Source organism: Haliotis rufescens, unplaced genomic scaffold (genome assembly GCF_023055435.1).
Source record: "Haliotis rufescens isolate VD_foot unplaced genomic scaffold, xgHalRufe1.0.p SCAF_86, whole genome shotgun sequence".
NCBI classification, from domain to species: domain Eukaryota; kingdom Metazoa; phylum Mollusca; class Gastropoda; order Lepetellida; family Haliotidae; genus Haliotis; species Haliotis rufescens.
In genome coordinates, this window is record NW_025964379.1 from 1,261,660 (window position 1) to 1,405,838 (window position 144,179).

Here is a 144,179-nt window from a genome sequence, read left to right on the forward strand (position 1 = left end):
AATTGCGTGGATCGATGCTCATGATATCAATCACTGGATTATCTGGTCTAGACTCGATTATTTAAAGACCGCCGTCATATAGCTGGAATATTGCTGAGTGTGGCGTTAAACAAGCAGCCAACCAATCAACCAACTATTGGATGTGTTTAGCATGATTTCGATCAACTCGTTACTCGGAAACGGAACATTATTACCCCGCTCAACGGTACATGTTTTGGGAATACCTTCAGTATTTATATATAATCTAGAAGTCTGCCACAGCACACTAACAAATACCATGCCATATTGAGATGTATCTAAACCACATGGTGCTCACAATCACTCACATTTCACTTGAGGAGCAATAATAATCAGTTTATAAGTACATGGTTTAAATGGTCATCACCATGAACTACCACGTTATACAGCTACAAGGCGGTGTTCAGACGCTGTGGTTATCCCCTGGAGTATTCCGCTGCGGCGTAAAACAACAAACCAACAACAACAACAACATGGTTTATTTATACAGCACGTTTCAGCATCACTAACTCTGTAACATCCGACTGCAGCATCCGACTGCAGCCCACTCTTTGTGAACGCGGCTCATTTAAAGTTCTATGTCTCCACATCCGATACCATTGCTCACTTCTTGCAGCGAGCTTAAGACGTTCATGCTGATCCTGCACGGAAAGAGTGCAGCATCACATAGCAGTCATGTGTTAACGAGGAGCGCCTAGCTGCATAACGGCACCGTGTCAGACAGGCATGTAACTCGCACACCCAGGAAACAGTTTACACAGGACGGAATTGCTACCAGCTTGCTGATACAGCACGGCGTGTTTGGTTGAAGTGGGTTGCTGCAGATCAATGGCTAGAGTGGAACTACACGTGGTGCGAAAGGCGGGACGTGTGGCAACTAGCGTTATCCGTTGAAGGGGTGACGACGTCGTTATATGAAGTTGCAAGCCGATGTTGTTGCAGGACGTCGCTGTCGTGACAGGAAGAGGTAAGCAATGTGTTTTATTTTGGCATTTAACATGTAACTACATGGGCGTTTTTTCAAATGCAGTCAGCAATTTTGTGGTAGGGTGAGGTGAGGTGAAGTTGGGTTTAACGTCGCGTCCAAGATTATTGCACTTATATAGCGACGTGCATGTACGTGTATGTGTGTGTGTGGCTGCTTGTACTAGATCAGACTGATGCCGATTTATAGTGCTACCTCACTGAGATACCATGTAGCAGTTTAACATGAATACCCCACTCAGACACAGTATACTGACTCCGAGCCGACCAGTCCTTGTTTTAGCCCCTTAATGCCGAGCGCCAGACAGGGTAACAACAAGTACCATCTTTTGAGGTCTTTTGGTATGACGCGGCCGTGGATCGAAGTCCGGACCTTCCGCTCTCTGGGCGGACGCTCTACCATTAGACCACGGAGGCGGTCTGACAGGTTTATATACCGACTATGCCCGATATCGGTTCCGTCTACAATTCACTTGGTTACAATACAACGTCACTTGCTCCATAAGGGCACCAATATCTGCACCGAAAAAAAAAGACAAAAGAAGTTGATATCCATGTAACAACAAGTACAATTTTTTTACCGTCTTTTGGTATGACGCGGCCGGGGATCGAACCCCGGATCTTCCGCTCCCCGGGCGGACGCTCTACCACTAGACCACGGAGGCGGTCTTCTGGTAGGGTTTAACGATTGATTAATGAGCGCCAATGCCGTGATGTCTGATTTTGTTGCATGATTTAACGAAATGAGGGCAGGAATCTGACTCGAGTTGCGTAACACCGGTATGATACACACGAATTATTCATAATTAATATGTAAAACGAGTCGCGTTAGATACTCCGATTTATTATGGCTGCGTTTCAAACTGCATATTTTTCAACACAAGTTGTAATAACGGTAACGGTTACCGTAACAAACGGTATCTAACGGGGATGAGTGTAACAATGTATTTATTACTTGCTTAACCGTTACACATTAGTTTATCATTGTTAATATTCATCGTTAGAACGAAACGTCGCGGTATACGGGGGAATTATGATTACAACATTAGTAGAAATACAATGATTCGACCACAGACTGTTCTATCGAAGTGCAGCTTGGCAATAAAGTGCGCAGCTTTCTCTGCAGTCGATGTTGAATATAGCTAAGAAGAAGGTACTAAAAACGTGTTTGTTGTTTAATGCCGCACTCAGCGATGTTCCAGCTATATGACGGCGGGGGACATCATAAATGGGCTTCACACATTGTACCCATGTCGGGAATCGAACCCGGGTCTTCGGCGTGACGAGCAAACGCTTTAACCACTGGGCCACCCGACCGCCCCTGCAATGCATCGGCTTGGTACTCATTGAACTTCCTCCTTCTTCACCATATTCTACACCGACAAATACCAACATCTTCTCAAACTTGAAGAAGGAGTGAGTGAGTGAGATGGGTTTAACGCCGCTTTTAACATTATTCCAGTCATATCACAATCGAGTCTGGACCAGACAATCCAGCATCGGTAACAACTCCTTTAATACTGTAAAGGCGACGTTTCGGTATAGATCCATATACCGTTGTCAAGCACCTCTTACGACAAGCATAATCGCCCCTTACGGCAAGGATGGGTTGCTGAAGACCAATTCTACCCTGGATGTTCACGGTGCTCGGTTCAGTGTCGGAGAACGGAGCCAGATAGACTATCGACTCATGGAGTCGGCAGATGATTTATCTGCTATATGATTGTAATTATCGTCAAACAACACCAATTACGGAACATCAATGGTGATTCCTGTAATGGGTTGTACTGTCGGTGGTACAATGTCGGTTTGGGAGCCGAGTAGACTTTGTCTACAGTCATTGTCAGAGTTGCAATGACGCCCCTATTCAAATGACCAGCTATTGGCCAAACTTTCTTATTGCGTGCTTTGAAACATAGCTGTGCGTTTATCAAACAGTGATATTTCCAACGGAAGAATACTAAATATAGTGAGAATACACAGAAACCGTGCGAAGAAGCTTACAGTATAGCCTTATTTCCCACACAACGGCAACCATACAGCCTTATTCCTCTCTCAACGGCAACCATACAGCCTTATTCCTCTCTCAACGGCAACCATTTGGCTTTATTTCTCTCACAACGGCAACCATATAGCCTTATTTCCCTTACAACGGCAACCATATAGCCTTATTTCTCTCACACCGGCAACCATATAGCCTTATTTCCCTTACAACGGCAACAATATAGCCTTATTCCTCTCTCAACGGCAACCATATGGCTTTATTCCTCTCTCAACGGCAACCATATAGCTTTATTTCTCTCAAAACGGCAACATATAGCCTTATTTCTCTCACAACGGCAACATATAGCCTTATTTCTCTCACAACGGCAACATATAGCCTTATTTCCCTTACAACGGCAACCATATAGCCTTATTTCCCTCACAACGGCAACCATATAGCCTTATTTCCTTCAGAACGACAACCATATAGCCTTATGTCTCTCACAACGGCAACCATATAGCCTTATTTCCCTTACAACGGCAACCATATAGCCTGATTTTTCTCACAACGGCAACCATATAGCCTTATTCCTCTCTCAACGACAACCATATAACTTTATTTCTCTCACAACGGCAACCATATAGCCTTATTTCCCCACAACGGCAACCATATAGCCTTATTCCTCTCTCAACGGCAATTATATAGCCTTATTTCCCTTGCAACGGCAACCATATAGCCTTATTTTCCTCACAACGGCAACCATATGGCCTTATTTCCCTCACAACGGCAGCCATATAGTCTTATTTCCCTTACAACGGCAACCATATAGCCTTATTTCCCTCAAAACGGCAACCATATAGCCTTATTTCCCTCACAACGGCAACCATATAGCCTTATTTCCCTCTCAACGGCAACCATATAGACTTATTTCCCTTACAACGGCAACCATATAGCCTTATTTTCCTCACAACGGCAACCATATATCCTGATTTCCCTCACAACGCCAACCATATAGCCTTATTTCTCTCTCAACGGCAACCATATAGACTTATTTCACTTACAACGGCAACCATATAGCCTTATTTCCCTCACAACGGCAGCCATATATCCTGATTTCCCTCACAACGGCAACCATATAGCCTTATATCTCTCTCAACGGCAACCATATAGACTTATTTCCCTTACAACGGCAACCATATAGCCTTATTTCCCTCACAACGGCAACCATATAGCCGTATTTCTCTCTCAACGGCAGCCATATATCCTGATTTCCCTCACAACGGCAACCATATAGCCTTATTTCCCTCACAACGGCAACCATATAGCTTTATTTCCCTCACAACGGCAACCATATAGCCTTATTTCTCTCTCAACTGCAACCATATAGACTTATTTCCCTTACAACGGCAACCATATAGCCTTTTTTTCCTCACAACGGCAACCATATGGCCTTATTTCCCTCAGAACGGCAACCATATATCCTGATTTCCCTCACAACGGCAACCATATAGCCTTATTTCTCTCTCAACGGCAACCATATAGACTTATTTCCCTTACAACGGCAACCATATAGCCTTATTTTCCTCACAACGGCAACCATATGGCCTTATTTCCCTCAGAACGGCAGCCATATATCCTGATTTCCCTCACAACGGCAACCATATAGCCTTATTTCTCTCTCAACGGCAACCATATAGCCTTATTTCTCTCTCAACGGCAACCATATAGCCTTATTTCCCTCACAACGGCAGCCATATGGCCTTATTTCCCTCACAACGGCAGCCATATAGTCTTATTTCCCTCACAACTGCAGCCATATAGCTTTATTTCCCTCACAACTGCAACCATATAGCCTTATTCCTCTCTCAACGGCAACCATATAGCCTTATTTCCCTCACAACGGCAACCATATAGCCTTATTTCTCTCTCAACGGCAACCATATAGCCTTATTTCCCTCACAACGGCAACCATATAGCCTTATTTCTCTCTCAACGGCAACCATATAGCCTTATTTCTCTCTCAACGGCAACCATATAGCCTTATTCCTCTCTCAACGGCAGCCATATAGCCTTATTTCCCTCACAACGGCAACCATATAGCCTTATTTCCCTCACAACTGCAACCATATAGCCTTATTTCCCTCACAACGGCAACCATATATCCTGATTTATACCGCATCTGCAAAGTGATTTATTTTATGAACTGTGCCAGTATTGTTTCGCATTGTGCTGTCTGACAAGACTGTAAAACAACTGTTTCCCTTTTCACTCTAGAACCAAGCCCCACACAAAGCAATAAAAATAGACAAAACCAGGCCCATGATCAGTTGAACTATCTTGCGTGTCTTTATTGAGCGAGTAATTGCTTAGGCTGAAGTCAACATTACTCTAAAGACATGAAGTGTCAGAAATGCTAGAAAGATAACTTTTGTCTGCTAAAACAAGATAGAATGTTATTGAAATATCAAGTAATTACCGATCTACATACCTGTTGTTTGACGTATGTCAGTCACAAGGAATACTGCCGACAATTTTATAGAAGAAAAATTGGAACGAAAATAGCAAGTTCAGATTTAAGTCCAATGAGAGAAGTCTGAAACTGACTATAGAAATAAGCGCATGCAACTCCGTTATAATAATAATGAGGAAACTGGGGCTTTTAATTTATCATCATTTTGCCTGTAAAACTACCTTTTTAGGCTGACCACATTGTCAGGATAGACTAGATTAGATAGATTAGCATTATTTTTGTTATATAGTATTTCATAGTCCTATGATTCATATTTAATAAATGAAGCCATAAAAGCATTTTCCTAGCATTTCCCACAATACTTCAAGGGCCTGTCGCCGGAGCTATACCGGAGCACAAATTTGGCGATTTTCGGGGATCGGTACTAGTGTGGCAGCGCAACGGTATCACATCGCGAAGAACAGGTAGTACAGGGTCAGGACATCGTCAGAACATCGGCGAAAAAATTAGCAACGGCAGGCGACGGTAGAACTTTTTAACATGCTTAAAAATTTCCGCCGTTGCGCTGCCGGAGTGAGCAACTGGACTACAACGGCAGTAGAACGGCAGTACAACGGCAGTACTTCGGTGTGGCTTCGTGAATGTCGGTAGAGCACCGGTAGCGCCCCGTAATTGATCGGCGGCTCTCCGGTGGCTTCAACGTGTACAGTACTGGTACCGATGTGATACCATAGTACCACCGAATACCACCGAGTAGTACCGAGGAGCCGCCGATGTGATACCGTAGTACTACCGAATACCACCGAGTAGTACCGAGGAGCCGCCGATGTGATACCGTAGTACTACCAAATACCACCGAGTAGTACCGATGATCCGCCGATGTGATACCGTAGTACTACCGAATACCACCGAGTAGTACCGAGGAGCCGCCGATGTGATACCGTAGTACTACCGAATACAACCAAGTAGTACCGATGAGCGGCCGATGCGATACCGGAGCTCCACCCTCACACCATATTTAAACAGATTGGTCACGTGTCACATCGGCAGCACATCGTTAGTGCATCGGCAGCACAACGGTATCACTCCGCTATAGCTCCGGTCAACGGTGGCACATCGGTATAACATCGGCAGCACAACGGTATCACTCCACTATAGTTCCGATCAACGGTGGCACATCGGTATAACATCGGCAGCACAACGGTATCACTCCGCTATAGTTCCGATCAACGGTGGGACATCGGTATAACATTGGCGGCGCATCGGTATCACTCCGCTATAGCTCCGATCAACGGTGGGACATCAGTATAACATTGGCGGCGCATCGGTATCACTCCGCTATACCTCCGGTCAACGGTGGGACATCGGTATAACATTGACGGCGCATCGGTAAAACTAAGGTGACAGAAAATGGTATTCGGTAGCACATCGGCTGTTACATCGTTAGGACAACTGTAGAACAACGGTGTCACAACGGGAACGCCGGTATGACATCGGTATTCCAACAGTCAATTTTGATTTTCAAGTGCTTTCTCGCAGGAGCCTTGCCGATTTTCTCACCGTTGTTAATACTTTGCTCCGGTTTAGTCCCGGCGAGGTACATCGGTAATGTGTGACAGGCCCTTAAATGAGGGCTACCAATGTAAAAATGAAATCTGGGGACAGGACATTATTGGTGGACTGTATGAACAGCGACCATCAAGGTCTAACGCATTCTTGCAATTTGAAAAATTACATTTTTGGAACATTTGTGTTTATAAGCGTATAATAGCTACATGTTTAACACACGATGGATATAGAGATACTCTCGGTCCGTGAAGATTCCGGGGTAGAATAGGTCTTCAGTAACCCATGGTTGCCGTAAAGGGGTGACTATGCTTGTCGTAAAAGGCGACCAACGGGATCGGGTGGTCAGGCTCGCTGACTTGGTTGATGCATGTAATCGATCCCAAATTTGTGGATTGATGCTCATGATATCAATCACTGGTTTGTCTGGTCCAGACTCGATTATTTACAGACCGCCGTCATATAGCTAGAATATTGCTGAGTGCGGCGTTAAACAACAAACCAACCAACCAACAGATACTCTAGATCTCCAGACAGGACCACGTTACAACCCTCCATCTCGTTCAGCCTTCACTGACATCAGGGCATTCCCCGCGGCTTCATAGCATAACTCGGTATTGGCATCAAAGCCTTCTGAAGCCATTGTTCTTTATAAAGCTTGCAGCAGTGCTTTCATACATGGCAACATATTGTTTCTGCAGGTCTGCTTTGTGTGCTTTTCCGATCTCCTTTGGGTGTAGGATATGAGTTTAAAAATAGAGCATTATTATATTCCGCCATGGGAATTTAAGGTAAAATGTATGTTGGAAGTCACCAGTGAAAGGTGAGGTGAGGTGAAATGGGGTTTAACGTCGCATCCAAGATTATTGCACTTATATAGCGACGTGCATGTACGTGTGTGTGTGTTTGTGTGGCTGCTTGTACTAGTCCGGACTGATGCCGATTTATAGTGCTAGCACACTGAGATACCATGCCGCAGTTTAACATGAATACCCCACTCATACACAGTATACTGACTCCGAGCCGACCAGTCCTTGTTTTAGCCCCTTAATGCCGAGCGCCAGACAGGGTAACAACAAGTACCATTTTTTAACGTCTCGGGTATGACGCGGCCGGGGATCGAACCCCGGACCTTCCGCTCTCCGGGCGGACGCTCTACCACTAGACCACGGAGGCGATCCCCAATTCTGGAAGAACATTACCATGCTGTATAACACAGGAGGAGTAAGGCGTGTGTGAATTTTAGAATATCGTAACAGGTCAGCTGTACATGATGATGTGTGTTTCCGTACTTCTTCCTCGTGAAGCTGATGTTTCCATCAGCTGGATGACACATTAAATCGCCGACTGATAATATCTCCAAATCGTCAGATACTAATCCATTCATTTATTCATTTACACATTAACACAAATTTACGCCCGCTCGCCGACTCCCATGATGATTAGAATTTCCATAGAATTACTTAGAGACCGATTGGAAAAAGTCGTGCATTCTTGAAATGCATCTGTGACTCTATTGTTTTATTAATCCATTATTTTTCACGAATGGACAGTTGGTTGTCAATTATTCATACCCACACTATCGGGAAGTAATAACGTTCACATAGCACTGATTGAAATATTGTATCTGTTGACATTCAAGCGAAACATTTAACATTTTGTCGGGACACAAGTTTTGTCATCCTATCATTTGAGGGCGTGTAGTTGACTTCGCTTCAGCGAAACATGACACGGCGTTGTGAGATTAACAAATAAATACATTCAAATATTTGTATCACACCTGTAGGCTCAGAAAATATTATGTATCAAATGTTGTGTTATGTTATTTATGTTCTCTATGCAGCTTTCGGTGATTCTTGTTCATGTATCAACATTTACTCTTACGTTCTCCTCAACAGAACGTTTGTTGTACAGGAAATATATGTTTGGGTTGTCCCCCTTCAGTAAATAAATCTTTTTTAATGATGCAAGTCGACAAATTCGCTCGCTAAAGTAAGAGTAATTAAATAGTGAAGCTCGGCGTGCTGTTTGATCTGCGCTAGAATTCTACACTTTATGTCAGCGACTTTCAATTTGAAATCATTTTACATTTACCCTTGGATCAGTGAGCCTGACAATGGGCTCCCCTTTGAGAGTTAGCGTGACATCAATACCAGATTCACAACACGGGGCAATCGCCCTCTCAAATAAGCGATGAGGCATGTTGATGACTCGGAACGTAATTGAAACATCACTACGTGAAGATGACATCTCTAACATGTTTAGTTGTTTTTTGGCTTTTTATGACAACCTTGCTTAGAAGCAAAGCGAAGTAAATTGAAAGAGAATTTAAAGGCGATAAGCTCATTTAACAAAAACTACTTTCAATTATACAACTATTGATTTATGTCGCCCTTGTGACAATTCGTATTATCTCACCGAGTTTACACAATCCTACAATAACCGCGGATGACACCGAGCGATTGTGTCCATGATGAGAAAGGGCAGCTGTAATTAGCTGTACGTGTTCAACACCACTGCACGGCTGTCAACTGTTGGAGACCCGTGAAGATCCAGCGTCTTCAGCAACCCATGCTTGCCGTAAAAGGCAACTATGCTTATCGTAAGAAGCGACTAACGGGATCGGGTGGTCAGGCTCGCTGACTTGGTTGACGTATGTCATCGTGTCCCAATTGTGTGGATCGATGCTAATGATGTCAATCATTGGATTGTCTAATTCAGGCTCGATTATTTACAGACCGCCGTCATATAGCTGGAATATTGCTGAGTGTGGCGTAAACAAGCAGCCAACCAACCAACTGTTAGATGTGTTTAGCATGACTGCAATCAGCTCCAACATCATAATAATAATGCAGTGTGCATATTTATAATCCGCCAAATCCACACCCTGTTCATGTTCAAAACGCAACATTATGACCCCGGTCAATGGTACATGTTTTGGGAATACCTTCAGTATTTATGTCTAATCTAGTCGCCTGCTGGAAATATCGACCACAGCACACTGACAAATACCATGCCATATGCAGATGTATCTAAACCACATGGGGCCCACAATCACACACATTATACTTAAGGAGCAATAATAATCAGCTTATAAGTACATGGTTTAAATGGTCATTACCATGAATTACCACGTTTTCAGCTACAAGGCGGTGTTCAGACGCTGTGGTAATCCCCTGGAGTAATCCGCTGGTGCTAGACACTAACAGCATGGATCAAGAGCACGCCCAACACATAGTTGAAGGAAAGCCCTCCTGGTTGATGGGGGAATTTCGGTATAAGCATCCCATCAGATAGAAGGTGTTTATCTCAACTTTCATTATCTGAAGTTCTGTCTACGCGAGGATAATTATCGCCACCATGAAGGCAATTCCATGTTTCAAATCCTGCAATATTGATTGCATACTGGAACAGTGATCACGTGAACCAAGAAGGACAACTCCTGTATATGACATCCCCACAGGGGTGCAATGTGTGAAGCCAATGTCTGGTGTCCGCACCGTGATATTGCTGGAATATTTCTATAAGCGGCGTAAAACCATATTCACTCACTCACTCTCTCATGAATGACCAGGGTGTAACTGAAGGTGACGCGGCCGAACTTTCAATGAGTGGTGGTGAACACCTCGCCTAACTATTCAACACCTAAGCCAATGGACCCGTGAAGTTCCGGGTTAGAATAGGTCTTCAGCAACCCATCCTTGCCGTAAAAGGCGACTATGCTTGTCGTAAAAGGCGACTAACGGGATCGGGTGGTCAGGCTCGCTGACTTGGTTGATGCATTTCATTGATTCCAATTGCGTGGATCGATGCTCATGATATTAATCAATGGAGTGTCTGGTCCAGACTCGATTATTTACAGAACGCCGTCATATAGCTGGAATATTGCTGAGTGCGGCGTAAAACAACAAACCAACCAACCAACCTAAGCCAATAAATGAATGTCTTTATTTCCGCCAGATAAATCCGAAGATTCCCAAAACATTAACACTATGTAATTAAATAATTAAATAAAACAAAATAATGAAACATATAGATCAATGCCCCCCATATATACTGGCTATAAACAGTGAATAATATTGGTAATTTTGCCACACGTTGTTAGGGATATTAGTAATTTGATAGAAATACTTCTATAGAATTCTATAATAGCAAAATGCCACGTTTTGTCATCAATGTCAATTTTTCCTGCACCAAGAAAGAATGCTAACATATCATGGTCTTCCCTCATCTCTTTTTTAACATACATTTCAATATCAAGATTGTCAATTAGAATGGAAAAACAAACATCTCTCTCTGAAAAAACACTTTCACAGTTGAAGATGGCATCGTGATATAAATCATCAGGAGGAATATTACATTTTGTACTTTCCTTAGATATTTTCCTTCTGGGTCTAACCTTTATTACATACTGTCTTCCTTCTCTCAATTCTGGATAGGTGAGGATAGGTGAAATAGGGTTTAACGTCGCGTCCAAGATTATTGCACTTATATAGCGACGTGCATACGTGTGTGTGTGTTTGTGTGGCTGCTTGTACTAGTCCCGACTGATGCCGATTTATAGTGCTAGCAAACTGAGATACCATGCCGCAGTTTAACATGAATACCCCACTCAGACACAGTATACAGACTCCGAGCCGACCAGTCCTTGTTTTAGCCCCTTAATGCCGAGCGCCAGACAGGGTTACAACAAGTACCATTTTTTAACGTCTTTGGGTATGACGCGGCCGGGGATCGAACCCCGGACCTTCCGCTCTCCGGGCGGACGCTCTACCACTAGACCACGGAGGCGGTCCCCAACCCTGGATAGAACTTTACCATGCTGTATAACACAGGAGGGGTGAGCATTGTGTGAATTTTAGAATATCGTAACAGGTCAGCTCTACATGATGATGTGTGTTTCCGTACTTCTTCCTCGTGAAGCTGATGTTTCCATCAGCTGGATGACACATTAAATCGCCGACTGATAATATCTCCAAATCGTCCGCTACTAATGCATTCATTTATTCATTTACACATTAACACAAATTTATGCCCGCTCGCCGACTCCCATGATGATTAGAATTTCAATAGAATTCCTTAGAGGCCGATTGGAAAAAGTCGTGCATTCTTGAAATGCATCTGTGACTCTATTGTTTTAATAATCCATTATTTTTCACGAATGGACAGTTGGTTGTCAATTATTCATGCCCACAGTATCGAGAAGTAGTAACGTTCACATAGCACTAATTGAAATATTGTATCTGTTGACATTGAAGCGAAACATTTAACATTTTGTCGGGACACAAGTTTTGTTATCCTATCATTTGAGGGCGTGAAGTTGACAACGCTTCAGCGAAACATGAACGACGATTAACTAATAAATACATTATATATCTGTATCACACCTATCGGCTTAGAAAATATGATGTATAACATTTTGTGTTATGTTATTTATGTTCTCTATGCAGGGTTCGGTGATTCTTGTTCATGAAACAACATTTACTCTTACGTTCTCCTCAACAGAACGTTTGTTGTAAGAGGAAATATATGTTTGGGTTGTCCCCCTTCAGTAAATAAATCTTTTTTAATGATGCAAGTCGACAATTTCGCTCGCTAAAGCAAGAGTAATTATCGAGAGAACCTCGGCGTGCTGTTTGACCTGCGCTAGAATTCTACACTTTATGTCAGCGACTTTCAATTTAAAATCATTTTACATTTACCCTTGGATCTGTGAGCCTGACAATGGGCTCCCCTCTGAGAGTAACGTGACATCAATACCAGATTCACAACACGGGGCAATCGCCCTCTCAAATAAGCGATGAGGCATGTTCCTGCCTCGAAACGTAATTGAAACATCACAACGTGAAGATGACATCTCTAACATGTTTAGTTGTTTTTTGCTTTTTATGACAACCTTGCTTAGAAGCAAAGCGAAGTAAATTGAAAAGGAATTTGAGGGCGATATGCTCATTTAACAAAAACTACTTTCAATTATACAGCTATTGATTTATGTTGCCCTTGTGACAATTCGTATTATCTCAGCGAGTTTACACAATCCTATAATAACCGCGGATGACACCGAGCGATTGTGTCCATGATGGGAAAGGGCAGCTGTAATTAGCTGTACGTGTTCAACACCACTGCACGGCTGTGAACTGTTGGAGACCCGTGAAGATCCAGGGTAAAATAGGTCTTCAGCAATTCATGCTTGCCGTAAAAGACAACTATGCTTGTTGTGAGAAGCGACTAACGGGATCGGGTGGTCAGGCTCGCTGACTTGGTTGATGTATGTCATCGTGTCAGAATTGCGTTGATCGATCCTAATGATGTCAATCACTGGATTGTCTGGTCAAGGCTCGATTATTTACAGACCGCCATCATATAGCTGGAATATTGCTGAGTGTGGCGTTAAACAAGCTGTAGGATGTGTTTAGCATGACTGCGATCAGCTCCAACATCATAATAATGATGCAGTGTGCATATTTATAATCCGCCAAATCCACACCCTGTTCATGTTCAAAACGATACATTATGACCTCGGTCAACGATACATGTTTTGGGAATACCTTAAGTATTTATGTCTAATCTAGTCGCCTGCTGGAAATATCGACCAACGACAAATGCCATGCCATATGCATATGTATCTAAACCACATGGTGCTCACAGTCACACACATTATACTTAAGGAGCAATAATAATCAGCTTATAAATACCTGGTTTAAATGGTCATTACCATGAACTACCACGTTATACAGCTACAAGGCGGTGTTCAGACGCTGTGGTAATCCCCTGGAGTAATCCGCTGGTGCTAGACACTAACAGCATGGATCAAAAGCACGCCCAACACATAGTTGAAGGAAAGCTGTCCCTGGTTGATGGGGGAATTTCGGTATAAGCATCCCATCAGATAGAAGGTGTTTATCTCAACTTCCATTATCTGAAGTTCTGGCTACGCGAGGATAATTATCGCCACCATGAAGGCAATTCCATGTTTCAAATCCTGCAATATTGATTGCATACTGGAACAGTGATCACGTGAACCAAGAAGGACAACTCCTGTATATGACATCCCCACAGGGGTGCAATGTGTGAAGCCAATGTCTGGTGTCCGCCGCCGTGATATTGCTGGAATATTTCTATAAACGGCGTAAAACCATATTCACTCACTCACTTTCTCATGTATGACCAGGGTGTAACTGAAGGTAACGCGGTCGAACTTTCAATGAGTGGTGGTGAACACCTCGCCTAACCATTCAACACCTAAGCCAATGGACCCGTGAAGTTCCGGGTTAGAATAGGTCTTCAGCAACCCATCCTTGCCATAAAAGGCGACTATGCTTGTCGTAAAAGGCGACTAACGGGATCGGGTGGTCAGGCTCGCTGACTTGGTTGATGCATTTCATCGATTCCAATTGCGTGGATCGATGCTCATGATATTAATCAATGGAGTGTCTGGTCCAGACTCGATTATTTACAGAACGCCGTCATATAGCTGGAATATTGCTGAGTGCGGCGTAAAACAACAAACCAACCAACCAACCTAAGCCAATGAATGAATGTCTTTATTTCCGCCAGATAAATCCGAAGATTCCCAAAACATTAACACTATGTAATTAAATTATTAAATAAAACAAAATAATGAAACATATAGATCAATGTTCCCCATATATACTGGCTATAAACAATGAATAATATTGGTAATTTTGCCACACGTTGTTAGGGATATTAGTAATTTGATAGAAATACTTCTATAGAATCCTATAATAGCAAAATGCCACGTTTTGTCATCAATGTCAATTTTTCCTGCACCAAGAAAGAATGCTAACATATCATGGTCTTCCCTCATCTCTTTTTTAACATACATTTCAATATCAAGATTATCAATTAGAATGGAAAAATAAACATCTCTCTCTGAAAAAACACTTTCACAGTTGAAGATGGCATCGTGATATAAATCATCAGGAGGAATATTACATTTTGTACTTTCCTTAGATATTTTCCTTCTGGGTCTAACCTTTATTACATACTGTCTTCCTTCTCTCAATTCTGGATAGGTGAGGATAGGTGAAATGGGGTTTAACGTCGCGTCCAAGATTATTGCACTTATATAGCGACGTGCATACGTGTGTGTGTGTTTGTGTGGCTGCTTGTACTAGTCCCGACTGATGCCGAATTATAGTGCTAGCACACTGAGATACCATGCCGCAGTTTAACATGAATACCCCACTCAGACACAGTATACTGACTTCGAGCCGACCAGTCCTTGTTTTAGCCCCTTAATGCCGAGCGCCAGACATGGTAACAACAAGTACCATTTTTTAACGTCTTTGGGTATGACGCGGCCGGGGATGGAACCCCGGACCTTCCGCTCTCCGGGCGGACGCTCTACCACTAGGCCACGGAGGCGGTCCCCAATTCTGGATAGAACTTTACCATGCTGTATAACACAGGAGGAGTGAGCATTGTGTGAATTTTAGAATATCGTAACAGGTCAGCTCTACATGATGATGTGTGTTTCCGTACTTCTTCCTCGTGAAGCTGATGTTTCCATCAGCTGGATGACACATTAAATCGCCGACTGATAATATCTCCAAATCGTCAGCGACTAATCCATTCATTTATTCATTTACACATTAACACAAATTTATGCCCGCTCGCCGACTCCCATGATGATTAGAATTTCAATAGAATTCCTTAGAGACCGATTGGAAGAAGTCGTGCATTCTTGAAATGCATCTGTGACTCTATTGTTTTAATAATCCATTATTTTTCACGAATGGACAGTTGGTTGTCAATTATTCATGCCCACATTATCGAGAAGTAGTAACGTTAACATAGCACTGATTGAAATATTGTATCTGTTGACATTCAAGCGAAACATTTGATATTTGTCGGGACACAAGTTTTGTTATCCTATCATTTGAGGGCGTGAAGTTGACAACGCTTCAGCGAAACATGAACGAAGATTAACTAATAAATACATTATATATCTGTATCACACCTATAGGCTTAGAAAATATTATGCATAACATTTTGTGTTATGTTATTTATGTTCTCTATGCAGGGTTCGGTGATTCTTGTTCATGAAACAACATTTACTCTTACGTTCTCCTCAACAGAACGTTTGTTGTACAGGAAATATATGTTTGGGTTGTCCCCCCTTCAGTAAATAAATCTTTTTTAATGATGCAAGTCGACAATTTCGCTCGCTAAAGCAAGAGTAATTATCGAGAGAACCTCGGCGTGCTGTTTGAGCTGCGCTAGAATTCTACACTTTATGTCAGCGACTTTCAATTTAAAATCATTTTACATTTACCCTTGGATCTGTGAGCCTGACAATGGGCTCCCCTCTGAGAGTAACGTGACATCAATACCAGATTCACAACACGGGGCAATCGCCCTCTCAAATAAGCGATGAGGCATGTTCCTGCCTCGAAACGTAATTGAAACATCACAACGTGAAGATGACATCTCTAACATGTTTAGTTGTTTTTTGCTTTTTATGACAACCTTGCTTAGAAGCAAAGCGAAGTAAATTGAAAAGGAATTTGAGGGCGATATGCTCATTTAACAAAAACTACTTTCAATTATACAGCTATTGATTTATGTTGCCCTTGTGACAATTCGTATTATCTCAGCGTGTTTACACAATCCTACAATAACCGCGGATGACACCGAGCGATTGTGTCCATGATGGGAAAGGGCAGCTGTAATTAGCTGTACGTGTTCAACACCACTGCACGGCTGTAAACTGTTGGAGACCCGTGAAGATCCAGGGTAAAATAGGTCTTCAGCAATTCATGCTTGCCGTAAAAGACAACTATGCTTGTTGTGAGAAGCGACTAACGGGATCGGGTGGTCAGGCTCACTGACTTTGTTGATGTATGTCACCGTGTCCCAGTTGGATGGATCGATGCTAATGATGTCAATCATTGGATTGTCTGGTCCAGGCTCGATTATTTACAGACCGCCGTCATATAGCTGGAAAATTGCTGAGTGTGGCGTTAAACAAGCAGCCAACCAATCAACCAACTGTTGGATGAGTTTAGCATGATTGCGATTAGCTCCATCATCATAACAATGATGCAGTGTGCATGTTTATAATCCACCAAATCCACACCATGTTCATGTTCAAAACGCTACATTATGAACCCCGTCAACGGTACATGTTTTGGGAATACCATCAGTATTTATGTCTAATCTAGTCGCCTGCTGGAAATATCGACCACAGCACACTGACAAATACCATGCCGTTTGCAGATGTATCTAATCTACATGTTGCCGACAATCACACACATTATACTTAAGGAGCAATAATAATCAGCTTATAAATACCTGGTTTAAATGGTCAATACCATGAATTACCACGTTATACAGCTACAAGGCGGTGTTCAGACGCTGTGTTAGTCCCCTGGAGTAATCCGCTGGTGCTAGACACTAACAGCATCGATCAAAAGCACGCCCAACACATAGTTTAAGGAAAGCTGTTCCTGGTTGATGGGAGAGTTTCGGTAGAAGTAGCCCATCAGATAGATGGTGTTATCATATAATGGGTAGGTTTCTCGGCAGGATAAAGCCAACGGATAAAAACCATATCCGTTTGGGTCATATGCGGATAGAGATGCAAATATCAAAGGTCAAGTAGGACTAATTTCACTGTTTATAAACAAACATGGCGTCGCCCTCGTCATTCTGCGATCGAGTCAGAATTAACCATCGGGAATCTGGATAAACTACCGCGATAATGGCTATCATTATCAACAGAACACTCTAATATGCTAAAAATCAGTATCTAACTGTGACGTAGCTAAGGCATTTATAAGTTTTGGCAACTTTGGAAATATAAATTTCGAAACAATTTTGCGAGGGCACGAGGCCTAGCCAAGCGGGACCAGTAGCCATATCTGTGCTTGTAGACCTCTGCGGCTTGAAACCTTCTCAACAAGCGAACGCTTTAATCACGAGGCTACCCGACCGCCCTGACTCGGAAATTGTTCTCATAATTGCACAACCCACCTCAAAGAAACACGGCTAGTTAACAGGTTGTTCTTCTTCTTATTAATATTATCTTATCGTCTTTCGTTTAATTGTTTCGTATACCGGAGGCATTCGTAAGTGCGCGTGTTAAAACTGATGTAGTAACAAGTACATGTTGACATTTTACACAACACAACGCTTCAGAAGACGCTAAGTCAGCTGAAGATTTTATTTCAACTCTCATATTTCGTAACAGTTCCAAGACGAGTATAACTCTGCTCGCCAGCTCCGTGTGTTTGTGTAATAAGTTAAAACGTGATGTTCCCTGCATGCTATCGATTTCTTACCTGAAAGGAAATTGTCAATTCATCAATCGATAGTACCTGTGTTGGTGCAAGGTGTCCCAGTGCAGTGTGCGAGAGGCGTGGACACCGCTGCCAGACGTTCCCAGGTAGTTTCAATCCATTAGCAGGACATCAAAACCCGTAAAATGAAACCGTGTAATGCCTTTACAATCCCCGGGGAATCATGTACCCAAATTCCAATGGACTCTGATTTAGTAATGAATTAAACAAGAGAATCCAGGCGCTGTTCCGAACATATTGAGATATTAAAGCACTTTAGGCGAACATAATATTTGAAAGAAGAAGCGCTTGTTGTACACTTTCGCTTCGTATTTGTCTTAAAAGGTGGTATTTCCATGTATTTTATTACAATATAGAAATTCAAAACACTACCGATTAAGAGGACAACATTACGTGAGATTAAATAGACTGGATAATCGAGGCTCATACTACAATGGAGATATATGATACACTGGATAATAGAGGATCATAGTACAATGGAGATAGAATACAGAGGAGACAGACAAGCGGAAGATCAGCATGACCTCAGAATGCTGAGACCGCCTCTGCCCGGAGAGTGGAAGGTCGCTCGATCCCCTGGCCCAATCCTTGGTCTTGCGGATAGAGTGTAGAGTATTAGTCCGAAATAGTACTAGCACACACACACATACATATACATACACACTAACTTATAAACTTGACACGTATGCACTCACACACACACACACACACACACACACACACACACACACACACACACACACACACACACACACACTCACACACACACGCACACGCACGCACACACACACACACACACACGCACACGCACACACACACACACACACATGCACGCAGGCATATTCAACACGCACATAAATACCACATGCATGCACGCGAAATTTAACGCAACGTTCAAATTAAACCCTATTTCACCTCACGATGCATGGAGAATACTGGCAGCTCACCAGTCAGTTCACCAGTTCACTAATGACGTACAGTTTGGAGACAGGGATTGTGAAGTCAGAAATAATATTCTGTGAACATCACAAAGGTGATACAGGCTCATGGCTCCCTTATTCAAAGGAGTGTACTAGTACCGGAAGTATTTGTTGTAGTCGGCGAGGGAGTATGCAAGGGGAAAGACATAAATTAACTTAGGGCTGAACTAAACCTCATTGAGGAAGACGATTACAAAAGACAAATACTTCAATCAGCAGAAGTAACGATGCAATTGTGCCACGGCGATCCATCACACCAATTAGATGAGGATAAAGTGTCACGTGACACATCCAAAGAGGGTTCCAGCTCCAGCTTATATCAGCGCTTATTAATCTGTAATCACGCAATATTCTCTGCCGTCTGTTAATCTCAGACAGACGTGATGAAGATCTCGTGAGATTGTGCGAGACATGCCCAATAAGCGATGACTTGTGTTTCCTGTACAGAGGACAAGTGGTGAGCTTCATGTCAGATTGTGATGGGATTACTTTATTCTACTATAACCAGTCCATGGGGTGTAATATTGCCACCAAATGGGATTGTAACAGTACTATCTATTCAAACAATCTAATGTAGCATGCCAGTCGATAATGTCAATGTTGGTAGAAGATTACAGTCTGAGCCTTGAAGAAAAAATTGGTCTCTCCTGTTCTGATGAACAATAGCTTGTGTGTGTTGGCTGGTGATATTTCAACTATAGTGGCGCTGCTTCTAGCTACACCTACCTTAGGAGGGTCTGTGTCGTGCTCTTGTTCCGTTTCGCCATGCCTTTCCTGCCTTTACTACGGACCTATTGTCCTTATGTTTTTGCTGTTATTTATCTCCCCAAACAGACTCGAACTCATTGACTCCCAATCGAAATCTCCGATTATTATTATTATGATCCTCGATTATCCAGTCTATTATATCTCTCCATTTTCTGGGCAGACGCTCTAGCCACTAAACCATGGAGGCGGTACTGAAACGATGTGACAAACTGAAGGAGGAGGCGATATGCACAACTCACTTACTCAAACTTATAATTTTACATAAATACTTTAAGAAATCTATAACAGTAAAATGCCACTTTATTTCATTAATATCATCGTTATCTGCACCAAGAAAGAATGCAAACATATCATGGTCTTCCCTCATCTCTATTTAACATACATTTCAATATCAAGATTATCAATTAGAATGGAAAAACAAATATCTCTTTCTGAAAGTACACTTTCACAGTTTAAGATGGCATCGTGATATTAATCATCAGGAGAAATATTCCATTTTGAACTTTCCTTAATTATTTTCCTTCTCAGTCAAACCGTTATTACATACTGTATTCATTCTCTCAATTCTGGATAGAACATTACCATGCTGTATAACACTGGAGGAGTAAGCATTGTGTGAATTCAGTAAATAAATTTTTTTAATGATCCAAGTCGACAATTTCGCTCGCTAAAGTAAGAGCAATTATCGAGAGAACCTCGGCGTGCTGTTTGAGCTGTGCTAGAATTCTACACTTTATGTCAGCGACTTTCAATTTAAAATCATTTTACATTTACCCTTGGATCAGTGAGCCTGACAATGGGCTCCCCTTTGAGAGTTAGCGTGACATCAATACCAGATTCACAATACTGGGCAATCGCCCTCTCAAATAAGCGATGAGGCATGTTCCGGCCTCTGAACGTAATTGAAACATCACAACGTGAAGATGACATCTCTAACATGTTTAGTTGTTTTTTGGCTTTTTATGACAACCTTGCGTAGAAGCAAAGCGAAGTTAATTGAAAAGGAATTTGAAGGCGATTTGATCATTTAACAAAAACTACATTCAATTATACAGCTATTGATTTATGTTGCCCTTGTGACAATTCGTATTATCTCACCGAGTTTACACAATCCTACAATAACCGCGGATGACACCGAGCGATTGTGTCCATGATGGGAAAGGGCAGCTGTAATTAGCTGTACGTGTTCAACACAACTGCACGGCTGTAAACTGTTGGAGACCCGTGAAGATCCAGGGTAAAATAGGTCTTCAGCAACCCATGCTTGCCGTAAAAGGAAACTATGCTTATCGTAAGAAGCGACTAAAGGGATCGGGTGGTCAGGCTCACTGACTTTGTTGATGTATGTCACCGTGTCCCAGTTGGATGGATCGATGCTAATGATGTCAATCATTGGATTGTCTGGTCCAGGCTCGATTATTTACAGACCGCCGTCATATAGCTGGAATATTGCTGAGTGTGGCGTTAAACAAGCAGCCAACCAATCAACTAACTGTTGGATGTGTTTAGCATGATTGCGATCAGCTACATCATCATAATAATAATGATGCGGTGTGCATATTTATAATCCGCCAAATCCACATCCTGTTCATGTTCAAAACGCAACATTATGACCCCGGTCAACGGTACATGTTTTGGGAATACCTTAAGTATTTATGTCTAATCTAGTCGCCTGCTGGAAATATCGACCCACAGCACACTGACAAATACCATGCCGTTTGCAGATGTATCTAAACCACATGGTGCTCATAATCACACACATTATACTTAAGGAGCAATAATAATCAGCTTATAGATACCTGGTTTAAATGGTCATTACCATGAAATTCCACGTAATACAGCTACACGGCGGTGTTCAGACGCTGTGTTAATCCCCTGGAGTAATCCGCTGGTGCTAGACACTAACAGCATGGATCAAAAGCACGCCCAACACATAGTTTAAGGAAAGCTGTTCCTGGTTGATGGGAGAGTTTCGGTAGAAGCAGCCCATCAGATAGATGGTGTTTATCATATAATGGGTAGGTTTCTCGGCAGGATAAAGCCAACGGATAAAAACCATATCCGTTGGGGTCATATGCGGATAGAGATGCAAATATCAAAGGTCAAGTAGGACTACTTTCACTGTTTATAAACAAACATGGCGTCGCCCTCGTCATTCTGCGATCGAGTCAGAATTAACCATCGGGAATCTGGATAAACTACCGGGATAATGGCTATCATTATCAACAGAACACTCTAATATGCTGAAAATCAGTATCTAACTGTGACGTAGCTAAGGCATTTTATAAGTTTTGGCAACTTTGGAAATATAAATTTCGAAACAATTTTGCGAGGGCACGAGGCCTAGCCAAGTGGGACCAGTAGCCATATCTGTGCTTGTAGACCTCTGCGGCTTGAAACCTTCTCCACAAGCGAACGCTTTAATCACGAGGCTACCCGACCGCCCTGACTCGGAAATTGTTCTCATAATTGCACAACCCACCTCAAAGAAACACGGCTAGTTAACAGGTTGTTCTTCTTCTTATTGATATTATCTTATCGTCTTTCGTTTAATTGTTTCGTATACCGGAGGCATTCGTAAGTGCGTAATTGATGTAGTAACGTACTGGAAAGGAAATCCAAATGTGAAAACCTTATAACAAATACATGTTGACATTTTACACAACACAACGCTTCAGAAGACGCTAAGTCAGCTGAAGATTTTATTTCAACTCTCATATTTCTTAACAGTTCCAAGACGAGTATAACTCTGCTCGCCAGCTCCGTGTGTTTGTGTAATAAGTTAAAACGTGATGTTCCCTGCATGCTATCGATTTCTTACCTGAAAGGAAATTGTCAGTTCATCAATCGATAGTACCTGTGTTGGTGCAAGGTGTCCCAGTGCAGTGTGCGAGAGGCGTGGACACCGCTGCCAGACGTACCCAGGTAGTTTCAATCCATTAGCAGGACATCAAAACCCGTAAAATGAAACCGTGTAATGCCTTTACAATCCCCGGGGAATCATGTACCCAAACATCAATGGAATGTGATTTAGTAATGAATTAAACAAGATAATCCAGGCGCTGTTCCGAACATATTGACATATTAAAGCACTTTAGGCGAACATAATATTTGAAAGAGAAAGCGCTTGTTGTACACTCTCGCTTCGTATTTGTCTTAAAAGGTGGTATTTCCATGTATTTTATTACAATATAGAAATTCAAAACACTACCGATTAAGAGGACAACATTACGTGAGATTAAATAGACTGGATAATCGAGGCTCATACTACAATGGAGATATATGATACACTGGATAATAGAGGATCATAGTACAATGGAGATAGAATACAGAGGAGACAGACAAGCGGAAGATCAGCATGACCTCAGAATGCTGAGACCGCCTCTGCCCGGAGAGTGGAAGGTCGCTCGATCCCCTGGCCCAATCCTTGGTCTTGCGGATAGAGTGTAGAGTATTAGTCCGAAATAGTACTAGCACACACACACATACATATACATACACACTAACTTATAAACCTGACACGTATGCACTCACACACACACACACACACACACACACACACACACACACACACACACACACACACACACACACACACACACACACACACACACACACACACACACACACACACACGCACACACACACACACACACACACACATGCACGCAGGCATATTCAACACGCACATAAATACCACATGCATGCACGCGAAATTTAACGCAACGTTAAATTAAACCCTATTTCACCTCACGATGCATGGAAAATACTGGCAGCTCACCAGTCAGTTCACCAGTTCACCAATGACGTACAGTTTGGAGACAGGGATTGTGAAGTCAGAAATAATATTCTGTGAACATCACAAAGGTGATACAGGCTCATGGCTCCCTTATTCAAAGGAGTGTACTAGTACCGGAAGTATTTGTTGTAGTCGGCGAGGGAGTATGCAAGGGGAAAGACATAAATTAACTTAGGTCTGAACTAAACCTCATTGAGGAAGACGATTACAAAAGTCAAATACTTCAATCAGCAGAAGTAACGATGCAATTGTGCCACGGCGATCCATCACACCAATTAGATGAGGATAAAGTGTCACGTGACACATCCTACGAGGGTTCCAGCTCCAGCTTATATCAGCGCTTATTAATCTGTTGTCACGCAATATTCTCTGCCGTCTGTTAATCTCAGACAGACGTGATGAAGATCTTATGAGATTGTGCGAGACATGCCCAATAAGCGATGACTTGTGTTTCCTGTACAGAGGACAAGTGGTGAGCTTCATGTCAGATTGTGGTGGGATTACTGTATTCTACTATAACCAGTCCATGGGGTGTAATATTGCCACCAAATGGGATTGTAACAGTACTATCTATTCAAACAATCTAATGTAGCATGCCAGTCGATAATGTCAATGTTGGTAGAAGATTACGGTCTGAGCCTTGAAGAAAAAATGGGTCTCTCCTGTTCTGATGAACAATAGCTTGTGTGTGTTGGCTGGTGATATTTCAACTATAGTGGCGCTGCTTATAGCTACACCTACATTTGGGGATCTGTTTCGTGCACTTGTTCTGCTTCGCCATGCCTTTCCTACCTTTACTACCGAACTATTGTCCTTATATTTTTGCTGTTATTTATCTCCCCAAACACAGAGTTGAACTCATTGACTCCCAATCGAAATTTCCGACTATTTAGATAGTTGAAAGTTACAAATACATTTGTCTACAGTGTTTCACACTGTCTCTATATTTTGACAACAGTACGACCAGATTTCCACAACGCAGTCCCTTTTCAGCCCAATGTTTTAGGACGAGGATTTATCACTGACGTGTCCACTCAGGGAGGCATTTTCTAAGTGGACACAGGCGACTGAACGCAAGATACCAACGTTCTTCTAATCCTGAACAGGGTTCACACGCTACATTACTTCCCGTTTCTCAGAATTCAGTTATTCGATTTAGATATAAACTGCATCAACCTGATTAATTAGCCTGGAACTGGTGCAATGATAATATCGGTGATGTTTTATGTCTTGCAATGATGGAAGTGTTGTAATTAAGGTTGTTAGATTCATTATTTTCTTTTTTCACGACACAAAGGGTTTTCTCAGAAGCAACGATGTCACAAAAATGTGCGCATCGATCCCAATGTAGAAGTATTAGTATTAGTGTTTTTTAGGGATTGAAGATATACATGTGCGCGAACTACGTTTGGAGTTACCCACTCTTCAGAATTGCGTCCCACGGTTGCTATGGGGTGGAATCTCTCCTTCACCCCACGTATGATCCTTGGTATTTCAACACCATATCGCGCTCCTTGGTTTCAAAACATGACGATTCTAAAAGCCTGGAACAGTTTGGGATTTCCCTCTCGTTTAGCTGAGAAGCTGTGATGTAACTGGAAGGATAATTAACAGTAGTCTTAAATGCAACTCATTTACCACCCTCGCTAAATTAAAGAGGTCACATCCAGAAAGAGTTTGACTTACTGTATGACGTGTATATGCCATCAGCTGCCTCTGTTGCCTGTAAATGTGATTGTCAACTGTTCCCTTCGTCCATTTAATGTTAACTGTATGCATTCTTTTAGTATAGGAGATATCCAAAGGAAGGGGTTTGGTTATTTGAAAACACGCATCTCTCTGACACATGGGTATCGTGGGCCTATGATTCGAGGCTGTCATTTTCTTAGAGGTTTATCGGCCCTGATTGCAATTCCTGGACAAAGATAGATGACAGGAGGAAATGATTTGACATTTAACAGAACTTTATCTTCAATCGTAACATCATTCACCATGTCATTCATTTTCGGTAAAGTGAGATATTTATATAATCGATGTCCCAAGGCAAAGTGTCTAATACCAGCAGTTTCGATCCTCGAGTCTCCACGATTATGACTATCGATTATCCAGAACATAATATCTCCATTTTATTATGATCCTCGATTATCCAGTGTATTATATCTCTCCATGTTCCGGGCAGACGCTCTATCCACCAAACCATGGAGGCGGCCCTGAAACGATGTGACAAACTGAAAGAGGAGGTGATATGCACAACTCATTTACTAAAACTTATAATTTTACATAAAACTTTAAGAATTCTAAAACAGTAAAATGCCACTTTATTTCATTAATGTCATCGTTATCTGCACCAAGAAAAAATGAAAACATATCATGTTCTTCCCCCATCTCTTTTTTAAAATACATTTCAATATCCCATTTCAAAATACATTTAGATCTCTCTCTGAAAATACACTTTCACAGTTTAAGATGGCATCGTGATAATAATCATCTGGAGAAATATTCCATTTTGTACTTTCCTTAGATATTTTCATTCTGGGTCCAACCCTTATTATATATTGTATTCCTTCTCTCAATTCTGGATAGAACATTACCATGCTGTATAACACTGGAGGAGTAAGCATTGTGTGAATTCAGTAAATAATTATTTTTAAAGATGCAAGTCGACAATTTCGCTCGCTAAAGTAAGAGTAATTATCGAGAGAACCTCGGCGTGCTGTTTGACCTGCGCTAGAATTCTACACTTTATGTCAGCGACTTTCAATTTAAAATCATTTTACATTTACCCTTGGATCAGTGAGCCTGACAATGGGCTCCCCTTTGAGAGTTAGCGTGACATCAATACCAGATTCACAATACTGGGCAATCGCCCTCTCAAATAAGCGATGAAGCATGTTCCGGCCTCGGAACGTAATTGAAACATCACAACGTGAAGATGACATCTCTAACATGTTTAGTTGTTTTTTGGCTTCTTATGACAACCTTGCGTAGAAGCAAAGCGAAGTAAATTGAAAAGGAATTTGAGGGCGATTTGATCATTTAACAAAAACTACTTTCAATTATACAGCTATTGATTTATGTTGCCCTTGTGACAATTCGTATTATCTCACCGAGTTTACACAATCCTACAATAACAGCGGATGACACCGAGCGATTGTGTCCATGATGGGAAAGGGCAGCTGTAATTAGCTGTACGTGTTCAACACCACTGCACGGCTGTCAACTGTTGGAGACCCGTGAAGATCCAGGGTAAAATAGGTCTTCAGCAACCAATTTCTTGCCGTAAAAGGAAACTATGCTTAACGTAAGAAGCGACTAACGGGATCGGGTGGTCAGGCTCACTGACTTTGTTGATGTATGTCACCGTGTCCCAGTTGGATGGATCGATGCTAATGATGTCAATCATTGGATTGTCTGGTCCAGGCTCGATTATTTACAGACCGCCGTCATATAGCTGGAAAATTGCTGAGTGTGGCGTTAAACAAGCAGCCAACCAACCAACCAACTGTTGGATGTGTTTAGCATGACTGCAATCAGCTCCAACATCATAATAATGATGCAGTGTGCATATTTATAATCCGCCAAATCCACACCCTTTTCATGTTCAAAACGCAACATTATGACCCCGGTCAATCGTACATGTTTTGGGAATACCTTCAGTATTTATGTCTAATCTAGTCGCCTGCTGGAAATATCGACCACAGCACACTGACAAATACCATGCCATATGCAGATGTATCTAAACCACATGGGGCCCACAATCACACACATTATACTTAAGGAGCAATAATAATCAGCTTATAAGTACATGGTTTAAATGGTCATTACCATGAATTACCACGTTTTCAGCTACAAGGCGGTGTTCAGACGCTGTGGTAATCCCCTGGAGTAATCCGCTGGTGCTAGACACTAACAGCATGGATCGAAAGCACGCCCAACACATAGTTGAAGGAAAGCCCTCCTGGTTGATGGGGGAATTTCGGTATAAGCATCCCATCAGATAGAAGGTGTTTATCTCAACTTTCATTATCTGAAGTTCTGTCTACGCGAGGATAATTATCGCCACCATGAAGGCAATTCCATGTTTCAAATCCTGCAATATTGATTGCATACTGGAACAGTGATCACGTGAACCAAGAAGGACAACTCCTGTATATGACATCCCCACAGGGGTGCAATGTGTGAAGCCAATGTCTGGTGTCCGCACCGTGATATTGCTGGAATATTTCTATAAGCGGCGTAAAACCATATTCACTCACTCACTCTCTCATGAATGACCATGGTGTAACTGAAGGTGACGCGGCCGAACTTTCAATGAGTGGTGGTGAACACCTCGCCTAACCATTCAACACCTAAGCCAATGGACCCGTGAAGTTCCGGGTTAGAATAGGTCTTCAGCAACCCATCCTTGCCGTAAAAGGCGACTATGCCTTTTCGTAAAAGGCGACTAACGGGATCGGGTGGTCAGGCTCGCTGACTTGGTTGATGCATTTCATCGATTCCAATTGCGTGGATCGATGCTCATGATATTAATCAATGGAGTGTCTGGTCCAGACTCGATTATTTACAGAACGCCGTCATATAGCTGGAATATTGCTGAGTGCGGCGTAAAACAACAAACCAACCAACCAACCTAAGCCAATGAATGAATGTCTTTATTTCCGCCAGATAAATCCGAAGATTCCCAAAACATTAACACTATGTAATTAAATTATTAAATAAAACAAAATAATGAAACATATAGATCAATGTTCCCCATATATACTGGCTATAAACAGTGAATAATATTGGTAATTTTGCCACACGTTGTTAGGGATATTAGTAATTTGATAGAAATACTTCTATAGAATCCTATAATAGCAAAATGCCACGTTTTGTCATCAATGTCAATTTTTCCTGCACCAAGAAAGAATGCTAACATATCATGGTCTTCCCTCATCTCTTTTTTAACATACATTTCAATATCAAGATTATCAATTAGAATGGAAAAACAAACATCTCTCTCTGAAAAAACACTTTCACAGTTGAAGATGGCATCGTGATATAAATCATGAGGAGGAATATTACATTTTGTACTTTCCTTAGATATTTTCCTTCTGGGTCTAACCTTTATTACATACTGTCTTCCTTCTCTCAATTCTGGATAGGTGAGGATAGGTGAAATGGGGTTTAACGTCGCGTCCAAGATTATTGCACTTATATAGCGACGTGCATACGTGTGTGTGTGTTTGTGTGGCTGCTTGTACTAGTCCCGACTGATGCCGAATTATAGTGCTAGCACACTGAGATACCATGCCGCAGTTTAACATGAATACCCCACTCAGACACAGTATACTGACTTCGAGCCGACCAGTCCTTGTTTTAGCCCCTTAATGCCGAGCGCCAGACAGGGTAACAACAAGTACCATTTTTTAACGTCTTTGGGTATGACGCGGCCGGGGATGGAACCCCGGACCTTCCGCTCTCCGGGCGGACGCTCTACCACTAGGCCACGGAGGCGGTCCCCAATTCTGGATAGAACTTTACCATGCTGTATAACACAGGAGGAGTGAGCATTGTGTGAATTTTAGAATATCGTAACAGGTCAGCTCTACATGATGATGTGTGTTTCCGTACTTCTTCCTCGTGAAGCTGATGTTTCCATCAGGTGGATGACACATTAAATCGCCGACTGATAATATCTCCAAATCGTCAGAGACTAATCCATTCATTTATTCATTTACACATTAACACAAATTTATGCCCGCTCGCCGACTCCCATGATGATTAGAATTTCAATAGAATTCCTTAGAGACCGATTGGAAGAAGTCGTGCATTCTTGAAATGCATCTGTGACTCTATTGTTTTAATAATCCATTATTTTTCACGAATGGACAGTTGGTTGTCAATTATTCATGCCCACATTATCGAGAAGTAGTAACGTTCACATAGCACTGATTGAAATATTGTATCTGTTGACATTGAAGCGAAACATTTGATATTTGTCGGGACACAAGTTTTGTTATCCTATCATTTGAGGGCGTGAAGTTGACAACGCTTCAGCGAAACATGAACGAAGATTAACTAATAAATACATTATATATCTGTATCACACCTATAGGCTTAGAAAATATTATGCATAACATTTTGTGTTATGTTATTTATGTTCTCTATGCAGGGTTCGGTGATTCTTGTTCATGAAACAACATTTACTCTTACGTTCTCCTCAACAGAACGTTTGTTGTACAGGAAATATATGTTTGGGTTGTCCCCCCTTCAGTAAATAAACCTTTTTTAATGATGCAAGTCGACAATTTCGCTCGCTAAAGCAAGAGTAATTATCGAGAGAACCTCGGCGTGCTGTTTGAGCTGCGCTAGAATTCTACACTTTATGTCAGCGACTTTAAATTTGAAATCCTTTTACATTTACCCTTGGATCAGTGAGCCTGACAATGGGCTCCCCTCTGAGAGTAACGTGACATCAATACCAGATTCACAACACGGGGCAATCGCCCTCTCAAATAAGCGATGAGGCATGTTCCTGCCTCGGAACGTAATTGAAACATCACAACGTGAAGATGACATCTCTAACATGTTTAGTTGTTTTTTGGCTTTTTATGACAACCTTGCGTAAAAGCAAAGCAAAGTAAATTGAAAAGGAATTTGAGGGCGATAAGCTCATTTAACAAAAACTACTTTCAATTATACAGCTATTGATTTATGTTGCCCTTGTGACAATTCGTATTATCTCAGCGTGTTTACACAATCCTACAATAACCGCGGATGACACCGAGCGATTGTGTCCTTGATGGGAAAGGGCAGCTGTAATTAGCTGTACGTGTTCAACACAACTGCACGGCTGTAAACTGTTGGAGACCCGTGAAGATCCAGGGTAAAATAGGTCTTCAGCAATTCATGCTTGCCGTAAAAGACAACTATGCTTGTTGTGAGAAGCGACTAACGGGATCGGGTGGTCAGGCTCACTGACTTTGTTGATGTATGTCACCGTGTCCCAGTTGGATGGATCGATGCTAATGATGTCAATCATTGGATTGTCTGGTCCAGGCTCGATTATTTACAGACCGCCGTCATATAGCTGGAAAATTGCTGAGTGTGGCGTTAAACAAGCAGCCAACCAATCAACCAACTGTTGGATGTGTTTAGCATGATTGCGATCAGCTCCATCATCATAACAATGATGCAGTGTGCATGTTTATAATCCGCCAAATCCACACCCTGTTCATGTTCAAAACGCTACATTATGAACCCCGTCAACGGTACATGTTTTGGGAATACCTTCAGTATTTATGTCTAATCTAGTCGCCTGCTGGAAATATCGACCACAGCACACTGACAAATACCATGCCGTTTGCAGATGTATCTAATCTACATGTTGCCGACAATCACACACATTATACTTAAGGAGCAATAATAATCAGCTTATAAATACCTGGTTTAAATGGTCATTACCATGAATTACCACGTTATACAGCTACAAGGCGGTGTTCAGACGCTGTGTTAATCCCCTGGAGTAATCCGCTGGTGCTAGACACTAACAGCATCGATCAAAAGCACGCCCAACACATAGTTTAAGGAAAGCTGTTCCTGGTTGATGGGAGAGTTTCGGTAGAAGTAGCCCATCAGATAGATGGTGTTATCATATAATGGGTAGGTTTCTCGGCAGGATAAAGCCAACGGATAAAAACCATATCCGTTGGGGTCATATGCGGATAGAGATGCAAATATCAAAGGTCAAGTAGGACTAATTTCACTGTTTATAAACAAACATGGCGTCGCCCTCGTCATTCTGCGATCGAGTCAGAATTAACCATCGGGAATCTGGATAAACTACCGCGACAATGGCTATCATTATCAACAGAACACTCTAATATGCTGAAAATCAGTATCTAACTGTGACGTAGCTAAGGCATTTTATAAGTTTGGGCAACTTTGGAAATATAAATTTCGAAACAATTTTGCGAGGGCACGAGGCCTAGCCAAGCGGGACCAGTAGCCATATCTGTGCTTGTAGACCTCTGCGGCTTGAAACCTTCTCAACAAGCGAACGCTTTAATCACGAGGCTACCCGACCGCCCTGACTCGGAAATTGTTCTCATAATTGCACAACCCACCTCAAAGAAACACGACTAGTTAACAGGTTGTTCTTCTTCTTATTAATATTATCTTATCGTCTTTCGTTTAATTGTTTCGTATACCGGAGGCATTCGTAAGTGCGCGTGTTAAAACTGATGTAGTAACAAGTACATGTTGACATTTTACACAACACAACGCTTCAGAAGACGCTAAGTCAGCTGAAGATTTTATTTCAACTCTCATATTTCGTAACAGTTCCAAGACGAGTATAACTCTGCTCGCCAGCTCCGTGTGTTTGTGTAATAAGTTAAAACGTGATGTTCCCTGCATGCTATCGATTTCTTACCTGAAAGGAAATTGTCAATTCATCAATCGATAGTACCTGTGTTGGTGCAAGGTGTCCCAGTGCAGTGTGCGAGAGGCGTGGACACCGCTGCCAGACGTTCCCAGGTAGTTTCAATCCATTAGCAGGACATCAAAACCCGTAAAATGAAACCGTGTAATGCCTTTACAATCCCCGGGGAATCATGTACCCAAATTCCAATGGACTCTGATTTAGTAATGAATTAAACAAGAGAATCCAGGCGCTGTTCCGAACATATTGAGATATTAAAGCACTTTAGGCGAACATAATATTTGAAAGAAGAAGCGCTTGTTGTACACTTTCGCTTCGTATTTGTCTTAAAAGGTGGTATTTCCATGTATTTTATTACAATATAGAAATTCAAAACACTACCGATTAAGAGGACAACATTACGTGAGATTAAATAGACTGGATAATCGAGGCTCATACTACAATGGAGATATATGATACACTGGATAATAGAGGATCAGAGTACAATGGAGATAGAATACAGAGGAGACAGACAAGCGGAAGATCAGAATGACCTCAGAATGCTGAGACCGCCTCTGCCCGGAGAGTGGAAGGTCGCTCGATCCCCTGGCCCAATCCTTGGTCTTGCGGATAGAGTGTAGAGTATTAGTCCGAAATAGTACTAGCACACACACACATACATATACATACACACTAACTTATAAACCTGACACGTATGCACTCACACACACACACACACACACACACACACACACACACACACACGCACACGCACACGCACGCACGCACACACACACACACACACACACAAGCACACACACACACACACACACACACATGCACGCAGGCATATTCAGTACGCACATAAATACCACATGCATGCACGCGAAATTTAACGCAACGTTAAATTAAACCCTATTTCACCTCACGATGCATGGATAATACTGGCAGCTCACCAGTCAGTTCACCAGTTCAATAATGACGTACAGTTTGGAGACAGGGATTGTGAAGTCAGAAATAATATTCTGTGAACATCACAAAGGTGATACAGGCTCATGGCCTTATTCAAAGGAGTGTACTAGTACCGGAAGTATTTGTTGTAGTCGGCGAGGGAGTATGCAAGGGGAAAGACATAAATTAACTTAGGGCTGAACTAAACCTCATTGAGGAAGACGATTACAAAAGTCAAATACTTCCATCAGCAGAAGTAACGATGCAATTGTGCCACGGCGATCCATCACACCAATTAGATTAGGGTAAAGTGTCACGTGACACATCCAAAGAGGGTTCCAGCTCCAGCTTATATTAGCGCTTATTAATCTGTTGTCACGCAATATTCTCTGTTGTCTGTTAATCTCAGACAGACGTGATGAAGATCTCGTGAGATTGTGCGAGACATGCCCAATAAGCCATGACTTGTGTTTCCTGTACAGAGGACAAGTGGTGAGCTTCATGTCAGATTGTGATGGGATTACTGTATTCTACTATAACCAGTCCATGGGGTGTAATATTGCCACCAAATGGGATTGTAACAGTACTATCTATTCAAACAATTTCATGTAGCACGCCAGTCGATAATGTCAATGTTGGTAGAAGATCACAATCTGAGCCTTGAAGAAAAAAATTGGTCTCTCCTGTTCTGATGAACAATAGCTTGTGTGTGTTGGCTGGTGATATTTCAACTGTAGTGGCGCTGCTTATAGCTACACCTACATTTGGGGATCTGTTTCGTGCACTTGTTCTGCTTCGCCATGCCTTTCCTACCTTTACTACCGACCTATTGTCCTTATGTTTTTGCTGTTATTTATCTCCCCAAACACAGAGTCGAACTCATTGAGTCCCAATCGAAATTTCCGACTATTTAGATAGCTGAACGTTACAAATACATCACACTGTCTCTATATTTTGACAACAGTACGACCAGATTTCCACAACGCAGTCCCTTTTCAGCCCAATGTTTTAGGACGAGGATTTATCACTGACGTGTCCACTCAGGGAGGCATTTTCTAAGTGGACACAGGCGACTGAACGCAAGATACCAACGTTCTTCTAATCTTGAACAGGGTTCACACGCTACATTACTTCCCGTTTTTCAGAATTCAGTTATTCGATTTAGATATAAACTGCATAACCTGATTAATTAGCCTGGAACTGGTGCAATGATAATATCGGTGATGTTTTATGTCTTGCAATGATGGAAGTGTTGTAATTAAGGTTGTTAGATTCATTATTTTCTTTTTTCACGACACAAAGGGTTTTCTCAGAAGCAACGATGTCACAAAAATGTGTGCATCGATCCCAATGTAGAAGTATTAGTATTAGTGTTTTTTAGGTATTGAAGATATACATGTGCGAGAACTACGTTTGGAGTTACCCACTCTTCAGAATTGCGTCCAACGGTTGCTTTGGGGTGGAATCACTCCTTCACCCCACGTATGATCCTTGGTATTTCAACACCATATCGCGCTCCTTGGTTTCAAAACATGACGATTCTAAAAACCTGGAACAGTTTGGGATTTCCCTCTCTTTAAGCTGAGAAGCTGTGATGTAACTGTCATCGTTATCTGCACCAAGAAAGAATGAAAACATATCATGGTCTTCCCCCATCTTTTTTTTAAAATACATTTCAATATCAAGATTATCAATTAGAATGGAAAAACAAACATCTCTCTCTGAAAATACATTTTCACAGTTTAAGATGGCATCGTGATATTAATCATTTGGAGAAATATTCCATTTTGTACTTTCCTTAGATATTTTCCTTCTGGGTCCAACCCTTATTACATACTGTATTCCTTCTCTCAATTCTGGATAGAACATTACCATGCTGTATAACACTGGAGACGTAAGCATTGTGTGAATTCAGTAAATAATTTTTTTTAATGATGCAAGTCGACAATTTCGCTCGCTAAAGTAAGAGTAATTATCGAGAGAACCTCGGCGTGTTGTTTGAGCTGCGCTAGAATTCTACACTTTATGTCAGCGACTTTAAATTTAAAATCATTTTACATTTACCCTTGGATCAGTGAGCCTGACAATGGGCTCCCCTTTGAGAGTTAGCGTGACATCAATACCAGATTCACAACACGGGGAATCGCCCTCTCAAATAAGCGATGAAGCATGTTCCGGCCTCGGAACGTAACTGAAACATCACAGCGTGAAGATGACATCTCTAACATGTTTAGTTGTTTTTTGGCTTCTTATGACAACCTTGCGTAGAAGCAAAGCGAAGTAAATTGAAAGAGAATTTGAGGGCGATTTGATCATTTAACAAAAGCTACTTTCAATTATACAGCTATTGATTTATGTTGCCCTTGTGACAATTCGTATTATCTCACCGAGTTTACACAATCCTACAATAACAGCGGATGACACCGAGCGATTGTGTCCATGATGGGAAAGGGCAGCTGTAATTAGCTGTACGTGTTCAACACAACTGCTTTGCTGCCAACTGTTGGAGACCCGTGAAGATCCAGGGTAAAATAGGTCTTCAGCAACCCATGCTTGCCATAAAAGGCAACTATGCTTATCGTAAGAAGCGACTAACGGGATCGGGTGGTCAGGCTCACTGACTTTGTTGATGTATGTCACCGTGTCCCAGTTGGATGGATCGATGCTAATGATGTCAATCATTGGATTGTCTGGTCCAGGCTCGATTATTTACAGACCGCCGTCATATAGCTGGAAAATTGCTGAGTGTGGCGTTAAACAAGCAGCCAACCAATCAACTAACTGTTGGATGTGTTTAGCATGATTGCGATCAGCTCCATCATCATAATAATAATGATGCAGTGTGCATGTTTATAATCCGCCAAATCCACACCCTGTTCATGTTCAAAACGCTACATTATGAACCCCGTCAACGGTACATGTTTTGGGAATACCTTCAGTATTTATGTCTAATCTAGTCGCCTGCTGGAAATATCGACTACAGCACACTGACAAATACCATGCCGTTTGCAGATGTATCTAATCTACATGTTGCCGACAATCACACACATTATACTTAAGGAGCAATAATAATCAGCTTATAAATACCTGGTTTAAATGGTCATTACCATGAATTACCACGTTATACAGCTACAAGGCGGTGTTCAGACGCTGTGTTAATCCCCTGGAGTAATCCGCTGGTGCTAGACACTAACAGCATGGATCAAAAGCACGCCCAACACATAGTTTAAGGAAAGCTGTTCCTGGTTGTTGGGAGAGTTTCGGTAGAAGCAGCCCATCAGATAGATGGTGTTATCATATAATGGGTAGGTTTCTCGGCAGGATAAAGCCAACGGATAAAAACCATATCCGTTGGGGTCATATGCGGATAGAGATGCAAATATCAAAGGTCAAGTAGGACTACTTTCACTGTTTATAAACAAACATGGCGTCGCCCTCGTCATTCTGCGATCGAGTCAGAATTAACCATCGGGAATCTGGATAAACTACCGCGATAATGGCTATCATTATCAACAGAACACTCTAATATGCTGAAAATCAGTATCTAACTGTGACGTAGCTAAGGCATTTTATAAGTTTGGGCAACTTTGGAAATATAAATTTCGAAACAATTTTGCGAGGGCACGAGGCCTAGCCAAGCGTGACCAGTAGCCATATCTGTGCTTGTAGACCTCTGCGGCTTGAAACCTTCTCCACAAGCGAACGCTTTAATCACGAGGCTACCCGACCGCCCTGACTCGGAAATTGTTCTCATAATTGCACAACCCACCTCAAAGAAACACGGCTAGTTAACAGGTTGTTCTTCTTCTTATTAATATTATCTTATCGTCTTTCGTTTAATTGTTTCGTATACCGGAGGCATTCGTAAGTGCGTAATTGATGTAGTAACGTACTGGAAAGGAAATCCAAATGTGAAAACCTTATAACAAATACATGTTGACATTTTACACAACACAACGCTTCAGAAGACGCTAAGTCAGCTGAAGATTTTATTTCAACTCTCATGTTTTGTAACAGTTCCAAGACGAGTATAACTACTGCTCGCCGGCTCCGTGTGTTTGTGTAATAAGTTAAAACGTGATGTTCCCTGCATGCTATCGATTTCTTACCTGAAAGGAAATTGTCAATTCATCAATCGATAGTACCTGTGTTGGTGCAAGGTGTCCCAGTGCAGTGTGCGAGAGGCGTGGACACCGCTGCCAGACGTTCCCAGGTAGTTTCAATCCATTAGCAGGACATCAAAACCCGTAAAATGAAACCGTGTAATGCCTTTACAATCCCCGGGGAAACATGTACCCAAACATCAATGGACTCTGATTTAATAATGAATTAAACAAGAGAATCCAGGCGCTGTTACGAACATATTGATATATTAAAGCACTTTAGGCGAACATAATATTTGAAAGAGGAAGCGCTTGTTGTACACTATCGCTTCGTATTTGTCTTAAAAGGTGGTATTTCCATGTATTTCATTACAATATAGAAATTCAAAACACCGCAGATAAAGTGGACAACATTACGTGAGATTAAATAGACTGGATAATCGAGGCTCATACTACAATGGAGTTATATGATACACTGGATAATAGAGGATCAGAGTATAATGGAGATAGAATACAGAGGAGACAGACAAGCGGAAGATCAGCATGACTTCAGAATGCTGAGAACGCCTCCGAGGCCTAGTGGATAGATCCTCTGCCCGGAGAGTGGAAGGTCGGACACACACACACACATGCACGCAGTCACATTCCACACGCACATATATACCACATGCATGCACGCGACATTTGACGCAACGTTAAATGAGGTGTTCACCAGTCAGTTCACCAGTTCACTAATGACGTACAGTTTGGAGACAGGGATTGTGAAGGCAGAAATAATATTTGCCTTCAAGCAAAAGACTACAAAACAAGCATACGTTGTCTTCACAATTTATTCTTAGCACTCCATCCACCCATCCAATCATTCATATCCTCACCCATCCAATCACGCATTCACTCACTAATCCACCCTTCCAATGTTTCATGCTCTCGCCCAACCAATCACCCATGCAACCATGTACTCCCCCCACTCACCAAACCAATCCCTCGTATCCTCACCAATCCAATCAGTCATGCACACATTCACTCACTCATCCATCCAGTCACACGTGTCCAATCAGTCATGTTCCTACCCATCCAATCACTGATTTACTTACCCATCCATCCAGTCACGCATGTCCGCACCCATCCAATCAGTCATGTTCTCACCCATCCGATCAGTCATGTAATCACCAAACAAATCACTGATTCACCTACCCATCCATCCAGTCACACATGTCCGCATCCATCCAATCAGTCATGTTCTCACCAATCCGACCAGTCATGTTTTCACCCATCCAATCACTGATTCACTCACCCTTCCAAACACTCATGCACTCACCCCCAATCCTGTGAGCATCACAAACGTGATACAGGCTCATGGCTCCCATATTCAATGGTGTGTTCTAGTAGCGGGAGTATTTGTTGTGGTCGGTAAGGGAGTATGTAAGGGGAAAGACATAAACCAACTTAAGGCTGAACTAAACCTCATTGAGGAAGACGATTACATAAGTCAAATACTTCAATCAGCAGAAGTAATGATGATATTGTCCCACGGTGATCCATCACACCAATTAGATGAAGATAAAGTGTCACGTGACACATCCCACGGGGGTTCCAGCTCCATCTTATTAATCTGTTGTCACGCAATATTCTCTGCCGTCTGTTAATCTCAGACAGACGTGATGAAGATCTCGTGAGATTGTGCGAGACATGCCCAATAAGCCATGACTTGAGTTTCCTGTACAGAGGACAAGTGGTGAGCTTCATGTCAGATTGTGGTGGGATTACTGTATTCTACTATAAACAGTCCATGGGGTGTAATATTGCCACCAAATGTGACTGTAACAGTACTATCTAACAATCTAAAGTAGCACACCAGTCGATAATGTCAATATTGGTAGAAGATTACGGTCTGAGCCTTGAAGAAAAAATGGGTCTCTCCTGTTCTGATGAACAATAGCTTGTGTGTGTTGGCTGGTGATGTTTCAACTGTAGTGGCGCTGCTTATAGCTACACCTACATTAGGAGGGTCTGTTTTGTACTCTTGTTCCGCTTCGCCATGCCTTTCCTACTTTTACTACCGACCTATTGTCCTTCTGTATTGTTGTTATTTATCTCCCCAAACACAGAGTCGAACTCATTGAGTCCCAATCGAAATCTCCGACTATTTAGATACTTGAAGATTCCAAATACATTTGTGTCTACAGTGGTTGACACTGTCTCTATATTTTGACAACCGTACGACAAGATTTCCACAACGCAGTCCCTTTTCAGCCCATTGTTTTAGGACGAGGATTTATCACTGACGTGTCCACTCAGGGAGGCATTTACTAAGTGGACACAGGCATCTGAACGCAAGACACCAACGTTCTTCTAATCCTGAACTGTGTTCACACGCTACATTACTTCTCGTGTTTCAGAATTCAGTTATTCGATTAAGATATAAACAGCATAAACCTGATTAATTAGCCTGGAACTGGTGCAATTGAAATATCGGTGATTTTTGACGTCTTGCAATGATGGAAGTGATGTAGTTAAGGTTGTTAGATTCAAGATTTTCTTTTATCACGACACAAAAGTGTTTGTTTTTTCTCAGAAGCAATAACGTCACAAAAATTGGTATTAGTATTAGTGCTTTTAGGTATTGAAGATATACATATGTGAGAACTACGTTTGGAGTTGCCCGCTCTGCAGCGCAGCGTTCCTCGGCTGCTTTGGGGTGGAATCTCTCCTTCACCCAACGTATGATCCTAGGTATTTCAACACCATATCGCGCTCGTAGTTTTTAAAATATGAAGATTCTAAAGCTTTGGGTTTCCTCACTCATTAGGCTTTGAACCTTTTGTGTAACTGGAAGGATAATTAACAGTTGTCTTCAATGCAACTCACTCACCAGCCTCGCTATCTGACGTATCGGTACTTATCTTATATCAGTATAACTTGATTGGACGGCTTAACCAACTGCGATACCACACCAGTCCATGATTTATCTCCTTATTGCCAGGCAGGGTAACAACAAGTACCATATTTAACGTACTTTGGTATGACCACTTACCTTCCGCTCTCCCGGCAGACGCTCTATCCACTAAACCACGGAGGCGGTCCTGAAACGATGTGACAAAGTGAAGGAAGAGGCGATATGCACAACTCACGTACCCAAATAGAAATCTTCCACGAAGACGATAGATGAAATCTGCTGTATCAGCAATTTTGAGTCGATTCGGTAAACGTGATTGCTGAAATCTTACCATAGAGTCGGCAGACGCTGCCATTCCTCGTAAATAAAGACGCACTCGTCCTGGAAACAGACAGATAATGGTTTGCTGGTTTGATACTCGATCGTTCGTCTCACAATAATTGTTTCAGCTTACACATTTGTACAGTTTATAGCTGTCCGTGTACAAGTTGTATCCAATATTTTTGGTCGTGGCGAGTGTCTAGTCGAACCATGGGACAGAAGCATACTTATCTTATGATCAGTACAGAAAGGACATAGCTCCTAAGAGTTCCAAACATGCAATGTAGGTCTTTGTGTAGGGATACAGTCTACAATACCTCCCCCCCCCCCCCCCCCCCCACCCGACATTGTGGCCAAACAATCCTCATAAGATATGTACTACATGTCAACAAGTATGTCCACTGAAATATGTCTACTTGGATAGAGAATGTCACAATTGTGATATACGGCCCCATGTGTCTGCTGAGATAGAGTACGACAAAATTGATATATCTGCCCTGGTTTATCTGCTTGGATAGAGTACGTCACTATTGATATATCTGTCAAGATGCGTATGCTTGGATAGAGTACGTCACTATTGATATATCTGCCCTGGTGTGTATGTCTAGATAGAGTACGTCACTATTGAAATATCTGCCCAGAGGTGTGTCTGGATAGAGTACGTCACTATTGATATATCTGCCCAGATGTGTATGTCTGGATAGAGTACGTCACTATTGATATATCTGCCCAGATGTGTATGTCTGGATAGAGTACGTCACTATTGATATATCTGCCCAGGTGTGTATGTCTGGATAGAGTACGTCACTATTGATATATCTGCCCAGGTGTGTATGTCTGGATAGAGTTCGTCACTATTGATATATCTGCCAAGATGTGTATGCCTGGATAGAGTACGTCACTATTGATATATCTGCCCTGGTGTGTCTGCCTGGTTAAGGTACGTCACTATTGATATATCTGCCAAGATGTGTATGCCTGGATAGAGTACGTCACTACTGATATATCTGCCAAGATGTGTCTGCCTGAATAGAGTACGTCACTATTGATATATCTGCTCAGATGTGTCTGCCTGGATAGAGTATGTCACTATTGATATATCTGCCCAGATGTGTATGCCTGGATAGAGTACGTCACTATTGATATATCTGCCCTGGTGTGTCTGTCTGGATAGAGTACGTCACTATTGATATATCTGCCCTGGTGTGTATGCCTGGATAGAGTACGTCACTATTGATATATCTGCCCTGGTGTGTATGTCTGAATGGAGTACGTCACTATTGATATATCTGCTCAGATGTGTCTGCCTGGATAGAGTACGTCACTATTGATATATCTTCCTAGAAGTGTATGTCTGGATAGAGTACGTCACTATTGATATATCTGCCCTGGTGTGTATGCTTGGATAGAGTACGTCACTATTGATATATCTGCCCTGGTATGTATGCATGGATAGAGTACGTCACTATTGATATATCTGCCCTGATGTGTATGTCTGGATAGAGTACGTCACTATTGATATATCTGCCAAGATGTGTCTGTCTGGATAGAGTAAGTCACTATTGATATATCTGCTCAGATGTGTCTGTCTGGATAGAGTAAGTCACTATTGATATATCTGCTCAGATGTGTCTGCTTGTATAGATTACGTCCCTATTGATATATCTGCTCAGATGTGTCTACCTGGATAGAGTACGTCCCTTTTGATATATCAGGCCAGATGTGTATGCCTGGATAGAGTACGTCACTATTGTATTTTCTGCCCAGATGTGTCTGTCTGGATAGAGTACGTCACTATTGATATATCTGCCCAGATGTGTCTGTCTGGATAGAGTAAGTCACTATTGATATATCTGCCCAGATGTGTCTGCTTGTATAGAGTACGTCCCTTTTGATATATCAGGCCAGATGTGTATGCCTGGATAGAGTACGTCACTATTGATATATCTGCCCAGACGTGTATGTCTGGATAGAGTACGTCACTGTTGTTATATCTGCCCTGATGTGTCTGTTTGGATAGAGGACGTCACTATTATTACATCTGCCGAGAATTACCATTTAAGACACTAAATCTTGTTTTCAATCAATTGTGACCTGCCTCCCTGAGCTAAATACTGTTATCTTCATGTGAGAAGTCTGATTTCATATCGCCACATGTCCTAATAACGGTAGAAAAAAAAATTGAAAAAAAATCTGAATCCTGAAAACGTTCTTGATCTAAACAAGCAGTCGAATCGCTGTAACAAGAGTTTTTTACTTACATCACAGCGTCTATCGTACACATATTGTTCGAAACCTAATACAGCAAACATCTGATGTTGACATGACCGTCGCGAATGAGTGACGGATATCAAGTACCTACTGTGACAAAGCGCGCGGTGATTATATGAACGATTACAGTTATCGGCGCGTGTCTGATGACAGCTTTCAGTGAGTGGGTATTGATTTTCATCAAGTTCCTATAAATGAGTGTACAGCACCTAACCTAAATATTTCAGTACACAAGGCTTTACTGTCTGCCTCTCTGTCGGGCTACCGGTGAGGGTAATTAACAGCAATATTCATTCGAGTGGATCACGTTTGGTCTGAAAAGTCCCAGGATTATTGGGGAAAGTTTGCATGTTTTAAATAGGGATTAGTCAGCTTATATGACTCCAGATTTCATTGGGAGCGTTACAGTCACGATTAACCGGTATCGTTCGCTTAGGTATCTGTCAATATGAGTACCTTTAAGGCGTGGTCAGGCTCGCGGTCTTGGTTGATGCAAGTCATTGTATCCCAATTGCGTGGATCGATGCTCATGATGTCAATCACTGGATTGTCTGGTACAGACTCGATTATTTACCGACCGTCGTCATATAGCTGGAATATTGCTGAGTGCGGCGGTAAACAACAAACAAAAAACAAAAAACAACAACAAAAAACCTTTAACGCCGTCGGTGTAAATACCACTTATCTGCACTCATATATGTCAAAGTAACTATCATCTTGTTGTGATCACTGTATGAATGTTGAGGAGTAAGTGCCAAACTCCTGTTGTCTTTAAAGATATAAAGTGTACTGCTGTTGTATTATTGCTGGACTGCAGATGGACCAAAATATTGACTTTCGAAGATCTTTTTCGTTTTTTTAAATTTTTAAATGTAAATAAAACCCGAAAAACCCTTTTCACAATCATGAGGAATCTCTCAGTTCAATTGTTTGATTTCGACTTTATGCTAAGCATGCCATTTTACATCACTATCAAATAGTGAGGTGAGGTAAAATGGGGTTTAACGTCGCGTCCAAGATGATTGCACTTATATATCGACGTACATGTACGTGTGTGTGTTTGTGTGGCTGCTTGTACTAGTCCGGACAGATGCCGATTTACAGTGCTAGCCCACTGAGATACCATGCCGCAGTTATAACATGAATACCCCACTCAGACACAGTATACTGACTCCGAGCCGACCAGTCCTTGTTTTAGCCCCTTAATGCCGAGCGCCAGACAGGGTAACAACAAGTACAATCTGTTAACGTCTTTTGGTATGACGCGGCCGGGGATCGAACCCCGGATCTTCCGCTCTCCGGGCGGACGCTCTACCACAAGACCACGGAGGCGGTCTCAAATATTGATGATGCAAGGTGTTTGCGAAAGGTTGAGGGTACCCTGCCCCACCGGTGGCGACCGTTACAAACACCTGCAAAGGCAAATCAATTGTTCACCGGAAAAAAGCACGGGAACATATTGTACAAGTCAAAATAGGGAATTGCATCAGACACACTTTCGGTTACTGATGCATCACATTTGGCAAATTCAGAATTTCGTAATCAAATTCTGGAGAGTTATACTGTGTCCTTTATACAACTTACTTTGAATGTTTAGTTATATATTAAAAACCCATTCGAGATATATGGCAGTTTTAGCGGGAAAAAGATAATGTGATATTTTCAATGATGGTCTGTCTTCATTTGTGATGTGTTGGGATACAAGGTGCATCAGTCGGTAAAACATATAGTCAATATCATCATATTTATATCATCATTATTACAACCAAGTTATCGCTACATGTCCATTTGATTGTGTGTTTGAGTATAATGGTAATATGTCAGCTTGTGGTTACTGAATGACGAGCAGATATCCCTCTATTTAACCATTGAGATGTCGTGCGCCGTGCTCGCATGCATCCTCCATCCATCCATCTATATACCCATCTATACATCCACCATGCATCCATCTATATGCCCGTCTATTGATCCATCCATCCATCCATGTATATGCCCGTCTATTGATCCATCCATCCATCCATCCATCTATTTTCCCATCTATAAATCCACTCATCCACCTATATGCCCGTCTATTGATCCATCCATCCATCTATATACCCGTATTTTCATCAACCAATCTGTATATCCGTCTATTCATCCATCCATCTATATGCCCGATTATTGATCCATCCATCCATCCGTCTATATACCCATCTATACATCCACCATGTATCCATCTATATGCCCGTCTATTGATCCATCCATCCATCCATCTATATGCCCGTCTATTGATCCATCCATCCATCCATCCATCCATCTATTTACCCATCTATACATCCATTCATCCATCTATATGCCCGTATATTGATCCATCCATCCATCCACCTATATGCCCGTCTATTGATCCATCCATCTATCTTTCTATATGCCCGTCTATTGATCGATCCATCCATCCATCTATTTACCCATCTATAAATCCATCCATCCACCTATATGCCCGTCTATTGATCCATCCATCCATCCACCTATATGCCCGTCTATTGATCCATCCATCCATCCATATATATGTCCGTCTATTGATCCATCCATCCATCCATCTATTTACCCATCTATACATCCATCCATCCACCTATATGCCGTCTATTGATCCATCCATCCATCTATATACCCGTATTTTCATCAACCCATATGTATATCCGTCTATTCATCCATCCATCTATATGCCTGTCTATTGATCCCTCTATCCATCCATCTATTTACCCATCTATACATCCACCATCCATCCATCTATATGCCCGTCTATAAATCCATCCATCCATCTATTTGCCCATCTATACATCCATCCATCTATATGCCAGTCCATTGATCCATCCATCTGTATATCCGTCTATTGATCCATCCATCAATCCATCCATCCATCTGTATACCCGTATTTTCAACCACCCATCTGTATATCCGTCTATTCATCCATCCATCCATCCATCATCTATAAGCCCGTCTATTGATCCATCCACCCATCTATATACCCGTATTTTCATTCATCCATCTGTATATCCGTCTATTCATCCATCCATCCATTCGTCGATCTATATATTCGCCTATTAAACCATCCATCCATTTGTATTCCCGTTTATTCACCCATCCATCATCTATATTTCCGGCTACTCATCCATCTATCAATATAACCGTCTATGCAGTAACCATCCATCTACATACCCATCTTTTCATCAATTATCCATCCTTTGTTCTATCTATAAACCCGTCTTTTCATCCATCATCCATCCTTTGTTCTATCTATATACCCGTATTTTCATCCATCCATATGTATATCCGTCTATTCATCCATCCATCCATTCGTCGATCTATATATTCGCCTATTCACCCATCCATCCATTTGTATTCCCGTTTATTCACCCATCAATCCATCTATATACCAGTATTTTCATCCATCCATCTGTATATCCGTCTATTGATCTATCCATCCATCTATATGCCCGTCTATTGATCCATCCATTCATCTATATACCCGTATTTTCATCCATCTATCTGTATATCCGTCCATCCATCCATCCATCTATATACCCGTATTTTCACCCACCCATCTGTATATCCGTCTATTCATCCATCCATCCATCCATCCATCTATAAGCCCGTCTATTGATCCATCCATCCATCTGTATATCCGTCTATTCATCCATCCATCCATCCATCTATATACCCGTCTATTGATCCATCCACCCATCTATATACCCGTATTTTCATCCATCCATCTGTATATCCGTCTATTCATCCATCCATCCATTCGTCGATCTATATATTCGCCTATTCACCCATCCATCCATTTGTATTCCCGTTTATTCACCCATCCATCCATCTATATACCCGGCTACTCATCCTTCCATCAATATAACCGTCTATGCAGTAACCATCCATCTATACACCCATCTTTTCATCCATCATCCATCCTTTGTTCTAACTACATGTATACACCCGTCTTTTCATCCATCATCCATCCTTTGTTCTATCTTTATACCCGTCTTTTCATTAATCAAACCGTCCTTCATTTCATCTATATTCCCGTCTGTTCATCCATCCATCCATCCATCAAACCATCCATCTCATCAACTACACACAAAAACGTCTCTTTTTAGCACGACCTATTCAAACCCTGCAGAAAGTTGCCGGTTCATGAGAACCGTGTTTCTGGTTGGCGTTGCGTGAGCTAGTTATAAAGCCTTTGCCAACAGCGTTATCGCATGCCTCGTGATCAGCTGAGGCCAATAACAAGGCTGATGGAATCCCCCAGGCCCCTTTATTACTAACAGAGTAATATCAGTAAAAGCTGCTCTCATGCTCCACCGCAGAGGGAGTCGTTGCACCGAGTCAGATAACACCAACGGCTATCTGTGCATTGGCGGTTGAGGACGTGACGGTAAGGGTCTCGACACATGGACACACTCTCGTACAGCTCTGTGTGGTTGCACTGCGGGCTGTGATTACGGGCGGGACGTCGTATCTGAGGTAGTTGGAGTTGCCTTCAAGACACTGTAAATGATGAGGATTTAAACGCTGCAGGTTGATGTTGAGAGCGCGTTATTGGATTCAGTGCATCACTACACGTATCTGGGCAGACGGGGAGCGGTGGGACCAGGTTATCCTCTGAAAGGTAGGGGTTGGATGTAGTTTGTGACTTTCCTTGAAAACTAACACGATGACATATGGTACAAGACTTAATAGATAATTGCATCAGACATACTTTCTGTCACCGATGCATCACATTTGGCAAATTCAGAATTTCCTGATCAAATTCTGGAGAGTTACATTGTGTTCTTTATACAAAATAGTTTGAATGTTTAGTTATATTAAAAACCCATTTGAGATTTATGGCAGTTTTACCGCGAAAAAGATCATGTGATATTTACCATGATGGTTTGTCTTCATTTGTAGTGTGTTGGGATACAAGGTTATTCAATCCGTAAACATATAGTCAATATCATCCTACTTATATCATCATTATTACCAAGTTATCGTTACATGTCAATTTCATTTTGTGGGACCAGCTTGTCCAGTTTAAGGTAGGGAATGGATATAGTTTGTGACTTTCCTTGAACGCTAATGTAAATCCATGTTTATCTTCCCTGTACTGCTTGAACCACATATCTATTGTTAGGGCGTCTATCTGCATCTATTTGTATGATGTTGTAGAGTTATATGTGTTAATACAGATGCACGTAAAACGTACATTTTAATACAGCGACTGTTTTAGTTTCAATATGTTAGTCCTATCTGTTTTCATAATAAAATTTATAATGGAATAGGTAAAACTCGATGGTTAAACAGATGCGATTTTATCTTGTCATCTCGTTAATACACGCTTTGATAAAAGCTTCACGCTTTATCTTGTTTATATAAGGTAAAGGGGTGTGTTATTTCTTATCCTAAATATCAGCATCTTTTCGGATTTCATTTTCCCGGGGTACATGTTTCATAGAATATTCGCGCGTTTGATGAAACCTGCATGGCAACTTTCACAAAATGTATTGATACTTCGGATATGTTTTTCTTTGTGTCATATATTTTTATCTATTCTTTTTAAATCTCAATTCTGCCATTAGACAAGAGAGCGGTCACATGACCGCCAAACTGACGTTCATAAGTGTTTTAACGACACACTTTGACGGTTAAACATTTTTCACGAGAGGGTTGTCTTGAAGTGACGGAAACACTGACTACTTGAACGCCCTTCTGGTTTTGATGCTGACAGATCAAAGACCTGGTCGAGGAGGATACGAGATTCGAACCCATGACATCGGACACTTACAAAAATGAAAGCTATTTGTTTTTCTTGTGGAAACGGGTCGATTTAACAACTTCGTGGTTACAAATTTCGTTTGTCGCGATGACAACCGGTATCCGGGTTCCAACATGAATTCAATGCACTTTGATGTGAATGTAACCAAATCAGCTCTTGATCTGTCAACTCCATACCAGTGCTCGTAGGTGGCAATAGACCCGTGAAGATCCGGGGTAGAATAGGTCTTTAGCAACCCATGCTTTCCGTAAAAGGCGACTATGCTTGTCGTGAGAGGCGACTATCGGGATCGGGTGGTCAGGCTCGCTGACTTGGTTGATGCAGGTCATCGTATCCCAATTGCGTGGATCGATGCTCATGATGTCAATCGTTGGATTGTCTGGTCCAGACTCGGTTATTTACAGACTGCTAAGTGCTAATATTGCAAATTCTGGCGTTGAACAACAAACAAACAACGGTGTCAATACACAGGTAAACGTGTACGAGTGAGTGAGTGAGTGAGTTGGGTTTAACGCCGCTTTTAACAGTATTCCAGTTATATCACGGCGTGTCAGCTTAATGTGGGAGGAAAGCCCGAAATGATGCAGGTCTAAGACGTTTACCACTTCGGTGAAACCCACGAGCACGGGTATGGTGCTGACAAACCTAGAAACATAATCTGGGCGAACTGGGATTCGAACCCACAATCATAGGTTTCTGGCGTGCCCAAGGGACGCAACTCTGCACAGCGAATCGCGGCGCCTTAGACGACTGGGCCACCCGTGCCCCCTAAACGTGTACGACCTGACTGGCCTAACCTATATACCGTCCAAAACGGTAGACCCCAGGTCACTCCCAACTTAACGTGTTCTCTCTGGAATGGTATGATATGTTGTTGATATGCTCGATATATTTTAATTGTAAATCATATGATCAATGGAACTCAAATTCCACTGACTCAACAGAAATTACTCATCAAGGTTTTTGCACAAGCATGTTTCGATGTTTTGCAATCTTCTTTTGATTTATAAATACACACTGACGAATGGCGAGTCTAGTGATGGAGTGAGTGAGTGAGTTGTGTTTAACGCCGCTTTTAACAGTATTCCAGTTAATGTCAGCTTAATGTGAGAGGGAAGCCCGAAGTGATGCAGGTCTCTGACGTTTACCACTTTGGTGAAACCCACGAGCACGGGTATGGTGTTGACAAACCTAGAAACATAATCGGGGCGAACCGGGATTCGAACCAACAATCATAGGTTTCTGGCGTACCCAAGGGACGCAATTCTGCACAGCGAATCGCGTCGCCTTAGGCAACAGGGCCACCCGTGCCCCCTCTAGAGATGGAGACTCTTGTCCAATGAAAAATGGTCACCATGCAATCAGTGTGTGATCGCTCAGTGCGCTTTATTTTCATTATAACATATTTTTTTTTACGTTCCTAAGAAAGTACATTTATAGGGCTGTCTGATACACGTGCAACTTTTATTCGGTTGATGCATATCATTGTATCCCAATAGATCGCATATCGATGTTCATGATGTTAATCACTGGATTGTCCGGTCCAGACTCGATTATTTACAGACCGCCGTTATTTAGTGTGGATATCGTTGAGATAAACAACAAACAAAACAAACAAACACGTACGTGCAGAAATGATGACCTTGTCTGCCAGCCTAGCACCAACATGGCGTGATAAATAATGGTTTCCTCTATCAGATAGTGTTAATATATTTTAGTGGTGTAAAGCGCACGGCCTTATATTGCGAAGATCGATTAATTCTCCTACAGTGTCACACAAGGGGTACAAATAAAATTCCTCACATTCTCATGAAGTAACATAACAGCAAACTCCGTTTATAACGAACACGCTTATAACGAACTGACAGATATAACGAACTTATTTTTTAGTCCCGACCATTTGTTGTATAATTGCTGTATATATGCTTATAACGAACTACGGTTATTACGAACTAAAATTAGTGGCCCCGTCGAGTTCGTTACAACCGTAGTTTACTGTATGTGAAATTAAAGAATTTTTCAATTCAACATATAATTTCAAAATCAGATTTGAGAAGAATGTGTGTGGTTTGTAAAAAATCAAATAAGAAAAGATGAAAGAACGTCATTGTTTTAATATTAAGGGCAACTTGGACAACACAAAAAGTCTGTTTGTGCCCATGTTCCTTTAATAATAATAATAATAATAATAATAATTTATGCATTTGTATAGCGCAGCATTCACTGTGCATAAGTGCTATCTGTCCTTTAATGAAAACTAAGAGTCTCCTCGCGCAGTGATCTATTTCAAATGTATCTTTACAGACTCAGCATCAAGAAATATACATTTATTATTTTAGTAAAAGAATACCCCAAAGCATGCTCAAAAAGTTCTTGTAGGTCAGTGGATCCGTGTGCATCCGATTTTCATTCTCAGCTCCCTGGGTAGTATGCAACCAAAGCTGCTTATGAGGCGCTCGACGGTTAACAGTCACATTATCTCACCCTACCGGGTACCCATTCACTGCTGGGTGAACAGAGGCACATTTCGAACAAAACCACTTGCCTTAAAAAAAAAAGGTCCATTTTCGTGTGAACTTGCCCTTTAAGATACATCTCATGAGAGATACATCTACGTGAGCCTAAGTCTGGGCAGGATCGAAGTCCCAGAAACACTCGGGAGTTGGGTCGGCCACCCATCCAGCTCCTCTCGTGATGACCGTGTGGTGAGGCGTGCACGCGTCAGTCTGCCCTGATGCTGTAGGAAGGGTTGTTGAATCTGTACTTCTACAACTGTTATACTGTCAGTCCTGGATGGCCGTAACGAGGTACTAAGACAGTTAATAGCTGCAGCTAGACGCTTCCTTATTATGTATTGGACAGTTAATGTCCTGCGATCAATATATCATTTGGGATCACAGAGAGAGATTAAATCTGCTGTTAATGAGTTCGGCCGTTTTAGATGACAATGTCCCGCTGATGGGATGTCTGACAGTCATTATGTAGAAGTAATCAATGCGCCGGGCGCTACTCCATCACGGCATGACCGTTCACTGACTGCTAGGGCGAATGTGGTTGGGATACCACTGACTACTAGGGCGCATGTAGTAGGGATACCACTGACTACTAGGACGTATATAGTAGGGATACCACTGACTACTAGGGCGCATGTAGTTGGGATACCACTGACAACTAGGACGCATGTAGTAGGGATACCACTGACTACTAGGACGTATATAGTAGGGATACCACTGACTACTAGGACGTATATAGTAGGGATACCACTGACTACTAGGGCGCATGTAGTAGGGATACCACTGACTACTAGGACGCATGTAGTAGGGATACCACTGACTACTAGAGTGCCTGTAGTAGGGATACCACTGACTACTAGGGCGCATGTAGTTGGGATACCACTGACTACTAGGACGCATGAAGTAGGGATACCACTGACTACTAGGGCGCATGTGGTAGGGATACCACTGACTACTAGGGCGCATGTAGTTGGGATACAACTGACTACTAGGGCGTCTGTAGTTGGGATACCACTGACTACAAGGGTGCATGTGGTTGGGATACCACTGACTACTAGGGCGCATGAAGTAGGGATACTACTGACTACTAGGGCGCATGTAGTAGGGATACCACTGACTACTAGGGCGCATGTAGTTGGGATATCACTGACTACTAGGACGCCTGTAGTTGGGATACCACTGACTACTAGGACGCATGTAGTTGGGATACCACTGACTACTAGGACGCATGTAGTTGGGATACCACTGACTACTAGGACGCATGTAGTTGGGATACCACTGACTACTAGGGCGCATGTAGTTGGGATACCACTTACTACTAGGGCGCATGTAGTTGGGATACCACTGGCTACTAGGGCGCATAAAGTAGGGATACCACTGACTGCTAGGGCGCTTGTGGTTGGGATACTACTGACTAGTAGGGCGCATGTAGTAGGGATACCACCGACTACTAGGTTGCCTGTAGTAGGGATACCACTGACTACTAGGGCGCATGTTGTAGGGATACCACTGACTACTAGGGCGCATGTAGTAGGGATACCACTGACTACTAGGGTGCCTGTAGTAGGGATACTACTGACTACTAGGGCGCATGTAGTTGGGATACCACTGACTACTAGGGTGCCTGTAGTAGGGATACCACTGACTACTAGGGCGCATGTAGTAGGGATACCACTGACTACTAGGGCGCATGTAGTAGGGATACCACTGACTACTAGGGTGCCTGTAGTAGGGATACCACTGACTACTAGGGCGCATATAGTAGGGATATCACTGACTACTAGGGCGCATGTAGTTGAGATACCACTGACTATTAGGGCGCATGAAGTAGGGATACCACTGACTACTAGGGCGCATATGGTTGGGATACTACTGACTACTAGGGCGCATGTAGTAGGGATACCACTGACTACTAGGGCGCATGAAGTAGGGATACCACTGACTACTAAGGCGCATATGGTTGGGATACCACTGACTACTAGGGCGCATGTAGTAGGGATACCACTTACTACTAGGGCGCATATGGTTGGGATACCACTGACTACTAGGGTGCATGTGGTTGGGATACCACTGACTCCTTGGGCGCATGTGTTAGAGATACCACTGACTACTAGGGCGCATGTAGTAGGGATACCACTGACTACGAGGGCGCATGTAATAGGGATACCACTGACTAATAGGGCGCATGTAGTTGGGATACCACTGACTACTAGGACGCATGTAGTTGGGATACCACTGACTACTAGGACGCATGTAGTTGGGATACCACTGACTACTAGGGCGTCTGTAGTTGGGATACCACTGACTACTAGGGCGCATGTAGTTGGGATACCACTGACTACTAGGACGCCTGTAGTTGGGATACCACTGACTACTAGGGCGCATGTAGTAGGGATACCACTTACTACTAGGGCGCAAATGGTTGGGATACCACTGACTACTAGGGTGCATGTGGTTGGGATACCACTGACTACTAGGGCGCATGTAGTAGGGATACCACTTACTACTAGGGCGCATATGGTTGGGATACCACTGACTACTAGGGTGCATGTGGTTGGGATACCACTGACTACTTGGGCGCATGTGTTAGGGATACCACTGACTACTAGGGCGCATGTAGTAGGGATACCACTGACTACGAGGGCGCATGTAATAGGGATACCACTGACTACTAGGGCGCATGTAGTTGGCATACCACTGACTACTAGGGCGCATGTAGTAGGGATACCACTGACTACTAGGGTGCATGTGGTTGGGATACCACTTACTACTTGGGCGCATGTGTTAGGGATACCGCTGACTACTAGGGCGCATGTAGTAGGGATACCACTGACTACTAGGGCGCATGTAATAGGGATACCACTGACTACTAGGACGCATGTATTTGGGATACCACTGACTACTAGGGTGCATGTGGTTGGGATACCACTGACTACTTGGGCGCATGTGTTAGGGATACCACTGACTACTAGGGCGCATGTAGTTGGGATACCACTGACTACTAGGGCGCATGTAGTAGGGATACCACTGACTACTAGGGTGCATGTGGTTGGGATACCACTGACTACTTGGGTGCATGTGTTAGGGATACCACTGACTACTAGGGCGCATGTAGTAGGGATACCACTGACTACTAGGGCGCATGTAATAGGGATACCACTGACTAATAGGGCGCATGTAGTTGGGATACCACTGACTACTAGGGCGCATGTAGTAGGGATACCACTGACTACTAGGACGCATGTAGTTGGGATACCACTGACTACTAGGGCGCATGTAGTAGGGATACCACTGACTACTAGGACGCATGTAGTTGGGATACCACTGACTACTAGGGTGCCTGTAGTAGGGATACCACTGACTACTAGGACGCATGTAGTTGGGATACCACTGACTACTAGGACGCATGTAGTTGGGATACCACTGACTACTAGGGTGCCTGTAGTAGGGATACTACTGACTACTAGGACGCATGTAGTAGGGATACCACTGACTACTACGGCGCATGTAGTTGGGATACCACTGACTACTAGGGCGCATGTAGTAGGGATACCACTGACTACTAGGACGCATGTAGTTGGGATACCACTGACTACTAGGGTGCCTGTAGTAGGGATACCACTGACTACTAGGGCGCATATAGTAGGGATATCACTGACTACTAGGGCGCATGTAGTTGAGATACCACTGACTATTAGGGCGCATGAAGTAGGGATACCACTGACTACTAGGGCGCATATGGTTGGGATACTACTGACTACTAGGGCGCATGTAGTAGGGATACCACTGACTACTAGGGCGCATGAAGTAGGGATACCACTGACTACTAAGGCGCATATGGTTGGGATACCACTGACTACTAGGGCGCATGTAGTAGGGATACCACTTACTACTAGGGCGCATATGGTTGGGATACCACTGACTACTAGGGTGCATGTGGTTGGGATACCACTGACTCCTTGGGCGCATGTGTTAGAGATACCACTGACTACTAGGGCGCATGTAGTAGGGATACCACTGACTACGAGGGCGCATGTAATAGGGATACCACTGACTAATAGGGCGCATGTAGTTGGGATACCACTGACTACTAGGACGCATGTAGTTGGGATACCACTGACTACTAGGACGCATGTAGTTGGGATACCACTGACTACTAGGGCGTCTGTAGTTGGGATACCACTGACTACTAGGGCGCATGTAGTTGGGATACCACTGACTACTAGGACGCCTGTAGTTGGGATACCACTGACTACTAGGGCGCATGTAGTAGGGATACCACTTACTACTAGGGCGCAAATGGTTGGGATACCACTGACTACTAGGGTGCATGTGGTTGGGATACCACTGACTACTAGGGCGCATGTAGTAGGGATACCACTTACTACTAGGGCGCATATGGTTGGGATACCACTGACTACTAGGGTGCATGTGGTTGGGATACCACTGACTACTTGGGCGCATGTGTTAGGGATACCACTGACTACTAGGGCGCATGTAGTAGGGATACCACTGACTACGAGGGCGCATGTAATAGGGATACCACTGACTACTAGGGCGCATGTAGTTGGCATACCACTGACTACTAGGGCGCATGTAGTAGGGATACCACTGACTACTAGGGTGCATGTGGTTGGGATACCACTTACTACTTGGGCGCATGTGTTAGGGATACCGCTGACTACTAGGGCGCATGTAGTAGGGATACCACTGACTACTAGGGCGCATGTAATAGGGATACCACTGACTACTAGGACGCATGTATTTGGGATACCACTGACTACTAGGGTGCATGTGGTTGGGATACCACTGACTACTTGGGCGCATGTGTTAGGGATACCACTGACTACTAGGGCGCATGTAGTTGGGATACCACTGACTACTAGGGCGCATGTAGTAGGGATACCACTGACTACTAGGGTGCATGTGGTTGGGATACCACTGACTACTTGGGTGCATGTGTTAGGGATACCACTGACTACTAGGGCGCATGTAGTAGGGATACCACTGACTACTAGGGCGCATGTAATAGGGATACCACTGACTAATAGGGCGCATGTAGTTGGGATACCACTGACTACTAGGGCGCATGTAGTAGGGATACCACTGACTACTAGGACGCATGTAGTTGGGATACCACTGACTACTAGGGCGCATGTAGTAGGGATACCACTGACTACTAGGACGCATGTAGTTGGGATACCACTGACTACTAGGGTGCCTGTAGTAGGGATACCACTGACTACTAGGACGCATGTAGTTGGGATACCACTGACTACTAGGACGCATGTAGTTGGGATACCACTGACTACTAGGGTGCCTGTAGTAGGGATACTACTGACTACTAGGACGCATGTAGTAGGGATACCACTGACTACTAGGACGCATGTAGTTGGGATACCACTGACTACTAGGGCGCATGTAGTAGGGATACCACTGACTACTAGGACGCATGTAGTTGGGATACCACTGACTACTAGGGTGCCTGTAGTAGGGATACCACTGACTACTAGGACGCATGTAGTTGGGATACCACTGACTACTAGGACGCATGTAGTTGGGATACCACTGACTACTAGGACGCATGTAGTTGGGATACCACTGACTACTAGGACGCATGTAGTAGGGATACCACTGACTACTAGGACGCATGTAGTTGGGATACCACTGACTAGTAGGGCGCATGTAGTAGGGATACCACTGACTACTAGGACGCCTGTAGTTGGGATACCACTGACTAGTAGGGCGCATGTAGTAGGGATACCACTGACTACTAGGGTATATGTATTTGGGATACCACTGACTACTAGGGCGCATGTAGTTGGGATACCACTGACTACTACGGCGCATGTGGTTGGGATACCACTGACTACTACGGCGCATGTAGTTGGGATACCACTGACTACTAGGGCGCATGTAGTTGGGATACCACTGACTACTAGGGCGCATGTAGTTGGGATACCACTGACTACTACGGCGCATGTAGTTGGGATACCACTGACTACTACGGCGCATGTAGTTGGGATACCACTGACTACTACGGCGCATGTAGTTGGGATACCACTGACTACTAGGGTGCATGTAGTTGGGATACCACTGACTACTAGGGTGCATGTAGTTGGGATACCACTGACTAATAGGGCGCATGTAGTTGGGATACCACTGACTACTAGGGCGCATGTAGTTGGGATACCACTGACTACTTGTATGGGCATGTGTTGTGGGAGCTACTGGTGTATTAATGTACTACTTCTACAACCGTATGAGGTAGAGTTGTCACTCCGGGGTCGTGTGGGTTTTCATAATGTACTGTTTTTCTTGCCCTGTGTTATCCTCATACTTGGCTTTCCTTGCCCTGTGTTATCCTAATACTTGGCTTTCCTTGCCCTGTGTTATCCTCATAATTGGCTTTCCTTGCCCTGTGTTATCCTCATACTTGGCTTTCCTTGGCATGGGTTATCCTCAAACATGGCTTTCCTTGCCCTGGGTTATCCTCATACTTGGCTTTCCTTGCCCTGGGTTATCATCATATGTGGCTTTCCTTGCCCTGGGTTATCCTCAAACATGGCTTTCCTTGCCCTGGGTTATCCTCATAATTGTCTTTCCTTGCCCTGGGTTATCCTCAAACATGGCTTTCCTTGCCCTGGGTTATCATCATATGTGGCTTTCCTTGCCCTGTGTTATCATCATATGTGGCTTTCCTTGCCCTGGGTTATCCTCATACTTGGCTTTCCTTGCCCTGGGTTATCCTCAAACATGGCTTTCCTTGCCCTGTGTTATCATCATATGTGGCTTTCCTTGCCCTGGGTTATCATCATATGTGGCTTTCCTTGCCCTGGGTTATCCTCATACTTGGCTTTCCTTGCCCTGGGTTATCCTCAAACATGGCTTTCCTTGCCCTGGGTTATCCTCATAATTGTCTTTCCTTGCCCTGGGTTATCCTCAAACATGGCTTTCCTTGCCCTGGGTTATCATCATATGTGGCTTTCCTTGCCCTGTGTTATCCTCAAACATGGCTTTCCTTGCCCTGGGTTATCATCATATATGGCTTTCCTTGCCCTGGGTTATCATCATATGTGGCTTTCCTTGCCCTGGGTTATCATCATATGTGGCTTTCCTTGCCCAGGGTTATCCTCATATGTGGCTTTCCTTGCCCTGGGTTATCATCATATGTGGCTTTCCTTGCCCTGTGTTATGATCATATGTGGCTTTCCTTGGCCTGTGTTATCCTCATACTTGGTTTTCCGTGCCCTGTGTTATCCTCATACTTGGCTTTCCTTGCCCTGTGTTATCCTCATACTTGGCTTTCCTTGGCATGGGTTATCCTCATACTTGGCTTTCCTTGTCCTGTGTTATCCTCATACGTGCCTTTCCTTGTCCTGGGTTATCCTAATCCATACAGTTATCCTCATCCTTGGGTATCTTGGTCGAAGGTTACCTTCATCCTTGTCTATCCTTGTCTATCCTTCTCTTGCGTTACACTTGCCCTGAATTATCAACGTTTGCGGTTAAGCTTCCCCGTTAGAATATTGTCCTCCTTGTCCATGCTTAGAACTACACGCCTTCAACTGCAATATTTGTAATATCTCTCCTTTTCGATACTGGTTCCACTGACCTTCAGATCATGTGCCGGGCACGTTGCGACCCCAAGTGACATGGTAACCTCGTCCCTTACAACATTCTCGACATACAACAGAACAAAGCTATCTTATCTCACTGAGTCTTATGACGGAAAGACAAATGGCGCTTACACACGCACCAAAGGGACTATGTTGCTTATATTCTGGAACTGCTAACAGGTTAAACGTTCTTGCCAGAGACGCTGTAAACACCGTTATAATAGTATTGTGTTCTGTTTTAAATGTTTACAATCTACAATAGTGTCTACTTTGTATGTTTTGTTTGTTTGCTGCTTAACGCCACACTCAGCAATATTGCAGCTATATGAAGGCGGTCTGTCGATAAATTCTGGACCTGACAATCCAGTGATTGATATCTTCTTTAGACTAACATCATTACATTATAATGACGATGCTGGAGCTGATCGCAATCATGCTAAACACATCCAACAGTTGGTTGATTGTTTGATTGCTGCTTAACGCCGCACTCAGCAATATGCCATCTATATGACGGCGGTCTGTAATTAATCGAGCCTGAATTAGACAATCCAGTGAATGACATCATTAGCATTGATACACGCAATTGGGATACGATGACATGCATCAACCAGGTCAGCGAGCCTGACCACCCGATCCCGTTAGTCGCCTCTTACGACAAGCATAGTCGCCTTTTACGGTAAGCAGGGGTTGCTGAAGACATATTCTACTCCGGATCTGCACGGGTCGCTCGCTTTGTAAGACACTTATATACTTCGTCAAACTTCATCAAACCGGTTTCATAGTCATTTTGAGATTTAATGAAAATTACCGTTGTCTCTAAATTCTTTTGAATGATACACGTTAGATGGTGTTTGGTGCCAGCACTTCTTGGTGAAAACGTCCCATGTCACTCTTTGGGAATAGAACTAAATTGAGACTATATTCGCTTCCGGTATTTAACTGAAAAACTAACTTTCACTGAATCGTCAGCGACGATACAAAATAAATATTCTTAAACCATAATATCGGCATTATATACAGTAAACTACGGTTATAACGAACTCAAAGGGACCACTAATTATAATTCGTTATAACCGTAGTTCGTTAAAAGCAAATGTACGGAATTTACACAGCAAACGGACAGTACCAAAAAAATAGTTCGTTATATCCGTCAGTTCGTTATAAGCGTGTTCGTTATAAACGTAGTTTACTGTATAGAATTATCCGTAGTTTGAGTCAAACCGAATTTCTCATCAGACCAAAGCCCACATGTCTTATTTGTAGCTGTCAAAACGTTCAGTGAACTAAATAGTTATAACACCTAATGGTAAAGCATGACGTTAATTCGCACTCAAATACAGTAAACTACGTTTATAACGAACACGCTTATAACGAACTGACGGATATAACGAACTATTTTTTGGGTCCTGTCCATTTGCTGTGTATATTCCGTACATTTGCTTATAACGAACTACGGTTATAACGAATTAAAATTAGTGGTCCCTTTGAGTTCGTTATAGCCGTAGTTCGTTATAACCGTAGTTTACTGTAACTAAACTGCTGGGCAAAAGAAACTATGCGTCCATCTTTGATTGAGGCTAAATATGAAACAAACAAGAAATGGTTATTCAATCGTGATGTATTTGATACGGATATCATAGTTCTTTTTTAACCTCACGTTTACAGTCTTATGGCGTCTGTTGGCAGCCTTGTAACGTTTTGATAACGTTTGTACCTGTTTCGTGAAATCTGATTTTAAGTTATAATTTCTTTTGCCATGCGGTTTATCAAACTAAATACATCCTTTAATCTCCGCCGTATCCATTATTTTTTTTCTGCGTTCTCTTAAATCATGTCTAATTAACTCTGTCATCGCCAACTGGTGTCGGTCGCATTTGGGTTGTTGTTTGTTGTTTTACGCCGCACTCAGCAAAATTCCAGCTATATGACGGCGGTCTGTAAATAATCTGGACCAGACAATCCAGTGATTGACATCATGAGCATCGATCCACGCAATTGGTATCGACGACATGCATCAATCAAGTCAGCGAGCCTGACCACCCGATCCCGTTAGTCGCCTTTGACAAGCATAGTCGTTTTTTTACGGCAAGAATAGGTTGCTGAAAACCTATTCCACCCCGGATCTTCACGGGTCGGTCTCATTTGGAACAGAGTATATAAGACAATTTGTTGTTGAAAGAAACTTTGAATATCTAGCGAAGAACGGAGATTCAGGATTCTTCAGTGTCTGTTACCGCTTGACTGCCTATTGAAACAAGTGGTGCTATTTGCTTCAAGATATATTATGCTCTTAGTGTAGTAAATGTTTTTAACGAATTTAGCTATAAACCGCTAATGGAGACATGTCATGTCTTTCTCATACAAATAACGTATCATGGAAATAAAAATAAAAAGTGTAAGGTCTTTGTAAATAGATCTACATTCTATAAGGTGTTTATTGATACGTGAATAAAAAAGTAGCGACATAAGACGTCGGCGTCTGAGACTCGTATAAGGCGCGGAGTTGTGCACCCTACCCTCCTGGATCCGTTGTTTTTTGGTTCAGCTTCACGTCTGTGCACGTGGTTCTCAGTGATGTACATGTGAAATTAGATACCATCCTGCGACATTGTCAAGTGTCCTCCAGCAATAAGCTGTCATACGGTGAAACTGCCATATTGTTCTAAAAGGCATTAAACCAGCTCACCCACTCACTCCAATTAAATAAGAATATCGATAGATGATCGATATTAAAATCAAATGATATTTTTATAATATTTTATTTTTTCAGATAATTGTGCAAAAGCGGATTACGACCATCGACGAAGACCTCAAGAGCGTCATCACCTGTTCAAATGGACTAATGTGACATTGACGTCCATGTACGCCTGATACACGGGCATACGAGGAAGGGGAACAACAGGTGGTTACAAGAAACAGAACAGTCTTCTATCCACGATGTTTTTGCAGTAAAGGCGAGAGCGTTGAGCCAATCCATCTTGTGTGTACTCCGATGTCCTGAGGGCACGGCCATGGATTTAGAGGCCGTCAGAGTGTTGGCGTGGCCAGAGTTCCTGGCCAGCCCGGGCCAGCTCCACCACGCCTTCACGAAGGAGAATGGTCAGCTGACCTATGATGGTCAGTTCGTGTTTGACCTCACCACGCCATTGGCGGCGGAACAGGTGGGAGTGGGATACCACGTGCAGAAGTAAGTCGGGATGAATGCCTGTGCGTGTTTGTTGCGTGAGCGGGTGTACGCATGTGCGTGCGCGTGTTCTGGTGAGGAAGCTAGTCGCGGATGTGTTTTCTGTTGGCGTTGTTATCGTTGTGAGTATTGGTGCTGACGAAAACAGCTTTATCTCGCATAAGCCTGGGTTACACATGAAAAATGTCGGTGCGGTGCGGTAGCGGTGCGTTGCGGTGCGATGCGGTGCTGTGTCGGTGCGGTGCGGTGCGGTGCGGTGCGGTGCGGTGCGGTGCGGTGCGGTGCGGTATCGGTGCGGTGCGGTGCGTTGCGTTGCGTTGCGTTGCGTTGCGTTGCGTTGCGATGCGGTGCGGTGCGGTGCGGTGCGGTATCGGTGCGGTGCGGTATCGGTGCGGTGCGGTGCTGTGCTGTGCGGAGCGATACGGTGCGGTATCGGTGCGGTGCGGTGCGGTAGCGGTTATGGTTGCAGTTATATGTGGTTGCGGCTCGAATGCAGGTGCGGGGTGGTTGCGCTTGTGGCTCAGGTAGACGGGTAAGCATCATGATATTTGTGATAGCGGACAACGAAAGTGGTGTTTGAACGATGTAAACGACATTTACTATGACTGCAAATTTGCCCGAGTCTCGTCCTTTTCGTTCATCAACCTTAGTCGTTCTCATTTCTCAAAATACCTGAGGCAACTCTTGGCATTTAGGTTGACTCTTAAGATCTTTGGATGACGGTGTATCGCTTTCAAGGACGGGACATATCTATGTCATATCATGGGACGCCTTGAATTTAAACGAAAGAGGGACCGGTTGGTATCAGTCTGTTGATCATAGCTAATACTATCTACCATCGGTTTAACGACCTAAAATTGATTATTTACATTTCCGTTATTTCACGTGTTCATCATTCGAGGTACAACATTCGAGAAACAACATTCGAGGTACATCATTCGAGGCGGCAGTGAAGCTTTTAAAACGTTTCTTTTTATGTTAGACATGTAGAGTACATTTTCATATATTCCTGTGTTAACTTGTACAGTGAGTGAGTGAGTTGGGTTTAACGCCGCTTTTGACAGTATTCCAGTTATATCACGGCGTGTCCGCTTAAAGTGGGAGGAAAGCCCGAAGTGATGCAGGTCTCAGACGTTTACCACTTCAGTGAAACCCACGAGCACGGGTATGGTGCTGACAAACCTAGAAACATAATCGGTGCGAACCGGGATTCGAACCGTCAGTCATAGGTTTCTGGCAAGCCGAAGGGACGCAACTCTGCACAGCGAATCGCGGCGCCTTAGACGACTAGGCCACCCGGGCCCCCTTACTTGTACAACGCGTCCCCGTGTTTTTTATAGGGAGAACAGTGACTTGCCTTTCATGTGTTTTTTATAGGGAGAACAGTGACTTGCCTTTCATGTGTTTGTGGAGGGTGCCACCGATTGGGCAGGATACGGTCACCTTTTCTCGCACGCCTGGTACCATCATGTATTGATAGAAATTCCTGAACACATGCTTCTGGGGGAATCGTACAATCGACTCTAGTTTTTTTCAAATGGAAAGTTTTTTTCGCTTTTATTTCCTAAAAAATGGCATTAAGAACCAACGTGTCTAATTCACCTTTCACGGGGGTGAAGGAGTGAAAGCTTTTCGATCATTGAGTAAGTTGACAATAAGTTATCTATGTCCTCCCATATACCGTTTCACCAAGTTCGCGATGCCAGCTTTTTCTGTATGGAGTACCTTGTGTCCGGCATCAAGTGGTTGGTATTAATACTCTGAGGTGTTCGTGCCGGCAGGTTCTCCTGTAGAGATTCTACAGAGGACGAACTGGAGGGTTGGCAAATTGCCTCCACGTCCTGATTGACAGTTACAATATATTTCACTCAGTCGACTGTAGATATATCTAATTACATGCCATGGTGTCTGTAAGGCGATTAAGCTTTTGATTCATCCTGGACAATTGGCAGTGCGATCTGACTTATTGAAGGACTTATTGTCAGCTTCCTCGAGTGCACAGCTGAAATAACGGCAGGATTCTAGAAAAGCTTCTTGGAACCCTCGCTGTTATTTAGAGACTCTCTGATAAGTGTGATTGTGGAGGAAAATATTTGTATTTGTATTTATTGGTATATTATATTTGATTGTACTCCTCTCTTCATTTCACAGATTTGAAACCGACTTTAATAAGAGAAAATTTCTTTCTTAAAATATATCTTGAAATATTAAGGTATTTGTTGAGTAAATATGTTCTCTTATGGAGGTGTATTGTCATTCTTTTCAACACTGCTGGAAACCCAACTGTGATCTTCGTAAAAAGAAGGGTCCAGGTGAGGCGGGAGTTTTCGATGGCCGGAAATTTATAAATTTCAAACAGCCGCCTTCGGTTCCAAATGTAATTTAATTTTTAAAACATTTCAAAATAGAAAATCTCTTGACTGCCTAAGGCTAGCATTTGCAATTGGTTTCCACAAAATGTATTCCTCTTGAAGTTCGGCAAGGTTGTTCCCCAAAGGGGTAAACGTCAAAGACTTGCTTCACTCTGGGCTTTCCTCTCCCATCAAACTGACACGCCGTGACATCACTGGAATACTGTTTAAAACGAGGTAAAGCACATTTCACTCATTTGAAAATAAAGCCAAACCAAATGAAGCCAAGGGAGAAATATAACCTGGACTGCTTTTATGTAACAAAAACAAGAATGAAACAAAAACCCTAAAAAACGTTAAATAGTCGACTGAACTCTCTGCTACAAGCAGAGTTGATTGTACGATTCCGACTATATCATGGGCCTGTGATATTGAATCGCTATCAAATAGTGCTGATACTCCATACTGTTCTATAGTCACCTGAACTCTCTGCTACAAGCAGAGTTGATTGTACGATTCCGACTATATCATGGGCCTGTGTTAATGAATCACTATCAAATAGTGCTGATACTCCATACTGTTCCCTAGTCACCTGAACTCTCTGCTACAAGCAGTTGATTGTACGATTCCGACTATATCATGGGCCTGTGATAATGAATCACTATCAAATAGTGCTGATACTCCATACTGTTCCCTAGTCACCTGAACTCTCTGCTACAAGCAGAGTTGATTGTACGATTCCGACTATATCATGGGCCTGTGTTAATGAATCACTATCAAATAGTGCTGATACTCCATACTGTTCTATAGTCACCTGAACTCTCTGCTACAAGCAGTTGATTGTACGATTCCGACTATATCATGGGCCTGTGTTAATGAATCACTATCAAATAGTGCCGATACTCCATACTGTTCTATAGTCACCTGAACTCTCTGCTACAAGCAGTTGATTGTACGATTCCGACTATATCATGGGCCTGTGTTAATGAATCGCTATCAAATAGTGCTGATACTCCATACTGTTCTATAGTCACCTGAACTCTCTGCTACAAGCAGTTGATTGTACGATTCCGACTATATCATGGGCCTGTGTTAATGAATCACTATCAAACAGTGCTGATACTCCATACTGTTCCCTAGTCACCTGAACTCTCTGCTACAAGCAGTTGATTGTACGATTCCGACTATATCATGGGCCTGTGTTAATGAATCACTATCAAATAGTGCTGATACTCCATACTGTTCCCTAGTCACCTGAACTCTCTGCTACAAGCAGTTGATTGTACGATTCCGACTATAGCATGGGCCTGTGATAATGAATCACTATCAAATAGTGCTGATACTCCATACTGTTCCCTAGTCACCTGAACTCTCTGCTACAAGCAGTTGATTGTACGATTCCGACTATATCATGGGCCTGTGTTAATGAATCACTATCAAATAGTGCTGATACTCCATGCTGTTCCCTAGTCACCTGAACTCTCTGCTACAAGCAGTTGATTGTACGATTCCGACTATATCATGGGCCTGTGTTAATGAATCACTATCAAATAGTGCTGATACTCCATACTGTTCCCTAGTCACCTGAACTCTCTGCTACAAGCAGATTTGATTGTACGATTCCGACTATATCATGGGCCTGTGTTAATGAATCACTATCAAATAGTGCTGATACTCCATACTGTTCTATAGTCACCTGAACTCTCTGCTACAAGCAGTTGATTGTACGATTCCGACTAAAACCCTTGGCCTGTGATAATGAATCGCTATCAAATAGTGCTAATACCAGGTGTTCTGGAAAGGTGACTGTGTCCTGTCCCACCGGCGGCTCCCGTCATAAACACATGCAAAGGTAAGTCAATTGTTCACCTGAAAAAAAACCACGGGAACTCATGGTACACGTCAAAATTGGGAATTGCATCAGACATATTTTTGTCTTGAGGCGAATATTTTGTCACGCCAAATATGAAACAGACGAGGCGAGCACCATACCCGTCTGAGACGGGTATCACTTCGGGCTATCTTCCCACATTAAGCTGACACGCCGCGATATAACTGGAATGCTGTTAAAAGCGGCGTTTAACCAAACTCACTCACTCACTCACTCAGGTGGGTCAATCGGTGGAAGGGAAACACTTACAATAATGTCATCATTCGAGGATATATTGAGAGTTAGCAGTCATTTCTTCAAGCTTCTATAACGACCCCCCGCCCTTATTGTCTCTCCGTATAAACAGGCGATATATCTTCTCGAACCATCCACGCGTTTCAGTATAAACAGGTCTATGTTCGATAATCTGGCCAAACGCTCTTTCCCAATTACTGAATTCTATGCAGTTATGGTACAATTAAATATTGTATGACTCTATATCAACTTTCCAAGATCGGAACTTTTGATGTAGCCAGATAGATCTCCTGACAATAGGCGAATTAACGACTGAACGACATGCCTTGCAGATGCTGGACGATCGGGATGGCCTGCTTACATCCATTTAGAGTCATTGAATCATCCGCGAGTTTGATCGGTATTGATTTTCATCCCTGATTTGTCATTGTCCCATAAACTGCATCTGTGTTTGCTGCAAACTTTACAAGAGCCGTATCGTTTCATGTGCTTGATTTAATCTACATAGCATGCCTCGGGGAATAAGCCTAAGCGTACACAAGCTTACAGCGAGTGTCGACGGGGTTGTGTGGCTTCATCCGTCTAGCTTGTTGTCCGAGTGTACGAGTAATACGCATGTAATGTACCAATACGGACGCGTAGGATAACATTGAGTCGGTCTATTGTCGTAAGCCGGGGTAAGACTGTGTGTCAAGCCTGATGTTGCTATTTGTGAATTTGTTTTCCTTCATGATTGCTATCGATCCGTCCCATAACAAGATGAATGGCTGTTCGCTGCAGCGTTTGGATGATGAATGATTAATACAATACACGTAGTGTTTCTTTGAGAACAAAAGGTTCCGTCTTTCCTAATTCAATTCTTGGAGACTTTGTCAACTGGTAATGTTTGCAGCAGATGTCTTTTTAAAACCAATGCCCAGCTGCACAGAACATGGCCCGCAACCACCACGGCCCAGCTGCACTGAACACGTGACGTAACCACCAGAGCGCAACTACGCAAGACATTGCATACAACACCACATTCGATTAGACAGAACTTGTCGCATAACCATCACGGCATCTACGAAGACTTCAAGGCATCTACGAATACTTCAAGGAAATGCCAATTTACACCACGGCATCATATCACACGCTGCATCCGAATAGGAATCGGTGTGTCGCTGTAACCACTAAAGACCCTTTGTACATTCCCATCAAAATGAGTGCCACGTGTGTGTCAGTGTGTCTGTGTGTTTGTCTGTTTGTGTATGTGTGTGTGCGGGTCTGTGTATGTTTTGTGTGTTTGTTTGTGACTATGTGTGTGTGTGTTTGCACGTGTGCGTGTCTAAGTGTGTGTGTGTGTGTGTGTGTATTTTGTGTGTGCGTATGTCTGTGCTTGTGTGTAACTGTGTGTGTGACTCTGTGTGTGTATGTGTGTCTTTGAGCGTGTGATTGTCTAAGTATGTGTCTGTTTGTTTGTGTGTTTCTTTGTATTTTGTGTGTGCGTTTGTCATTGCTTGTGTGTGACTGGGCGTGTGTGTGTGTGTGTGTGTGTGTGTGTGTGTGTGTGTGTGTGTGTGTGTGTGTGTGTGTGTGTGTGTGTGTGTGTGTGTGTGTCTTTGTGCGTGTGGGTGTCTGCGTGTGTCTGTTTGTCTCTATATCTGTGTGTGTGTGTGTGTGTGTGTGTGTGTGTGTGTGTGTGTGTGTGTGTGTGTGTGTGTGTGTGTGTGTGTGTGTGTGTGTGTGTGTGTGTGTGTGTGTGCGCGCTAATGAAGTTGAAGTTGTAATAATGGATTAGGTAGATATTTGCAATCGATGTTGATTGTATATACACACGATCAGTTCTTCAGTGATATAGGTGATATACCATGTACGTTCCTTTCCAGAAACGAAATAATTTTGATCATCCACAACGAGGCTGAGATGACGTCACTTCTTGGAGACCTACTAAGGAAGCTTCTGCTCATGCGCATCACAGTCCTGCACACGGAGATCTCCAGTAAATACAGCATGGAGACCATCTCAATACTGGAAGGTAAATATAGCGTGGACATAATAACACTGCAAGAAGGTTGATATGATCAGTATATGCTTACTCCATCAGTATATGCTTACTCCGTCAGTATACGCTTGCTTCATCAGTATATGCTTGCTCCTTAGGCATATGCTTACTCAGTCAGTATATGCCTGCTCCATCAGTATATACTTAATCCATCAGCATATGCTTGTTCCGTCAGTATATGCTTATTCTTTCAGTATATGCTTGCTCCATCAGTATATGTTTACTCCATAAGTATATGCTTGCTCCATCAGTATATGCTTGCTCCATCAGTATATGTTTACTCCATAAGTATATGCTTGCTCCGTCAGTATATGCTTGCTCCGTCAGTATATGCTTGCTCCGTCAGTATATGCTTACTCCATCAGTATATGCTTGTTCCATCAGTATATGCTTGCTCCATCAGTATAGCTGTTTCAGTTATGTATACTCATCAAGATGATACAGCTGCCTAATGTTCAATGTTGTATCACACCAGTGTCTAACAAGCAGACAAACCAGTCCCACATTGATATTGGCTTTAAGAAGATAAAGTTGCAGATGATATATTATTCGCTTTGTGACTGATGCGTCTGAACTGTTTGTCCTGACTTGGGTACGACGCAAACTCGTGAAGATCCGGGTTACAACAGGTCATCAGCAACCCATTCTTGTCGTAAAAGGCGACTACGCTTTTCGTAAAAGGCGACTAACGGGATCAGGTGGTCAGGCTCGCTGACTTGGTTCATGCAGGTCATCGTATCCAAATTGCATGGATCGATGCTCATGATATCAATCACTGGTCTGTAGGGGAGCTCACAATTACAAATGCAATTGAGTTGCGCACACGCATAAAACAGACTCCGAGTATCTTAATGAACAGACAAAATGGCGAATTGTGTGTACGACAGACGAGGGGGATGTCAACATTCCAAGTTGCGCGCGTGTTTGGAAAATAAAAAAGTGTAATTTCTCGACTGTGGGACAAGTACCGTCAACGAGTGGGGGTGCACAGATACCTGGGCGTGGCAATAATTGTAACATTATATTAATTATTCCACGCAATAAATTCAAATCTTCTCCTGTTATCAACAGATAATTCCGTACAATAACAGGAAGGCGAAATTCAACATCTACTGTTACAAATTGGCTCTATGCATGCACCCCGCCGTAAACTAAGACGTCTTGTGAACAGTGTGCCCCCAGCATCTTACCATAGGCAGCAAGGATTGGGGGGATCTTGGCGTTACACCATGTGTACAGACGAATCTATGTTTTGCCTCCGATTCACAGATGGCAGAACTCGTTGTTGGCGACGTAGCGGCGACCTGTATGCCAGGGCAACAATTCTTTACCATTATCGGTATGTGGGCTGTAGCGTCTTTTCGAGGGGTGGTATCAAAGATGACAGGCGAAACTGACTTGATTATCGTGAATGGACTTTTATTTGTCGACGAAATGTTGTGTCCTGTCGTTGATACATTCTCTAAAATTATCGACAGACATTTTGAACTGCAAAATGACAGTGCCAGACCACATCGTGCCAAGGTTCTTACAGATTATCCCTGCCGAGAAGGCATATCCCCCGCTATGTCCCCTGACCACAGCAATAAAATTGTAGGTTTCCGGAAGGTATCCGGAAACCTTCCGGAAACCTTCCAGATACCTTCAGCAACCTTCAAATTTCTTGGTATTTTCCAGATAATTCTTTTAAGTGTTTTACACTTAAAGGGGAAGTGTACACGCAAAAATCACTTTCTTTCTTTTTCTAAACAAAACGCAATTTTAGAATTAATTAGTGTCTGTGTTTGAAAATATACACTCATCTTTTTCACAGTGAAAGTAGGAAGCTCACAATAGTGTGAAAATGAAATGCCGTTGTGAGGCGTTCGATTTGCGAGCTAAACAGGCCTGAGTTACCCCCCTTAGATTATGACGTAATTGGTGCCAATTTAACTGGGTTCCTGTCTATTCTCAGCGCAAAATATATCAAGTACCAGTTTACGGTAAAACAACATGGCCTACGAGTCCAGCTCATCGTCTGATAGTGAAGAATTTTCGTTTGACCAGACAGAAATTGTAAAGCCATATGCTTTTGAGCCAACACCTGAACATTTCCCGAACTTCAAGATAAAGTCAAGATATGGCGACGAAGAAGAAACAAGCGAAGACCTCTTATTCGTGTCGTCAGCCTCCGACCCATCTACTGAACAACCGACGAGACCACTGTGGTAAGAATAAACTTGGCCTAAATATCTTGTTACAGCTCATTGTACATTTCCAGAAGCGAAACATATTCTTAGAGATATTTGCCATGCCTGGTAGCCTAACCCATACTCTTCTGTAACCATTTATCCTGTCCCACCCTGTTACGATTCCATAGCAATATCGTCCAATCCGAGCTTATCAAAAATGTTTCACTATCCTCACCACCCATGGGCTACTTCGCAGGCTACATGGCAATTTTAATACTAGTATGTCGCCAACCGTTGCTATTCTTTGCGTAACACGATTTAGGTGTTCGTCCCGCAGGCTGTCGAGTCAACACGTTGTTTCCGATTGTGAACATACTGACAAGAGCCACATGTTAACCTCTCCAGATCTATGAAATAATATTTAAGATCCAAATTCATATTCAAAACGACTGTCGTATTGTTCGATGTCGTGTTCAATCGGTTGTCCGATCTGCCACCCGTTGTACGAAACTAGCACCTTTTGAAAAGTAGGCCCTGATGAGTCCCAATATTTTGTGTTTTGTTCGACATCAGTTTAATAGATCATTGTTTATAATATTGGTTTGCTCTCACCACGGAATCACAACAAAGCCATTGCAACATTGCTGGGAAACTGTAACATACCCTAGTATAACTGGTCACTGGAAAATGACTTCAGGCAGATATTTGATACCTCTAAATAGACCTAACAGTAACCATGAGTTTGTGCCACTATTATAATTTACTTGGCGTTATAAAATATGTTTTATCCTTCGTACATCATGAACACTTCAAGTCCGATACTCTGTGTTGTAACTATTAATTGCATATGCTTTAGTAAAAATGTTAAAATTGTTTTCACCTAATATTATTTTATTAATTTGGCCTGGTAATGAACTGTGTACTTACACAAAGTGTAAATCATGAAAAATAATATACCTGATGCAATAATGTTACAGGTGTACATGTGGTTGCTGTGTGGGAATGCAGTCTGAGGTAGAGGAGCTGTGTTGTGTTGATGTTGCTCCTGTCCAGAATAAGCTTGATGACACATCTACCTGCAACTTCAGCTGCATCACTTACCACCCTGGCCTCTATGAAGTGTCACTGAGCAAGTATGGAATGGAGGCGTACTACAATGAGTTCATTGACACCAGTGGTCCGATAGGAGATGATGAACCAGTACACAAGTATGATACATTCTAATAATTCATAAAATAGTTGTATGCTTTATCAAGAGAGGATTACATGTTTGTAGAACAATTTGAACGCCCAAATTTCACTAAAATTTAAATAAGAAATTCAACTTCCATAATCTCATAATTTTATTTCCAGGGATGAGAATTTTTCTCAGATTAAGTTACATCAAGGGACAAAGGTTTTTGTTGCTAAAACCATCATTTACGTTTTTTGAATGTATTAGCTTCATGAAACATAAAAATACCTGAAACAAATTTTGGGAAAAAATGCCTGATTTACTTTCATCAGTGACCAAAGTCTTCTCTTGTTTATTGTAGACTACGAGTCAGGATTTTAAAACAAATTTTCGACTTGTTTTTAAATGTGTATATTGTATTTGAAGATATGTCAAGTAAAACAAACAAATATGACGAGTGAAATAATTCTCCAATTCATTAAATGTTTATTTCTCGGACAAGTTTTGTAATCATATTCAAAGCAATAGTATTAAACATACCATGCAAACATGATCAATTGTATAAGTCATGACTGAATTGTTGACAAGGCACCGTCACACATACTTTCCAAGGAAATTGTTATACCTATGTCATTTAACTTGATATGATTATATTGGAACAGTTAACTCAGCTTTTTTGACATTTGTGAATTCATTATGCATCTTTGAATTGACCAGTGAGGTGCTGTGTTAGTCAAGTAAGATCCCTCTCCTCCACCCCTTCTTAGATAATAGATTCTATATTTATTGATAGAATCATGTAATAGGTCTAACACACTGGATACTGTAGGGTGTGTTAAGAACTGCTTGTCGTCACTTGGAAACAAGCAATGCTGCCATTTTAGTCTATGTCAAAGGTTTTACCATGGAAACTTTGAAAATATTTGTTTTAAAAAAATCCCCAAAACATCATCTTGCATGAACCCCCTAGAACCACTCCATATCCATCTTCTAAAAGTACATGATATTTGTAACGTTTTGTAAGAGAAAAAATGGCAATACCTTTAATGCACTGTATTCAAAATTATTTTCATGCTTTTCAGAATTTACCGACATCTCGCCTACAGGAGATTCACCTACTGGATTTGGCAAAAGTTAGGAAAGAATCATCGAAAAGTTATTCCTTCTTGTGTTGTACATAAAATTCGTGAAAGATTTCCATCGGATGTGTATACGGGTTTCCTCTATTCTCACTAAAATAAATACTGTTTTATTGAAATCTGGTTTTATGATTTCTGACAACAATCTGTTTTTGTTGTTTCTTTCCATGAGTGTCAGTTATGCAGGGTGGCTGGTTCTCACTGAGGGAGTTGTTGGCAAGGTTAAAACTCGTAAACTCTGTTCGGAGGTATGACACTTCATGTAGCAGCTCGCCAACATATTCTGAAAAAATAATACACCAAAATCACATAACAGCTTTTCATTGTACTGTAAAAGATTTTACACAATATGCTAACAACTATTTCAGGTCCATAAAAAACAGGATTCAACCTCCTGAAAAGTCCATGTTGATGGATCTCATGTAAAGCCACTTATCACCAATAACATCCATACCGTATGTTGGATTTGTCTTGAGGGGTTTAGCAGCAGCTTCCCAGTTTCTGCTCTTAGGATAAGAAACACTCCATTTCTCGTGTCCATTCTTGGTGTTTGCAATGTGCCGACTACCATTCTCGTTGAAATGGAGTGCAGACATCAGCAACCTGTTACAGTATTCTTATTGTCACAGATTGTAATTATATTATATATATATCATGATGTACACATAATGGTATGGTAATGGTTATAATAACATTGTCAAAACTTTCTGATATCAAGACTGAGAAAACTATATGCTCCAATTGTCTGGAGTCTGCTGACAGTCACAGCCTACACATTGCAATTACTGCAATGTCATACTTTCTCTGTGTAGGATTCTGCAATCATTAACTGAAGATTAGTCTCCCATAATGTAGTTTTATTTTTGTTTCTCTTAAAGCATCACAATACATACCTTGCTTTCATTCCGTTGTAATGATAGTGATAAAATTTGGGAGCGAAGTGGCATATCACGCTATGAAATCCTTCCAGATGTGATGTCTGCCCATGGGGTGACAGTTTAGCCACATCTTTAAGGAGATATGTAGACTTGAGGATACTTTCAATCTCCTTGTGAGCTCGTGTGCCTGGAAATTATAATACATATACTTATACATAGTATTATATATATATTTTCTACTAAATAAGTTATGAATTTGATACTTTATTTGGGGACTGGTAATCTGGTCATTATTTTCACTGGGTGGGGGGAGGGGGTTGTCATGAAAAAATGTCTACAAACAATTGGCATAGTAATTGATCTTTAGTGGTGAGTATCGATACACAGCCCTTGTCACTAAACATTTTACATTTGTCAGTAAATCAAGAAAGTTAAAATATGACTTTTAGTCAATACAAAAATGTAGAAGGGGCCGAGCATGTGATATTGTGGTGCAATTGTTTTATCAGTGACACCAACACATTTTTTATGAAGACGAGGAGAAAAAATAATTTTTTTCTAAATAACACTTTTTAACAATCTCATTTTTGTGGCAGACAATTTCTTTTATATCAAACATTATGAAGCTTATTTGTTTATTTTACATACCAGCAGTTACCCAAATTCTATCTTGAATTTCCCCGTGCATACATGAAGGGAAGCTTGCACCATGACCACTATGGATGTTAGCTATGTGGTTAGCAATCGACAACCACTTAGCTTGCACCTCCTCGGCATTGCCCTTGCTGGTTGCAGCACACCAATATAGGTGATTGGAAATGGAATGTGCCCACAAGCTGATTATTTCCAGGCCTTTCTTTTTGCTGATTTTTTGAAGTTTCTTGTAAATGCCTGAAAACATTAAAAGCTACCTGTACAATGGCTAGTAATGTCATATAATGATAATATTGTACAGAAATTACCTGGAAGTGTGTTTATTACGTTTTAGGTGATGAAATACATTAGTTACAATCTAATCATGCTGATATTGATGATTTGTATAACTATGTATTCACCTTTAGCTACATGCCATACATCAAACCAGTGGTGAATGCCAGCTTCCTCCTTCCTTAAGTAGGCTTTAATTTGCGTGTGCCTGTCTGTAATGATGTCTGAAACATCCACCCTGGCTGCCTGAAGAAATGCAAGGCCCCTTTTTAATCCCTCAAGTTCCATGGCATTAGAATTGGCCACCTCATTCGACTGAAAATAGAACAATAGAAATTCAGTTGTTCACACCTGTACAGAGATGTTCAACATCAACACTTTCAGTATGTAATGTCTGTAAGTATCACTGGACACAACTCAACATGTTCAGGTCACATCATGTGCAGTTGGTGTATTTAACTGTATGTATTTCTTTTACTGTATCATGAACCCTTGTTATGACAAGAATATGTGTTCTTACCTGTACCAACTGGATGTCCAAAACATGGTTTGTGTCCACATCAATCAAGGTGTAGCTTCCATACTTGGCTGTAACAATGTTAAAAAACACAGAGACTACATAAAGCTGACATAACATACAGTGCAATTTATGTCTTCTTCTAATACATGGTTACATTAAATATATCAAAGGCAATGAAAATTTCTAAATTTTATGTCAGCCGTGGCATTTATCATATTTGTCAGTTATGGGTATGCTTACACATATTCAGCCAAGTCACACATTGGAATACTAAAGACTAAACAATCTACATCGCACATGTACACAGTTGACAATTTAGCCAAAAGTCAGAAGCCCAAATCTAGTAAACTTCTGTTCTGTCGAATAAGCTCAGCTGATAATAATCCTTATAATAACACTAAATTTAACTGAAAATTATGCTAAGACCCATATTCGGGCTTGTAGTCTCAAATGATTTGGGCACATACATAATATGTATTCATATGCATATACATGTATATACAAAAAATATATTGGACTAAAGAGGATTTTTGAATACATGTACTTTAAAGCTAAAAAATGTGGATTAACCTGTGTGTCCAGGTGAGCAACACCTTGCATCCCCTGCCAGGCGTATGGATTTCTCCTTTCTTTCAAGCAGGAGTTGATTTTGATGTTTAGACCACACCCTTGAAATGGCTGGAACAATATAGCTTCTCTGGATCTTATGAAACGTTGATCTGCTTATGCTGTACATGTTCAGTATTGAATAGCTCCTCAGAGCCTTTACTGGGGAAAGGCTACTAAAGAAAATAGCACAAGCTATGGCCAAATTGCCAAGTGGCAGTTGTTTGTGGACTGGCTGACTACTCCAGAAATACAGATGCTCTTTGTGTCTAAGGCACTGTATCTGAACAGTCACAAGACTACCACAGACTTTATAAATAGTGGCTCTGCATGAACAAAAGCATAACTTGCAAAACAAGAACAAAGACAACAAATTGGATTTGAACACCAGGAACTTTGTTTCTTCAAGATGATCATTGAGGGACCTGAAATATAAAATAACAACTGTCAAATTACTTTGTTGATTGACTGAAGTGATTGTACATGTTAGATTGTGTGTTCAAATGATGTTTAAATATGTCGTGCTATGGTAGATTTGATATGAATTGGAAAATGGTACATTCAATGCATACTTTTGCTGGGACTGAAATTCTTCGAACTTGACTTTGCTTGAAAGAGGGTGGTAGTCTTCATCACTGTCACTGTCATCATCACTTGTGTAAGGTGTATCATGCTTGCTGCCAGCCTCACTTGGTGCCTGGTTACAAATGTCACCAGTGTACAATGCCACAATTAGATTTAGAAAATGTCAGTTACATTCTGTTACAGTATCACAAGAATATAATGTACAACATATTTCAATTGTGAAAAAAATCATTTTTACATAAATTTATGCTTGATTAATTTGAAATATGAATTTGTTACCTCATACTGTGTAGCACGGTCACATGTTTGCGGTGTACACTGGACAGCTACCGTGCACCGGGATGTATTCAGGCTCTTCTGAGTACCTGTTGAGCTGAGTGAGGGCATCAGAGTCTGGCATGACTTGCTTCGACACTACAAATTTGATAGAAATAGTACAAACATTCACAAGTTTGTCATCTGTGTCATTCACAAAATTTCAGCGATAGCACATTATGAATTAACTACATGTCAGTGATTTGTGTATTTTAACGGCATCAAAGACGTGTAAAGAATACTACATATATGTATGTACGTCTTTCCAGAACTTTGAGAATTATCAGTTAATGCTAAATCAGTCTAATCATGTCTAATGACATACGTGTAGTATGTTTTGTTGTCGCTAAATAGCTTACCGAAATGAGATGGTTGGTGTCAGTTCCGGCATCTGCTGTCCAATTAGGGGGTTGTATGTGCAAGTTATGTTTCTCGGACGGTACATCTCCACACTGACTGCCCACGGGCATCGAGGGGTAGTTATATTCAAATTCACTTTTATCGCTCGTGAAGGTGAACGACTGTAAATTAAAAAAACAAATACAAACAATCGATGAAGTTCGTTACGTGAAAATTACTTACCACACATATGTCAACTATCAAAATCACAAAACCGTGCAGCACACTGTAGTACTGCGATCAGCTGATCACCGAATATCGATGTCCAAGTAATTCCAGGAAGTGAACGAGACGCACGTTTAACATGCTTAATTATCTCGTGAAACTATGAACAAATACTAACTTATTCCTGTGTTAAACAGCTACCTTATATGCTACCGTGTTTAGATTTTATGTGATATTACATACATTAAACTTACCCGAGATGCTTCGACTTTACGACGTTTGTTTACGAAAACACTCCAGTCAGGGTCTTGATGGGAGTGCTGTCCCTTGATCCCGTTTCCAAATAAGGATGGTACAGCATCCGGGCGTAATTGTTTCCGATCAGTCGAACAACTGGAAGGCATTGCTCGCGAAACACGACAGCAAGTGTCAAAGTGAGCATCACAGACGCGATATTCACCCAACGGACCTTTCCATCCATCATCGTGAATCTTACAGTACTTTATCCATTGTTGTCTTCTCCGTGGCGATTTTGGGAAACGAAAATAACTAATTTTAGAATAATGTTTCTTTGCGTTGTAATTTGAACAGCGAGGAACCGAACAGTATACCATGTTCAAATCAGTAGGCTGCGCACCTGAGACGCTAGAATCACACACTTGTACATACACCACGTGAAGCCGCTCTAACAAAGCTTGATGACGTCATACTGTTTATCAATTGGCACCAATGACGTCATATTGCAAGGGGCATAAGCCATGGTGTTTTTGTTATGGAAATAGAACACTTGGTAAATGTGAAAAATATAAATCGTTTTAATGAAAAAAATATGTTAATTAATTGTGATATTTTTATATTTTTGTCTATGACTCTACTAGCTTAACACTTTTAATGTTGAAAAAGTACCAAAAAAATAGGTTCATTTTCGTGTACACTTGCCCTTTAAGAGAACAAAATGCACCCCCAAATTTTGACATTTTTTGGAAGCTTTCCGGAAGGTATCCGGGCCGGATCCATAGTGGGAAGGTTTCCGGAAGGTTTCCGGATGACGGAAACCTACACTTTTTGGCCTGTTGACATGTCCTTTATAGAGTATATGTTGGATGTTCTCGGGCGGAGAGCGTACGCCAGAGACTGGGAACCCTAAAGTGGCTCAGCTCGGGGTAGCTTTTCAGAATGGCGGGCAATACCAAGGGCAACCATACGAATGTTAATTAACAGTATGCCATCAAGGTGTCGTGCATGTATCGTCCAACATGAGGGGGCACAGGTGGCCCAGTCGTCTAAGCCGCCGGGATTCGCTGTGCAGAGTTGCGTCCCTTGAACACGCCAGAAACCTATGAATGTTGGTTCGAATCCCGGTTCGCCCCGATTTTGTTGCTAGGTTTGTCAGCACCATACCCGTGCTCGTGGGTTTCACCGAAGTGCATGACCTGCATCACTTGGGGCTTTCGTCCCACATTAAGCTGACACGCCGTGATATAACTGGAATACTGTTAAAAGCGGCGTTGAACCCAACTCACTCACTCACTCGTCCAACATGATGGGCACACGAGATATTGATCTAGTATTGCCAGTAGTATAGGTAGTAAAGGTTTGCTTGATTGTTCGTTTGTTTGTTTGTTTGTTTGTTTGTTTGTTTCACGCCGCACCCAGCAATATTCCAGCAGTATGACGACGGTCGGTAGTATAGGAATATATAAAATGTGAAAACTTCAAAGGAAATCAGGAATCGGAAACTTCCATCTAAGCCATCTACGAATCGATGGTTTATACGCCGAATTACAGGAACCAAATTGGATTTATCCTCCGATGTTTGCTGGATGAAAAGAACACTAAAGTACCTTTATTTATGAATAAATCGACAAATTCATTTCCAGCTTGCCTTTTAGCGTTAAAACGGTCTTTGTCAAGCGTTCCATAAATATTGATTTTGAATTGCAGCAAATTAATATACATCCAAAGATTTACTGTGGAATATTTCAAGCTTCCAATTTGTTTAAGTAGTGTACGAATGAAAAAGCAAATGATTCTGGTTTCAGATGAGTTTGCCGTATTGATCAATACAAGTCACCCGTCCATCAAAACGAGGCTTGGTGATGGGCTCAAGTGCGCGGCACTGCGCATGTCAAGATGTAGGAAATTCTGCCTCGAGGTAGGTAAGTATGTGTATTCAGAATAGACTCGTTGATACACAATAAAGTTTAGTATTTCACAAGTCTTACGGTAACTATTTTTTTAATCCGATTATGGAGTTAGGGACCATTCACCCACTTTATTCAAAATTGCCTCGAAAATCGGCGTAGAAATACAATACCTACACTGGTAACTAGGCAACCGTGAAGGGAGACTACATGGATCGGTGTGTCAGGCTTAGCGTCAGAGCCCCGGTAAACAACAAGCACAGAAAACAATCAATCTCATTAAAATCAGATCTAAGTCCTCGTTTGCCAAAAATACAATTCTAAACGTTAGAAATCATAATAACAACACTGTTCACTAAATTGTTTACACAAATAAAGTTTACATACCGTTTTATACGCTCCGCATTTCGATAAACAACAACAGACACGAGCTTGTCTCTCACTCGGCCACATAACAAAATGCTAGAGATGTCGTTCTTGGCGCGCTCTTCTCGTGCGCTCGTACAACAAGTCTATAAATAAATACGAACTTTAAACATAAACCTTCCATCTTTGTTTAGCGATAGCGAGAACTAAGATCTGATTTTAATGAATTGGGACAAAAATCTGAGTACAAGTTCTCAAGGTCCCGAACACTTTCATACTGTCATAATGGCTAGGATTACGCATCCAATATTATTGCACTTATATAGCGACGTGCATGTGTGTGTGTGTGTGTGTGTGTGTGTGTGTGTGTGTGTGTGTGTGTGTGTGGTGCTAGCCCACTGAGATACCATACCGCAGTTTAACATGAATAGCTCCGAGCCGACCAGTCCTTGTTTTAGCCCCTTAATGCCGAGCGCCAGACAGGGTAACAACAAGTACCATCTTTTAACGTCTTTTGGTATACCCTCTTCTTTCCCAAAACGTAAAGACATTTTACAAATTATTTGGCACTATATGAAATACGTTGCGGTTTACTGAGACAGTTTATGCCTACGCGATTTCTAAAGTTACTTTAGTAAATGGAAAGATGACTTTAATTTCGATTATTTTAAGGATGATATCATATGATAAAGAAACTATTACCCTCGTTTGTCCATGTGGTAAATATATATTAAGAATACAAATTTGCTCTCCATGCGTAATACAGCATCTGTTCCTAATAAATACTATTTTCAACATACGAGAAACATTCGGGCACAGTGCTCTCTCACTGTTGACTACGGTAATGTTAGTGCCTTGCGTGTCATGTTGTGTTGACTCTGTTACCGTAATGTGTGTGTGTGTGTTGTGTGTGTGTGTGTTGTGTGTGTGTGTGTTGTGTGTGTGTGTGTGTGTGTGTGTGTGTGTGTGTGTGTGTGGTGTGTGTGTGTGTGTGTGTGTGTGTGTGTGTGTGTGTGTGTGTGTGTGTGTGTGTGTGTGTGTGTGTGGTGTGTGTGTGTGTGTGTGTGTGTGTGTGTGTGTGTGTGTGTGTGTGTGCAGATACACCTATGTATCTACATATGTAGGCCAGTGGCCTACGGAATAGGACCCGGGAAGATCCGGGTTAGAATGGTTCTTCAGAAACCCATGCTTGTCGTAAGAGGCAACTAACGGGATCGGGTGGTCAGGCTCGCTGACTTGGTTGAGGCATGTCATCGTATCCCAACTGCGTGGATCGATGCTCATGATGTCAATCACTGGACTGACTGGTCCAGACTCGAGTATTTACAGACCGCCGTCATATAGCTGGAATAATGCTGAGTGTGGCGCTAAACTAGAAACAAACAAACCTAAAGAAAGCCTTGACCTGACTTGACCGTTGTCCGCTCTATGTCCACTCCCCAGCTTGACATGTCCACCTCTCTACACGACTGGTACGCCGAGCACAAGGAGGCCATCACGAGCTGTGACGACATTCACCAGATGAAAGTGAGGCGCGCGAGACTGTACGTGACGAATCACACGATCTACAGCCACTGTTTCGACTGCAAGCCCCACTGGTGGCTGTGTTTGTGTTTCTGCTGGCTACTCTCCGCCCCCTGCTACATGGTAAATGGCCGCCAGATCAGACATCTGGGAGGATGGAATTGTCAGATTATATTAAACATATTGAATTACTCTATCTCCTTCAGAAGAGCATTCCTCATCAGTCGATGTTGTCCGACATTGCCCAGTCAGATCGGTGTTATGTGCCGGCACTTCTATCTAGACGATGTTATATGGTAACACTTCTAACTAGTCGATGTTATATGGTAACACTTCTATCTAGACGATGTTATATGGTAACACTTCTAACTAGTCGATGTTATATGGTAACACTTCTATCTAGACGATGTTATATGGTAACACTTCTAACTAGTCGATGTTATATGGTAACACTTCTAACTAGTCGATGGTATATGGTAACACTTCTATCTAGACGATGTTATATGGTAACACTTCTAACTAGTCGATGTTATATGGTAACACTTCCAACTGGTCGATGTTATGTAGTAACACTTCTAACCAGTGAGAACTAGACGATCTTATATGGTAACAGTTGTAACCAATTAGAACTAGACGATGTTCTGTGGTAACACTTCTAACCAGTAAGAACTAGACGATGTTATATGGTAACACTTGTAACTAGTCGATGTTATATGGTAACACTTCTAACCAGAAGGAACTAGACTATGTTCTGTGGTAACACTTCTAACTAGTCGATGTTATATGGTAACACTTCTAACTAGTCGATGTTATATGGTAACACTTCTAACCAGTAGGCACTAGACGATGTTCTGTGGTAACACTTCTAACTAGTCGATGTTATATGGTAACACTTCTAACTAGTCGATGTTTTATGGTAACACTTCTAACTAGTCGATGTTATATGGTAACACTTCTAACTAGTCGATGTTATATGGTAACACTTCTAACTAGTCGATGTTATATGGTAACACTACTAACAAGTCGATGTTATATGGTAACACTTCTAACCAGTAGGCACTAGACGATGTTCTGTGGTAACACTTCTAACTAGTCGATGTTATATGGTAACACTTCTAACTAGTCGATGTTATATGGTAACACTTCTAACTAGTCAATGTTATATGGTAACACCTCTAACCAATAAGCCCTTGACGATGTTATATGGTAACAGTTGTAACCAATAAGAACTAGACGATGTTATTTGGAAACCCTTGCAACCAATAAGAACTAGACGATGTTATATGGTAACACTTGTAACCAATATGAACTAGACGATGTTCTATGGAAACACTTGTAACCAATAAGAACAAGTCGATGTTTTTTGGTAACACTTGTAACCAATATGAACTAGACGATGTTCTATGGAAACACTTGTAACCAATAACAACAAGTCGATGTTTTTTGGTAACACTTGTAACCAATATGAACTAGACGATGCTATATGGAAACACTTGTAACCAATATGAACTAGACGATGTTATATGGTAACACTTGTAATCAGTAAGAACAAGTCCATGCTTTATGATAACACTTATAACCAATATGAACTAGACGATGTTATATGGTAACACTTGTAACAATAAGAACAAGTCGATGTTATTTGGAAACACTTGTAACCAATATAAACAAGACGTTGTTATATGGTAACACTTGTAACCAATATGAACAAGACGATGTTCTATGGCAACACGTGTATCCAGTCAGATCCAGCCGATGTAACTTATACTTACACCGATAAGGAACATGTTATATAATCTAAAATTTCTATACGTATTAGAGCTATATATGTATATGTGATCCTGAACTAAACAAATGTCACTCTGATACAAAGTAGAGATGTCACCACGCCATGGTACTGTGGATATATTGTATGGATATATCATTCCGAATCATACTGGGATAATGCGGATATATCATTCCGATGCACGTACTGTCGCATGTGTCATCCGTGCAAACCTAACACGTTATTGCAGAATGCTGTCAGATTGTGTGAGCATCACTTCAACGTTGACAGAGGTGACTAACGGGATCGGGTGGTCAGGCTCGCTGACTTGGTTGATGCATGTCATCGTATCCCAATTGCGTGGATCGATGCTCATCATGTCAATCACTGGATAGTCTGGTCCAGACTTGGTACATATGGAATATTGCTGAGTGCGGCGTTAAACAACAAACAAACAAACTTTTCAGTTAAATGAGGACGATGCATGTATGTGTTGGCATGGTAACAGTTGTACAATATCGTGTGTGTGTTTCAGTCCTACCGGAAGTTGACGTGCACTGACATCTATGTTGAAATACATGGGGAGATAACTCCAGCAAAAAGTGTACAAGATGAAAGTAGCAGGTACGTAGTACGTCATATTATTATTATGGTGATATATGTTTTTTCAAACATATTAAAATACGTTGTGGATAACTGGGGATATTTTAATTCGATCTTCCTTCATTTCACCTTTTCAAATTCACAGGTCATGAATATGATAAATATATGTCGTTTTAAATGTGAAAAAAAACATGTTGATTTCCGCACATTTATTACCTGAGTAGATGGCAAAACATTAAACATGCACGAGCGTTAGAGTGATGTTGTACGGTCTTTAACTCACCTATTTTATTGACATATATCTTTCTCTGATTAATTTCAATTTCACATTTTCGCAAAGAACAGTTCCTTAAAAGTATCCACGCTATCCATGCTATCATTCGTAAAAAAAGCGTTCAAATGAGAGGAATAAAATGTCTGTCTCAGAAAAGGTTGAATTGTTTATACGTATCCCAGTGGGCTTCCTTAACGTCATTGAACGTGCTGTTGTTTCAATTTCCAGAGTAGCAATAGATTCTTCACGACGCAGCTACCAGACAGTCTGACGTCGTGTGAAACAGATGCTAGTTTTTCTACTGTTGAGGTCTGGGAGAAAAATGGTGCCAATTTTCCATCACGAAGCCACAGTGCCCAGACTGGGGACACATCTTCACCACAACCTGTCTCTGGAACCATCGCATCTCCCTATGGTCATTGTCCCTGACAGCTATGTCGCTGAAGATTACTGGCTGAATCCTGCTAGGTGATGTGTTACATAGAAGAAGACATAAATATTATTTTTGACACAGAGTGACTACAAGTGTAGAAACAATTCATAGAAGGTTATTCTGTTGGCAATATGTGACATGAGAGCGAGAGGAGATTTGAAACATTCTCAACAATTCATAGAAGGTTATTCTGTTGGCAATATGTGACATGAGAGCGAGAGGAGACTTGAAACATTCTCAAGAAAATGTGACCAAGAGCGAAGCCATTTCAATTATAAGCCGCCAGTGAGAGAATATTGTATCAAAGTGATCTTCTACTAACAAGAGGGGCGGCGGGTAGCCCAGTGGTTAAAGCGTTAGCTCGCCACGCCGAAGACCCGGGTTCGATTCCCGACATGGGTACAATGTGTGAAGCCCATTTCTGGTGTCCCCCGCCGTGATATTGCTGGAATATTGCTAAAAGCGGCGTAAAACCATACTCACTCACTAACAAGAAATGTGTGTTCCGTGTATATTTCTTGGAGCGACGCTGAACATAATCGCCAGTATTGAGACAGAACAATCTCACTTTATATTTGAAAGTTTTGTTCGAAGCAGCATGACAATAGCTTACATTTGCAGTGTATATAAACATGTTTTCTATAATATTCATAGTTGAACCTTGATGTAATCTGTAGTTATTTGCAATTGTTGTTAGTGATATGTTAGTATGTCATATGGTCAGGTTAATGTCACTATACACATAAAGTAAATCACTGCAGATACTGTGGTCGACTCATCTGTTACCCTACAGTTCAGAACTATTCCAGGTCTATCTACTCACCACCATAAGAAACGCAAACCATAGAAACACGTCTCTAAGTGAAGGGTGAGAGAGTTGGGTTAAACGCCGCTTTTAACAGTATTCCAGTTATATCACGGCGTGTCAGCTTAATGTGGGAGGAAAGCCCGAAGTGATGCAGGTCTCAGACGTTTACCACTTCGGTGAAACTCACGAGCACGGGTATGGTGCTGACAACTCTAGAAACATAATCGGGGCGAACCGGGATTCGAACCCACAATAATAGGTTTCTGGCGTGCCCAAGAGAAGCAACTCTGCACAGTGAACAGCGGCTCCATAGGAAAGTCCGAAGTGATGCAGGTCTCAGACGTTTACCACCTCGGTGAAACTCACGAGCACGGGTATGGTGCTGACAAACCTAGAAACATAATCGGGGCGAACCGGGATTCGAACCCACAATCATAGGTTTCTGGCATGTCCAAGGGACGCAACTCTGCACAGCGAATCGGCGAGATGTTGCCAGTGTGTACCAATTAATGACAAACTAAGAAGCGGTCAAGTGTTATCACAGAGTGCATTCGAATCCATTACAGTGGTCCGACTATTATTTCAGTGATGACCGTCTCTCAGTTTTCTCTGATTTCTCAATCAAGTATTGTTCATGGCTTTGTTTCTATGTTTTGGATATTCTAGTACCTATTGTTCGTCATAGATGAAGGATCCGCAATAAACATGGTCACTACTGACGTCATCTTTGGTCTTTTTCAAATCTTGTGTGGTATCGTGTGTCTGTCGTACAGCTGAGTCCTATCGCGTCTTTGTGGGAAGGTGGCAGGACGGACTTCTTCTATCACCTAATGGAGTTTGGAAGACGACCGGCCGGTCTTATTCTCATCTGGTTCTTTTACTTACTATTTTTACAGAGGGCACGGGTGGCCCAGTCGTCTATGGAGCCGCGATTCGCTGTGCAGAGTTGCGTCCCCTGGGCACGCCAGAAACCTATGATTGCGGGTTCGAATGCCGGTTCGCCCCGATTATGTTTCTAGGTTTGTCAGCACCATACCCGTGCTCGTGGGTTTCACCGAAGTGGTAAACGTCTGAGACCTGCATCACTTCGGGCTTTCCTCCCACATTGAGCTGACACGCCGTGATATAACTGGAATACTGTTAAAAGCGGCGTTAAACCAAACTCACTCACTCACTCACTCACTAACTCACTTTGTGGGAAGGTGGCAGGGCGGACTTCTTCTATCACCTGATGGAGTTTGGAAGACGACCGGCCGGTCTTATTCTCAACTGGTTCTTTTACTTACTATTTTTACAGAGGGCACGGGTGGCCCAGTCGTCAATGGAGCCGCTATTCGTTGTGCAGAGTTGCGTCTCTTGGGCACGCCAGAAACCTATTATTGTGGGTTCGAATGCCGGTTCGCCCCGATTATGTTTCTAGGTCTGTGAACACCATACCCGTGCTCGTGGGTTTCACCGAAGTGGTAAACGTGTGAGATCTGCATCACTTCGGGCTTTTCTCCCGCTTTGAGACGACACGCCGTGATATAACTCGAATACTGTTAAAAGCGGCGTTCAACCAAACTCCCTCACTCACTCACTTAGGGAGGCGTGGCCTTGGCCTTGACGGACGTCACGACCAGCCGTACAAAATACCCGCCTCTCTCGATGATCTTGGCCCCTTTCTCTGATTGACCATGTCAGTCGGGTTTTGTAGAAAGAGGAATTACCCAACGTGGTTAAAGGTCATTGACCCACGTATATGTACATACGTGACATCCGGCGACTTTTGTTTGTTGTTTAACGCCCCACTCAGCAATATTCCAGCTATATGACGGCGGTCTGTAAGTAATCGAGTCTGGACCAGACAATCCAGTGATTGACAACAGGAGCATCGATCCACGCAAATGGGATCGATGGCATGCATCAACCAAGTCAGCGAGCCTGACCACCCGATCCCGTTAGTCGCCTCTTACAACAAGCATAGTCGCCTTTTACGGCAAGCATGGGTTGCTGAAGATCTATCCTACTCCGGATCTTCACGGAATATTAGCTTCCGCGGTGATGCGGCCGTCAAACCAGCTGTTTCATCATTGTGATTTAATAGCCTCTGATTGACCAATCAGAATCGGGTAAATTCCAAATTCATGGTAGAATAAACATTTTGACACGTGAACTCATATCACTAACATTCACCTTAAGTTACGTGAACATGGTTCATATCAGCTTATTAATAAACGCCTGTCTCTAGCAATGCGTGACTGCTTATCTTCCGTTATCCGAATAATGCGGATTAGATTTAATTAGACTTAATTAATCCATATAATCTGCCGGTGTCACGAAATATATTCGCCCCCAGAATAAAATCTCCCCCCGGCGAATTTATACCGGTACAGTTCCGCCCCTCTCGAAATAAACTCTCCCCGACCCTACGAAATAAAATCTCCCCCCAGAATATTTCCTCCCCGGTCGTTTTATAAATACTTGCCATGCAGTTGCCAATAGTTTTAATGTTAATTTGTTTATGTGTTTTTTTATTCATTTTTTTTTTATCTCCTTTATTTTTTCTGAGTTATACATTTAGTTACTTGTGTGGGGGGTGGGGTGGGGGGTGGGGGTGGTTATTTGTGGATTTTTAGTATTATTTTATTGATTTTGAGGGTGTGGAAGGGGGGTTGGGGGGTTCCCACCTTTCCTTTCGTTTTTCATAATAATATATTTTTAAGTTGTATACAACGTATGAATCCCTTCTCAGATTACTTTATCTCAGTTCTATATGACGTACTATTTTAATTCTCTGTGTCGTTCTTGTTTTCATTCAGTGTGAGGTTAAACTGTATCCGGGGGAGAATCTGTACCGATATAAACTCTCCGGGGGGAGAATTTGTACGGGGGAGAGTTTGTACCGGGACACCGGCAAAGTGAGAACAAACCTGCTGAAGACCACCTATTCCGCCTATCTTCACGGGTCTTAGGCGACGTAAAGAGGTGTTAACTGACATTTATAGATAGCGTTGGGATCAAAGGTCCCGTCTGGAGGGAGTAATGATTAGAGGGAATACGCCGACTGTTTGCTGTATACAAAGGGAAAAGAATTTCGGTGCACTTTGGAAACATATTGAAACAATTAGGCATTTTAGATAAATGGAGTTTAAAAAAAAATTTAAATGTTTTCCACTATAACAAAAGTTATGTATTGAACACTCATCGATCTGTTCACACACTGCAATATTGACGGTAGGGAAGCCTAATGGTGACAACCTTCACTCCTCAAACCGCAGACCTGGGTTCGATTCCAAACACGTGTCTGAAGCCCTTTCCTTGTGTCCTCTGCCGTGACATTGTTGGATTATTACTAAAACGGGGTTACATCACACTCACTCACTGAAATATTGAACGTTCCCTGTAAACGAGGACTACACAGGATTTGGATTCGATCTCATTTCATTCATTATTCAGAGTTCAATACTTGTTATGCACGCGGCTAGGCCGTAAAGCAGTTTGGTATAATTTTTACGACAACACGAAACAAGATATAAATAATATATTTGTGTTTCTCGCATGTTTGTATTTATTTCCATAATTTCGTCACAACCACGAGAACACAGGTGCATCTTTATGACAGTGTTGATTGCACGTCACCGCTCCGACACTAACATGTACATTTTCATGCCGGTGTGGGTTGTTATGCAACATCTGTTCCGGTTTATTTCATTAACAGCATACAATTTTAATATTTATGATAACCTCAGGTGATTTATCGAATTTAATTTTTTTCTCTGTATCCTGAAGAAAATTGTATTTGCCATTTTGATTCTTTTTTCATTGCATATGTCAGCTGCGTATTTATGTATCTCTGCTGCTCTGCATAAACGATTTTGATATTGACGACGCAACATGATTCACTTCCTTTGACACTTGCCTTCATATACGAGTACTTATATTGTAGGTGGTGCAACAATTTATGTACTTGGAAGCCGGACCGGTAAAGATATTTTGTCCGCCATTGCTGAGGTGAAGATGGCGACCATGAGTCCGTCTATCTCTATCTTGAGAAAATTGTGGAAAGCTATCCGTCTGTCTCGAAAAAAATGCAAAAAATTATCCGTCTTTCTCGAGAAAATTGTGGAAAATTATCCGTCTGTCTCGAGAAAATTGCGGAAAAATTATCCGTCTATCTCGAAAAAATTGCTCTTATGTCTTTATGACAGTGTTGATTGCACGTCACTGCTTCGCCACTAACATTTACCACAATTGCCTTCATATACGAGTACTTATATAGTAGATGGTGCAACAATTTATGTACTCGGAAACCGGACCGGTAAAGATATTTTGTCCACCATTGCTGAGGTGAAGAGGGCGACCAAGAGTCCGTCTATCTCTATCTCGAGAAAATTGTGGAAAATTATCCGTCTTTCTCGAAAAAATGGCAAAAATTTATCCGCCTATCTCGAGAAAATTGCTCTTACGTCTTTATGACAGTGTTGATTGCACGTCACTGCATCGCCACTTATATTTACCACAATTGCCTTCATATACGAGTACTTATATTGTAGATGCTGCAACAATGTATGTACTTGGAAGCCGGACCGGTAAAGATATTTTGTCCGCCATTGCTGAGGTGAAGATGGCGACCAAGAGTCCGTCCCCTCTCAATGAGTCCCACCTGATAGGTGGCAAACTACAATAGAAACTACACTTAAACGTCTTTGACGGCCAGTGTGCGAGGACGCTTGTCGTGTTGCAGCTGTCGTGGGTTCCTGTGCATGACAGCACGGTTGGTAGGGCGGTATGTTCGGGAATCTATAAAGATCACAGTATCAAAATCGTTTATAAGGAGCAGTACAGAGATGCGGTTACCGCGGTTACCGCATCTGTACGTTTCTTTTTTATTTAATCGCTTCCTTTAATGAACTTACAGATGATGTAACTGCCATGACATTCACGGAAACATCTTTTTATAACAATGTATATCTCCCCAGTACTAACAGAGACTCGAATCAATAAACTCTGTATGATCAGGTAGTTACAGATGATGTAATTGCCATTGTTTGATTTATAACACTGTATATCTCCCCAAGATATCTCACCAGTAGTAACAGAGACTCGAATCAATAAACTCTGTATGATCAGGTAGTTACAGATGATGTAATTGCCATTGTTTGATTTATAACACTGTATATCTCCCCAGTATATCTCACCAGTAATAACAGAGACTCGAATCAATAAACTCTGTATGATCAGGTAGTTACAGATGATGTAATTGGCATTGTTTGATTTATAACACTGTATATCTCCCCAGTATATCTCCCCAGTAGTAACAGAGACTCGAATCAATAAACTCTGTATGATCAGGTAGTTACAGATGATGTCATTGCCATTGTTTGATTGATAACACTGTATATCTCCCCAGTATATCTCCCCAGTAGTAACAGAGACTCGAATCAATAAACTCTGTATATATACATCTCACCATAATAACAGTAAGTACAAACGTGAAATACATAAAAGAGAGACTATACAAGTATGATTCGTAGATCTTGTTTGAGTGACAATCCAGTGTGTGGTTCCGTGCGTTAAAGTTTACTAACAATGAGATATGACGGCGACGTGTGTCACACTTCATCACATCACAGAACACAGAATGCCAAGAGAAACCCACAACTCTGAAGTGTGTTTGTATGCGTGATGTACTTTGGCGCGTATTTATGAATGAAATGTTGCTCTTTTTTAAACAGGTTCATCATCAAAATAAACCTTCAGTTGGTATGAATGCCTTTCTTGTTAATTATCAAATAGGAAAATAAATGGTAAAGTGACACGAAGGTCGCATCTATCATACACTGGTTAAGACATAGTAGTAAGTAGCTGCGCATTCATCTACCCTGAAGTATGTGACGTCATTTATTACATTATGACGTCATAACATTTCAGAGTGATGTATGCACGATAAGAGCGGTATGAGTACGTTGAATGAGAAAATTGCGGATAATTATCCGCCTATCTCGAGAAAATCGTGGAAAATTATCCGTCTATCTCGAAAAAATTGCGGAAAATTATCCGTCTCTCTCGAAAAAAATTGCAAAAAATTATCGGCCTATCTCGAGAAAATTGCTCATAAGTATCCGTCTATCACAAGAACATTGCGGAAAATTATCTGTCTATCTCGAGAAAATTGCGGATAATTATCAGTCTATCTCGAGAAAATTGGGGAAAATTACCTTTGAAAAATGTATTTCTATTTACACTTGGATGGTCAAATGATCACGTCTTGTTACCTCTATAGCGATAATGCCTTGCCGAGCGATACGAGTGGATCAGGCGCCATCTTGTTACCATCACATGATTTCGAGCCCCTCCATTACAGTCAAGTTAAAGGTAGATGCACGACATGGTCAGGGGCATGACACCACAGACAGGAATTTTACAAACAGCAGCCCATACATTGCTGGTGCATACGATTGTTCAGATGCAAAATTATCATCAGTTTGATTAAAATGTGGAAAAGTAAGTTATTGAGGTATGCTTTCATTTCTTATTGAATGTCTCTTCTAGTGTAGCGTAATTCGCAGCATAACTTCGGCGAAAAGTGGAGAACACTTCGATGTCTTGAGTTGGCTTTGAAGCGTCTTCCTTGATTACGTCATTAGGCGCGTGGTCAGGTATTGTTTAAGGGCTCGAAAATAGGGGAGGCTAGAAAAGGTGTGGTGTGGAGATTTAGATAAAAGGTATATAATCTACAGTGGGACTGCAAAATATTTCACAACACAGAAGGTTTATGTCAATTCTACCATGAGGACAAAAGCGGTTTCAAAACGGTAGTCTTTTGTAACGCATAATTCCGCATGGGTACATGGGTCAGCGATCTTAGAAGGTTCCGAAAAGGGGTTACAGTAGTAATAAATGCAACAAATGTTACTCAACTTCAAGATTTTGTACTTATGTTTTTGACTAATTCAAGGTCATGATTACAAAATACATAATTTTCGATACAGAATATGGATCAAGAGCATTACTATTTATTTTCATCACAACCTGTTGCATATTTGCATATCTGGGCTGAACCAAGTCCTTTCAGAAAGCGATGCCACACATCATTTCTTGGAAATCACCGCACAAGTCATTTGGTTGAAATCAACATGACATCTACCATTGTTGAACAAATTTATTTTCTCCAACACTCTTTATTGAATATCAAGATTTTAAGTACTTTGAAGTACTTACGTTGCAGTTGTTTTGAAGCATCTCACCAACAGTAATACAGATTACAAATGATAGTCTCTCCACCCAAACCTCGATCTTGCTGAACTTGACTTTCTGACGTAGCTGCCAAATTACTAGTAATTGCCCACGGTAACAGTGCTATTTACCAATAGCATGAAGCCAGAGGACAATCGCGATCTGTAGTCATGATAAAAAAAAAACACCTGATCAGTTAATGTGGCAAAATAGGCCACTGGCACAACCATTGCGAACAGAAATACTGTCAATTAATGTTGAATATGGCGGTTTTTAGATACAGACGATAACACGAACACGACTGCTCATATTTGTGACCGTTGGTTATGTGGCTAGTGTGTGTTCTGAAACAGATTTTGATAAGTTGTTTCTCTTTTATCGAACGTGTACAATTCTAATGAGTTATCAGCAGCCACTGCTATATGCATCAATACGCAGGCTAGCGATAAATCAATATTTTCAAATGCACGATTTTTGTGTGAAAGGCTTAATTTGAAGGAGGTATCAGCAGAGGAAAGGATGGCTCTTTTTAGCCAACCAGAATCAGGCATTCTTCAATGTCAAGGTATGATAGCTATAATATCTGCTAATCTGAAAATACATCATGTCTATCTTTTGCGTGTTTGGGGAATTGGTTTCTAACTGCGACTGGGGTTTTGACTTAAAACTAGTCTTAATGGACTTTGTTTTATTCATGTTGGGGGAGTTGATTAATTTTTAAATGATATCAATTGGACATAGGCCCTCCTCCAGTTAAGGTAAAATATTTATAAAGGTATAGTGTATAAAAAGAAATATTCGGATATGCGTAGTATCATAAAGAGAGAGCAAAAGGTTATATATAGTGAATATGTAACTTGGTCAAGTCAAGTGACCTTTAGCTTACGGTTGTCAATCCCTGATGGATTCTCAAAACTCAAAAGACTTACTTGACTCGGAATAGAACAAATTTCAAGGACTCCAGTCCTGAGACACACGGAAGCACATGTGCTGCCCGATAGGGCTAGTGACTCTGTTCACCCTGCAGTGAAGAGGTATCCTGCAGGATCAAATGGTAATATAACTGTTAACCCCTCATCGCTTCACAGGAAGGTGAGAAAGAAAATCGTGTGCACACTGATCCATTGATGGTGTTAGCACAATAACGTTAGCACTAACGGTTGGACTAAAGCGCAAAACAACTATCAATTATTATTATGTACAGATTAAAAAATTTAAAAATGCAGCAAAGAGGGTTTGGGTGATCCTGGCATAATCAGGCTTGTTATTCTCATCACAGGCAGCCCATACAGCGAATAGGACTTCCCCAGGAAGAACTGACAAGTGTACGAGTACTCTCCCAATGTCAGTTAGCAGATTGGGAGGTACCAAACCTAAGGCACCAAGAACAATTGGGAGTCTGACAACTTGGTACTTGGGATGCAAGCGTGTCATTTCGAGGTCCGTATATTTGCCATGTTTTTCCTCAATCTTGTCAATCACATTAGTGTCAAAAGGGACAGAAAATTCAATGATAAAAATGATTTCATTGCATTCATCAAAAAGGACAAGATCAGGTTTGTTGGCCTGGATACGTCTGAGGCTGTATACGGGCCAATTCCCAGTGATTTTGTATTGATTTTGTATTTCCATGACGCCCTACATATTCGGGGTCGTACCATAGATGGACCTCTGTGTCAAAACTACAAGCATGGTGAAAACGGTAATAAAATGATCGAGCAATACCACATGTTGTTTAAGATACTGTGTTTGTGTCAAAGCTGTGCATCCACTGACAATGTATTGGACAGTCTCGTTAAATTCTTTACATAATCTACACCGCTGTCATACAGCTGGAATATTGCTGAGTACAGCGTTAAACAAACAACAAACAAAAAAGCATAATCTACATTTCATATTTACATTTTGATGCAAGATCACACATTGAAGGTTTCTAGTGGGAAGTGACTGGTTCTGAAAAGCAAACAGAAAACCTTCTGTTTCACTTTTTAGGCCAGACGACTTCATCCAAGAGAAGGACTCTGCAGGATTGCTGAACTTCTCAACCGTCTGGGCCGACTTGATATGGCACTTCGCTTGGTTAACACTCATTTTTGTACCATTCATCAGAATACAGAAACCATCAACAACGTCAACACCAACGACATTGAGATTATGTCCCACATCCTTGGCTCGTTTAAGAAAACTGTGGAATGCCTTGTTTTCATCACTAGTTTTGACATGCTTCACAAGGGGATCATCAGAATAACAAATGTGAGCAAAAAACAACTTCTATCATGAACAGCCTCCAAGTTAATGAAACCACACCCTCGTATTGTGATTTGTAAATATAAGCGATAAAGGGAAGAGCGAGGGTGGTTGAATCTATTGTCGGACATGATTCTTTGTGTGAGGGTGTCGATTCCGTGAATTTCTTGTTTTTCCAATCAACAACAGCAAAAGAATATCAAAGAACACGTACAGCATAAGTATGTGTGGCTTTGACTTTATTGCGAGCTTTCTGCTCTGAACTCTAAATTTTCTACATTTGTACGCTGCCCGAAGGGTTTTCTAGATGGGTATTCTGGAGTTTGTCCCTAACCTGCATGCTTAAGGACTTTTAGGCCTGACTTTCAACGAGAAGTCAATAACTCCTCGCTCAAGTAAACTGACTGATCCTCCCTCTTCTACCTTGAAACGTTTCAGAGGAAGAATGTTGCATTTGTCGAGTTCAAAGCACATGCCAGTATCAGAAGAAAAGGACTCGACAAGCAACATCTGTCCTTTTAGTGTGAATGTTCCATTGGCAATAACCTCAAGGTCATCCATGTAAAGGAGGTGAGTAAGGGGTGTTTGGGATCTGTGATACAGAGCTCCAGGATGATAACCTTCCTCTTTGGTAAGTAGAAAGCTTAAAGGATTTAGTGACGCACAGAAAAACTAAATGACTAATTGAATCGCTCTGAAATATTCCTAATAGTAATTGGTTCCGACCCCTGCAAATACATCTCCATTTGAGTTGACCAACAATTCATTAAAGACGAGTAAAACAAGTATTCGCTCGGGGAGGTCAGTACATTCCAGAGAGTTCAAATTCCATTCATGAGGTAGAGAATCATAAGCTTTTCTGTAGTTCACCCAAATCTTTATGAGGTTGCGATGGTAAGTTTTAGCCTTTTCAAGGATCATTTTTAGAACTAACATTTTCTTGCTGCTTCCCGCTTCATGTAAATAATGTCATTGGAAGTGCAGTATGATGACACGAGAACTGTGAGACACCCTGTTAATAGTTTGTATTGTGTAGTCAGACAAGTAAGAGTGCTGAAGTGTTTTGGGTCAGAAGGAGAAGTATCGTTCGACCTTTGCACAACCGAGGCAGAATATCCCCTGTATCCACAAGCGAATTCAAACAGTGAAGAAATGATGTTTTGACACATGGAAACAGTTTCCAAAACCGGTTTCGAATCCCATCAGGCCCTGGAGTGTATTAGGTTTGGACTTTTTGATAACCTTTCTCAGGCAATCAATCGTAATGAAACACAACAGTGGTGACGTTATTTTTTCGTGTACACTATCATTGTTATCTTCAACCCATGGTTCTTCGAGGTTACAGTTGCTGGTTATCGACCACAGCTGTTCACTGGAATCAATGGTGGGTCTTTTCTCATCACTGACATTGGTTGTATTTAATTGCCTGTAAAACTGCTTTTCATTAGATGTGAACGGTTTATTTTGTTTCAACTTTGTTTTAACTGTGCCCTCAGAGAATCAAGAATTGAATTTAAAATTTTCTCTTTTGTTGTCTTATACTTTGTTTTCAGGGGTTTTTTTCAAATTGAGTTTTAACGTTTTGACATTGATTACCCTGAGGAATGTAATTTTAAGCGAAGTCTTATCCAGGATATATCTATTCCTGTTTTCATTTAGTTTTATTTGATGATTTTGTTTATTACCCTTTTGTGGTTCATTGTCTTTGGCAACTGTATGGAGTTCATCCAGTATTCGAGCAGAGTCATACACGCAACAGTTAATGTTATGCAAAGAACAAGCCGTATTGGGAGTAACAGTAATAATGTCATTTAATTTATCTTGTTGATTCTGTGAAAATGATTGGTTAAATTGTTCTGTTTCTCAATCGGAAAATCACAGATGTGATTATAAAATGGCATTAACAAAATATTCAAGGGATCATCATAACGATCATCGATATGAGTTGGTACGAGAGGGGGGAAACTCAAAATCTTCGAGGCCAACATCAGGGATTTAATTTTGTGAGCCCACGAATGGTTCATCAGTGGCAACTGCATCAGGTATTATTATTATTGACAAAAACGATGTTAGATGCAATGCAAGTATGTTGCAATGTTTGTTGAGGTGAACTCTTGTGTGACGGGTGCCACCAGTGGGGCAGGATGCGCTCACATTTTATCGAAGACATGGTGTGATCACTAATTGTTTGTTATTCAAAAGCACATATTTTTTATATAGTCGGAATCATACAATGGAGATTATGAAAAGGGACTTTTCGCTTTTATTTATATACGAGTAAACAATGTAATTTATCTACTACACAAAATATACTTTATTTTGTATATACTCCCTGATATAACCGCCATACTGGTCTAATCAGCGGTAGCCCCGTACATTATTGACCTTCGACTAGCTTTCATAGACAACATTTATATACTACTTCAGCACTACCTATATCTCCAATGCCTCCAACAGTCTCCCCAACAGTCTCCCGACCCGTGAAGATTCCGGGGTAGAATATGTCTTCAGCAACCCATGCTTGCCGTAAAAGGTGACTATGCTTGTCGTGAAAGGCGACTAACGGGATCGGGTGGTCAGGCTCGTTGTCTTGGTTGATGCATGTCATCGATCCCAATTGCGTGGATCGATGCGCATGATATCAATCACTGGATTGTCTGGTCCAGACTCGATTATTTACAGACCGCCGCCATATAGCTGGAATATTGCTGAGTGCGGCGTTAAACAACAAACCAACCAACCAACAGTCTCCCCTTTGCAGCAGATTTTCAATCAATTTAACATTATTTAACACAGTTGTTAATTGTGGAACTCCCAAACAATAATGAAAGCAGATTGTAACCACAACGAGCATTTAGGCATCATGGAAAAAAATGCAGTATTGAGTCACTACATTATCGCCAACACCGAAGAGCTCAGTCAGTACGCGTTTGTTTCTTTGGACATGCCACATTCATGTGAAGGTTAATCTCATTTGGAGTGTCGAGTTAAGAGAGATTGTGTATATATCATGTCATGACATCGCCGATGACGTTGTCTGCTGCGCATGATGACACGAACAAATGTAATCATGGACAATGCCAGACACACAAAGGAATACCTGTCTGGAGTTGTACATTTCCAATATCTTATCTTTTTAAACAGCTTTGAAGTCATATATAACATATGACACTGACTTGTCGAGAGACATAAGGTAACCTCTGTGGGATTGTCAACGTTAGATTAGCCAACGTCACTCTCTGGTCACCTTCCTGGCTCATCTGTTGGCATCCACCACAGAACGTTCTTGTCTGCCATCGAGACCCAGGACTGAACACCAGGCCTACCAAACCAGCAGATAGTTACAAACTATGGAATATGTACACTCTTTAAATAGAAATAGCCACACAAATTACAAACAAAGACAAGTTCCCATAAAGCTGGGGACTGTGTCTTTCTTCTTTCAGTGGCATTTAGAAGTTGGTGTGATGAAGAAAGACTATGGATGAATATAGACTTTGTCTTTGTTTTGTTTGCAATTTGTGTGGCTTGTTCGATGGCATGAGCTGGTTCTTCAAAGTGACTTAATGAGCGGGTTGTTCATTGTGACGGATTGAGCTGATTGTCACATAGCGTGTTGCAATGTGTGTGGCTTGTTCGATGGCATGAGCTGGTTCTTCAAAGTGACTGAATGAGCGGGTTGTTCATGGTAACCGATTGAGCTGATTGTCACATAGCGTGTTGCAATTTGTGTGGCTTGTTCGATGGTATGAGCTGGTTATTCAAAGTGACTGAATGAGCAGGTTGTTCATGGTGACCGATTGAGCTGATTGTCACATAGCGTGTTGCAATTTGTGTGGCTTGTTCGATGGCATGAGCTGGTTCTTCAAAGTGACTGAATGAGCAGGGTGTTCATGGTGACCGATTGAGCTGATTGTCACATAGCGTGTTGCAATTTTGCATTAATGTTTCAGCCATGGAATTACAATGTACACTAATGTCGAAACTATACTAACAGTTCCAACAAATGCTTCCCCTTCATAACATCATAACGTCATATGACGTTACACGATTGCATGCGTTAGGTCCTAATCTATTATTCGAGGTATTAGCATAAATCAGTGACACGCTTTCACATCAGAGGAGCCAGGACCCAGTGAACCATTTACAGCGTTATTGATCGGAGGTTTACGCCCATTCTGGTCGCCAACGTATCGTGCAAGAACGGGTTTCATGGACTTCCTAAACCGAATCTGTTAATACATTCCTACCCTTCTCAATGCCGGATCAATGTGTCTGACATTCATACACACTTATCTACAAGAGCGACCGTTACGTGCTAACGAAAGGACCTTGACCTTAAAATACAATTTCTGTCTTAATGCTCCTATCATACTTATAGACGCACATAGGTTCAAATAACTCAGATAACCTAATTTTAGGTCAAAAGCTCTAAAGAATGAACTCACATGTTAGTTCCCGTGTGTGGTGATCATTCCAGCCAGTTGTTCATTCTCAGTCGGACCTTGCTCACCCCACGTTGTACATCCCGCCATGAGACACTTGTGGTGTTTTGTCCTGCTAACTTTAGTCACGTACTCCGCTGCAGACATCCCCTTCCGTAACGCCTCCCTCCCCTGGCAGGTGCGTGTGGAGGACGTGGTGGGGAGACTGACCATCCAGGAGATTCAGACCCAGCTGGCCAGTGGTCAGGGCAATGCTCCACCTATATCCAGACTCGGGATTAATCAGTACTCCTGGTGGTCAAACTGTGGGAGGGGGGATGTGGCCCAGAACGCTACTGCTTTTCCCCAGGGCATCGGAATAGGGGCGTCGTTCGAGTGAGTACCACACGCTGACAGAATACGACATTGAGCATTGTTACTTAATCGGTACAAACTTTTGGTGATGATGTAGCCATATGAATTTCATTTAATGAACTCCAATTTCCTAAAGTTAGTATAAAACTATATTTCGTTCGTTTGTTATGCTTAAGATTTACAAAGTCAGGAATTCCGTTTGATCAGTTGGATACGACACAAACGCACAAATGGGCTTTGGGTGATACACAGTACTGGTGATCGCATGCAGTGAGTGAGTGAGTGAGTGAGATGGGTTTAACGTCGCTTTTAACAGTATTCCAGTTATATCATGGCGTGTCAGCTTTATGCGGGAGGAAAGCCCGAAGTGATGCAGGTCTCAGACGTTTATTACTTCGGTAAGACCCACGAGCACGGGTATGGTGCTGACAAACCTAGAAACATAATCGGGGAGAACCGGGATTCGAACCCACAATCATAGGTTTCTGGCGTGCCCAAGGGACGCAACTCTGCACAGCGAATCGCTGCGCCTTAGAAAACTGGGCCACCCGCCACACATGCAATGAACCGTTAGATACGAACTCTTTAGCAGATCCCTATTCCCTGTCCCCTTAATTGCAATATGCCCTTTTGGCCTGAGGCGATGCAAATACGTCTTTTCAGGGATTTCTGTAGATTTATATTACTCCATCAATAAATACCATCAATCTCGCAAGTCATCCATTTGAAATTCATCAAGATTTAATGAATCTCTGTTTTTGTGTATCATTGCGCAGCAAGGATTTGATTTACCGAATAGCCGAGGCGAGCAGCACAGAAGTCCGTGCCTACTACAATTATTTCATGAAGACGGGGGCTACTCTAGATGTTCATATGGCTATCAGCTGCTTCAGCCCTAACGTGGACACGTTCAGAGACCCCCGATGGGGGAGGGGCCAGGTGAGGAATCTTTAGTCCTAAAGTGGACACGTTCAGAGACCCCCGATGGGGGAGGGGCCAGGTGAGGAATCTTTAGCCCTAACTTGGACACGTTCAGAGACCCCCGATTGGGGAGGGGCCAGGAAAGGAATCTTTTGCCCTAACGTGGACACGTTCAGATACCCCCGATGGGGAAGGGGACAGGTGAGGAATATTCAGCACTAACGTGGACACGTTCAGCGACCCCCGATGGGGGAGGGGCCAGGTGAGGAATCTTTAGTCCTAACGTGGACACGTTCAGAGACCCCCGATGGGGGAGGGGCCAGGTGAGGAATATTCAGCACTAACGTGGACACGTTCAGAGACCCCCGATGGGGGAGGGGCCAGGTGAGGAATCTTTAGTCCTAAAGTTGACACGTTCAGAGACCCCCGATGGGGGAGGGGCCAGGTGAGGAATATTCAGCACTAACGTGGACACGTTCAGAGACCCCCGATGGGGGAGGGGCCAGGTGAGGAATCTTTAGTCCTAACGTTGACACGTTCAGAGACCCCCGATGGGGGAGGGGCCAGGTGAGGAATCTTCAGCCCTAACATTGACACGTTCAGAGACCCCCGATGGGGGAGGGGCCAGGTGAGAAATCTTTAGCCCTAACGTGGACACGTTCAGATACCCCCGATGGGGGAGGGGCCAGGTGAGAAATCTTTAGCACTAACGTGGACACGTTCAGATACCCCCGATGGGGGAGGGGCCAGGTGAGGAATCTCCAGCCCTAAAGTTGACACGTTCAGAGACCCCCGATGGGGGAGGGGCCAGGTGAGGAATATTCAGCACTAACGTGGACACGTTCAGAGACCCCCGATGGGGGAGGGGCCAGGTGAGGTATCTTCAGCACTAACGTGGACACGTTCAGAGACCCCCGATGGGGGAGGGGCCAGGTGAGGAATCTTTAGCCCTAACGTGGACACGTTCAGAGACCCCCGACGGGGGAGGGGCCAGGTGAGGAATCTCCAGCCCTAACGTTGACACGTTTAGAGACCCCCGATGGGGAAGGGGCCAGGTGAGAAATCTTCAGCCCTAACGTTGACACGTTCAGAGACCCCCGATGGGGGAGGGGCCAGGTGAGAAATCTTTAGCCCTAACGTGGACACGTTCAGAGACCCCCGATGGGGGAGGGGCCAGGTGAGGAATCTTTAGTCCTAACGTGGACACGTTCAGAGACCCCCGATGGGTTGAGGGGCCAGGTGAGGAATCTTTAGCCCTAACTTGGACACGTTCAGAGACCCCCGATGGGGAGGGGCCAGGTGAGGAATCTTTAGTCCTAACGTGGACACGTTCAGAGACCCCCGATGGGGGAGGGGCCAGGTGAGGAATCTTTAGCCCTAACTTGGACACGTTCAGAGACCCCCGATGGGGGAGGGACCAGGTGAGGAATCCTCAGTCCTAACGTGGACACGTTCAGAGACCCCCAAGAAATCTTTAGCCCTAAGGTGAATCAGTTTGGGGACTAAGCCCTCGCTGGGTATGAGGTCAGGTGACGGACAAATGGGGACACTTTCAGATACACCCAGGGGGAGGGGGGAGATGTGGAACCTTTGACCTAACGTGGACACTTTCATAAACCCTCGCTGAAGAAGGGGTCAGGTCAAGTGGGAATATAATGTGTGTGACAAGTCTAGGGTTTGGGTTTGATGTTAATCCCGCACAAAGCTATTTCCCAGCTACATGAATTCGACTTTAATAATAGTAGTTATACTTCATAACAATTATGTGTTAATAAACGAAAACTATTGACTGCTTCGCATTAAGTACACCTACCCCATTATGTAGGACGATTTGCTACAGAAGCATGCGTCAATATTAAATCCCTTGTATATCGACCAGTCCAACTTCGGATGAGGACTGGTCAAAGTTTGAGAAAAACAAATTCGGCTGAGATCCTGCTGGTTTCCTGATGAGCAACATCGAGATGAGTACGAGTAGTGGGTAATGTGCTTCACAGGTCGCTTAGAACAATACTAAGAAACATGTGCATGAGAACAGGCTCATGGTTCCTTACACATCTATATATATTTTCAGGAAACATTCAGCGAAGACCCCTACCATGCTGGGGAGATGGGGTTCCACCACGTGAAGGGTCTCCATGGTACCCATCCTCGATACCTGAGGACAAGCTCTGGCTGTAAACACTTTGATGTGTCTGGAGGACCCGAGGACTGGCCTGTGTCCAGACAGGTGTTTGATGCAAAGGTAGGTCACTGTGTCAAGCAGGTGCTTGATGCAAAGGTAGGTCACTGTGTCAAGCAGGTGTTTGATGCAAAGGTAGGTCACTGTGTCAAGCAGGTGCTTCATGCAAAGTTAGGTCACTGTGTCCAGCAGGTGTTTGATGCAAATCTAGGTCACCGAGTCAAGCAGGTGTTTGATGCAAATGTAGGTCACCGTGTCCAGCAGGTGCTTGATACAAAGGTAGGTCACTGTGTCCAGCAGGTGCTTGATACAAAGGTAGGTCACTGTGTCCAGCAGTAGCTTGTTGTAAAGGTAGGTCATTGTGTCAAGCAGGTGCTTGATGCAAATGTAGGTCACTGTGTCCAGCAGTAGCTTGTTGTAAAGGTAGGTCACTGTGTCCAGCAGGTGTTTGATGCAAATGTAGGTCACTGTGTCCAGCAGGTGCTTGATACAAAGGTAGGTCACTGTGTCCAGCAGGTGCTTGATACAAAGGTAGGTCACTGTGTCCAGCAGTAGCTTGTTGTAAAGGTAGGTCATTGTGTCCAGCAGGTGCTTGATGCAAATGTAGGTCACTGTGTCCAGCAGTAGCTTGTTGTAAAGGTAGGTCACTGTGTCCAGCAGGTGCTTGATACAAAGGTAGGTCACTGTGTCAAGCGGGTGTTTGATGCAAAGGTAGACCACTGAGTCCAGCAGCTGCTTGATGCAAAGATAGGTCAATCTAGACAGGTGTTTTGATGCAAAGGTAGGTCACTGTGTCAAGCAGGTGTTTGTTCCAAAGGTAGGTCAGTGTGTCCAGCAGGTGCTTGATGCAAAGGTAGGTCACTGTGTCCAGCAGGTGCTTGATACAAAGGTAGGTCACTGTGTCCAGCAGGTGCTTGATGCAAAGGTAGGTCACTGTGTCCAGCAGGTGCTTGATGCAAATGTAGGTCACTGTGTCCAGCAGGTGCTTGATGCAAATGTATGTCCCTATGGCCAGCAGGTGCTTGATGCAAATGTAGGTCACTGTGTCCAGCAGGTGCTTGATGCAAAGAGAGGACAATCTAGACAGGACGTGTTTTGATGCGAAGGTAGACCACAATCATTTGAATAAACTCGAACATTTAACAAATGACATCCATACATTGCTTTCCATGTATGCTAGATTTTTGAAAATTGTTAAATCTGCTTTAATAACATGTTGCTGTTTTATTTTAATGATTTTTCTTTTCTGTTTGACAAACACATGTACCAACATATATATGAAATCGAACCGACCATATGTCATTGATTTAAATTTCTTCATAGACGAAATTACAGATTATCAGTAAACTAAATATAGAAATCTAAGTTCTTCTGCCAACATAAGACGATGCGGTTTGTGCCTAATCATTTTAGTTCCATGTGTCATGTTTCTCAGGTTTCAGAACGAGACTGGAGGTCGTACTTCCTGCCTTCCTTCAGACGATGTGTGGAAGCTGGCGCCTACAGCTTGATATGTGCTTATAACAGGTAATGTAAAGCCCATTTCTGGTGTCCCGCTCCGTGATATTGCTGGAATATTGCTAAAAGCGGCGTAAAACAACACTCACTCACTCACTCACTTATAACAGGTAAACAGTGTAAGTACTTATAACAGGTAAACTGTGTAAGTACTTATAACAGGTAAACTTTGTAAGTACTTATAGCAGGTAAGGTATGGTTGATAACTGGTATCATCATACCTCCAAGTCAGAAGATTGAGATTGGTTCACGTGATACACCCGATTATGTCGATTTGTATTTTATGTTTGCATGTACGGGAGCATATCCAGACATGTTTCAATAATTGTAAAAGCAATTGCAGATTGAAACATGTCGGATATGTTCCTGTGTCGGTAGAATAAATTCGACGGATAACGGATACGCTATGGACGTATAACGAATGCTCTATGGACGTATACCAGATACGCTATGGACGTGTAACAGATACGCTATGGACGTATAACAGATACGCTATGGACGTATAACACATACGCTATGGACGTATAACACACACGCTATTGACGTATAACAGATACGCTTTACGCGTAAAACAGATACGCAATGGACGTATAACAAACAGGCTATGGGCGTATAACACACAGGCTATGGGCGTATAACAGATACGCAATTGACGTATAACACATACGCTAAGGGCGTATAACAGATACGCAATGGACGTATAACAGATACACAATGGACGTATAACAGATACGCTATGGACGTATAACAGATACGCAATGGACGTATAACAGATACACAATGGACGTATACCAGATACGCTATGGACGTATAACAGATACGCTATTGACCAATAACAGATACGCTATGGACGTATAACAGGTGAACTATGGGTTATAAAAGGAACACTATATGCTAATGACATGTCCATATATATGAGTGTTCCATATATGGTATGTCCGACTATTCCATGAGCATGAATCGGAATCGGACAGTCGACTGTGCTATTGGCGGAGATTTCGTATGAATATGCAAAGGGTTTATCGCTTTTCTTGATGAATCACCATCAAATATTGATGATACCATGTGTCCACGAAAAAGTGAGCGTATCCTGTCACAAACACATGCAAAGGCAAGTCATAATCAGTTTCTCATCTGACAAACACGGAAACATGGTACGGGTCACACTTGAGAATTGCATCATCATTGATGCGTTACATTTGGAAACGCTCCTTGTACCTAAATTTCCGTGAGGATTCTGGGGTAGAATAGGTCTTCAGCAACATATGCTTGCCGCAAAAGGTGACTATGCTTGTCGTAAAAGGTGACTAACGGGATCGGTTGGTCAGGCTCGCTGACTTGGTTGATGCATGTCATCGATCCCAATTGCGTGGATCGATGCTCATGATATTAATCACTTGATTGTCTGATCCAGACTCGATTATTTACAGACCGCCGTCATATAGCTGGAATATTGCTGAGTGCGGCGTTAAACAACAAACCAACCAACCAACAACCCTTGTACCCCAAGTGTTGTGAAATATAGACACCAAAGAATGAGCTGCAGGAAAATTACTCGACATAAATTGGAGGTTGATCATATGGTACAGGTCAAACAAGAGAACTGCATTGTGATTGATGCGTTACATTCCGAAATGTTCGGTTGTACCTAAAATGTCGTGAAATGAAGACACCAAAGAAAGGAGTTGTAAAATTACTCCACAGAAAGGGGAGGTTGAACGTTGGAGAGTTTTCCTTCTTGCAATACAATACATGACACAGAGGACAGAGAATCAGAAGAGCAAACTCATACTGATTCCATGTTGTTCACCTGGTTTTTGATGGTGAGCCTTAATATCATGGTTTTTTTCAAAATCAGTTTGTATCCACCCTCTATCCAGCATCAATGGTGTCCCCGCCTGCGCCAACAAGAAGCTGCTGACGGACATACTGAGGGGGGAGTGGAACTTCACCGGGTACATCGCAGCGGACGCTGGCGAGCTCCTCAACATCATCACCGTACATCACTACTTGAACAACTCTATTGACACAGCCGCAGCCTGTCTTAACGCCGGATGCAACCTGGAAGTCCAGAAAGGCGACCAGAGAGTGTATAACTCTATAAGTAGGTGCAACCAACACCCGCTTGTTGATAAAAGGTTCTTACAGGTTAAGAGTTGTAGCCATTGTTACCAACTAAAAATCATAATACAAAAGAGCAGTGACTACGTCAAGTTTAATTAATGACATGATTTGTGTTTTTGTTTGTTTAACGCCGCACTCAGCAATATCACAGCCATATGACGGCGGTCTGGAAATAATCGAGTCTGGATCAGACAATCCAGTAATTCATATCATGCACATAGAGCTACACAATTGGGGTACGGTGACATGCATCAACCAAGTCAGCGAGCTTGACCACCCGATCCCGTTAGTCGCCTATTACGACAAACAAAGTCGTCTTTTACGGCAAGCATGGTTGCTGAAGACCTATTCTACCCCGGATCTTCACGGGTCGACTAGGGGGCACGGGTGGCCCAGTCGTCTAAGGCGCCGCGATTCGCTGTGCAGAGTTGCGTCCCCTGGACACGCCAGAAACCTATGATTGTGGGTTCGAATCCCGGTGCACCCCGATTATGTTTCTAGGTTTGTCAGCACCATACCCGTACTCGTGGGTTTCACCGAAGTGGTAAACGTCTGAGACCTGCATCACTTCGGGCTTTCCTCCCACATTAAGCTGACACGCCGTGATATAACTGGAATACTGTTAAAAGCGGCGTAAAACCCAACTCACTCACACACTCACTCACTCACTCACGGGTCGACTAACAGGTAATCCCCCGGGAAAGGGAGGGTAAGTATAGTGCTAATTCAAACACATTCTTTAGCCTTCACAACGGCAAACATGGCAGTTATCAACACGATGGCACCTACAACAAATTATTTAATGACAGTGCCCCTTGTAGCAAGCACAAAATAAAAGGGCTAGTCCAACCGGAGTTATCTTCCCTTATTGTAGGTTACACTGAAACATGGGGAAGCACCTCCCCTTGGCCAGGTGTAAAAACAAAAACATTTTTTCTTATTTTAATGTTCTTCGACGTATCTAGAGTTTCATTCGTTAGTTAATATCACTAATAATCATGCGTTGTTCAGGCTTCAGTTTGACCTCAGTTGAATTGAACACTACGATTGTCATAGGCGTCGACTGAAATGGAAAAGAGTGTTGACTGAGGCATAAAACAGCATCCAGTCACTTACTTTTTTGTTTCTCCATCAGCTCCTCGTTATGCCGTTTTCCTCATGTTCATCACATTCTTGGTTCTTTCTCGTCTTCTCTTGCTTTTCAAGTTCTTTGGAATCCTCTTCCGTGCATTGCCGTCTTGGGGGCAAGGGTGGCCCCGTCGTCTAAGTCGCCGCGATTCGCTGTGCAGAGTTGCGTCCCTTGGGTACGCCAGAAACCTATGATTGTGGGTTCGAATCCCGGTTCGCCCCGATAACGTTTCTAGGTTTGTCAGCACCATACCCGTGCTCGTGGGTTTCACCGAAGTGGTAAACGTCTGAGACCTGCATCAATTCGGGCTTTCCTCCCACATTAAGTTGACACGTCGTGATATAACTGGAATACTGTTAAAAGCGGCGTTAAACCCAACTCACTCACTCACTCAATCATTGCCTTCCTCCCCACGTCTCCTTCATCCTCGATTGTTCCATGGTCTTCTCTTCTACGGTTTCCAGTATTTTCAACTTCATCATTTTCCAATGCCCGCGTTGCTCACCTTCCATCTTCTTCCTCTTCATATTTTTTTAGTCTTTCGTTCCCCCCGCTTGATCTTCATCCGATGCTGGAAACTTCGTCTTCAGCTTCTTGTCCTCTTCTGTATCTTCTCCCTCTTTATCTACATTTTCCTCGTCTTCCTCTTTCTCGTTTTTTTTTCTTCCTCCTTGTCTTTCTTTTCTCGCTCATTTTGGTTCTTCTGTTTTTCCACAGTGCTCTTTTGCTCTTGTAAGCTTATTCCTTTAACGTTTTACCCTCTTTCCGTTTAAAAACATTCGCTGAAACCATCTGTGCAACATTTCGGATAATATCATCATCTACTTTTCAGTTCCTGCGATACAACAGAACAAGCTGACAGAGTCGTTTGTCCGGGACCAGATCAAACCCCTGTTCTACACGAGACTGAGGCTTGGGGAGTTTGACCCCCCGGAAATGAACCCTTACAACTACCTTGACATTGATGACGTCGTGCTGAGCTCCACACACCGACAGCTTGCTGTAGAGGCAGCCATCAAGAGTTTCGTCCTGCTGAAAAATATCAACAGCTATTTACCGATCAAATCACATTTTGATAAAGTCGCTGTAAGTAAAAGGCTATGGTTTATGAAATATTGATCCTTTAAAGAACTCACATTATAGGAGGACAATCATGTCCTGCATCGGCTTGAATAATGAAAACATCCGTAGGCAAAGGTGAAATGGGGTTTAACGTCGCGTCCAAGATTATTGCACTTATATAGCGACGTGCATGCACGTGTATGTGTGTGTGTGTGGCTGCTTGTACTAGTCCGGACTGATGCCGATTTATAGTGCTAGCACACTGAGATACCATGCCGCAGTTTAACATGAATACCCCACTCAGACACAGTAAACTGACTCCGAGCCGACCAGTCCTTGTTTTAGCCCCTTAATGTCGAGCGCCAGACAGGGTAAAAACAAATACCATCTTTCAAGGTATTTTGGTATGACGCGACTGGGGATCGAACCCAGGACCTTACGCTCTCCGGGCGGACGCGCTACCATTAGATCACGGAGGCGGTCCCGTGGGCAGAGACAGAGATTAGAGTGGGTGAGTTTGGTTTTTTAGTCCTTCAGTGCAATGATGGAATCGCAGAGGTCAAACTGAGTATTCTTTTGATGAAATCCAAGGGGGTGGGCATGGTGCTGATGTCAAAGAGTATCTGCTCCTGTATTGAATTCTTTCCTTTTTGGGTCTATTTTACTCCAGGCTATTTTCCCATGGAAAAGGTTTTACTAGGAAACTTTTTCCGCGATTTATTTACATTCACAATTTTTTTCTGCAGATAGAATTAATGCAGAACTGATCACCTTTGTCACTGGCACGCCAAGGATTGTAATCTGGTTTAACTAAGATCGGAACCGCATAATTGCATCTTCCCGAGTCAAGGGAGTTAACTGACTGTAAAAGTTCAGTTTCCACCCTTGCAAAACTAGCCTCTCAATATTGAGTTATTTTTTTGGCTGGACTAACGAGTCGACATCCGGTTCGTAAACTGCCATATAGAATTCGGTCGCTTGCTGGATTTGCAAAGCATGTGTACCGCCAACAATAAATTTCACAATCAGTTCATGTTTTTAATCAAGTTGCTCACGTGATTTGATGCACTTCGCGACGTAAGACCCATTTAATTGCAATATACATTAAAGATTATCGATCAGATCGTCTTGACTTGGCGCCGCCATTTTGTTTGAAGCAAATGTAAGTGATATGAGAGGTGGAATCTGATTGGTCAATATGAGTGACATAGAAGGGACATAACTCTGGTGGCGCTACGACCGAGCCAAGAAATTCCTGCCAAATTCGGCAAGGGTGGAAACTGTACTTTTACAGTTAATTCCCTTGCCTCAGTAAGATGCAGAATTGAGTAAAGGTGTATCACCGGACCGCCCGGACCCAGATAACAAAGACCAAATGTACCGTCTATTGATTTAATGTTAATGTTATTGGGGTTTAATTACAGGTTGTAGGGCCGATGTCAAATGACACAGAACAACTGTTTGGTGACTACTCGCCACAGACTGACCCCCGGTTCATCACGTCCCCCCTGAGTGGGCTGCTGAGACTGGGCAATGCTGCCATGTACGCAGCAGGCTGCTCCAGCACTGCGTGCAACGACTACAGGAGGAGTGACGTTGTGAATGCGCTGCAAGGCGCCGATGCCGTCTTTGTATGCTTGGGAACAGGTAGGATCTCCTTTACGTTACTGAGTGCAACATGATGCCTGTTTGCTTACGAGACCTTAGTCAGCTTATTGCTATCTTAGGCTGAATTGAGACGGGTACCATTCTTGACCAGAGAGATCAACGGGTCTTCGTTATCGTGAAGCCGCTTCATAAATGATGCTGCTGGATAGCCGAGTGGTCAAAGTGTTCACTCCTCGTGTTGGCAGACCTGGGTTTCATTACCTGTAGGAGTACAGAGTTTGAAACCCGATGTTGGAGTCCCAATGTAGATATTCACTCACTCACTCACTCTAAACTGATAAAAATGAGCCAAATAAATAATCAGTTCTCTGTATCCGGTATAGGCCAGGCCATTGAGGCGGAGGGAAAGGACAGACACAACATCTCTCTGCCGGGACAGCAACTGCAGCTTCTTCAAGACGTCGTCAGCAACAGTGAGACATCGTCTACATCATCTACATCATCTACATCATCTACACCATCTACATCACCAACATCATACACTGAAGATTCATTTCATTTACACTACTATATGAGATAGCGAGTGCTTGGGTGTGAGTGAGGTGAGGTGAGGTGAAATGGGGTTCAAGATTATTGCACTTATATAGCGACGTGTACGTGTGTGTCTTTGTGTGGCTGCTTGTACTAGTCCGGACTGATGCCGATTTATAGTGCTAGCTCACTCAGATACCATGCCGCAGTTTAACATGAATACCCCACTCAGACACAGTATACTGACTCCGCGCCGACCAGTCCTTGTTTTAGCCCCTTAATGCCGAGCGCCAGACAGGGTAACAACAAGTACCATCTTTTAACGTCTTTTGGTATGACGTGGCCGGGGATCGAACCCCGGACCTTCCGCTCTCCGGGCGGACGCTCTACCACTAGACCACGGAGGCGGTCCTAGGGTGTAGGGAATCTAACCAAACTCACTAACACATTCCTGACTACCTGTTCATTTAATGTGATCATCATAAAGTCTTACATGAGAACCATCAAGTAATCGTACATGTGTGTGTGGTATAAATACTTCAGCTCAATACAAGACGTGTAGATGTAGTTCTATCACCTAGGCATGAACGGTGTTGTCAAGAAATCCGATCCTATTCAATTGCGTTTACCTTGAATTCCGGAACAATGCCTCAACGTATACAGGTGTACATATGTATCTTCAACAGCCGCCAAACCAGTGGTGCTACTGTTATTTACTGGCGGACCAGTTAACATTGAATGGGCGATGACGGCGCCAGGAGTGGTCGCAATCTTGGAATGTTTCCTTCCGGCTCAAGCTGCGGGTGACGCCCTCTTTGCTTCGCTCACCAACACCGGGGCGGGGTCAGTGCCCGCCGCTAGACTGCCTTACACGTGGCCCAGCAGTGATTCTCAGGTGAACATGTTATATAATTCAACATGTGGCTAAGGAGTGATCATGGTGCATGACACAATATCTGTGGACGGAAGAATCATTTTACGAACTCATATTGTTTTGCAGATAAAAAAAAAATAATTTTATTTTTTATTGTTTTGCAGATTCCGCCCATGGCCAACTACTCTATGGCTGGGCGGACATACTGGTACTTTGATGGAGAGCCTGCCTTCCCCTACGGCTACGGCCTGTCGTACACGACGTTCAGATATGCTGACTTTACCTGCGACATCACCGTCATGGCCGGGGAGGGGCTGTGGTGTAGCGTCACTGTCTACAACACCGGGCCATATGACGCTGATGAGGTCAGTTTACGTAGAGTATACACAAAGATTACGTGGCTCTCTACAACACCGGGCCATATGACGCTGATGAGGTCAGTTTACGTAGACTATACACAAAGATTAGTTGACTGTCTACAACACGGCCCATATGACGCTGATGAGGTCAGTTTACGTAGAGTATACACAAAGATTAGTTGACTGTCTACAACACAGGGTCATATGACGCTGATGAGGTCAGTGCACACAGAATATACATAGATAAGGCTATGTCATAAAGCCTTGTGCGGGGATGAGTTAAGATTTATTCTGCAAGGAGAAGCTAGGGAATAACCACGTGGCGATGAACGAGAGCTCAACGAATTGGGCATTGGCAGCGTAATGATTTGCGCGGTAATCTCACATAATGGTTGACAAAACCTGGCAAAAAGTGCAAAGCAACTTAACTGCACAATGATATCAGCTGAACGTTGTTCCCAGTATGAACCATGCTAGCTTCATCTTGCCACACGACATGAACAGTGAGTTAGAATCGCTGCGCAAAACAGCGTCGATACAACATCTTACGCATGCACTACAGGTCGACTTGGCAAACATTCCCCAGCGTGTGATCCGTACTCTCATTTCGTTCAGGATTGGCAGGAATGTCAGGCGGTACTTTACACATAGGATATGTCGTTGCCAAGACCTGGATCTTGGTCATCTTCTGGTAATGTCTTAATATGAGACACGTCTTTATTGTTGTCCTGTTTGTTCATTAAGTGTTAAGAGTGAGTGAGTGAGTTGGGTTTAACGCCGCCTATCACAGTATTACAGTTATATCACGGCGTGTCAGCTTGATGTGGGAGGAAAGCCTGAAGTGATACAGGTCTTAGACGTTTACCGCTTTGGTGAAACGAGCACTGGTATGGTGTTGACAAACCTAGAAACATTATCGGGGCGATCCGAAATTCGAACCAACAATCATAGGTTTCTGGCGTGCCCAAGGGACGCCACTCTGCACGGCACCTTTTAGCGCCTAAGTATTTAAAAATATTTCGATGATTAATATTTCATGAACCAGTTATAATGGATCTTATTTATTTATATATATTTATCAGGTCTCCCAGGCTTATATGTCTTGGCAAAATACGTCACTTCCTGTACCCAGAATTCAGCTGGTAGGTTTCACAAGGACAACCATCGTGTCTGGAGGGTCGGCGGCTTATGAGTTCACACTTGACCCCAGAAACATGGCCGTGTGGACCGATAACGACGGATGGGTAATTCTTCCAGGTAAATATGATTCTTACCACGTGAGCAGGATGTTTATGATTCTATTACGTCATATTAATAAAGGTTGGAAACTGATCGTTTTTAGAGCGAATATATCACACAATGTGTACATCACAGAGGAACTCACTTGTCCTGTCATTCATCATTTGATGGAGGGCAATTACCTGTGTCACACACGTCCTCCAATATATAATCTTTTGTAGGTGCGATGAACATCTATGTGGGGGGCCAGCAGCCCAATCAGCGGACGTCTGTCGGATCTAACGTGGAACAGAGGCAGTTTCAAATTATAGGAAAGAAAATATTAGGAAAATATTAAAAATATACACGATCGAACCTTTCTTGTTTTTCATTTTAGTGTGACTACTTGCTACGCATCGTGTATGGTATAATGTTGGTTCCGAGACTCGCTATGTGATACCTGACCTGGGATCCTCACTGGTGTTGTCTGTACTCGCTATGTGATACCTGACCCGGGATCATCACTGGTGTTGCCTGTACTCGCTATGTGATACCTGACCCGGGATCACCACTGGTGTAGCCTGTACTCGCTATGTGATACCTGACCCGGGATCACCACTGGTGTAGCCTGTACTCGCTATGTGATACCTGACCCGGGATCACCACTGGTGTTGCCTGTACTCGCTATGTGATACCTGACCCGGGATCACCACTGGTGTAGCCTGTACTCGCTATGTGATACCTGACCCGGGATCACCACTGGTGTAGCCTGTACTCGCTATGTGATACCTGACCCGGGATCACCACTGGTGTTGCCTGTACTCGCTATGTGATACCTTACCCGGGATCACCACTGGTGTTGCCTGTACACGCTATGTGATACCTGACCCGGGATCACCACTGGTGTTGCCTGTACTCGCTATGGGATACCTGACCCGGGATCACCACTGGTGTTGCCTGTACTCGCTATGTGATACCTGACCCGGGATCACCACTGGTGTTGCCTGTACTCGCTATGTGATACCTGACCCGGGATCACCACTGGTGTTGCCTGTACTCGCTATGTGATACCGGGATCATCACTGGTGTTGCCTGTACTCGCTATGTGATACCTGACCCGGGATCATCACTGGTGTTGCCTGTACTCGCTATGTGATACCTTACCCGGGATCACCACTGGTGTTGCCTGTACTCGCTATGTGATACCTGACCCGGGATCACCACTGGTGTTGCCTGTACTCGCTATGTGATACCTGACCCGGGATCACCACTGGTGTTGCCTGTACACGCTATGTGATACCTGACCCGGGATCATCACTGGTGTTGCCTGTACTCGCTATGTGATACCTGACCCGGGATCACCACTGGTGTTGCCTGTACTCGCTATGTGATACCTGACCCGGGATCACCACTGGTGTTGCCTGTACTCGCTATGTGATACCTTACCCGGTCCCCACTGGTGTGGCTTCTATGCACTGGACTATTTCTATGGCATATAATGTCTTCATATACAGTCTCTCAACCAGCTAATGAGTGAGTTAGTGAGTGAGTTGGATTTAACGCCGCTTTTAACAGTATTCCAGCTATATCAAGGCGTGCCAGCTTAATGTGGGGGGAAAGCCCGAAGTGATGCAGGTCTCAGACGTTTACCACTTCGGTGAAACCCACGAGCTGACAAACCTAGAAACATAATCGGGGCTAACCGGAATTCGAGCCCACAATCATAGGTTTTTGGCGTGCCCAGGGGACGCAACTCTGCACAGCGAATCGCAGCGCTTTAGACGACTGGGCCACCCGTGTCCCCGAGCCAGCTAAAGCTTCACTAAAATTACATGTTCAACATCTTTCATGAGCTGACCATAGTTTTCATGAAATTTGAGATATTCCATAAGATGAGAATATGTCTACAGCCATATGTTCTGAGACACTTGGCATAGAGGCAGGTGTAGAACATCAAGGCGTGTGACCCTTTCTTCTCTACAAGACTTAGTGCGCTGCCAAGCCTAGATGATAACGCAAAATTCAGCTTGTTATCGCAAACATTATGGTCATGTTTCAGAATCATGTCCAGATGACCCTTCTGACAAATTTTCAAATTATATAGTCATACATTTAATCGTATTTAGCCTGTCCAGTAAGTGTGAATAGAATCGCCATGATGATAATAATAATAAGTGCATTTGTAATGCGCCAGATTCCATTCACCAAGTGGATGCTCATAGTGCTACACTATTATTAACCCGGTCAATGGATCAGTGAGCACTAATTTTTCATTCTCAGCTCCCTGGGGAGTATACCACCCAAGCTGCCCGTGAGGCTAGAAGGTTACCAGCCACATTACCATCTCAAGCTACCGGGTACCCACTCACTGCAGGGTGAACAGAGGCACATTTTGAACAAAGTCACTTGCCTAAGGAGACACCACATGTGGTACATGTGCTTCTGTGTGGGGCAGGACCGAAGCCCTAGAAACTCTCAGGAGTCAAGCTGCTTAACGTGGTCACCCATCCAACTACTCTCCGAGACCGACGTTGCTTAACTTCACCTGATTTGTGATCTGTGCGCTATGCACAGGGCCACGTGCCACCACGGTCCCTGCATGGAGAGGGAGCCCTAAGCTGTTGAATAATAATTTCAAATAATGATAATAATAAAAAGTATATTCATTCCGTATTGTCGCGAACACTTCTCCGGGGCCTTCCGCAAGACCTGGCATTTTGAGTGGAAGCTGGAGGCATGAAAAACCGATGAATCTCCAACAAATGATTGTCGTGATTGAAATATATGTGTTCAATCACACTGACACCATGATAGATGAGTATGTGAGATTAAACCACAACGGAACCATGGTGTGTTATCATAAAGAGCAGTTGTCTGGACTTTCGTGTTGGGATAATAAAGTAAGGCAACCCATGTTTCCATAACCAGCCTGTATAACGTAACACATGGCTGTTGTTTGGCTGAACACTGTTAAGCTAGTTGCCTAATCTGGTCATATACTGGAGCGATTCTATGCTATGATACCCAAGGCAGAAAGCCCCTTGTCTGCCATCGAGACACATGACCCATATACTTAGACGGGGACAGACTTAATAGGATGTATTGTCATTTGACAGTGAGTGAGTTTAAGTTTAACGTCACATCGGCAATATTTCAGCCATATCGTGACGAATTTTATTTGACATTTACAATATATATTAAACTATATAAAATTCTGCCGACGAAGAGCAGTATAATAACTAGAATATCACCGAATTTCGTAAAACTAGTTTGAGAACATGTACAAATAGATAACTAACTAATCATTCAACAACACATTATAAAAACGGGGTAAATTAAATAGATCGCCACCAACTGAAGGTTGATCACCGCGCTGGGGACCATGGGGACTTACAGTACTTTTGCTACCTGCATGGACCCCAGTCGGATTTACATCATCCCTTCAGTTGTTGGCGATGGCTGACAAATTTAGCCAAACATTAAAATAACACATATACTACTATTAAAAACGTGGAAGAAATAAATACACTTTGAAAGACGTGGTCTTACATACCCACTCAGGGCACTGGACAGTGCGTAAGGATGATGAGACTGGAGACTGGAGCATTTGTACATGGTGGCTGTATCGCTGTCACACAAGACAGCTCACAATATGGTAACTTCAGTGGTCATTATTTCTTTATTTTCATTTGTTTCATATTCATTAGTACGTCAGAGGAGATAAGTGACGTCATTTAATTGTGGCGTGACGGTACCTTGACTTCACAATGGTCTGTAAAGTACTCTTGTAGTTTTTTTTGTAGCGATATCTCCTTGGCAATATGGATTTATTTCACCCAAGCGATATTTCCTGTGGAACCAGTTTTGGATGTTAAATGTTTATCAGGTGGCTCTTCAAAGCTGTAGTAGGAGGGGTTCCCATACCCAACATGTTTGGCATCGGTGGTGTTCCAAGTGGAAAATGTTCATTAGAACATTACATGTGACGCCTTTAGCTAATCTACTAAAGTACACAGACTGAAACCCAAGAATACTTCATCAATTACCAGCTTTCAGAGAAATCGGAATTCGGGACAGTCAAATAGCAGATTTCCAATATTTTCAAATTTTCTTGACACAAAAATGTATTATGTTTTGCATATTAAAATCTTGAATAGTCTAAATGAGTTGTTACAAGATGTCATATTTATATTAGATCACTGATAGACTTTTGAGAGGCACACACTTGATAGGCCATAAACCCCTAGAACACATGTTATGGGTGCATAGTATAGCATGTATATTAATTTCTAATTGACTCATCACATAATAAACATAGATGGCTAAAAATGAATAATACCCGTGTTGGCAGATGTCATATAAATCCATGGACTTGGCGGCTCGGAGTCAGTATACTGTGTCTGAGTGGGGTATTCATGTTAAACTGCGGCATGGTATCTCAGTGTGCTAGCACTATAAATCGGCATCAGTCCGGACTAGTACAAGCAGCCACACACACACACACACACACACACACACACGCACGCACACGCACGCACGCACGCACAAGCACACACACATACACACACACACACATACACACACACGCACACACACGTGCATGCACATCGCTATAGAAGTTCAATAATCGTGCACGCGACGTTAAACTCCATATCACCCTCACCTAATCATCGTCGACTTTATTTTAATTACAATGTGTGCACAATTGAGATTAAATATGTTGCAGGTTTAAAATGGTTTAACAGTGTACAGGTTTCTTACAAACCTTGTGTAAAGTGCCCATCCCAAGGCTGATATAGTTACAGATAGGAATATCTGGATCACGATGTTACTCCAGCTCAATGCCCTAACTTGGTCCAGTCATCACACAAGTGTTGCACAGTTAAACAAGGGATGTATGTCAGGGTCTTAACTCCAAGGTCTCTACGGACTCAGGGGCGGTCGGGTAGCCTAGTGGTTAAAGCGTTCGCTCGTCACGCAGAAGACCCTGGTTCGAATCCCGACATGGGTACAATGTGTGAAGCCCATTTCTGGTGTCCCCCGCCGTGATATTGCTGGAATATTGCTAAAAGCGGCGTAAAACCATACTCACTCACTCACTTTACGGACTCAAACACGGTCATTGTATCCGAGATAACTCAAAACAGGCAGCCATGCATTTAACCTTATACCAATTCCCATTTTATCAGTAGACTGTGGAACTATCATTTCGAACAAATCCTGCCAAGGAGGTGTCACCAGAATGCCAATCGTATCTAATCATCAATAGGATTAGGGGTGGGTGCTTTGAGAGCATTAAGGGTTTTGACGTAGGGGAGATAACTCTCATTCCGGAAGTTCAGGTGTTATGATAGCGCGTGAATTGCATCGGTAAAGTGGATAGTTGTAAGTATAGAATAATACCTTGATTGTAGTTGGTGTTGCCAAACTGTTTTTTCGAATGATTGGGTGTGTGGAGATGATCGTTTGTCAGTTGTATAATGAAATTCTAACGAATAACAACGTTTGACCAGAGTGTTCTGTTGTCTATCAGTACAGATAGCCTTAAGACGCTGGGAAGGAGACTGATAACTGGATTGGACCAAAACATTACCAAAGTATACTGAACCAAATTAAAAACTTCACAATCCTAAACTTTTAACATTTTGACCAGTTATCATTGTGGGCCCTTATTGTGTATTTAAACAGTAATGGCCACGTATTGTCTTCAGATAACACCCGTTTTAGTGCAGATGAATCGATCAAAATCATGTGCACAGCACTATAGTGTTAAATGTGTTTTTTCACGTGCAACTGGTCACGTGGCCATAATACCGCACGTGTTTTCAGCCATACTTGTTAGCAGTCATTAACAAAAAAAGAAAAACACAAGAAAACAAAAGTCTTTACGGCCATTTGTCATGCCACGCCTTTCAAGTGTGGAACGTGAACGTGCCATCGGCATGTTGTAGACGGGAACGTCCGTAGCTTAAGTCGCAAGGACAATGGGTTGTAGTCGACGGACTGTTCATGATTTACAGACGCGTCTACAGCAAACGGGTACCACCGCTGATCGCCCTCGGCCAGGTCGACCACGTGTGACGTCACATGCGGAGGATCGTCAGATTGTCTTACGTCACCCCCGTAACCGATTTTTGACGGCTACATCAACCAGAAATGAACTGTGTAGGGGTAGACTGAGTGCGCAAACTGTTCGAAACCGTCTGAGAACTGCTCACCTTCAAGCACGACGGCCATACTGCGGGCCGATTCTGACTCAATTACACAGACGTCAACGTCAATTGTGGGCACAGCGACACTTAGGATGGACTCAGAGGAATTGGAATCAAGTCGTCTTCAGTGATGAATCCCGATTTAATCTTCGATTTGCTGATGGCAGGGCGAGGGTGTGGAGGCGCCGTCATGAACGTTACGCCCAGTGTTGTGTACAGGAAGTTGACAGATTTCGAGGCGGAAGTGTCATGGTGTGGGGTGCTTTCTGTGGCAATGCACGTTCCAGGCTTCTTGTCATCCGTGGCAACCTCAACGCTGCTGCTTACCGCGACCAGGTACTGGCACCAGAACTTCTGCCTCGTATGGCAGCACATGGACCCGCTTTGATCTTCCAACACGACAATGCCAGACCCCACACAGCAATTTTGACAAGGAATTTCTTTCAGAATGCGGGAGTCAACGTCATGGACTGGCCGTCAAGGTCTCCCGACCTCAATCCCATCGAACACGTCTGGGATGCTCTTGGCAGAAGTCTGCGCACTCTCCAGAACCAACCACAGAATTTGCAAGATCTTGGCACCATTTTGCAGCAACAATGGCGTCGTCTTCCCAATCATATGTTCACAAGCATCACAAGGTCCATGCGGAGGCGTTGTGTGGCAGTTGTCAACGCACATGGTGGCCATACACGCTACTGAACTTGTGTGCCATCAGATTCTCGTGCTTGGGACTGGATGTTATTACCGAATACCGTAGGTGCTTGGAACAAATTATGGTTACCACCGTTAATTAAAATCCTTCTTTGGACATTAATGATTAAAAATTACCTTCTCTGATACATTTGTCCGTTGTATATCATATATGGGATTTCTTTTAAAAATATGAAGTTTTTAATTTGACTCAGTAAAATTATCCTCTAACGTATAAAACCAACAAAGGAGATGTTACGCTTAATGGAGAAACCACACAGCATTATATGAGATCATTAATAGAATAGGTTAAACCGCTCGAACTGGAAGAACCAGACACTATTCAAATATGTACGTTCTGGTAACGACACTAATCAGACTCCACATGTCTACACTGCCAATGCCCCTCGAGTGTTCCTCCTTGGCTCTCCATCTGTACTAATAGGACGCAGTGGCAAATACGTTAACATCCAATCTAGTGTTGGTACAATCTAATTCAAATTATATTATTTGAAAGCTAATATACAACCTCTGAAAGATTTCAGATGTCCGTCAAGAGTCATGTTTACTGACATACATTACATTTGATATAGTACTATTAAATCTCCGTCTAAAAGGTTTTGCTAATAGCAAGAGCTCATAACGTTGCAGAATAGATATAATGTTATGGTAATGATCCTAAAGTATCTGAAGATCCTGTTAAAAGAGCTTTACCAAACATATATACCTTACCACGGCAGGTGGACTCAGAAAGGTAGTATCCTCTATCTCAGAGAGGTAGTAACGTCACATGAACTACATTAGCTTAATGAGAAATGCGGCTCAAAGGGGTCTTTATGTTTGCAGTGAAGCAACTGAAAGGCTCACATGCAGCTGGTAATATTCACATCGACATGTAGATTGATTACACTTTCAGTTACCTGATGGCTAGGTCATTCATCAACATCAAGTACTAAAGAGAAGACCCTTTAAAGATGCGATCGTTTAGAACTGTACGTACAATCATCATCTTTCGATTTCAGTAGAGAAAAACAGGATTAAAGAATTAGTGAGTGAATTTACTTTGAGGGAAAAGCCATTTGATTACCAGGAGCGGTGGGTGCAAATGAACAGCGTTCGTTCATAAATTTGCCCAAAATGAATAGTTCATTGGCATTGTTGAAAAACGTTTTTAGTTTGGTTTGTGGGGGAAAATACCGTCAAATGTGTTGTTACTATATGTGTTTGTGGACACCGAAAAGATTTGTCTGATTGAGCTCAGTATAAAATAATTTGTTGGATGGAGCTGGGGAGAATTAGCGATAAAATGGGGAAATTATTCACGACACTCCCCGAATCCACACGAATAAATGAAAGTGGTGCTCCCGAACGGTTTTTTTCTATAGAATAGTTTTTTTAGCATAATGTAGGAGATACGCCACTTTGGTGAAAACTGCATGTACGAATTGTCCCCGACAGGCCAAATATGCTAAATTTTAAGAACAATTATATCTCAAGTCAGTCTGTATGAAGTTGCATAAGTACGCGTCAATACCATCCACGAGTCGAACGAAATATGTAGGATACACGGTAGGCTAAGAGTCTTGACTTCCATCGACGATTACGGCGCTAAGCTGATGACGTTATTGGTTCCATTGGGACGTTGATTGGCCAGGTGGATCTTTACGGCAGATGCTGTCAACACAGAACCGTGTACAGTATCTTCTCTGTGATCAACACAATGCCTGTACTCACAGAGGCGCTTAGGGTCGTCCATGAATCATCTACAGCACTGATCAATAGCGTGTTATAACGTATGTGGTATTTACATGTTTGTGAATATTCATGGGGGAGGAGATTGTCGAATGAAATTCCTGAACGTTATTGAGAAATTGTCATTGGTGGATTAAACCACTGCATATATATGTAGAGATATTAGTATCACTGTTATGTATGTACACCAATGACTCATTACACAATATTGATTAATAATAATGGTTATGTTATATTGTTGATTTTGTTGATGATTCTGCACTGCTGGGCGGTACAGAAATTAGTGTCAACCAAGCGAAGTGGCAAATCATATCGGCCCAGACTCTGAACGACCACTGCATCGAGTTTATGTGCAGTGTGTTGAGAAGATCGGCAGCCCTGAAGAGTCCGCTTGGATTAGGTTGGCTGGCCTGAAAGTGAAACAGAATGCTAAAATCCAGGGTACTGACCCCTCACAAGAAGAATCATGGCAGACAATACATTCCACCACCCTCCACCCACTCTTCCCTCAATCGCTTATATTTACCAATCATTATGGGAGGGCGTGTTTTGATTAACGTTGGGGCTCTTCACGATTGGTGGCGGTCGGGTAGCCTAGTGGTTAAAGCGTTAGCTCGTCACGCCGAAGACCCGGGTTTGATTCCCGACATGGGTACAATGTGTGAAGCCCATTTCTGGTGCCCCCCGCCGTGATATTGCTGGAATATTGCTAAAAGCGGCGTAAACCCATACTCACTCACTCACTCTTCACGATAAAATTGTTTTGTTCACTTTTGCACACATTTGTTTGTCTGATGATCCTCTTGTGGAGCGTGTCAAGACTCATGATGAAAAAACAAGGCATTCCACAGTCCCATTTGTGAACACTAAATCCTCATCTGTAAAGTGTTTGTGACATGCATGTGTATTCTGCCCCTGAATTCCCATACATAATGGGATAAATATAGAATACTAAACGAGCTCCCGTGTAATACCAATTTTATGAAACGAGTGAATAGTTCTGGTATCTGACGAGCTATTCACGAGTTTCATAAAATTGGTTTTACACGGGAGCGAGTTTAGTATTTTATTTATTACTGGCCATTTATAACGTTTTTAGAATTATACTGCTGAGTGTGAATAGGCTGACACCTTCACGATCCACGGCATAATCCAACTGAGTTAACACAGTTATACTTCAAATACGTCAAAAGTTGAAACGTATGAATTTAATACCATCCAACGGTCCACCTTTAGAATTCAGGCGTCCGCTCCACAAAATTATCGTAGGGTTAAGGTTAACGCAACTCATATACTTTACTTTAGACCAACGACTGTCGTTGCGCTACCGTACGATCGCCTTGTGGAACGGGGCCTTGCACCTCAAAGTTTACAATCACGTCACAATACCCGATGACGTAATTTGTTGAATTTTGTTGCAATCCTACGGCGAAACAATGCCATGTGACGTCAACCTAGCAACAAGGTTGCTTAGGGCATCGAGTGTGCATAAGCTCCTCTCAGTGATCTATCGTCTCCACACGCAATGTCGATGAATAAGCCAAGGGATGTTGAGAGCTTTCAATATTTGTTCGTGAAACGTGTTCCGAGAGTACATAAGCACGCGTTTTGGTATTACACAACGTGTAATACAGCTGTATGTTTATTAAACGGGTGATCTCTTCACGGTCAAGTAATAAATAACCGTAACAACGGAATAAAGCCGACCTCCCTGCAACAGACACACTGATTGTCTTAACAGCTATAAACATATGGCATTATGCTTTGGACGTTTTGCTTGTGTTAGGATCAAGTTCACTACTAAGCATCTACCGTGTGCCGTGTAGTGCCTACCGCTTACCGTCTAGAATCTAGCGTCTACAGTGTATAATCCAGCGTCTACAGTCTATCATGTCCTGTAGACGCTGGACCAGTATTAGGACATGCGTGGTAAGGAGAAAATGTATTCTGGACATGATAACGAAACATTAAAAATATTATTTTAATCTACGCCAATCGTTACACAGCCTCTATATTTTTTTGGAATGTATCCAGATGATACATTCACAGACAGTTCATAACATGACATTAAACATATCTCCAAATATCACGTGATTCAATTTTACCTTTTCACACTATCGGAGACTTGGTCAGCTATTCGCGATGGAACGTTTTGCCTGTGTGATCTTTCTGTCAACTCTCGTCTCATGGACATCATCCGACATCCCCTTCCGTAACGCCTCCCTCCCCTGGCAGGTGCGTGTGGAGGATGTGGTGGGGAGACTGACCATCCAGGAGATTCAGGCCCAGCTGGCCAGTGGTCAGGGAGCTACCCCACCAATCAGCAGATTAGGCATTGGGGAATACTCTTGGTGGACCAACTGTGGTCGGGGGGATGTCGGACAGAACTCTACGGCCTTCCCCCAGGCCATTGGCATTGGAGCATCCTTTGAGTGAGTGAATTTCATACTTTCAGAAAACATAATCCCGTTCACTTTTTGTCAGTCTTTGCCGTATGGGGGATGGGCTCTTCTTTTTTTTTCTTCTTTTTTTTTCACTTTTTATGGTGGGGGTGGGACTTTTGTAAGACGCAGATTGTTTCTCGATGACCCCTTAAAGACGAACACTCGGATCGAGCCAAACAATGTTTTTTCAGGACTTTCATCTTGTCCGGTGAACATGTGATGTATTTTGAGCCTGTCACACATACTGTCAGTTTGGCTGTAATTCTAGTACACTGGTATGTAGACCGTGGCCGTGTTGTGTTGTTGTTACACGATGTTACATGATGTTACATGGTAAAGTTGTTTAGTTGTTTAGTCAGTTTGGCTGTAATCCTAGTAAACTAGTATATGGATATGTTACCGTGTGGTTGTGTAGATGTTACATGATGTTACATGGTAAAGTTGTTTAGCTGTTTAGTCAGTTTGGCTGTAGTCCTAGTATACTAGTATATGGATATGTAACCGTGTGGTTGTGTAGATGCTGCATGATGTTACATGATGTTACATGATGTTACATGATGTTCCAGGGTTTATTGTGCAGCTGTAACCGTGGAGTTCATAGTTGTTTCAGTCGTGTAAGCGACCGACCATTGGATATTAAGAAACATGTTTATGTAATGTGTTGTAAAATTGGACCGAGGAAATATTATAATATGAATATTACACTCTATTATGAACACTGAAAGTCTTAATTGCCAGCGCTGAAGTAAGAAATGGAAATAATATTTGTAACTTGATCAATGACGTCACAATTACTTCATGGAATAATAGCGTGACGTCATTGAAGTAAGAGTTAAGGTGCACGCCATTGTAAGCTTGGACTACTTAAGAATTTACTTTCACTTTGTGTGATTTCATTGGAGCATGAATCTTCATAGAGTGAGGGCCAGACTGTATGAACATCGGAAAAACCTCTGCGGTATGTTGTAGACAATAAAATTGACTAAGAGAGGAACGTTGAAGCAGTCAATCTGTGTTTAGGTCTTTTCAAGAATACAGTGTCGTGAAACACGTATGAACGTCAAATTATGTCGTTGATACGTTGATTCGAACGTCAGTTTCGCGGTCATGTGACCTGCCTCTCATTCAACAGAGTGAGTGAGTGAGTTTGGCTTTACGCCGCTTTTAGCAATATTCCAGCAATATCACGGCGGGGGACACCAGAAATGGGCTTCACACATTGTACCCATGTCGGGAATCGAACCCGGGTCTTCGGCGTGACGAGCTAACGCTTTAACCACTAGGCTACCCGACCGCCCCTCATTCAACAGAAAAGTCGCATATCGTGTCACCTTCAAATTAAAACATTATCTCAATGTCAATATATCAATATCTGCTTTGTCATGTGGGTCAGTGAGAGAGTGAGTCAGTGGGTCAGTGGGTCCATGAGTTTGGTTGAAGGTCTTCATATCGAAGATGTCAGCTTGAGGCGGCACAAGAGCCCGACGTAATGTCGGTCTCAGAAGTAAGTGAGTGAATGAGTGCAAACACCAAACAAAATCAATATCTTATTAGAATAAAATTTTGGTGAAAAAAAACAGTTGAAAGATCGTAAATTCCGTGGTTTATGCAGACAACCTGAAATGATACAAAAGAAAAGTCCTGTGTATTATACACGACACATATATTTTTCCAGAATTTAATTGCCCATAATTAAGGGTGCATATAACACACGAGTGCGTATTATACACGAACAAATACGTCTTGTGTACATTGATCAATCGGAAGGAATTTGGATTGTTCACTAGCCAATATCTTAGCAAATATCGCCATGGGAGCGTATTAGAGCGCTTATTACGTTGAATACGGTAATGGCCCGGGTACAGCAGTGAGTAAAAGCATCATGAACGTCATACGTCACCAAGGTCGGATGACACGCGATTACAGAGTCTGAATACAAGGTCCTCTTTGTCTCATCGGACTGCCCACATTATTACAAATAAATAATTTCGAGCATTTTCGTTAACAGATTATCTATTCATAAAACTTCCCAGGTCCCCATCACAATACCTCACGGTAGGACTATTAATACCAGGCACAAAACCTAGACACTGTCGTCGTGTGAACTGTGTGACCATTAACACTATATGTGAACCCTGGACACTGTCGCTGTGATTAGGATGACCATTAATACAATATGTAAAACCTAGACACTGTCGCTGTGTGTTTAGGATGACCTTTAATACCATATGTAAAACCTAGACACTGTCGCTGTGTGATTAGGATGACCATTATTATCATATGTAAAACCTAGACACTGTCGTCGTGTTAATAGTGTGACCATTAACACTAAATGTGAAACCTGTACACTGTCGCTGTGATTAGAATGACTATTAATATCATGTGCAAAAGCTAGGCACTGTGGTTGTGTGATTAGGGTGACCATTAATACCATATGTAAAACCTAGACACTGTTGCTGTGTGATTCGGATGGCCATTATTACTATAATAATGTAAAACCTAGACACTGTCGCTGTGATTGAGATGACCATTAATACAATATGTAAAACTTAGACACTGTGGCTGTGTGATTGAGATGACCATTAATACCATATGTTAAACCTAGACACTGTCGCTGTGTGATTAGGATGACCTTTAATACCATATGTTAAACCTAGACACTGTCGCTGTGTGATTGAGAGGACCATTAATAACATATGTAAAACCTAGACACTGTCGCTGTGTGATTAGAGTGACCATTAATACCATATGTAAAACCTAGACACTGTCGCTGTGTGATTAGAGTGACCATTAATATCGTATGTAAAACCTAGACACTGTCGCTGTGTGATTAGAGTGACCATAAATACCATATGTAAAACCTAGACACTGTCGCTGTGTGATTAGAGTGACCATTAATAGTATATGTAAAACCTAGACACTGTCGCTGTGTGATTAGAGTGACCATTAATATCATATGTAAAACCTAGACACTGTCGCTGTGTGATTAGAGTGACCATTAATACCATATGTAAAACCTAGACACTGTCGCTGTGTGATTAGAGTGACCATTAATACCATATGTAAAACCTAGACACTGTCGCTGTGTGATTAGAGTGACCACTAACACCATATGTAAAACCTAGACACTGTCGCTGTGTGATTGAGATGACCATTAATACCATATGTAAAACCTAGACACTGTGGCTTTGTGATTGAGATGACCATTAATACCATATGTAAAACCTAGACACTGTCGCTGTGTGATTAGAGTGACCATTAAAATCATATGTAAAACCTAGACACTGTCGCTGTGTGATTAGAGTGACCACTAACACCATATGTAAAACCTAGACACTGTCGCTGTGTGATTGAGATGACCATTAATAACATATGTAAAACCTAGACACTGTGGCTGTGTGATTGAGATGACCATTAATACCATATGTAAAACCTAGACACTGTCGCTGCGTGATTGAGATGACCATTAATAACATATGTAAAACCTAGACACTGTGGCTGTGTGATTGAGATGACCATTAATATCATATGTAAAACCTAGACACTGTCGCTGTGTGATTAGAGATGACCATTAATAACATATGTAAAACCTAGACACTGTCGCTGTGTGATTGAGATGACCATTAATAACATTGTAAAACCTAGACACTGTCGCTGTGTGATTGAGATGACCATTAATATCATATGTAAAACCTAGACACTGTCGCTGTGTGATTAGAGTGACCATTTATACCATATGTAAAACCTAGACACTGTCGCTGTGTGATTGAGATGACCATTAATAACATATGTAAAACCTAGACACTGTGGCTGTGTGATTGAGATGACCATTAATATCATATGTAAAACCTAGACACTGTGGCTGTGTGATTGAGATGACCATTAATATCATATGTAAAACCTAGACACTGTCGCTGTGTGATTAGAGTGACCATTAATACCATATGTAAAACCTAGACACTGTCGCTGTGTGATTGAGATGACCATTAATAACATATGTAAAACCTAGACACTGTGGCTGTGTGATTGAGATGACCATTAATATCATATGTAAAACCTAGACACTGTCGCTTTATGATTGAGATGGCCATTAATACCATGTACATTAAACTACGTTTATAACGAACTAAAAGAGACCACTAATTGTAGTTCGATATAACCGCAGTTCGTTATAGGCACATTAGAGCCTTTTTCAGCAAATGAACGGGACCAAAAACAGTTCGTAATACCCGTTAGTTCGGTATAAGCGTGTTCGCTATAAATGTAGCTTACTGTAACAACAAATCAGCGTAGTCCCTTCAGAGGCCCACATAGCATCGTATGTCTGGTGAATAAATTATGATTGGTTCACTTGTACATGTCGTCCTCCATTGCACAGATTTTGACCATGACTTATGTATTGGAATGTAAAATATATTAACAAGAACAGAGCATCTTTGTTTAAAAGTAGCAGTTGATGTGATAATTCAGTGACGTGATTCTTCAACACTAACATCTGACGTCCGCCACATACATGTATCTACGCCCACCCTTCAGCAAAGACCTGATCTACCGAGTGGCGGAGGCAAGCAGTACTGAGGTTCGGGCCTACTACAACTACTTCGTGAAGATGGGGTCCATGGGCATCCACAAGGCTCTCAGCTGCTGGAATCCCAACATGGACCTCTACAGAGACCCTCGCTGGGGAAGGGGGCCTGTAAGTAGATGTAGATGAAATGTAGATTATGCAATACATTTCATGAGACTGTCCAACACATTGTCAGTGGATGCCCAGCTTTGACACAAACACAGTATCTTAAACGACATGATGGTGTAGCTCGATCATTTTATTACCGTGGTACGACCCGGAATATGTGGAGGGCGTCATGGAAAATGATAAATACAAAAGTCTTTGGAATAGGCCCGTTTACAGCCTTTGACGTATCCAGGCCAACAAACATTATCTTGTCCTTTTTGATAAATCCAATAAAATCATTTATGTCATTGAATTTTCTGTCCCCTTTGACACTAATGTGATTGACAAGATTGATGAAAAACATGGCAAATATGCGGACCTCGCTTTCGAAATGTCACCCTTGCACCCCAAGTACCAAGTTGTCCGACTCCCCATTGTTCTCGGTGCCCCATCGTGCTCGGGTGTGTCTGTTCGAGGCTCGGTGTGACATCGTGCTCGGTGTGTCTGTTCCAGGCTCGGTGTGACATCGTGCTCGGTGTGTCTGTTCCAGGCTCGGTGTGACATCGTGCTCAGGAGTGTCTGTTCCAGGCTCGGCGTGACATCGTGCTCGGGAGTGTCTGTTCCAGGCTCGGTGAGACATCGTGCTCGGTGTGTCTATTCCAGGTTCGATGTGACATCGTGCTCGGTTGTGTCTTGTCAAGACTCGGTGTGACATCGTGCTCGGTTGTGTCTTGTCAAGACTCGGTGTGACATCGTGCTCGGGAGTGTCTTGTCAAGACTCGGTGTGACATCGTGCTCGGGTGTGTCTTGTCAAGACTCGGTGTGACATCGTGCTCGGTTGTGTCTTGTCAAGACTCGGTGTGACATCGTGCTCGGGTGTGTCTTGTCAAGACTCGGTGTGACATCGTGCTCGGGAGTGTCTTGTCAAGACTCGGTGTGACATCGTGCTCGGGTGTGTCTTGTCAAGACTCGGTGTGACATCGTGCTCAGGAGTGTCTGTTCCAGGCTCGGTGTGACATCGTGCTCGGGTGTGTCTGGTCAAGACTCGGTGTGACATCGTGCTCGGGAGTGTCTGTTCCAGGCTCGGTGTGACATCGTGCTCGGGTGTGTCTGGTCAAGACTCGGTGTGACATCGTGCTCGGTGTGTCTGTTCCAGGCTCGATGTGACATCGTGCTCGGGTGTGTCTTGTCAAGACTCGGTGTGACATCGTGCTCGGGAGTGTCTTGTCAAGACTCGGTGTGACATCGTGCTCGGGTGTGTCTTGTCAAGACTCGGTGTGACATCGTGCTCGGTTGTGTCTTGTCAAGACTCGATGTGACATCGTGCTCGGGTGCGTCTTGTCAAGACTCGGTGTGACATCGAGCTCGGGAGTGTCTTGTCAAGACTCGGCGTGACATCGTGCTCGGTTGTGTCTTGTCAAGACTCGGTATGACATCGTGCTCGGGAGTATCCGGTGTCACTCACTCACTCCTCACATTACAACTGTACTCATCTAACATGCCTACAGATCGTGATAGATGTGCCTCATTACAAACGTAGAAGATTTTCAGGAGACGCTGAGTGAAGACCCCTACCATGCGGGTGAGATGGGGTACCATCACGTGAAGGGTCTCCATGGCAACCACCCACGCTATGTCAGGACTGCTTCCGCCTGCAAACATTTTGACGTGTCCGCAGGTCCTGAAGACTGGCCCGTCAGCAGACACGACTTTGATGCAAAGGTGTGATCAGTTATCTATCTTCATCCAATACTACAGATAGAATTGGCTGTATCTTGTACACTTCACAGACCTTCCCTGAGGTCTTGTCAACTCTGTTTACCACAGTACTTAAAACAGCCTATTGAAACAATATAAAGAATTTGTATTGGTACAAGTGGTCTGTTGCAATTTAGATTATTATTATACAGTATTACTTTATCTATTTCGTATTGCAATTGCAATTTTACATATTTACTGCACATTGATGGTAACTTGTCCAAATGAATTTCCTATTACACCATTCGCGTGAGTGTGTGTGGGGGTGAGTGTGTGCGTGCATGTGTGCGTATGTGTGTTCGTGCGTGTGTGTTCGTGCGTGTGTGTGTTGAGCGTGCGTACGTGCAGGCGTGTGTGTGTGTGTGTGTGTGTGTGTGTGTGTGTGTGTGTGTGTGTGTGTGTGTGTGTGTGTGTGTGTGTGTGTGTGTGTGTGTCTTCATGTGTGTGTGTGTGTGTGTGTGTGTGTGTGAGAGAGTGTGTGTGAGTGTGCGCGTGCGTGTGTTTGTGTGTGCGTGCGTGTGTGTGCGTCTGTATGCGTGCGCGTGTGTGTATGCGTGTGCGGTGTGTGTGTGCGTGTGTGCATGTGTGAGTGTGAGAGAGTGTGTGAGTGTGCGCGTGCGTGTGTTTGTGTGTGCGTGCGTTTGTGTGTATGCGTGTGCGTGTGTGTGTGTGCATGTGAGTGTGTGTGTGTGTATGTGTTTTACTAGTGCGGATTTATGCCAGATGTACAGTGCAAGCCCACTGAAATGGCATGTCGTAAAGTAACATCGACACCACACTTTATACTTCGAGGCAACCAGTCCTTGTTTTAGTCCCTTATTGCCGAGCACCAGGCAGGGTGACAACATGAATCATCTTTTAACGTCCTTGGTATGGCGCGGCCGCGGATCAAACCACCGATCTTCCGCTCTCCAGGCCGCGACGCCGAATACTCTTACCCCAGCTTAATTATTTTCTTCTTTTTTGTCAATTTGACTTTCTATTTTATTTCAACTATCATGTAATTTATATAGGGTAACGGGGAAGTTAAGTGGTTTTCCGTTCGTCTGCAGTCTCGAACCAATTTGATCAAACAAACGAAAAGGTAACTTCATATGGGAAATATGGTCAGTCGTAAACCTTTTTAAAATTCACTTAAAGGCATTCACAAAGACATAAACAAAAGTATAAATGTTACTACATTTGGGGTTTGAGGGCAAAGTTCAAGATTCTTGTAATGGCGGCGCCCACACTGATGGGAGCGATGTTACCGAGAGTGTAACGAAGGTGTCACGTCCTGGGAAGGAGCTTGGTACACTTAGTATACTGTATCCATAACAACCGTGACTGATTGATGAGGAGATTGTAACTAACGTGCTGCATGCAGGTTTCAGAACGAGACTGGAGAAGCTACTTCCTGCCTCCCTTCCGGAAATGCGCAGAAGCAGGATCATTCGGCCTACACTGCGCATATAACCTGTAAGAGCACTATAATATCAAAACTAGCTACGTTTTTTATATTAATCCTGCGTTAAAATTTTGCTTTATTATCGTGCTTTTCGATCGTGTAGCTGGGCGTGGCGTCGCCCTGCCTGGTTGCTGGGCGTGGCGTCGCCCTGCCTTGTTGCTGGGCGTGGCGTCGCCCTGCCTGGTTGCTGGGCGTGGCGTCGCCCTGCCTGGTTGCTGGACGTGGCGTCGCCCTGCCTGGTTGCTGGGCGTGGCGTCGCCCTGCCTGGTTGCTGGACGTGGCGTCGCCCTGCCTTGTTGCTGGGCGTGGCGTCGCCCTGCCTGGTTGCTGGGCGTGGCGTCGCCCTGCCTGGTTGCTGGGCGTGGCGTCGCCCTGCCTTGTTGCTGGGCGTGGCGTCGCCCTGCCTGGTTGCTGGGCGTGGCGTCGCCCTGCCTGGTTGCTGGACGTGGCGTCGCCCTGCCTGGTTGCTGGGCGTGGCGTCGCCCTGCCTGGTTGCTGGACGTGGCGTCGCCCTGCCTTGTTGCTGGGCGTGGCGTCGCCCTGCCTGGTTGCTGGGCGTGGCGTCGCCCTGCCTGGTTGCTGGACGTGGCGTCGCCCTGCCTTGTTGCTGGGCGTGGCGTCGCCCTGCCTGGATGCTGGGCGTGGCGTCGCCCTGCCTGGTTGCTGGGCGTGGCGTCGCCCTGCCTGGTTGCTGGGCGTGGCGTCGCCCTGCCTGGTTGCTGGGCGTGGCGTCGCCCTGCCTGGTTGCTGGACGTGGCGTCGCCCTGCCTTGTTGCTGGGCGTGGCGTCGCCCTGCCTGGATGCTGGGCGTGGCGTCGCCCTGCCTGGTTGCTGGACGTGGCGTCGCCCTGCCTGGTTGCTGGACGTGGCGTCGCCCTGCCTTGTTGCTGGGCGTGGCGTCGCCCTGCCTTGTTGCTGGGCGTGGCGTCGCCCTGCCTGGTTGCTGGGCGTGGCGTCGCCCTGCCTGGTTGCTGGACGTGGCGTCGCCCTGCCTGGTTGCTGGGCGTGGCGTCGCCCTGCCTGGTTGCTGGACGTGGCGTCGCCCTGCCTGGTTGCTGGACGTGGCGTCGCCCTGCCTGTTTGCTGGGCGTGGCGTCGCCCTGCCTGGATACTGGGCGTGGCGTCGCCCTGCCTGGTTGCTAGGCGTGGCATCGCCCTGCCTGGTTGCTGGGGTGCGAGTCCCATAGTTTTGTCTGCAAAGCCAAATTTTATTGTCTACACCAATGAAATAGTTAATATACTCTCTGCCAAAAGATACGTGAACCATAGAAACATGAGAAGTATGCATGTTAAGAAGAGAAGTTTCCAATGTGTACCAATTAATGACAAAACTAACAATCAGTCAAGTGTTACCACAGTGTCTTATCACGCAATAGTGTACGTGATTTTCAAAGTTTACACTCTTAAAACTGCACGAGAAAAATGGTACATCTCTTGAAAATGCATACTTCTTCACCTATTAACCAACATGATATTCGTGTTTCTTTTGACGGTGAGTATATTGTCTTCGTTACATGTATACAAAACTTCAGTTTCACCAAATGCATTAAATTGATAACAACATCTAGTTCTTTAGTAGCAGGAAGCCCGGGGGCGTCAGTCCTATGTACGCTCCCAAGTCACGTGACAACACAGGTTCCCATCTTAGAACAGGATCGTGTGCATCGACGCGAAACACGTCACTGCAATGCTACTGCTTTTAAAGCACTCTTCAATCGTTTACATCACCTCAGCATTTCTCACTGGGCGTGTATTATTTTTGAAGCCGTTAAATCAACAATTAAAAGAAAAATACTAAATACGTTTCTCCACCTAGCATCAATGGTGTCCCCGCCTGCGCCAACAAGAAGCTGCTGACGGACATCCTGAGGGGGGAGTGGAACTTCACCGGGTACGTGGCTTCAGATGCTGGCGCTCTACTTACCAGCATCACGGAGCAGCACTACTTCAACAACACCGTCGATGCCGCCGCTGGCTGTCTGAACGCTGGGTGTGGCCTCGAGGTGCAGGGGGGTGACACGAGAGTCTACGACTCCATCAGTGAGTATCAGTAGCGGTGGTAAATATGCATTGTGTCACATTGTACGGGAATATATATAACAGCCCCGGGGGTTTCCATTTATAATAGGTTTCCAGCAATCCTTCAATTGCAACTCCGGAAGGTCAGGTGCGATGAATTTGTACACTACGTGCCATCGCATTTAGATGGCGTAGCTCGATACTCATAATATCAATCACTCGATTATCTGGACCAATCTCGAATATTTACAGGCCACCGTCTTATAGCTGGAATATTGTGTGACGTTTACAACAAGGATACTGATGCACCAGTATCACTACACTAAAAACGTGACGTCATGACATATGAGGAGGCACTGGTAGCCCAGTCGTCTATGTGCAGAGTTGCGTCCCTTAGGTACGCCAGAAACCTATGATTGTGGGTTCGAATTCCGTTTCGTCCCGATTATGTTTCTAGGTTTGTCAGCACCATACCCGTGCTCGTGGGTTTCACCGAAGTGGTAAACGTCCCAATCTTGCTGCACGTCGGATTTCCTCCCACATGAAACTTACACGCCGTGATAAAACAGGAATACTGTTAACATCGGCGCTAAACACAACACACTCACTCACTCATGGCATGTGTTAATGTAATAGAGGATGATAAACTGTGATATTATATCAAGTGGAATCTTGTCATATAACGATTCACTTAAGACGAAATTAAAAGTATGAAATCATAATTGCACTTGAGTGAATGGGTGAGTATGGTTTTACGCCGCTTTTTGCAATATTCCAGCAATATCACGGCGGGGGACACCAGAAATGGGCTTCACACATTGTACCCACGTCGGGAATCGAACCCGGGTCGTCGGCGTGACGAGCGAACGCTTTAACCACTAGGCTACCCGACCGCCCTAATTGCACTTGATCCAGGCAATAATCTTTGTTGAAACGCATAACATCTTGCATGTACCTTCAGTTGATGCCATACATCAGAACAAGGTCACCAAAGCCTTGGTCCGGGAGCAGATGAAACCCCTCCTCTACACCAGACTCAGACTCGGAGAGTTCGACCCCCGGGAGATGAACCCTTACAACTACCTTGACATTGATGACGTCGTGCTGAGCTCCACACACCGACAGCTGGCTGTAGAGGCAGCCACCAAGAGTTTCGTCCTGCTGAAAAATACCAACAGCTTTTTACCTATCAAGACACGTTATAACCACATTGCTGTGAGTTACAGGGGGACTCTCGGTTGGATCTGTAGAAAGGGACCCGTGACGGTTCGGGGTAGAATAGGTCTTCAGCAACCCATGCTTGCCGTAAAAGGTGACTATGATTGTCGTAAAAGGCGACTAACGGGATCGGGTGGTCAGGCTCGCTGACTTGGTGGATGTATGTCATCGTATCCCAATTACGTGGATTGATGCTCATGATGTCAATCACTGGATTGTCTGGTCCAGACTCGATTATTTACGGACCGACGTCACATAGCTGAAATATTGCTGAGTGCGGCGTTAAACAACAAATAAGAAATGTTTGGAACAGAGCATTATCACTCAGAGTGTTGAAAATGTTTTTGTCTGCCACAAAAAATGCATTGCTGCAAGATGCTTTTTAAAAGCAAGATGCTTTTTAAAAAAATCATTTAGGCTCATATTTTAAACATATCAGGTTTTGCAAATTCAAGAATTCTAATTGGCGTGTCCCGCACACAACGCCTACACTTAGCTATAGGTCGTTGGTGAAATAACCGCTCAATGGTTTTATTGTAGTGAGATCTATCCCAGTGTGTGGACTGTATGAGAATGAGATAAGTGTTCAGTCTGAAACGTACGGTGGCCCATAAGGGACATGGAGTCTGTTTTTCCATATTTTGATATTTCACTTACTTTTATCGTAACCTTTTGCAAATTAACACGATTTTTCTTACAAATATGTGATAAAGCATGTGTAAAGAAGATATTGAATCGCTGAAAAGTGAAACGAAAATGTCAAAAACTAAAATGAAAATGTCAAAAACAAAAGCGAAAATGTCAAAAACTAAAATGAAAATACAGAAAACTATTCCCACGGCGGTGGGAAAATTATCACCGCGTTGGAAATAGTTTTCTGTATTTTCATTTTAGTTTTGGACATTTTCGCTTCACATTTCAGCGACTCAATAGCTACTTGAAAGTATATTTTCCATGTTTTCGGTTGTTTTTATACATGATTTATCACATATTTGTGTGACAAATTGTGTTAATTTGCAAAAGGTTACGATAAAAGTAAGTGAAACATCAAAATATTGAAAAACAGACTCCATGTCCCTTACGGGCCACCGTAGAAACATCACCAGCACAAACCTATTTCAGCCCGTAGCATTACGACTATACAGCTACACTAATTGGCCAATCAATAATTACATAGAATAGATGCACCTGGAGCCGACATGTTAAGCTTCACCTTTTAATGCTACGTTTTACGGATCGACCACCAAACACCACCATCAGAAACCTCTATAAAAGTTTACGGGACCCGCCACTCTACCTTTGATGGATGGGACACATAAAATATTTAAAATGCAGCCTAACATTTTACACGATACTCGATCACATGCACCATATATAAACTCTGGTCCATCATTATATAGCCCATATAAGATAACATATAGAGTTTACTCGAGTAGAGTAGGTTACGCAGCACTTTATTCGATACTCGTTTTTGTTGATTAATCCGATATTGGAGCAATATATCTTTTTTAAGTATCTTATGATGAACATTGCTACATGTGCTTGTATTTTTTATGTGGACTTTATGTTCATTGAGGTTAAAGAAGAGAGGATTTCAGTGCTTGTAGGGGCACGGGTAGCCCAGTCGTCTAAGGAGCCGTGCAGAGTTGTGTCCCTTGGGTACGCCAGAAACCTATGATTGTGGGTTCGAATCCTGGTTCACCCCGATTATGTTTCTAGGTTTGTCATCACCATACCCGTGCTCGTGGGTTTCACCGAAGTGGTAAACGTCTGAGACCTGCATCACTTCGGGCTTTTCTCCCACATTAAGCTGACACGCCGTGATATAACTGAAATACTGTTAAAAGCGGCGTTAAACCGAACTCAATCACTCACTCACTCACTCAGTGCTTGTATTTCCCTCATTTATACTCAAAGGCGAAAGTAACTGATAATTCTCCAATCATTTATCCTGGCCAGATGGTTTAGAAACATATTTTTCATATTTCAACTCATTTTAAATTTCGAAGTGTTCCGAGGTTTAGGAGGATTAGGATAGGTCTCACATATTTCCAAAAGCATTTTTATGTTTTTGGTATCCAAAGTTTTAACATTTGAAATTTTACTTCTGCATACCATCGTTCTGAATGTGAAATTGTAAGATTCTGTGCATTCCCTATTACAGATAGAGTGAGTGAGTGAATTGGGTTTAACGCCGCTTTTAACAGTATTCCAGTTATATTACGGCGTGTCAGCTTAATGTGGGAGGAAAGCCCGAAGTGATGTAAGTCTCAGACGTTTAGCACTTCGGTGAAACCCACGAGCACGGGTATGGTGCGACAAACCTAGAAACATAATCGGGGCGAACCGAGATTCGAACCCACAATCATAGGTTTCTGGCGTGCCCAAGGGACGCAACTCTGCACAGCGAATCGCGGCGCCTTAGACGACTGGGCCACCCGTGCCCCCTATTACAGATGCAAGGCAGTTTTAAGGAGAATGAGACTTCTTAACGTTCACTACGAGTGAGTGAGTAAATGTGTGAGTTGGGTTTAACACCGCTTTTAACAGTATTCCAGTTATATCACGGCGTGTCAGCTTCATGTGGGAGGAAAGCCCGAAGTGATGTAGGTCTTAGACTTCACCACTATGGTGAAACCCACGAGCACGGGTATGGCAATCGGGGTGAACCGGGATTCTAACCCACAATCACAGCTTTCTGGCGTGCCCAAGGGACGCAACTCTGCACAGCTAATTGCGGCGCCTTCGACTACTTGGCCATCCGTGACCCTTTTTAAGACGAACCAACACGACTCTCTTCAGGTGGTAGGCCCCATGGCAAATGACAGCCAGCAGGTGTTTGGTGACTACGCCCCAAGTCCCGACCCCCGCTATATCACCTCCCCCCTGTCCGGACTGGTCAGACTGGGCACTACGGCCACCCACGCTGCCGGCTGCTCCAGCACCTTCTGCACGGACTACAGCAAGACGGATGTGGTTAAGGCGCTGCAAGGAGCTGACGTGGTGTTCGTGTGTCTAGGAACAGGTGAGAACTCCGCAGCAGCACGTCATGTCCTGGGGTCTCAGCTCTGCACAGTCAATGACGGCTCCAGAACAACATTGCTCAAACGTTGTTCTGCGGTTACTGATCCCAGCATCATCAACTTGACATGTTACATTGATGACACGTGGGGTGACATGTGAGATAGTGTTGACTGGATGGATGAAGAAGTTGATCTGGGATTCTGAAACGGAACATAATTTGATAACAATAGAGCAAACATAAAAATGAAAATTCCTATGAAGTCAATGTATATATAGTAAACTACGGTTATAACGAACTAACTTTTTAGTCGCGTCCATATGCTGCTTATATGCTGTATATACAGTAAACTACGGTTATAACGAACTAACGGATATATCGAAATTACTTTTTAGTCCCGACTATATGCTGTAGTTATGCTGTATATATGCTTATAACGAATTACGGTTATAACGAACTAAAATCAGTAGTCCCTTTGATTTCGTTATAGCCTTAGTTTACTGTACAGGGAATATTTGTTTGAGTGCAGGCTGAAAACTAAATGTTTTTGTTTATTTTTTGTTTGTTTGTTTGTTTGTTTGTTTGTTTGTTTGTCATCCTACCCCGACGCATCTTCCCGAGGCAAGGGAGTTGACTGGCTGTACAAGTTCAGTTTCCACCCTTGCAGAACTAGGCTGGAATTATATTTTGGCTGGAATACGAGTCTACGCATTGTCAATCAAAAGAGCTCAACGAACGAAATCGACATCCCGTTCGTAAACTGCCATGCAGATTTCGGTAGACTGCAGGATTTTCAAAGCATGTGTACCGCTACCTCGGCGTCAACAGATCATTCATTAATTTATTCAAGGTGCTCACGTGATTTGATGCACTGCGCGAAGTAAGCGCCGATTTATAACAATATAAACTGACGGGCAAAAGAAACTATACCAACATTGATTTGGTGTTGACAACATTATCAAATATATCACAAAAATAAAGTGTTGCGAGTTGGAAAGAAAATTTATCTGACAATGTTCTGATTCAAATTCCACAAAGGTGGCATTTACAGGAACTTCAATATCAGGGAAGGGATGACACAGGGGGTAAATGTCAATTTGCAAAATAAACAAATCATCTGAACGAAAACAGAAAACGCATTTTTCTGACAAATGCATTACTGTCAGTATCTTGTATGGCCTCCATTGCTCTGAATACAGGCTTGGACACGTCGCCGCACGGAGTTTACAAGATCCCTGATGACGTCATTAGGGATGGGTCGCCATTCTTCCAACGGTGGCTGAATCAACGTTTGACGACTTGGCGGAGGGGGATTTCTTTCCCTTATTTGTCTGTCCAGATAGTCCCACAAGTGCTCAATGGGTGTCAATGGCCAGTAAGTCAGGCGATCTTACTGGCCATTGCTAAAGGTTTACATTATTTGCAGTTAGGAAGTCTCTGGTGATCCTGGCGGTGTGGGAGCGAGCGTTGTCCTGTTGGAAGATTACTCTGGGATTCCTCTGGAGGAAGGGAAGCATCACAGGACGCAATACATGGTCGATGTAGACTTGAGCATTTAAATTACGGTCAAGGACAACCAGGTCTGTTGTACGGTCCCTGTAAATCCCACCCCATACCATGACGCTTCCACTACCGAATGGCACGGTCTCCTGAACACAACATTGGGCTGTTCTCTCTCCTCTCCAACGATACACACGCACACGGCCATCAGCTCGATACAACTGGAACCTGCTCTCATTAGAGAATAGAATTCGTTGCCAGTTCCTGTTTTGCCACCGCTGTACCATTCTTGCCCAATGGAAGCGGTTACGTCGGTCACGACGGCTCAAGGTCATCCCGCGAAAGGGCCGGTAGGCACGAATACCGTGTTGTCGAAGACGCCTGGCAACTGTCCTTCTGCTGACCACATGATGTAAGGCTGTGGCTGCCGATGACGTCACAGTGACGAAACGATTGCGTAGAGTCAGTCTCGGCATGTCAGCTGTTGTGGTCGGTACGATTGTGGTGTAAAACAAACAGATTGGCGGATTTTATACCGCTCCGAGCCATTTTTGTCGTGATGCACGTGCATCCCATTTTGAATGAAAAAAGCTCGATAAGGTCCATATTCGGGAAGAAGCAGGATTTTTTTAAATTCAGTAATGATGAAGCTGCCTTCATGCAATTTTGTTTGACAATGAAAACTCCAGTTCAGTGCTGATTTGATATTTTTTAAATAAAAAATACTTTGGTATAGTTTCTTTTGCCCGTCAGTTTACATTTTGATTATCGACATAATTCGTAATAGCCACTGGTGACGCTACAATCGAGCCCAGAAATTCCAGATAAGTTCGGCAAAGGTGGAAATTGGACTCTTACAGTCAGTTAACTCCCTTGCCTGGGGAAGATGCCCCGCCCCCCCCCCCCCCCCCCCCCCCCCCCCCCCCCCCCCCCTTCCCCTTTCTACGGCGTGGGTCGTTTCTTCATATCAATCACTCGATTATTCACAGGCTGCCGTATAGGGCTAGAAAAGTGAGGGGTGCGGCGTTTAACAACAAACCTACTCTCCATGTCTGACATAACAATGGGGTATATATCCTACAGGTCCAGCTGTAGAGTCAGAAGGACACGACAGACACAACATCTCCCTGCCGGGACAGCAGCTGCAGCTTCTTCAGGACGTCGTTGGCAAAAGTGAGACATCATCGACACCATCTACAGCAGCTCAATCACCTACATCATTGTGAACGACAAACACTGTCGTGTTGGATTGATCATTCATTCTCTAGATACTTTGTCATCGACATGCACTGCATCGACATCAATGTTGACGCCAGCACCAACTTATCTGACAATGACATGTACATCATCATCACCGTAAACATCGACATCGTCACCAACATCCCCTGTAGCTACATCTGCATAGTCTACGTCAACATGTACATCTACATATATCTACGTCAACATTTACCAACGTTGCCATTTAGCGTCTAAACCTGTACCAACATCTCCACCAATATCGATATCATTGAACACTGATGAAGATGTACTGTGGCAATGATATCTGTACCAATCACAAAACGTATATCCACCTTGTATTCACATACGATCATTTGTTTCATATTAAATTGCGAATAGTTGTATAAAAAAAACCTGAAAAACTAAATTTCATTCAAATAGAACTACAGTAAACTACGTTTATAACGAACACCCTTGTACTGAACTGACTGATAAACGAACTGTTTTGGGGTCCCGTCCATATGCTGCTTATATGCTGTATATACAGTAAACTACGGTTATAACGAACACGCTTATAACGAACTAACGGATATAACGAACTTACTTTTTAGTCCCGACTATATGTTGTAGTTATGTTGTATATATGCTTATAACGAATTACGGTTATAACGAACTAAAATTAGTAGTCCCTTTGAGTTCGTTATAACCGTAGTTTACTGTATGTTTATAACTACGGATAAAACAAAATAAAATAAGTGGTCCCTTTGAGTTCGTTATAGCCGTAGTTTACTGTATTCATCTATTTCAATAGCATGTTTCTGAATAACAAAAGAAAAATAATTTTGGTCATGAAATCAGAAAGAAACCAGTTTACAACGTCAGAATGACTATCTTTTATCATATAACTGGTCACGTTTCTGCGCGTGATACCAATGCATTAAATGATCATATTGAAGCTGACAAGCCGGTCGTCTTGCTCCTCTTCAATGGCGGACCAGTCCACATCGGATGGGGGGTGGAGAACCAACGTGTTGTTGCCATATTAGAATGCTTCTACCCGGCCCAGGCGGCGGGCGATGCTATCTTTGCTTCTCTGACAAACGCCGGGGTTGGGTCAGTACCCGCAGCCAGACTTCCCTACACGTGGCCGAGCAGCGATAATCAGGTTCAGTTGAAAAATATTACTCTGTTTCTTCATTCAGTGATATTTATTTCTAAATAATAATTCACTGTAAACAAATTACCTTTCATACACGTCAACCTCCGTAGCGTCATTGGTGAGTTTGAGAACACAATTAATATTTGAAGGATGTCGACATCTCCCCTTGCAGATTCCGCCCATGGTGAACTACTCCATGGCTGGGCGGACATACTGGTACTTTGATGGAGAGCCTGCCTTCCCCTACGGCTACGGCCTGTCGTACACGACGTTCAGATATGCTGACTTTACCTGCGACATCACCGTTATGGCCGGGGAGGGGTTGTGGTGTAGCGTCACTGTCTACAACACCGGGTCATATGACGCTGATGAGGTCAGTTTACATAGAGTATACACAAAGATGAGGTGACTGTCTAGAACACCGGGTCATATGACGCTGATGAGGTCAGTTTACATAGAGTATACACAAAGATGAGGTGACTCTCTACAACACCGGCCCATATGACGCTGATGAGGTCAGTTTACGTAGAGTATACACAAAGATGAGGTGACCGTCTACAACACCGGGTCATATGACGCTGATGAGGTCAGTTTACATAGAGTATACACAAAGATGAGGTGACTCTCTACAACACCGGCCCATATGACGCTGATGAGGTCAGTTTACGTAGAGTATACACAAAGATTAGGTGACTCTCTACAACACCGGGCCATATGACGCTGATGAGGTCAGTTTACATAGAGTATACACAAAGATTAGGTGACTGTCTACAACACCGGGTCATATGACGCTGATGAGGTCAGTTTACGTAGAGTATACACAAAGATGAGGTGACTGTCTGGAACACGGGATCACATGACGCTGATTAGGTCAGTTTACCTCTTCAACACTATTAGTTAGGTGTCTTTAGTTGCCGTATGAAAAATAATGTCTTTGCACATCACAATTAATGAGTGAGTGAGTGAGTGAGTGCGGTTTTACGCCGCTTATAGAAATATTCCAGCAATTCCACGGCGGGGGACACCGGAAATGGGCTTCACACATCACAATTAATGACATTCAAACACAAAACAGTGTCGAATAACGAATTTCTGTACAGAATTTCTTTGTGAAATATATGAGGTGGGTGTTGGAAAATTCAAAATGGCTGTTACTGACGGTATTCGGTCTTATATTAGGTCAGTGACAACCATCTTGAATTTGTACAGACGGTATACGGGTTCATGTGGGGTTCGTAGTTCTGCTCTCTGATTGGTCAGTTTTACTTTGAGGCATGATAAAGGGTCATATGAGGCTGATGAGGTCAGTGTCCCATCACTGATGCACAGATAAGTCGGCGTCAGAAGTTGAGATTGTTCATGATTAGTTGTGCATTATCTGAACCATTACTTTAGTATGAGAAATATTTACATCTCACATTAATTAACCTTACTCAACTGATCTCAGGGGGGCAAGGGTGGCCCAGTCGTCTAAGGCGCCGCGATTCGCTGTGCAGAGTTGCGTCCCTTGGGCACGCCAGAAACCTATGATTGTGGGTTCGAATCCCGGTTCGCCCCGAATATCTTTATAGGTTTGTCAGCACCATACCCGTGCTCGTTGGTTTCACCGAAGTGGTAAACGTCTGAGACCTGCATCACTTCGGGCTTTCCTCCCACATTAAGCTGGCACGCCGTCATATAACTTGAATACTGTTAAAAGGGGCGTTAAACCCAACTCACTCACTCACTCAACTGATCCCAGTTCCGTTCATACCTCCGTCCATGACTGCAAGCATTTTTCCGCTGCTACTCGTCTCTTTCCGTGACATGGCTCCGGAATTACACGAACTGTCACAAATTGCATCAACGACAACTACGAATATGAACCGCCACACAGATATAATAGCTTGTTGACAAACTATGAATCTAGGATAATTATTGTGGACTATTTCATAGTTGGAATTGGGATTATCTGCAGATGACATCCTTTTAATTGTTCACAACGCCCAAGAAGTATATGTAACCTGTCCGTCAAAA

General features: G+C 42.9%; 5 protein-coding genes across 8 annotated transcripts in view; 4 read left to right on the forward strand and 1 right to left on the reverse strand.

The window, feature by feature from the left end:
• Positions 1-688: 688 nt before the first annotated feature.
• LOC124115195 lies at positions 689-85,441 on the forward strand. Of its 3 annotated transcripts, XR_007219501.1 has the most exons (8): positions 47,143-47,484; positions 61,533-61,949; positions 68,288-68,436; positions 79,385-79,497; positions 81,296-81,499; positions 83,677-83,765; positions 84,247-84,565; positions 84,636-85,441. XR_007219501.1 is itself a non-coding variant. In XM_046476111.2 (7 exons), the coding sequence occupies exons 2-7, from the start codon at positions 61,774-61,776 to the stop codon at positions 84,287-84,289; spliced, it is 774 nt and encodes a 257-aa protein (XP_046332067.1). In that variant the 5' UTR covers positions 689-985; positions 61,533-61,773; the 3' UTR covers positions 84,290-85,441. The 3 variants fall into 3 exon arrangements, 2 of the variants coding, with proteins under 2 accessions (XP_046332067.1, XP_046332066.1); XM_046476111.2 differs by lacking the exon at positions 47,143-47,484 and adding an exon at positions 689-985 and having other exon boundaries at positions 84,247-85,441; XM_046476110.2 differs by having other exon boundaries at positions 84,247-85,441.
• On the forward strand, positions 70,192-73,224 carry LOC124150339 (P2X purinoceptor 7-like). The gene is made up of 3 exons (XM_046522327.2): positions 70,192-70,670; positions 71,612-71,842; positions 72,891-73,224. The coding sequence occupies exons 1-3, from the start codon at positions 70,456-70,458 to the stop codon at positions 73,042-73,044; spliced, it is 600 nt and encodes a 199-aa protein (XP_046378283.2). The 5' UTR covers positions 70,192-70,455; the 3' UTR covers positions 73,045-73,224.
• On the reverse strand, positions 73,058-78,051 carry LOC124120650. 2 transcript variants are annotated; one of them, XM_046483520.2, is made up of 11 exons: positions 77,597-78,051; positions 77,138-77,299; positions 76,743-76,877; positions 76,451-76,575; positions 75,843-76,303; positions 75,273-75,340; positions 74,881-75,067; positions 74,474-74,716; positions 73,841-74,012; positions 73,402-73,550; positions 73,058-73,230 (listed from the first exon to the last, which is right to left on the reverse strand). In XM_046483520.2, the coding sequence occupies exons 1-11, from the start codon at positions 77,954-77,956 to the stop codon at positions 73,058-73,060; spliced, it is 2,235 nt and encodes a 744-aa protein (XP_046339476.2). In that variant the 5' UTR covers positions 77,957-78,051. The 2 variants fall into 2 exon arrangements, with proteins under 2 accessions (XP_046339476.2, XP_046339478.2); XM_046483522.2 differs by having other exon boundaries at positions 77,138-78,049.
• Positions 85,442-99,171: 13,730 nt separating the features above from the next.
• LOC124115199 (beta-xylosidase/alpha-L-arabinofuranosidase 2-like) lies at positions 99,172-113,421 on the forward strand. Its single transcript, XM_048390192.1, has 12 exons — positions 99,172-99,544; positions 100,300-100,462; positions 102,519-102,689; positions 104,062-104,153; positions 106,025-106,248; positions 108,230-108,483; positions 109,884-110,106; positions 110,451-110,540; positions 111,285-111,493; positions 111,637-111,837; positions 112,914-113,088; positions 113,292-113,421. Exons 1-12 carry the CDS (start codon positions 99,258-99,260, stop codon positions 113,405-113,407), a joined length of 2,205 nt encoding a protein of 734 aa, XP_048246149.1. The 5' UTR covers positions 99,172-99,257; the 3' UTR covers positions 113,408-113,421.
• Positions 113,422-123,790: 10,369 nt separating this feature from the next.
• Positions 123,791-144,179, forward strand: part of LOC124115198 (probable beta-D-xylosidase 2) — a 24,012-nt gene continuing 3,623 nt past the window's right edge. The window contains exons 1-10 of the mRNA XM_046476113.2: positions 123,791-124,135; positions 128,684-128,843; positions 130,374-130,544; positions 131,947-132,038; positions 133,844-134,067; positions 135,008-135,261; positions 138,067-138,289; positions 140,870-140,959; positions 141,961-142,169; positions 142,336-142,536. Coding sequence (XP_046332069.2) covers positions 123,846-124,135; positions 128,684-128,843; positions 130,374-130,544; positions 131,947-132,038; positions 133,844-134,067; positions 135,008-135,261; positions 138,067-138,289; positions 140,870-140,959; positions 141,961-142,169; positions 142,336-142,536 — 1,914 coding nt within the window. The 5' untranslated portion in view covers positions 123,791-123,845. The remainder of the gene's footprint in view (positions 124,136-128,683; positions 128,844-130,373; positions 130,545-131,946; positions 132,039-133,843; positions 134,068-135,007; positions 135,262-138,066; positions 138,290-140,869; positions 140,960-141,960; positions 142,170-142,335; positions 142,537-144,179) is intronic.

What these genes read in the sequence shown, in the direction of transcription:
- LOC124115195 (XM_046476111.2), top strand. Translation starts at nt 61,774, where the DNA reads ATGGATTTAGAGGCCGTCAGAGTGTTGGCGTGGCCAGAGTTCCTGGCC. An exon ending in GTAGGAAATTCTGCCTCGAG is followed by an intron (nt 79,498 to 81,295) that starts GTAGGTAAGTAT and finishes TCCACTCCCCAG; the next exon opens with CTTGACATGTCCACCTCTCT. An exon ending in TCTCCGCCCCCTGCTACATG is followed by an intron (nt 81,500 to 83,676) that starts GTAAATGGCCGC and finishes TGTGTGTTTCAG; the next exon opens with TCCTACCGGAAGTTGACGTG.
- LOC124150339 (XM_046522327.2), top strand. Translation starts at nt 70,456, where the DNA reads ATGGCCTACGAGTCCAGCTCATCGTCTGATAGTGAAGAATTTTCGTTT. An exon ending in CAACCGACGAGACCACTGTG is followed by an intron (nt 70,671 to 71,611) that starts GTAAGAATAAAC and finishes ATAATGTTACAG; the next exon opens with GTGTACATGTGGTTGCTGTG. An exon ending in GATGATGAACCAGTACACAA is followed by an intron (nt 71,843 to 72,890) that starts GTATGATACATT and finishes CATGCTTTTCAG; the next exon opens with AATTTACCGACATCTCGCCT.
- LOC124120650 (XM_046483520.2), bottom strand. Translation starts at nt 77,956, where the DNA reads ATGGTATACTGTTCGGTTCCTCGCTGTTCAAATTACAACGCAAAGAAA. An exon ending in ACACCAACCATCTCATTTCG is followed by an intron (nt 76,878 to 77,137) that starts GTAAGCTATTTA and finishes TCAAATTTGTAG; the next exon opens with TGTCGAAGCAAGTCATGCCA. An exon ending in TGGACATCCAGTTGGTACAG is followed by an intron (nt 75,068 to 75,272) that starts GTAAGAACACAT and finishes TTCTATTTTCAG; the next exon opens with TCGAATGAGGTGGCCAATTC.
- LOC124115199 (XM_048390192.1), top strand. Translation starts at nt 99,258, where the DNA reads ATGAGACACTTGTGGTGTTTTGTCCTGCTAACTTTAGTCACGTACTCC. An exon ending in TCAAGACGTCGTCAGCAACA is followed by an intron (nt 110,541 to 111,284) that starts GTGAGACATCGT and finishes TATCTTCAACAG; the next exon opens with CCGCCAAACCAGTGGTGCTA. An exon ending in GGCCCAGCAGTGATTCTCAG is followed by an intron (nt 111,494 to 111,636) that starts GTGAACATGTTA and finishes ATTGTTTTGCAG; the next exon opens with ATTCCGCCCATGGCCAACTA.